General features: G+C 48.9%; 1 protein-coding gene and 1 long non-coding RNA gene across 7 annotated transcripts; one reads left to right on the top strand and one right to left on the bottom strand.

Annotated features, from left to right (window-relative positions):
* Window positions 1-16563: 16563 nt before the first annotated feature.
* Window positions 16564-95729, top strand: LOC105484801 (leucine rich repeat neuronal 2). Of its 3 annotated transcripts, none has more exons than XM_071078856.1 (3): window positions 16564-16785; window positions 77252-77354; window positions 89964-95729. In XM_071078856.1, exon 3 carries the CDS (start codon window positions 90190-90192, stop codon window positions 92329-92331), a length of 2142 nt encoding a protein of 713 aa, XP_070934957.1. In that variant the 5' UTR covers window positions 16564-16785; window positions 77252-77354; window positions 89964-90189; the 3' UTR covers window positions 92332-95729. The 3 variants fall into 3 exon arrangements, with proteins under 3 accessions (XP_070934957.1, XP_070934956.1, XP_011745076.1); XM_071078855.1 differs by lacking the exon at window positions 16564-16785 and adding an exon at window positions 25176-25462; XM_011746774.3 differs by lacking the exons at window positions 16564-16785; window positions 77252-77354 and adding an exon at window positions 25176-25462.
* On the bottom strand, window positions 33142-51308 carry LOC105484800 (uncharacterized). Of its 4 annotated transcripts, none has more exons than XR_011613031.1 (4): window positions 51167-51308; window positions 48603-48660; window positions 48045-48131; window positions 33142-33279 (listed from the first exon to the last, which is right to left on the bottom strand). It is a non-coding gene; the product is annotated as an uncharacterized lncRNA (long non-coding RNA). The 4 variants fall into 4 exon arrangements; XR_011613029.1 differs by lacking the exon at window positions 33142-33279 and adding an exon at window positions 46292-46429; XR_011613026.1 differs by lacking the exon at window positions 33142-33279 and adding an exon at window positions 46778-46915.
* Window positions 95730-127016: the final 31287 nt, after the last annotated feature.

The raw sequence follows: 127016 nt of genomic DNA, 5'->3' as shown, positions 1-127016 counted from the left end.
CACATCACCTCATTTCATCGTCTCTATAATCCCACGGTGGGCAGTATCGCTGTTTTACAGATAAGGACGCTGAGGAGTGATAAGGAGAATCAAGAAACAGCAGCGCTGGAGGAAACTTTCGAGATCGTTAGGTTCTGTCCCCACATTCTGCTGAGAAGACACAAAGAAGTTAGTGACATGGCCAAAGACACACAGCCTGCAGTGCAGGGCTGGACATGGCTGGACAGTAGCTCCCTGGGCCTGCCCGCCTCTTGGTGTGTGGCTGACAGCTGCTGAATTGATCCGACCTTAGGAAAGTCACTGAGCACCCCCGGAGCTTAGGTGAAGTTAGGAGAGGCGCTAACAGGATCTACGTTATGGCTCAGCAAAGACTGCCCTTCTAGTAGTTCTTGGACTAGAGCGATGGATCTCACACTGTGGTTTGCATCAGTAACACCTGGAAGGCTATGAAAACAGAGTGCTGAGTCGCACCCCAGAGTTTCTGAATAAGTGGGTGTATTGTTTATCTTTTTAACTTTCTATATGTATTACGATGTTTTGATGTTTAAACAGCTTTCTGGCTGGAGAAAGACTGCCCCTCCGTAGGCTAGCCAAATTCTTAGAGAGAGCGATGGGCTCAGTGGGAGCAGGCCTTTGATGTGCCAACTAACCCACCCAGAGCCAAACCTCTATCTGGCGCTTCTACCCCAGGAAGAAACCTTCTTCTGCCCTAATCATCCCAGGGCCAGGTACCTGGCAACTGGAGACCACCCCTGTAGTTTAAAGCCTATTGACATTGTCCAAACTAGCCAATTTTAAAATGTTCACTCCGCCCTGCTTTGCCTTTCTCATGGAAAACCCAGCGAAGAGTAGCTCTCTCCTCACTCCTGCCCATCCTGCCTCCAGGCCACTCTGACACTTTCCCACACAAAAGTGCACAGGACAGGAGGTTTGTGCTGGAGCCTGAGAATTGGGATTTCTATTAAATAACAAGTTCCCGGGTGATACTAATACTGCTGGTCTGGGGACCCCACTGTGAGAACTATTGGAATAGAGAAGTCAAAGGTAGTCGGGAGCAGAGCCCCTTGAAAGGAAAAGGATCAGGACACTGATCTCTTATTTACTCTAATTCAGTAGGTCCTGATGGACTGAGATGGTAATGACCTTAGACATCACCGGTGAGAATGCCTGAAGGGAGAATTCATCCTGAGGGCAACTGCAGACAGGGCTAAGCAAAGTGTGGCCCGTGGACCAGCAGCATCATCGGCATCCTGTGGGAGTTGTGAGAAATGCAGATTATTAGGCCCCATTCGAGACCCTAATGAATCAGAATGTCTGAGTGTGTGGGCCCTGGATCCATGCTTGAAGAAGCTCTCCGGGTGATTCTAACACACCGTGAAATTTGGGAAGCACTAGTGTAGCCCAATCATCTGCCTTCATACTGAAGACTGCATTACTTTGATGGCAAAGTGGCCGGTTCTGGCACAGAGTGTGGCACAGAGTGTGACTAGTGTGGCAGTGGCTAGAAACTCTCTCAGACTCAGCTACTTAGCTGGTGACCTGTGGGGAGAGTAGCAAAGCAGGTGAGTAAAAGCTCATTTGCACTGTATCAGAAATCCCAGAAGTGGCACAGCCCTGAGCGGGTCTGTGCGGGTGTCTGATCGGCAAGGGCATAAAGGCTGCCATGGGAAAGCCCCTCTGGACTGTGTGAGACCAATGCAGAGCCATCATTCAGGAGGCAGCGATAGAAGCAGGGATTGGGCCGGCTCTCTGGTAATCTTTTTACTGGCCCTTCGCACTACATAAGCCCTAGGCTTTTCCATCCACTGCCAAGGGCAAGCGCTGGGGAGGAAGAGGGAGTACTAAGAGATACTAGATTTTCTGCTCAGTTGGAAAGGTGGTTGCTTAAAGGACTGATTTAAGTATTCAAAGATCTGTGACCTTCTTTGTACCCTCAGCTGATGAAATACATCACTCTGTTTATGTTTCTGTAAATTTCATATTTTATTTGTGCCTCTAACAGAGAGAGTTGGTCAGTGGGACTTGCAACGGAGAATTCTGACTCATGGTGGCCCGAAGATGAAGGCTAAGGAAGGAGGTCATTTGAAGCATATTGCATGGCCCAGGATCTTTAGTCTGCCCTGAGGACTGTAGATTCCAAACAGCAGAAGGTGGTTCCACTAAAGACTGCTTCAAGGGAGGGTCTGGGAGAGGAGTGAATGGGAAGATGCCCCTTAACACCTGGAGGTGATTCAGCCTCACCCTCCCCCAGCATCTGGCACCTACTTCTCCTTCCCAAGCACCTCACACCTCTGCTCAGGCGGTTCCCTCGGTCTGGAATGCCATTCTCCACTCTGCCCAGATGACAAACACCTGTACCTCTTTCAGGACTTGGCTTGAGATCTTTTCTCGGAAGATTTTCCAGACCTGTCCTGAGACAGTGTTTCCATTTCTCCCCATGCGCCCACTGGACCCTCTATGTATTTCCATCATAGCACATATACCTTCTGCTCCAGGACTGCAAATTCCCCAAGGCAAAGATGGCCTTGTCTTTCTTTTTAGACTCAGTACCTGGAATGGCAAATGAGATAGATACTACCCAGGTAGAGCTTATAATCAGGCGGAATTTTTATAAAGGTATCTGAATAAGGAATTAAGCCTTCAGTGAGGAGCTTTAAATGCATGATATTTTACCAATTACACTACCAGGACTTTAGCATCTAATCTGCTTTAGAGTCACTCCTGCCTAGGGGAGCTCCTAAGTGAATGGGGGAAACCCTGTTCTTGCCCTTAAAGAGTTCCAGTCTGAGAGGGGTGACACAGCCCTTGCCCTCAGCGGATTCCCAGAGTGATGGGTAAACATAATGTATTAGTCACGACATTGTTTCCTGCCGTGTATTGGTTTCTTTTCATGCAATAAGAAATGTGGCCTGTGAAAGTCCAAGCCTAAATTGTCCTGCAGTTCACAGACCAGAGACAGAGCTTATATCCTAACACTGAATCTCAGAGAAGGCACTGTCTGGCCTTACATGGGCCAGGTACCCATCCCTGTGGGCAGGTGGGACTGAGTGGAAGAAAGGAGACCAGGCTGGCCCTGCTGATCTACACAGAATGGATTTGCCATGGGACAGAGGTCTGGTACTGGGGAGGGGATTTGGAGGGGAGCACAGCAAGTTGTGCTTGACTGACAAAACTACTGCCCTGGATTGCCGAGGAGGCTGGACATATAAACGCAGCGCAGAATGTAGACTGGGGCACATACCACAGAAGCAAGTGCAGATCAATACTCCAGAGTGCACTTAGAAGCTGGGAGGAGTCCTAGTGTTTGAGGTCAGGTGGAGTTAAACAGGGAAAGCTCACTGTGGGAGATGAATCTTGACGAGGAATTGGAAGAAAGAGTGCAACAAGTTTTGGGGTAGAAGAGGCTTGTCCTTGCAGATGCCTAGGGACAAGGATGGGGTTTGCTGAAGGAATACCCTGAGGAAGAAGAGTGCAATTTCTTGGATGATGCTGGAAACCCCAGGCCCCACCAGTCTCACACACCTAGCCGGGGGCCCTTACCCCTCTGCTCCCAGTTACAGCATAGGATGCTCGCCCACCCACAATGGTGGGGACCAGCTCTTGGGAACCTGCAGTCTTAGAAGATAAACCTGCATAGATTTACTCCTTCCAGAGAGAGAAACAGGGATGGGGGGTTGGCGTGGGGGGGGTTAAGTCCTGTGGAAATTAGCAATAGTGCAGTGGGGACAGGAAGGAATTGGGAATTGAAGGGGGAGAGGGAGAGAGAGAGAGAGACACTAGAGCCATACCACCCTGAACACACCTGACCTCCTCTGATCTGGGAAGCTAAGCAGGCCTGGGCCTGCTTAGTGCTTGGATGGGGGAGAGAGACAGAGGTTTTAGCCTGTGAAAGGAGCAGAGTATGGGATGGAGGAGAAAACAGGGGCAGCCCTCACTGTTGTCATGGCAACACAGACACATCCAACTGTGCCCATAAACTCCACTGTGTGTGAGTCTTTTCCTAAGCCAAAGCCCCAGGACAGAAAGGAACAAACAGAGCCCCAGGTGTGGGGCTCACCCCCAGAGAGCTTGTACCTCTCCTGGCTGGGCACTGCCAGGGGCAAGAGTGGGTGATTCCTTTCAGAGGTCACCTCTCCCTTGGAGCAGACAGGAACGCTTCCCATGCCAAGTGTCTTTTGCTGCAGAAAGGAATATAATGGTAGGCACGTGGTTTGTGCATGAGGCATGGTTGGGGCCCTGGGGTCAGGGGAGAGGTCTCCCATCAGGTGGGCACAGAGGGTGGCACAGCCATGCTCACACATCCCCATGGAGCCCAGGAGCTCACCACCAGGACCATGCCGCCAGGCAAGGTACAGCCCTGCTTCCTTCTCCCCAGGTTGGGGTGTGCTGGGCTCCAGATGGATTTTAGGAAGGCAGATTCCTCAGTTGGCTGGAGGAGGAGTCTCTGCCAAGCACCCGCAAAGCTGAGCTTCCCCCACCCTCCTCTTCTTATCTCTCTCCCTTTTCATTTTCTTGCCCCCACTTCCTCTGCTTATCTTCTTTCAGCTCTCGTTTTCTTTTCTATTCTCCTCGCCTCTCTCCCCGCCCACCCTGTCCTCTTTCCTCTTCCTCTTCCCCTCTCCACTGTCGTCTGTCTCTAGTTCCCTTGGTCTCTCTCCTCTATCCCCACCTGCCTTCTCTCTATTTAAATCGATACTGAAGCCAGAGGAGTAGGTGGAAAAATACTGCACTGGGGACAGCAGGGAGGAACGTTTTGGCGTTAGGCCTTTCCCTTCCTGCCACAGTAGAACCAGAGCAGAGATCCTGAGAACCATTACCACTCAACCACGCACCCCTCCCTGCACTCACAGCCCACACCCCAGCCAACATGGCCTCTGTCAGGTAGCAGGAGGCAAGAAGTCAGGGAAGGAGACAGCGGTCACACCCCAGTCCCCTCTTATGTACCCCGCAGCCAATTTTGATTCCAAACCCAAGAGGAAAGTGGAACTTTCTTAAGTTTGCTTCATCTTGGGGTCAAGCCTCATGGAAACCCTAGGTATTCTGCCGTTTGTAATTTGTCCAAAGCCAAAGTTGAGTCATCACGCCCCTGCCCCACAACTGAATTGTGTACTCATCACCATGGTGGGAGGGGGGCTGGGTCCCTGCTCCTGGGGAGTCCCAGAGTGCCTGGAACACATGCCCCAGGCCTGTGTGCTTGATGGCCTATGTGCTTGGGGCTGGGAGGACAGAGGTGGGCCTGAACATCTGGAGCTGAACAGGTTGGTTTAGAAGAATTTTCAGAACTGAAACCAAAGTTCAGAAATGAGGACAATCTTTTAACTCTCATTCTGCTAATATGGAACTCCTTCTTATGTTGTAAACCCACCCAGTGAGATGGAGGCTGCTCCTAAAGGTCCATAAACACATTTCCTGGAGCTCAGGACCCTCCCTTGGAGGAGCAGTTACCCACCAAGTAGCCCCTCTACTGCAGACAGCTATACTAGGAATAGGCTAGCCAAAGGGTGCCCCAGGATGTCAGCCTGGTGCCCCAAAGGAAACTCTTGACCCAAGAAACTCCTTCAAATGCATGCAAATTGACATTCAGTCACCTGAACGTCTCCTGGGTCCAGGTGCAGGCTGAGGGCGGTAATAAATGGGGCTGTCACCCCAAGAGCCTTCACTCATGCTCCAGGACCCCACACTGTAGAAAAATATAGGTCCCTGGGTGCCGCAGGCAGCAGGGGGTGGGTGGTGGTCAGCCATCAATCATCCGCTGCTGGGGCTGCGTGTGTGTACTGCACATACGTACTTGCCCTCACTGGCATAAATGTGACTGGGGAAGTCTTTGTTTATCTGTGTGTGCATGTTCATGGGTGTTTTTTATCAGTGTGAAAAGGTGTAGTTATGCATATATTTTACATATCTGTGTTTGGGGGAATCTATGTAGGTACAGCTGGATCTGGACAACTGTGTGTGTGTGTGTACGCGCGCACGTGTGTAAAATGAAGCATACACACACTACACAGAGAAAAAGCACTAGAGAAGAATGGGCAGGCCAGCACGAGTGGTGAAAGAAAGCATAGCCTATGTAAGGCCTTATGGAGTTCTTAGCTTCCTGCTAGTGTTCACCATGGTCCGTCTCTGCTAATCTTAATGGTTGGTATAGAATCTTAGTCATTCTAGAGCACTTTGACTTTTCAGAGCTGTTTCTTGTCTATTACCTCATTTGATCCTCATAACAATTTCACAGGGATTCCTTTCCTAAATTCCAAGATAAAAGTTCTGAACTCAGAGAGGTTAAGTGACTTGCCTAAAGTCACACAGCTCCTTAGATTTGACAAAGTACTACCTAGACAGTTCCAGTAGGTGAGAAATGTCATCTATATCAAAGAGAAATGGTACATTGCTTTGCAGCTCATTCATCTAATATGCAACAGGTCTAACATTGGTCTAATGCAGCCTGGAACTTGCCCCTCTAAGACCTCCTAAGTCTGGACTAGGGTCAGATGTGAGTGCAGCTGCCCTGCAGGATAAGGGAATAAGTAAAAAACTAAAATGCCTGGAAGAAAACAGCCCCCACTAGACTTGTGCCCTAGCCCTCAATGTCAATTTATTTGCATGCATGCATGCACACACACACACAGCCTGGGTGCCCTCTCCCTGTGCGCCCCAGTGTCCTCTCCCTGTCTATTGGCATCCTTGTGACCAGGCCTGCTCCCAGAGCACATCCCAGATCTATAAGAGGGAGCAGTTTCAGTTCCTGCTCTCCAAGCTGTCCTCATGTGGGCAGGATGCACATGCAAAATGACTTAACACCGTCAAAGAAAACACACAAACAAATGCAGAGTAATAACCCAGCTGTAGAAGCTTTATACAGCCATGCCAGGGGGCGGACGGATGAGTGGAGAAACAGAACCGGGGGTGCTGAGTCAAAGCAGCTGTGTTCTGTGTTCAGGAACTGAACTCTAAGGGCAAGCTCTAGCTGGTACCTATGCCTCAAGGTCTCTTGCATAGTCTGGTATGGAGCACTATTGAATGGATGCCTTGGACCCCATGGGCTCTGACGCAGGGTCTGAGGCACCTGTGGGGCCTGGAGCAGAAAGGTGAAGTGGCAGGAGACCAGACAGACTGTCTCTGCCAAGGGGTAGAACAAGTGCCTCCATATAGGCCTCAGGCCAGCCTCCTCCTGTGGCCACCGATGCAATCGATGGCTGCCAGAAGATCTGGCCTGCCCTGGCAGCGCCTCGAAGCTGCACCAGGACTCCATCCTGAGTTCTGCAGTGCTCCTTCTCCATTAGATTAACCGTCCTCCTGAACAAGCTGGGAGAGAAGAGGCCACTGTACGCAGAGGGAAACTGAGCCCAGGGCAGAAAGGAACTGGGCATTGGTTCATGCTGGACTCTGGAGAGCCAGACCTGCCAGCCTTCTTCTTCTGGTACTTCCTCCTCCCCACTGGCCTCATTTGAGGTCTTCTGGAGGTTGATTTAAGCCAAGCTTTTACAAAAAATCCCTACCTTGTATCCCTTGGTTTATTTTCCCTAGGCTCCAGTTCCCTGCTTGTAATTTGGATCGCCCTGAAACGATATAAACATCTCTCTGTTTGAAGAGCCTCTGAGGAGCCTACAGCAGCTCTCTGGTCCTTCTGTGATCAGAGAAAGCACTTGGGAGTGGAGAGACATGGGCCCTCCTACCCCTGCCCCTGTCTGTGTCTAAGTCTCAGGACCGAGGCCTGAGGGTGCTGGAGAGGATGAGGCCCTGACGGGTCTGAAGAGCGTGCAGGGAGCTGGAGGGCGGGGAGCACTTCTGCTCCCTGAACCATGGCTGGTGCTGCAGTTTACAGCCAGGCACCTAATTTATAAGCTGTTTTTACTGCTGTTGTCAAACAGCCACAAACCAAAGAAATAAAGTAGCCAGAGGAACAATGTCTCCCCTCCACCTTGGCCCTCCCAGCCTGTCTGCTGTGTCAGGTCCTCTGTCTCCAAGGCTGGAGAGCCGAGGTCCTCTGGTGACATATCTTCTAAAGTGATTCTCTTGGGGCCCTGAGAGGGTGGGAGACATATTTAAGGAAGCTAGTGGGGAAACCAAAGCCAACTGCATGGGACCGCCAGGTGGGAAGCTCCCAGGATCCCTCCAGAGAAAGGGGCACAGGTTCAAACTTTGCTGCCTCCTAGCCAGGCATACCTGGAAACTGCTCTTGAGCCCATGTGGCTACCTCACCAGCTTCTCCCTGGTGCCAAGGGGAGAAGGGCCAATGATGATGTCTGGCAGAAGGAAGGCAGTGATGGTCACTCTGGGGCTCCATCCCATTCAGGGGACAGCCCAACCATCACCCTGCTCAGACACAGCCCCCATGGTCCACACCACAGTCAGCACCTGATGGCCAGATCAGTGCTTGATGGCACGGTGCTGTTCCCTTGTGGGGAATGGTGTATGAGTCATGTCTTCTACACCATGATACCTCAGGGCACTTTGGTGTTCCCTTTCTCGTCACTTGTGGGCCGGTCCACAGTAAGCCGGTGATCAATAAATACACAGGGAGCGAACTGAGCGATTCTGGAAAGAAAAGGGGGACAACAGCATTGCCCCTGAAGAAGGTAGCAGGCAGGCATGAGGGTGCTGAGTGTGGAGTGTGAGGGAACCACCCAGGGAAGAGCTAGGAATGACCCCAAGGACTCCTGCTGACATGGCCATGGACTCTTGGGGAGAAGCTGGCCATTTCCAACAGTCACTCTTCTATATTTCACTTCCATGGTGGGCCTTGAACACAAGATGTGTTTGATCAGGTGCTGAGAGCTCCAAAAGGTCTCTGCAGTGAGAAATGTCAAGCACAGCCTCCCATTAATCATGCTGGAGGAACACAGAGGAGAGTGGCGGTCTCTCCCAGGGCCTCCAGGAATGCGTCATGGAGGAGGCAACACTTCGAGTAGAGTATAGAAGACTGAGTTTCCTGGCTACAGAATAGGAGACAGCTATTTCAAATCATGAAAGCAGGGTGGGCCGTGGCCACTCAGTTGCTGAATCCTATTTGCTCACCACAGATAACCAGCTCCAGCCACAGCTCAAGGTCAAGACTACTCTCTCTCCATAGCCACCCAAACCACAAGCTCACCTAGAGCCATTCAGAAATCCCTCTCCTTAGCACTGCCAGCCTAAGCAACTCTCCTGTCTGCCTTCTTTATCTCAGACACAGATGGATGATAGAACCCCCTCTTCTCTTTCCTCTTGTCCCAGCCTGGGCATCCCTCTGCCGATGGCAACTGCACTTGGTGTCACCTGTCTCCCTTCATTACAACCCTTCACACTTAACCAGAGAAATGGACCAGAGTGCAGCTCACTTATCTAATATACACTCACTTATCTAGCATTGGTCTAATACAGCCAGGAACTTGCCTCCTAAGCTTGGACCAGGGTGAGGTGTGAGTGCAACTGCCCTGCAAGATAAGGGAATAAGTAAAAATCTAAAGTGCCTGGGAAAAACCAGCCCTTGCTAGACTTGTGTCCTACACCTCAATGTCAATTTGTTTGCATGCAATAAGTCCCCCACCCCTCTCCTATCCATCTACCACAACCTCTGTTAGTCTAATATCCATTCAACAACCACATACGGGTTCACTCCGTATAAGGAGAATGATAGATGCTAGGGAGGTAACCTTGACTGATATTTAGTCTCTGCCCTTGAGGAGTTCACAGTTGAGTAGAAAATCATGACACAATGGTCAAGAGTGGTATCAAAAACCACCTGTCTGAACCATCTCATTACAAGAACATAGGGAAAGATTAAATGACTTGCAACATCAGAGAACAACACTGCAGAGAAGGAGCTGGACCACTGTACTCTTCCCAGAATCATATTGTAACATGTATGGATTTGTTATCAGATGGACCTGGCATTGACTCTTGGCACGGCCATTTCCTAGCTGTGTGACTTTTAAAATGTTACCCAACATGTCTGAATCTTAGTTTCTTCCTATGTAAAACAAGGCGAGCAATGCCTTGCTTACAGGATTAGAATAAGGATCAGGGTGTCCAGGCACAGTGGCTCATGCCTATAATCCCAGCACTTTGGGAGACCGAGGCAGGTAGATTACCTGAGTTCAGGAGTTCAAGACCAGCCTGGCCAACCTGGTGAAACCTACTCTCTACTAAAAATACAAAAATTAGCCAGGTGTGGTGCTGTGCGCCTGTAGTCCCAGCCACTCGGGAGGCTGAGGCAGGAGAATTTTTTGAATCCAGAAGGCAGAGGTTGCAGTGAGCCCAGATTGTGTCACTGCACGCCAGCCTGGGTGACAGAGTGAAACTCTGTCTTGGTAAAAAAAAAAAAAAAAAAAAAAAAAAAAGAAGAAGAAGAAGGATCAGGGTAACATGCTGGAAAGTGCCTGGCAACATAATGAATTCAGGAGGTAGCGTACAGGAGTGGTTGTGGCAGAAGGAAGGGTAATGATAACAGCCAACATGACTGCGGGTCAGGGGCTCCACACGTACCTTCTCATATCACCCCTCTGAACCAGACACTTTTCATTTTTAGGACAGTTGAAGAAAATGAATCAGAGAATGCAAGGAACTTGCCCAAGGTTACCCAGCTAAGAGGTGGGGAGAGGCACCACCGTGGGTCCCACCCTGAGGTCCTGCCTGTGGCTCTGCTGGCCTGCTCTGACTATCAACCTATAAACATGTATGGAGTCCCTTGGGTTTACAAGCACTCTGGGGATATGGAGCAGAACACTGTAAAGTCCTGGCCCTCAAGGTTCACAGGGAGTTGAAGTAGTCAGGGAAGGCTTCAGAGAGGAGGCAGGGACTCCACATGGGCCTTGAAGAATGTGAATATTATAGAAAAATGGGGAGACACAGACAGACATTCCCACAGATAGAAATGCATGAGCCAAGGCCCAGAAGCAGGATTAGTGCCAGTATAAAGAGGTTTGTTTTCTCTTTTTTGTTGCTGTTGTTGTGTAGAAATGGAGTCTCACTATGTTGCCCAGGCTGGTCTCAGCTCCTGGCCTCAATTGATCCTCCTGCCTCAGCCTTCCGAAGTGCTGGGATTGCAGACATGAGCAACCCTGCCCAGCCAGGAGAGGGCATTTTGGTTTTCGTTTTTGAGATAGTTTCACTCTGTTGCCCAGGCTGGAGTGCAGTGGTGTGATATTGGCTCAATACAACCTTCACCTCCTGGGCTCAAGCGATCCTCAACCTCAGCCTCCCAAGTAGCTGGGACCACAAGTGTGCACCATCATGCCTGGCTGATTTTTGTATTTTGGTAGAGATGGGGTTTCACCACATTGCCCAGGCTAGTCTCCGCCTGCTTTAACCTCCCAAAGTGCTGGCATTACAGGTGTGAGCCACCATGCCCAGCCAGGAGAGGGATTCTTGAGTCCCACATTTGCATATCATCTTTTCATTCACTCATTCATCTCTTTACCCATTCAACACATATCTCTTGAGCACGTACTATTTGTCAGGCATTGTTTGAAACCTTGGCAATAGATAAACAAGGATGCAGCTCTCAACTCAGTCTAGTTAGCAAAACAGTGCAATGTGAAAATGTTAGGGTAGACAATATAGGGTGGTAGGGGATCCAAAAGAAGGGCTCTTGATCTATCCCTGTGGAGTCTGGCAGGGTTTCCTAGAAGAAGTGGTGTCTGAGCTGAAACATGAGGGACGCAAATACAGAATGATTTCAAAACATTCGTACTCACTATCATCATGATCAGCATTGTCAAAATCACTTACATTTATCGAGGCCTCGCTAAGTGCCAGGGACCAGATTAGGTACTTTATATATATTCTCTTCTAATACTCATGACAACCCTATCAGGTAGATGCATGCTATTCATTACGCCTATTTAAACATAAAGAAATGGAAGTAAAGAGTGTTTACAAGACTTTCCCAAAGTCACATGGCCAGGAAGTGGCAGGGTCAGGGCTCAAACAAGGTCAGATGGGCCTTACCCTTTGTGTCCTCAGCCACTCGCCAGGCTAGATGGCAGAGAGAAGCATGCTCAGGCCCATCAGGTGAGTGTGAGTGTGAGTGTGTGTGAGAGAGAGTGCGTGTGTGTGTGCTGGGAGTGTGTTTAACCCATCAAGGGATGTTTCTAGTGTGCCCACAATACTCCTCAGTGTCACACCACACTCTCAGCAGCTCAGTCTTCCTGCCCCTGGCAGGAGTAATCCTTCAGAGTATAAACCCGGTGATTCAAAATGCCAGAGTATCGAAAGACAAAGCAGCTCCCAAAAGGCCAAGGACACGTCCTTTTTCTTGAGCTTCTCCTACCCCTCAACCCCTCCTGAAAAATTGGCACCATGAGAAATAGAGAGTGAGGCATTCTAAGTTTTTGCCAGGGAAGCTCAGGAGTCCCACGTCCTGTTGTCACCAAACTCTCCCAGTTAACAAACCAGAACTGTCCACTGGAAATAAACTTCTGGAACTTGTACTCCAAGAGAGACAGCATGAAGTTGCATGCTTGGTTGCAGACCATTTCTGCCCTAAATCACTGTGGGGTCTCACTGTCCTCCCCACAGAATGAGGTGCTCTGTCCAGGTAAGTCTAGTCTGTCTGAAAGGCTGATTGTCTACCTTCCTGGAGCCCCACAAGATGAGGATTCAAAAGATGGGGGTGGGCATAGATGGTGATGCACGGGGCCAAAGTGTGATGAAACAGGAAGAAGCCTATGTCTTTCCCTTCCAGATATTTGGGCAGAAAAGTGAGAGTTCTGAGCTCCTAGGTTGTTCCTGGGTTGTAGGGAGGGAATGAGGGTGATTAAATGAATCAAGCCTTGGAATGGCTCTTTCAGTGCTCAGGGCAGGGAGCATTATATACTCCCTGCCAACTGCAGGGCCAAGTCTGGCATCACCAGAAGCACATCATGGGATTAAGGAATGCAGACTTGGCCCAAAAACAAAGCAGCAGCAGAAGGCAAGTCCTATAGTAATTGAATTCAGGATCCTCCTTAAACTTGAAGGTGAAGGTGATTAGGCTTAGAATAAACAAATAAGCAAAATAAGTTTATAGTTCTACTTCACAGGGTAGATAATCCACTTAGAATACAATATCCCAAGAGGAGGCAGGAATCAGAAACGTACAGGGCTCCCAAATGAGATTATGATGACTTGGGGAAAATGGATCCATTGTAGGTTAGGAGAAGTGAAGCATTGTAGCTATATTCTTAATATTTGAGAATGCCAGAAAAATCTGGCTCTTCTGAAACCATCCTGGACGTCATGCCAAGACCAAAGGCAGACTGGGGGCTGACAAACAGTGGGAATATAAAAACTGAAGTTTCTTTTTAAAAAAACATTTTATTTTGAAACGATTATAGATTCACAGGAAATTGCAAAATAGTAGAGAGCAGTCCCATGTACCCTTCACACAATTTTCCCCACCAGTAATATCTTACATAACTATAGTACAATATATCGAATTATACTGAGAAATATAATTTACTCATTTTATTGGTTAAAATATCAAAAGCAGCAAAGGGACATCTGAACTGAATCTGTCCTCACAGGGTCAACAAGAATTCTGGACAGAAATAGAGTTATAATCAAACATTAATTAGGCTGCACTTTGATCCACTTCATTGTAACCAAAAGTCGTGCAACACGGGATACTGACAACTTGCATCCCTGTCGTTCCTATAGATGGAATTTCTGTTGTTAGATTCACTCGGCTTTTGTTTAAGAATTGCTCAAGATGTTTTTTCAGATCCCAGATTCCAGTGAAACAGCTGGTGTTAGTCAGTTTGAAGACCCCAACCGAGGAACAGACTGACCCCGAGAATACAATTTATCTCCCTGTCCCTTGACTTCACTCTGTATTCTTTGACCAATCTCCCCACTTTGGCTCACTCCAAAATCCTTAAAAACCTTAGCCCTGGACTCCTTGGGGAGGTTTTCTCCTATCTCCTCATTTGGTGGCCCCAAGATTAAACCTCTTTCTCAGCTGCAGCCTGGTGTCTCAGCATATTGACTTGCCATGCACATCGGGCCATGGACCTGCTACAGTTACAATACAATCCACAGATCTCATTCAGATTTTGCTGGTTTTAAAGAACTCATTTGTGTGTGTGTGTGTGCGTGTGTGTGTGTGTGTGTGTGTCTGTGCGTGTGCATGCGCACGTGTGTGTGTTTAGTTCCATGTAATTTTACCACGTGTGAAGATTCGTGTAATCACGCCGTAATCAAGACACGGAACTGTTCCATTCACAAAGATCCCTCATGCTCTCCTTTTATAGTCACACCATATCCTTCATCCCCAAGCCCCGGAAACCACTCCTCTGTTCTCCATCTGTGTAATTTTGTCATTTTGAGAATGTCATATGAATGGAGTCATGCAGTACCTTTGAAATTACCTTTTTTTTACTCAACACAATGCCCTTGAGATCTATCCAAGTTGTTGCACATATCAATAGTTCATTCCTTTTTGTTGTTGAATAGTATCCAGTGGCAATATGTACCACAATTTGTCTAATCATTCAACCATTGAATGACATTTGGGTTGTTTCCAATTTGGGGCTATTACAAAAACACTGCTATGAACCATCATGTACAGGTTTTTGTGTGTACATGTTTTCATTTCTCTGGGCAAATGTTTAGGAAGGTGATTGCTGGATCATGTGGTTAAGTATATGTTTAGTTTTTAAGAAACTGCAGCTGGGGGTAAATGGACAGTTAGGAACATCTGGAAACCATGGCAGGGGGTCTCCATTGCAGGGTCAGAGGCGTCCATTAAGTCTCGGCTGGGGCCTGGCTGGGAAGGGAACAGATAATGATCACCCTAGAGAGACTGAGACTGCAGCTGACACAGCTGGGACATGACCAAGGGCAATTGGAAGGAAGAGCTATCTGAACTCCAAAGCTATTCAAAGCAACCTACGGAGAACTCAGAAACAAATTTTAATCAGCAGAGTGATACTGGCCTCCAATAAACCTCTAACCATGCTAGAAAGATACGCTGCCCAGAATGATTCTCAAGCCATAATAGTGTACTGGTAAATCAGAGCCCTGTGAACAAAAAGCATAATCAAAGAGGCTTAATTGTTCACTAAGGAGTTTTGTGGTCCAGCCCCAGCCTCCCTCAGGCTCTGCCTCACGTGATTGGAGGAGCTGCCAAGTGGAGGACACCAGCTCATTCCCTCAACGAACATTTGCTGAGGCCCTACTATGTGCACAGGCCTCAGACCAAAACAAAAGAAGCCTCTGGACAGGTGGTCACATTTAGCGGTGAATCATAAGTTGTGCCAGTCAAGAGGATGTTGAGGGCTTTGGTCTTCTGAAGTCCTAGGATACCTTAGGAAAATTAGCATCCCACCAGCTACAGCTTCTCAACACAGGGCAGGTTATAGGGCATGCGGATGAGGCAGTGTGTCAGGGCCTTAGGAACAATGGCTAATACTGAGCACCTTGTCAGGTGCCGGGTGCCTGCCCTGTGCCAGGGACAGCACAATAATTTAAAAGGGTAACATTTATGCAACATTTGTTTATTGAATTTCCTACTATGTGCCAGAATAACCAAAGAAGACGCTGATTTCACAGAATAGGGAGAGCTACTTGGACAAGAGACAAAAGGGTGCTTTAATAGTCCCAGCCCAACATGGCCAATGCTTTCTTGATTTCCTGTGCTAGAGATTAAGGCAGCCATTCAGTAATTCTCCAGTAGGGAGGGGTGAGGGAGCTGAATCTCCAATTTGGGATTTAAGTAGAGTTTGAAAAAGCATATTCAACATGATACTATAATTCTATATTTGAAATTAATATTAAAATAAAAAGTATTTTAATTTCATTTTTATAATAAAAACTAGAGTAAGTCAGGCTTGATAAAATGGTCTTCGCTAGCACAGAGATATAGAAAAGAACTAACTCTCAACTGAGGACAAATTCTGGAGCAAAATGCAGTAAAATCCCCAAAAGTATGTATAGTATTTTTGTTTATTACAAATAAAGTTTGAGTGAAAAGAAAAAAAATTTAGTATTGTATTATGGGGGTTATCATAATCACCCTGGCCCTACGCACTTTCTCAAATGACAGACCCTCTCCCATCTAAAGTCAGAAAGTGCAACCTTCAGAACACCAGTCGGGGGCCTAGGATGCCTCTCTTCTCATCTCTGTTTGAAATGCTGTCTCCTTCCTCCAAGAAGTCTTTTGTGAGTGTCAGGTTGTTCTGCTCTTCTCCGAAGGTCATGCTAGGAAGAAAGCTCCCCTTGCTTTGGAAACTGCCTGGAGCCAGACCTGACTGAAAACTCCCCTGTGTTGGTGGATTTGTCAGGGGGTCGGCCTGGGCAGTAGGGGTAATGCAGCGTGAAGCATTCCCTTCGCCAAACGCGGTAGTAGGAGAGCAGGAAGCAGGCAGCAGGAGACCACAGGGTCTCCATCCTGAAGCACCCACTAAACAGCATCTGGCAGCCCCTAAAATGTTCTAAACCTCAATCAGTGGAAAAGGAGCAAGATCAGCTTCTTCTCTTTGTCCTCAAGAAAAAAAAGATACATTCCAGATAATTTCACGTGATGAAAGAGGAAGAAGCGCTGAAGTAGCAAAGGAAATAAATTAACGCCATCTCAGCTAAAATCACACACAATTAAAACCTGGATCTGAATGTACTATCCTGTTCAGAGAGAGCAGCTTGAAAATGACATGCATTAGTCATTCACTCCAGCCACCCGACTCAATGTACGGGGACGCCACACGGTCTCTGATGGCAGGGCTGCCGGAAGGAAAGGGGAAGGGTTCCTGACCCCAGTCTTCAGCTTTCTGTTCTCTCGTCTGGAGTCTGAAAATCCCACTCCTCCGTGGCAGAGGCATCCAAATGAGCCAGGTAAGCCAGGTGGGAAGAGACAGCTCTCTCCAGTGGCCACTTTACCATCTTTCCTTCATGGTGGGACCTGCCAAGGCAGAGGTTCGGGTCTGGGGCCTGGGAAGGGATTTGGTCCAAGAGCCACTTATGTGGACAGGCTCAGCAATGGCAGAGCTCCTGTCCACTCTGCCCAGGGTCCTGGCCTGCACGGAGGCTCTCCTGCCTTCAGACAGTCTCCCTCAGCTCAGGGAGATGGGATTTTCTTTTTCTCTTCTTTCTCCTACTGTTTTTCTTCCTCTTCTCTTTTAATTTTTCTTCTTTTAGAAAAAAAAAAACAAAAAACAAAAAAAAACAATCTTCAGCAAAGGAGATGGGTTAATGTGCCTGAAAAAAAGAAGACAGAAAAGATTTCACGAACCAAAAGGTCCCCAGGTACCGACATACGACATACCAAGGCCAGTGACCAGTGACGGGCTGTTCTTCATGTCCCCTGAGGGTAAAATAGGAAGGAATGTGGTTTGTGGCAGGAGTAAGAATAAAATATAAGGATGAGCTTTTTGACAGTCAGGATTTTAATCCCTTTAACAAGCAGCTCTCGGGGATATGGGATCTCTTTTCCACGAAAGGCAGGAGAGTTGTGGAAAGCAAATGAAGGGAAAAAACAAAAACAAAACCAGTGGACTCAGCATCAGAGGACATGGGCCTGAGGCTTGTTCTGGCCTCTTGCTGGCTGGGGGAATAGGCAATGTGAGCCTCATCAGCACCGGATGAGGCAACACCGACTGCTCCCAGCACAGACTCAGGGACTCGGGTCAGTTTTACCCATGTTGCTTATCATACAGGCCAGCTCCTATGGACGGGAGAATGGGCCAAGCTGACCACTGCCTGAAGAACCACTTCATCTAGGAATAAGACTGTCTCCAGGTCACACCTCCCTCAACCTTCTCTCTCTGTGTTCATTGTCTGGATCCAGGCTTCAGGATGCTTGCCTTAGGCTCCCCAGTGGGGCTGGGACTAGGATGAGGCAGGGGAGGTGCCTAGGCCAAAAGTTAAGGAGGCACTCAACCCTCAGGTTCTGCAAGCACAGGGTCAGTACCTCAAAGCAAGTGCCTCCTTAAATTTTGTGCCCCGAGCATCTAGCTTGCCTTACCGAGTTTTAGCCCTACAGCTCAGTCCTCTGCCTTTGCTACTATTAGATGTGTTTCTGGACACAAGAAAGAATATAATAGCCCTTGATGAAGCTACAGTCCCCAGGGGGTCATCTGGACTCAATAGTTTTTACCGATTCACTTCTTCCTAAGGAGGTGAGAGGAGGGGACAAAGTCAGAGCCAAAGCAACCAATCAACAATGCTATTTGATCCAGGGAATTACACTGACTTCCCCTGCCCTGCGCACTCCTGGATGGGGATCCCCACTCAGCAGGTAGGGGCTGGTAGGGGCAGGGGGTAGATGGAGGCTTCCGTCCCAGGCAGAGAGAGTTTATGGGAAGTCTGCCATGAGCAAGGCCCTCCAGTGGGCACTCTAGGGAAATAGCAATGAATGATACAGTTCTTTGGGGGAATTTACCATTTAATAGGGAGGCAGTATACCCAGAGAGAGTAACTTTTCAGGCAAAATGCAAATGATTGCAAATAAACATAAAGTGGCATAGACCAAGACTATTCCTGCAGAAGGGAAGTGGAGTGGTGTGACCAGAATCAGGAGTGAATGGCGGAAAGTTTTCTGGAAGGAGCTGAATTTTCTCCATGGTTTACAGTGTTCCTCCAGGTGGGCTCAGAATCCCTTGGGGAGATGGTCAAAAATGCAGTTTGTGAGCCCCACTTGAGACCTACTGGGTGAAACCCAGGAATCTGCATTTTAATCAATTCCCCCAAGTGGTTCTTCTGCACACACAGTTTCAGAAACACTAGTTTAGACAGAAATAAAATTGATCCATGCAGTAGCTGCTGGGAAAGCCCTTAGGAAAGATCTTTGGACATCCCCATGAGCTCTAAGATCTATGTTGGAATTAATTCAAATATTGGAAATAAGACCATAAAGACTTCCTTCTCTGACAGAAAATAAGAAGGAAAATATAGAGGTCAGAGACAGTACAAAGAGAAAAGAACAGGATTAGGATACATGAAGTCGCAGTTTCTCTGTCCTGTGAACCATTTCTGAAGTGAAATGTTCAGAAATGAATAGAATCTGATTACAAAAGAAGACAATCAACAGAAATAAAAAGGCTGGATTTGGGCAAATATTTTATTCTTAACATGTAGGATACCCCGTGTGTATTTTATTTGCAAGCTTTGGAAATAAAGAACCAAGGCTTGATAGTGACTTCTGGAAAGATATACATTGAACACCATGACTCAGCACACACACATACGTTTACATAAAAAAAAAAAAAAAAGTATTCATGAAATATGTCCTGTTTCATTTTCATTTCAACAAAAATTTGTTTTCTTTTTTTTTTTTTCGAGGTGAAGTCTCGTTCTGTTGCCCAGGCTGGAGTGCAGTGGTGAGATCTCAACTTATTGCAACCTCCACCTTCTGGGTTCAAGTGGTTCTCCTGCCTCAGCCTCCTGAGTAGCTGGGATTACAGGCGGGTGCCAAAACACTGGCTGATTTTTGTATTTTTAGTAGAGATGGGGTTTCACCATGTTGGCCAGGCTGGTCTCCATCTCCTGATTTCGTGATCCACCCACCTCGGCCTCCCAAAGCGCTGGGATTACAGGCGTGAGTCACCACACGCAGCCTTTTTTCATTTTTTAAAAAAGTGCTTGTTGCAACCCACTGATGGGTCTCTACCTGCAGTCTGAAAACCAATAAAGTAGAAGGGAGGTGTGGGTGATGAGCGCTTGGGGACGAAGTCTTTTTGACAGCCTATGATGGGTCTCAGTGAGGTGGGTCAAAAGTCAACTCAAGAGACGCTTGAGGGTCCCTGGGACTGACGTCTCAGAAAGCCTATTTTGTCCTGCTGTCAAGCATCTTCTCAAGATTTGCCTCCTCCAGAAAGCCTTTCTAGATAAGCACTCCAAATGGCATTCCAACTTCAGCTCTTACAGCCCTCTCAAGTGTCCCCTGGTCTTGGTGTATGCGTGGCAGCCCTTGACTTAAAAGTCATGCACTTCGGAGTAGGCCAGATATACTCGCAAATGGTGCTGGCTGGCTGGTCTGTTTTCAGATGTGCCATGGCACACAAAACCCTTGTCCCCCAGCTTCAGACCTCTGAGGCCTCCCTTTTTGCCCATACAGGTTCTGAATGGAGGAAGAGGGGTTACTCCAGTCCTTCCCATGGTCCCTTCTACCTAAGTTAGCTTTTTCTTCAGGAATCTTCTGAATATGTTAAACAGAATAGGATTTGGTTACCACATTGCCCAGTTTAACTGTTTTAGATACTCAAATTCGATTTAAGAAATACAAAGTACACTTTGGGAGGCTAAGGTGGGCAGATCACGAGGTCAAGACCAGGCTGGTCAACATAGTGAAGCCCCATCTCTACTAAAAATACAAAAATTAGTTGGACGTGGTGGCAGGCACCTATAATCCCAGCTACTCGGGAGGCTGCGGCAGGAGAAATGCTTGAACCCGGGAGGTGGAGGTTGCAGTGAGTCAAGATTGTACCACCACACTCCAGCCTGGGTGACAGAGCAAGACTCTGTCTCAGGGAAAAAAAAAGAAAAGAAAAAGAAGTACAGGGCCGGGCCTGGTGGCTCATACCTGTAATCCCAGCACTTTGGGAGGCTGAGGCGGATGGATCAGGAGTTTGAGGCCAGCCTGCTCAAGACAGTGAAACCCCATCGCTACTAAAAATGGAAAAATTAGCTGGGCGTGGTGGCACGTGCCTGTAGTCCCAGCTATTTGAGAGGCTGAGGCAGGAGAATCGCTTGAAACTGGGAGGTGAAGGTTGCAGTGAGCCAAGATCTCATCACTGTACTCCAGCCTGGGTGGCAGAGTGAAACTCCTTCTCAAAACAAACAAACAAACAAACAAACAAACAAACGGAGTACAGGTGTATCATTTACGGTTGATTAAATATGGTGTCTGTGGTGTTTGTGCTTATGCCTATAAAAAGTTGGGCACTAGGACGTTGGCGAGGAATGTAATTTTTATGATCACATTGTTTCTGGGCAAAAACAGGTTCAACCTACATAGTTTTTACCTGCAGTGCCTTTTCCAGGAATATAACCCAAGATAGATTTAAGGACTCCCTGCAGTTCCACACAGCTCTGCCATCCGCAATGTGTGTCTCTCTGCCTTTGTGGTTCTCTGTGTTGCAAGGGTGTCTGTGGATCCTGGGAGCTCCCTGAGGGCAGGGGTCAGGGAAGATTCCAGTTTTGTGGGGCCGTCTTAAGAAAAAACTCGCAAAATTCCAAATACAAAAGTAGGTACAATGGTGATAATTACTTACAGCCAAGAAAAAAGACAACAATTTGCATGAGCCTTGGACATTCAGGGTACCTTTCTCCTGACATTGCTTCATTCCATTTACCAGAAATGCTTACATAAAAATGTTTCCTGTTCATAAACTGGCTTCCCCTCTTCACCTAGAACACTCTACAGTTCCCAGCTCTCATAGCCCACCCTCTCCCCACCATCCTGCAAGTCGAGAAGCCCTAAAGCTTGAGCTTCATTCCCTTCATCTCTGCCTCTGCCTTCACTTGTTCTCTAATAGCCTAGAGAACAAGGCTCTGCACATGGTGTGCTCGGGCAGGGGAGGGCCAGAGAGCAATGGGCACCCCTGGCCAGTCTGTCTCACAGTGAGGTCCATCCAACCACCTGAATCAGAATCCCCTGGATGGTTTATCTGACATGCAGACTCTGAGAATTACAGAATCTGATGCTGGCGTAGGACCTCAGCACCTGCATTGGCCCACACTCTCCAGGTGATTCCAAGGATCACTGCTCTAGTGCCATACTCTCTGCCTAGTTGGGTCACTGGTGGGACAACAGTCCTCAGTGACTCCCCAGGCCCCACCCCACATCTCCCAAGGAGGCTGAGCAGAGGCTGCGCACAACAAATAGCAGTGGAGGGTCCACTGAGGGACCCTCAGTGACCCATGCTACATCCCAGGCCTCCCTTCTCTGATTCGGCTCATCTGCCAGGCACCAGTAGGAGCCATCCCCTCCTCACAGCCCCCACCACACAAACAGCATGCCCACCAGTTCCGTGTCCTGACCCCTATATGAGAGAGCCACCTGGCATTGAGTTAAGGATCATTTCTAGCGGCATGTAATCCCTGCATCCTTCTCCTAAGACACTCTGATGTCACAGAGTCCCAGGCTTCCTGGCGGGAAATTATGCATGGCCAAGCCCAGAAATTAAATTTGGAGGGTGAAAGGTCAATAACAGGGCCATTAAATCCTTAGGGTAATTACCTAAGAGCTTCCAAAGGACTGTGAATTTGGGCAGATTTTCCCAGGAAAGTATGAGACTCAGAATGGCAGCAATGGGAGCAGGGTTGGGAGAAAAATGTCGATCATGTACCATGCACCAGCTACCACGCTCATGCCAACCATATAGTCCCCGTTACATCTCACAGCAACCTATAAGTATGAATCCATTCCATTACTGCTATCCTCATCCTAAAGAAGTGCTAGGGAGACTTGGCTTGGTGTTTGGACTCTGCCATTTGAGGACCCTGGGTTCCCATCTTAGCTCTATTACATACTGGTTAGGTAAACACTGGACCTTGTTTTTCTCCTATCGCTAGAGTCCTGGTATTGGTCAAATTTTTGATGAGATGATGCATAAATGTGCTAGCACCTTGTCTTGCATGTAGTAGGTGCTCAATAAATGTTAACTGCTATTACTTGAATTAATATCATTACCCAGGAAAGAATTAGAGCTAGAGAAGTTCAATACTTTTCCTGAAGCAAGACAGAGTAAATGGACAAGTAGAGTTCCAAATCCAAATCTTTCCAGCTCTAAAAGCTACACTCTTTCTCCAATCTCATTGGGTTCTAAGATGTTTGGAGTCAGCTCAAGAGAAGCCTTCCCCTGTTTTCTTCCCACAGCTGATGAAATTCCCTTATGCCTCACCTAGTACATCTCACAGGTTTTGCCACTTAGGGTCAACCACTTAGCGAATGTTACTTGCATTTATCCCATTTATTATTTCAATAATCAGTTATTGGACATCTACTATGAAGGACTGGTCTTATCTTATTAAGGTGTAAGACAGTCGTAGGCTCCAGAAGCTTACCCTCTGGTTAGGAGATAAGACATATGAGTATGCATAGTTATTGGGAAGCTGGGGTGCTGGCATGAGTGCTCTCTCTGGTCATGCAGTTGGTAAAGGACTGCTAAAATGTCCTCCTTTTCACCATCAGCCTGTCTACATTGACATTGGCCCTTAGACTGGAAAGGTGGCTCCAGTGACTTGACAAGGGACTCAAGTGCTCAGGTTAAAAGCTTGGAGTCAAGTTTTGACCCCTTTCAATCAGTCAGTCTCACAGTTCTGCCAAGTCCTCTTTACAAAGGCCCATGCATTTACTCTATTCTCACTGCTCCCCTCCTCCTAGATTCCTGCAACTGCTACCTCAATAGTCTCCCATCTTCCTGCCTCTTTCATCCCAAATCACTTGAGCACAGGGCCACAGCTAAACTGCTGAGCCTGGCAATTCAGACCCTTCATCACCTGCTCCCACCCTGTATACTCAATGTGGCATTGTCACACTGTGAAAATGAGGCCTCACATTCTGCCTACAGATTTTGGGCTACTGCCTTAAACTCTCTGGGCCTCCATTCCCCGGTCTGTTGAATGGGGATATTAGTCAGCTCAGAGTCTAAGATGAGAGAGATGAGAAAAGGCTGGCATCTAATAGTAGCTCTATAATTTTCCACCCTTGCCTCCTACCCTCCAGACAACCCATTCTACTCTGCTTGTCTCCACTTTCCTGCTTTTGCTGGTCCCCATATTCTCTTCTAGTTCAAATCCTATCCCTCCAACTAGGCTCAGCTGGAGACTCAGCTCCTCCGTTAAACCTTTTGTGAATAACGCCAGTCCATTTGGGTGGTTTCTTTTTGTATTTCCACGGCACTTCCATTGCCTTGAAATGTTAAAATTGGTTTCATATAGTTCCAACCTGTCACTCTGAGCTCCTTGAGGCCATTATGCTCCGTAGCAGGGATGGAGAGTGGGAACATGACGGTGGTTTAGTGGGAACTTAATATGTGCTCATTCAATATATGAAGGTGAGAATCCCCTCTGTGCATACAGAACTCACAGACCTTCAAGCCAACTTCAAGCCACCAGGCGTGGCAGTCACCACTGGCTGTACCCTTGGAAAAGACAGGGCCAGAAGTTCAAGCACTGGATGATGGCAGGCAGCCCAGGGAAGCCACTCCTCACAGGACTCCATACCTTGGGCTCCACCTCATCCACTCTTCTGTTGTTGGTTCTGCAGGCTCTGGTTCAGACCCATCAATAGGGTGTGGCCTGCCATGGAGCTAAGTTTGTGATGTCTGTTCTGAGTGGTCCAGGCTGAAGGCTCCACCAAGGCATGGGCGTTGGGCATTGGGCCTTTGTCCCAGCAGGAGCCCCACTGTCCTAAGCCCCCACTAGTGGCAGTCACCCAGCTTTTCTAAACCACCAGGAAGCAGCCAGCAGCCTAGCACTCACCTTAGGCACCTTCTTGCTTTCCTTCCCCAGTCTTCATGATGTCTAGCTGGCAGAGTGGGGAACCCTGGATCCAAACCCCTGACTGGGCCTGCCGGTTCCTGACTGAAATCGACCTCCTTCATTGAGAGCTAGGATGGAATCTTCCAGAATGCTAGAGCTGCCCGGCTCAGGATGCAATGCTGGAAAAACATGACAACTACAGGGGTCTTCCACTTCATTCTTTAGGGTGAGAGGTGCCTGGGCCCAGTGACACAATTCTCACCCACCCCACTACACTCCTTAGTCCACTGTTAACTTCGGGAGGGTAGCACCATGCAAAGCAAAAACGTGATCTTAGGTGAATGCTGTGACTGAGCTGCACCTGTCCTCACAAAGCTGCTGAATTCCCCATTTGTCCTCCTGGCCTTTGCAAGAGGGTCCGAGGCAGTATGAGAGAAGCCAACCCTTCTCTTCCCGGACCCAAGGGCTGTGCCCCTTCTCTCAGCCAAGCCTTGTGCCTCTAGCCACAAGGACAGCTCAAGCTTTAGCGTCTGGCCCCACCCAACTCCTTCCTCCCGGGCGTGTGCGCGTTAGGGAGAGGGGGCCTCTGGCCACTCAGGAGTTAAAATGGCAGCGGGACTGGAGGGGGTTGGCGTGGCATGCAGACTGGGAGGAGGCGACCGGAGTGGGCTGGGGAGGTTGGGAGAGCGGCGGAGAAGCGAGTGAGGAGGGCGAGCGCGAAGCCGGGAGGAGGGGCGCGCGTGGAGGGGGTGCCGGGCGCCGCGAGGGCCTGTTCCGGGCACCTGCAAACGCGCGGCGCTCTTAAGGAGCGCCCGGCTCTCGCCCGCCAGCCTCTGGCCACGACGCGCCCAGGGCGCGGAGAGGGGGTGGGGACGGATTGGAATTCTGCCATCGCCCTCACCGGCTGGGCCCCGGAGCCGCTCCCAGGATAACTCCACGTTGGGGAGGGCGCCCGCCGAGCCTCCCGGGCCTGTGCAGACGGCGCGCGCGGCGGGAGGTCGCGGACCAGCGTCCCCAGCCCGACCCCGGGCGGAAGGCGAGCGGAGCGCGGCGGCGCGGGCAGCGGACTGCGGACGGCGCCCACCGGGTGAGTGTGCGGCTTCGGGGCTGACCTGGGCAGCGCCGCCGCGGCCGGGGAGTTGTGGACACCGAAGTCGCTGGCATGGCCAAGGGGGACGCGGCGGGAGCAGCCGGAGCAGCCACCTCAGGGCTCCCTGCTCCTGCCCCGGCACCGCAGCGCCGCCTGACCTGGGTGGGGGCCGGGGGAGGGCCGGCCGCTGCCTTCCGCCGAGACACCTGCAGGGGAGCCGGCGACTTGGGAGAGGGAGGCGGCCGAGGGGGAGAGGGACGGAGGGTTGGAGAATGCCCAGAAGCGGCCAGGAAGGGGGCGCCTTGGCCTTCGCCCGGAGAGACCAGAACCTCCCCCCAAACTGTTGCTGGGTAGAGCGGGGTCCTGGAGATGTCGAGGAGCCGAGAGGTGGCAGCGAGGTTAGGGAGGGCGTGACACGGGTGGACTGGCAGGCTGGAAGCGCTCCAGAGCCTGGAGACTTTCTCCACCTTGGAGCTCGGGAGTCTGTGCGGAGGGACAAGGTGGCCTTGGGTCTGTCTGAAGTATCTGGAACCAGGAGCTAGGCTCCTCCCGGGCCGGCCGGCTGGGGTCCGACCGCAGCCTGGGATGGGACATTTGGGGTGGGGGATGGGCCGGCCTGGGGCTCAGCCTGGGGACTCGGGCAGGGGGAAGCGGAAACGGAAGGGTGGTTCTGAGCCCACCACAACATCAAGGAGACAGGCTGGGCTGGCCAGCCACAGGTGGGCCGTCTGTCCTGCTGGCAAAGGGTGGCGCAGGCTCTGGCTGCCCAACCGGCGAGGAGCCGCGGGGTGAGGGGGAACTGAGCTCCATCTGGGGCCGAACGGAGGAGCTAAAGAGGTGCAGGAGACCCGGACCCTGGGGAGGGGCCCTGGGGGTAGTACTGTGCTCCCTACCCTTCCTCCCCCACCCAAACGAACAGGAAGGAAAATGTCAGCTGGGCTTTGTGCTCTGTTCCTCAGGCTGCCGCAGCTCCCATCTGTTGGAGCCAACGCAGCTTCTAATTGGGCGACTGGCAGGGTTGGAGGGGGTGGGCTGGGCACAGCGCTCAGTTGCCAGAGATGTACTGACAGGCCCTCTGCTTGAGAACCCCAGGACCTAGGGTGGTGGGGAGAACAGCCTCCCTAGGTCAGGGCAGTAGAGGTGGCTTCCTGCCAGCTTGGTCACTATCAAAGGGGAAGATCTAGGTCTCCCTATGCACCCAGGCCGATAGCAGGCTCCATGCCCCCCTTTCCTGCCAGTCTAGGATGGGCTCTGGCCCAGCGTTTAGTCCCTGAATAAGAAGGCCAGGAGCTCCTCCCATTGCCCACGGCTTCTTAAAGCTCCCTCCAAAAAAGAGCACTGGGCATGGAGAGTGGGGATGGGCTCTGTTCTAGGCACTGGAGTTCCCTTGCCTTTGGGCCCTGTTGCTACCAGAAAAAGTCACATGTGGGTGGCCTGACCCACTTTCCTGGCCGGGTGCTGTTGTGGCGAAATGATGGAAACAGAAGGGCAGAGCTAGGGGTCTGAGCCTCCTAGGCCTTCTTCCTTCCCCTGGGCTGACTCAGACTTCTCCTTCTTGCGGAGGGCTCTCTCTGGACCTGGGATGGAACCTCATTATTTGCAAAGGATGGAACTAAAGGCCTCAGTGCCTGGGAGATTGAGGTCTGCCCAGGGTCTGGCACCTAGGAACACCCCCAAATCCACACCCTCTCTCTAATGCAGTCTCCTCCCAGGGAGACACCGAGTGGCAGTAAGAACTCAGAGATCTGCTAATTCCACCCAGGCTAGTACAGCAGGTTCCCTCTCTAATTCAACACAGTTCTTGCCCACTCTGAATCCTCTTTCCTGTGCCTCCCCTCTTCCTCCTCCCCCTCATCCTTCTCTCCTTCGCTCTTCACTTTCCTCCTCTAACACTCTTGACTTCCCTTTTCCCCCTCACACTGCTCTTCCTCTTCTCTTACCCTCCTCATTCTTCCCCAGATATCTCCGTTTCTTCCCAGTCTCTGTCTCCACCTTTGCCCCGCTTCTCCTGTAAACTGCAGCTTAAACCATAAGCCAGGCGTGCACGCACTCCCGCTCATCCTGCTGGTGGGAGCACACGCACTGTTGGCTTTGCTGCATCCCTTTTGCAGAGGAGCCTGGGCTGGTGGGCCTGGCAGCTGCATTTGCCTGGCCCTGGTGTCCCTTGCACCCTGTCATTTACTCACCTGCCCCTCCTACTCCCCACACCCTTATGTTGTTTATTTGAAGGGAAAAGGAAACTCCATTGCTTTTTTAAAAATGTTACTCATTCAACAACTATTTATTGAGCGCCTACTGTGTGCCTCTCATGATTTTAGAAGCTGAAGATACAGCGGTAAACAAACCTCTATGTCTCAGGCTGACCACACTTGTATCTGGATTTGCCGGCTGATTAGCTCTGTTCCTGCCAGGCTCATTCAAAGACCCACAGCTTGAGGGGGCAGAGGTGAGGAACATGAACAATGCTAGTGAATTATCACACTGAGTGACCTCTAAAGTGCCAGGTACCGCTTAAGTCATCCTGTCCTTAAGATACTTTTCTGACCCAAAAGGATGGACCAGGTCACATCTCACCATTTATCTGGCAGCCCAGGGCTGAGTAGAAGGGTGGTGCTTCAGACAGAGAAGGGGGAAGGAATCAAATTTATTACTGAATACCTACTATGCACCAGTCTATGTGAGGAACATTACAAAAGTTATTCTGCTCAGTCCTGCTGACAGCCTTCTGATGTCTGCATTACCATCCCCTGTGTTCTAGCCAAGGAAATTGAGACCTGGAGAAGATAAACCACTTGCTCCAGGTCATATAGATCTCCATTTTGAAATCACTTATATCTGCAGTTCATTTGGCCCTATGATATCTGTGACATCTGGTAACTTGTACACTTATACTAACGCTTACATTATAACCTACCTTTTCATGGGGCCTTATCTCCCAGTTAGACTATTAATATGCATAAGGATTTGCTGAACGGTTGTGTGAATAAGCTTTCTTAAGTGATCAAGGAAGGCTTCCTAGAGGACCTGGGACCCTGAATGAGGAGACAGGGAGGGCAATGATGTTTGCCCTGTGTAGGATACTGTGTGATCCTACACAGGTATGTGACAAGTTGTAGGCAGGCAGTCCCTCAGCCCACACCCCACCTGCATTCAGGTAGAATTGATTCAGGGTCAGGATATAGAAGCTTGGTCTACGGCCCGTCTAATGAATAAGTGTCACTTGTGTTCTTAATCTATATGGCTTGGACTCTTTATAAAAGCTCCAAGACAAAGGATGGGGACTGGAAGCTTTCAAGCCCCCAAAGACTCCAGGGAAGGGCAAGGACAATGGTTGGAGGCTGGAATGGGGCAGGAATGGGGAGAGTGACCAAGGGACAGAAGAGAAGGAAGACAAAGGCAGAAGATAAACTGAGAAACAAAAAACACTTTTGACAAAAATGAAGTAGCTAAAAAAGACAACAAAACAAAACAGAAGACAAGAGATATGCAAAAAAGACAGACAGCAGCATGTGATTAGATTGCTGAGAGAGGACGAGTCAGAAAGCTGCCTTTATCTATTACTTTCCGGTGCGGCGCCTGGGTCTCCCTGGCCTACAGCTCAGAGGCTGAAATTTCACCAAGTTAGCCTCAATCAGGCATTTGCTTGTTCAGTCAACCCATCTTTTCTAAGTACCTACTGTGTGCTTGGCTCTGTGCTAGGTGCAGGGGACAAAGAGACAGATCAGATGTCCCTGCCTTCAAGGAGTTCACCGTAAGAGTAGAGATTCTAGAGACACACCACTGGAGTTCAAATCCAGGCTTCACCACTTCTAGCTGGGTGACATTGAGCAAGTCATGTAACCTCTCTTTGTCTCAGTTTCCTCATCTATAAATGGGATAATAAAAGTATCTACTTCATAAAGTCATGAGGACTACATGAGGTGATACATGTAATGAGCTTAGAACAGTATGTGGTATATATAGTAAGTGCCATGTAAGTAGTAGTATTATTGTTATTATTATTAGATGGAGGAGTCAGTCCCATAGACAATAATGAAACAAGTGTTGGACTATAGGATAAGTAGATAAAAAGGTGACTCAGCCAGGCGTGGCGGTTCACTCCTATAATCCTAGGGAGGCTGAAGCAGGTAGATCACTTGAGGTCAAGAGTTCAAGACCAGCCTGGGCAAAATGGTGAAACCCCATCTCTGCTAAAAATACAAAGACTAGCTGGGCGTGGTGGTGCATGCCTGTAATCCCAGCTATTCGAGAGGCTGAGGTGGGAGAATCACTTGAACCCAGGTGGCAGAGGTTGCAGTGAGCCGAGATCACACCACTGCACTCCAGCCTGGGCAACAGAGCAAGATTCTGTCTTTAAAAAAAAAAAAGTGACTCTCTGTTTGCTGTTTGCAGATTAGGAAAGGGTTGCCAAAGAATGTGATATTTGGGCCAAGGCTTGAAAAGGAATCAACCAGGCAGAGATGGTGGGTCTGGGGACACTGGTGATGAGGGTATTTGGGGCACAGGCATCGTGTATGAAAAGATACCAGGGTGTGTATGTGTTGATTGCTCTTTGTGGATGTCACCATCACCACTGACACGTCCCCCTCAGCCTCTTTGTCTCCAGTGCTGGGAGCTGGGCTTCCAGTGGGGCTGGCTGGTCGCCCAGAACATCCCCACATGTTTTGGTGCAGGGGACCTGGTGCATCCCTGCTGGGGTTTAGTTTCATGACCTTGGTCTCCTGCACGTTCTAAGCCCTCATCAAGCAGAGTCTGCTCCAAACCCAGGGCTGCTAGGCCTTGCACTCTGCCTTCTGACACTTCCTAGGGACCTGGGAGATGCCTTGGTCTGAGGGGGCTGCCTTTTAGGAGGTGAGTTTAACCAGGTTTGGTTTGGAATTCAGTTTTTTTCTGTGTATTTCTTCCACCCACACCTTCCCTGCTGCTCAGCATTTGATGGACCCGAAGTGAGTTCCAAGATAAAGCGCAGGCAGAGGGTTCCTGGGGCAATAACTGTTTCTCAGCTTCTACCTCTCACATGGTAGTAACACTAATTATCATACCTAGCATTTACTGAGCATTTACTATGTACCAGGCACTGCGCCAACTGCTTTACCTGCATTATCCCATTAAGTTTTCAAAAATACCCCTATTAGATAGGTAGTTAACTCTCATTATCCCTAACCTTAAAAGCCAAGAAACAGACTCAGACTTGTTCAAGGACGTATAGCTAGGAAAGATCCAAGGGAGGGAGTTAGCCCTTCTCTCTGACTTTAGGACTCCTCCTGCTTCTTCACCACCCCGGAATCTGGTGTTCCTTGGGCCTGGAGGGTGCTCTGGGTCATCTAGCCCATTCTCCTCCTTCCCTCCCTCCAGGAAGAAGTTCCCTAAGCCAGCCCTGTCCCAGCCAGTGGCTGCCTTTCTCCTTTTTGGGATCTTCAGAGAGGGTCTCTGTGACCTTTTTTTTCCTGCTGCTCCTGCAGGGTGTGATATTTAAGATCCAACATTGTTTCCTTCTGTCTCAGCTAAGTGCCTCGGGGCCACATGGAGCCACTAGCCTCAGAGAAGCTGGACCTTAAGAGTCAGTGCCCATGGACACATGGTGGGAACCGATGCAAGGGTGGCTCGCTGGGAGGCGTGAGAATGGGGCCCAGACCCCAGATAAGGTGGAGAGAGATGGGGAAGGCTTGTGATTTGTGCTGTCGGTGGGATATCTCTAACAAGGTAGATTCGTGTGTTTCAGGAAAAACAGGTACAATTGTTTCTATTTACAAACATCTCACAAGGCAGGTTCTTCAGGGAAAAACATACGGAAGAAGGGGGCAGGGCAGTGATTATTAGGCAACAAGCCTGGGTTCCCCAGGAAGAATGGGTCTGTCCTATCTCATCTTTTCAGGGGGAAGGAAAAAGGAGGAAGAGAAAAGAAAGGCGGCAAAGGTTACTTTGCTCTCTAAAATGTTCTCAGAATAAGCATTCAAATGTGGTTGGTGAAGGTGTCTGTCTTTGGCCTGGGAGGGCAAAGGTGGTGATGCCCAGAAGGGGGAATGACCACAGAGGGGCAGCTGGTGGGAAGCAAGACATTTAAAAGCTGTGTAGGAGGAAAGAGGAAAGAGAGAATTTGACACTTCACCCTGCCTGGCTGTCACCACTCCTCTTCCCCTGCCTTCTGCTGGGGCTCAGACAGCTTCAGGCCTCAAGCTTGAGAAAGTGCCAATTGGGCCCAGGGGTTGAAAGGTGGAATCTACATTGCGAGGGGACCTGCAGAATCATCCTGTCCACTGCCCATCTCTGAGTGCCACCATGCCTCAGCCATCTCAGACATGGGGTGGGGCTGGAGTCTTCGTTCAGCAAGTATTTGTGAAGCATGTAGCCAGGCACTTAGGGCAGACAGCAGTGAACAACCAGACAGACCTCTGCCCTTCAGGAGCTTTTAGTTTATTGTCTGGGGATGCAGTAAAATAAACTTATAAAGGAAATGGCATATTGGAGTCTGGTAAATGCTAAAGAGAAAAAACAGGGAAGGGAAATGGGGGGGTCAGTTGGGAGAGGGGGAGTTTGTTATCTTGTGCAGGGTGGCTGCAGAGACCTCACTGAGAAGGTGACATCTGAGGAGAGATGAGAGGGGGCACTGCAGTTGGGGCAAGCTGGGCAGAGGGGACAGCAGGTGCAAGGGCAGGGAGGCAGGGCCATGCCTGGAGAGTGGGAGGCGGCGTGGAGGATGGCGTGGCTGGAATGTGGTGAGCGCAGAGTTGCAGGAGATAAAGTCAGAGGGTCAGAAGGAGGCTAGCTCTGGGAGAGTTCTGGAGCTGGTGAGGAGGGGGATTTTTTCCTTGGAGTAAGATGGGCTCTTGCAGGTTTGGGGCCTGGAGCGGCATGATTTGACTTTTTAACACCCCTGATCATCAGCCATCCATTCCAGCATTTCCCTCAGCAGCTAGTCAGTAAGTGCTGCCTGGTTGCCCTCTGCAGCCATTGGAGCTGTTTCAGCCAATCAGTACATCCCCACCAAGGATTCTCTGAGCACTGTCCTAGGCAGTGTGGGGTGTGAGGTTGGGAAGGAAATAAAAAAGCACAGGACACAGTCTTTACTGGTAAGGAAACCTACTGATCAGCTGGGGAGGCAGAACTTATACTCACATGAAATAATGAGGGAATAATACCAGACAGTATTTAAAACCGAGTGCTAAACTGTGTGATTTAGACTATAAATGTTATCGGAACTGTGAGCTCTGTGTGGGAGTTATATAGGGAACGCTTCCTCAGGGGGGCGCGGCTGATTTAGGCTTGGAAAATGGAGTAGGTTCGACTCTGCAGTGGGAAGGATTCTTGCACAGAGAACTTGGAGCTGGCAGGGTGAGAGGAGAGAAGGGTGGCGCCGCTGGAGGGGAGGGCACTGAGTGGGAGTAAGGCAGCCCACGTGGCAGCTTGCAAGGGCAGGGTCTTCTGTCTCTGGGCAGTCCCTGCTTCCCACCTGGGTTTCCGATGCCCCCTGTACTCTCTCCAGAGACATGGAAAGCCACCCTTTCCAGAAGGAAATCCATTATCTAGTGTCCTTGCCCTCTCCTGCCCAAGACCAGATGATCTCTGATCTTGGAAGTCCTCTGGCTTCAGGGAGTCCCATTTCCAGCTCCGGCCATTGTCCCAGGTCTGCATGCTGGAAATCTCGGCCTCTTAGTTCACTGGTGTCTGGAGCCATGTTCTCTGGAATTCCCTTAGGCTCCATGTATCTACCCAGGCTCCAGCAGCTTCTCTTCTCCCTTCCTCTCACTGCCTGGATGGGCCCCTGTTGGGTAGGTTACTCCTGTAACATTCCTGGTCGTTCCAGATATCGTGAACTGGAAATAAAATTGCACCAAGATGAGCAAACTTCCTCCCCCATGAGGGGTGAGTGTGTCCTCTCCCTGGATCCTGGGGGTGTGAGCTCACCTCTGAAGTATAGAGAGAGATCACCAGAGTGGAGCAGACTAGGATCCATTGGTAGTGCCCTCACCCACCCAAGACACGGTGGGGGGAGATGCTCTCCTCCCTGCCTCCAGCCCCCAGTCTAAATGCAGGAGCCAAGAGACCCATAGGCAAAGCAGTCCACTACTAGACAGACTTCTCCCCTCCTCTAGGTCCTCGGAGCCTGAGAAAGGGGGGCACATCCGTGGTACCCCAGCACAACCCCCTGGAAGACACAGAAGCTGAGCCTGAGGCTTTTGTCCTTATGGCTCACAATCCAGAGGAAGTGGAATCAGTTGGCGTTGGGTCAGGATTCACGGTCCCTAGCCACCTTCCCTTGGGCATCTTAACTGCTCTGAGCCTCAGTTTCCTCATCTATAAATCTGAGTTAATAACATCCACTTCCTAGGGTTGTTAATAATAATAAGAGCTAACATTATTGAGTGCTTATGAAGTACCTGAAGCTTCACTGCATTTATCTCATTTCATCCACATAACGCTGTGAAGTAGGTATTATTTTCCCCCATTTTGCAGTTGAGGACACTAAAGCCTGGAGGCCATGCACAGCCAGCAAGTGGCAGAGCCAGAATTCAGCCCCCAAATCTTTCTGACTCCGGAGCCCTGATTCTCAACTACCACATTAAGTGAGCAAATCTGTGTAAAGTACCTGCTACAAAGTAGAAGCTCAATAAATGTTAGTTCCTTTTCTCAATTTCCCCAGGGCTACTCCTCTAGAGAACAGCGTCCCCTACCTCATCACATTTCTTTTCCGGGATCCCCTGGGACATATGGTAGAAGTGGGAATGGGAATGAGCTGCCAGTTTATACTGAGGGAAGAAAATAAGTCCAAGAGAGGTGAGTAATTTGCATACAATCATAAAACTGCAGGGCCGTGATTACTGCCCGAGGCGCCTTGCCCATAAGAGTTATTGATTTCTACTGGGTCCCAAGCAGTTGGCAGAGGGTGTCTTGTGGAGATGAGAACAGAGGTTATGCTGTATGGAAGAATGAGAGGCCACCATCTCCCCCACAGGCAAGAAAGAGCCTGTCTCACCTGCAGAGGCGAGAGTTGAGCATTATGGGCCTGAAAGTTGCTAGCAACAGTACCTAAGCTCAGAAAGGTCTAAGACCCTATGCTTTCTGAGCTTAGCTACTGTTTCTAGAATTTGTTCTAAACAATCTGGGACCATTCATGAATCTTGGAAGAGGACAGTGTTGAAGGTCAAAGTGTGGAAAGACAAGATGTTATCTCACCTTTATGACTGTTAGATTGGCATGCTTTTTGCAACAGGTAAAGTGTGCATGGGTGGGTACACACACACACACACACACACACACACACATTGCTCCATGTAACCTCGCATGGAAATAAAAATGAGCAGACAACTGCAGGGTCATCTGAATTTTGGGGTATATAGGGAATGGAGGTGAAGAAGCTGAGACAGGGCCAATCCCCTAAAACAGTCCTCATTCTTTACTCCCCAGAGACCCATCTCTCTGCACAGCCCACAAAACAGCCTAAGGCTGCCAACATTCACCTCTGATGGGCAGACCCAGAGCTCCTCTGCGTATCCCCCATGGAGAAAAGGAGAAGAGCCTAGGTCATAGTGCTTCAGAACTGATGGCAACAGGAAGCCCTCTGGTTCTGTGGCTTTCAAACATTTATAGAAGTTAATCCATTTTTCAATGTATGGTAGGCAGAATAATGGGCCCCCTAAGATGTCCATGTACTAATCCCTAGAACCTGTGAATATGTTATGTTCCATGACGAGGGAGAAAGAAGATTGCTGATATCTGACTTAAGAATAAATTATCCTGGATTATCTGGGTGGGTCCAGTGTAATCACATGGGTCCTTTAAAAGTGGAAGAGGGAGGCAGAAGTCAGCATCCGGGTAATGCCATGTGTGAAAGGCTGGACCTGCCAGTGCTGGTGTTGAAGATGGAAGGGGCCATGGGCCAGGGCCTGTGGGCAGCCTCTAGATCCCTGTCTAAGAAGCTGGGATAGTCCAGGAAACAGAGTCTCCCCTCCAGCCTCCAGAAAGAAACACAACCCTACCGACACCTAGCTTGAAGCCAGGGTGACCCATTTTGGACTTCTGGCCTCCAGAACTATAAGAGAATATGTCTGTGTTGTTTTTAGCCACTAAGTTTGCGGTCCTTTGCTCACAGCAGCATCAGGAAACTAAATACAAGGCAAAAGCCAAGTGGTGGATCAGAACCCAGTTGGCCTCCTTCTGACCTCCCAGCCACCCTGGAGGGATTGCTTCATAACTTGGTGGCTCCAAGGAACCTGGTTTGAAATACACTGTGTCTGAAATGCAACCTGCTTATTCTCCAGACAATGAAATCGAGGCCCAGGAAGGAGTGGTTTTGTGTGCGGTCACGCTGAGTTAGTGGATGAGCTGGGACTGCAACCCACGGTCCACTCCTGTTTTGTCAGAAATCCCAGATGCTTACGTGAATTCTCTCATGAACTCATCCGTTACAATAATTGTATGTGTATATTTTTACATGTTCAACAAACGTGTGCATATAAAGGCCCAAGCACTGTGCTAAGAACTGGGCAGAGGCGACGTGAGCACCGGTGCAGGAAGATGAGCAGCTCTGAGTTCCAGTCCTGACCTCAGCCCCTCCCTGCCCTCAGCTTTCTCCAAACATCCGCAGCCAGCCCAAGTTGCTCAGATCTGTCTGTATTATTTGTCCTGGAACTGGTCCCCAGGTGGGCTTTCTCACAGCCACCTGCTCTGGGTAGAGACACAGCTCTGGGAAGGGAGAGGACCCAGCCCACTGGCCCCGGCTGCACCTGCCCTCGTGAAGCCTATGCAGCATTTATCACCCATAACAAGCTGCAGGTGGGCAGGACCCAGGGCCGTGGGAGGGAAGGGAGAGGAAAAGCAGGCAGAGGCAGAGCGTTGCCTAAAATCAGCGCCCTAGTAGTGCATATACCCTCTGTCAGGCATTTTGACCTTCCCAGCTCTCCCTGAAGCACACCTGAGCCACCGGCCGGCCCCCAGGGCTGCCAGCTCCCTGGTGTTGGTCTCCATGGCAACCCCACATTTGCCGTTCTGGTTTCTAATGACTTATTGGCATGTGTGGTAATTTGCAGAGCTTGGCAGGAAGAGCTAGGAGAGTAGTGAGGAGGGGAGGGGAGGGGAGGCAGTGAGGGGGACCTGGCAGTTGGCGGGGCAGGGGTCGGGTTTTGGATGGGGACAGAGGCACACTTATCCTGCCCCACCCTTCCTAGTCCCTGCTGAGTAACATCCAAAGTAAGGGAGCTGCTTCAGGTCCAGGGCCTCCCCTCCCTGAGGAGTATTGGCTCTCTGCAGGCCCCTGAGAGGGAGACAGATGGACAGACAGATGTAGTGCACAGCTGCTCACCTGTCAGGCAGATTCTGGCAGGCATGGGGGGTGACAGCCACGTTCAAACATGGCAGGTCAGACCACTCATGTTTTCCACCACTCTCCTATCTGTCTCCTGGGCCCTGAGAACAAAGGGGTACCTGGGCCCAGGAGTCTCTTGGTCCTATGGGGAGAGAGGTGGGAGTAGAGTATCCAAGGACAGATCCTTGCTGCTTCTAGGCCTCTCACACACTCAGACAACCAAGCAGGGCAGCCCTAAATGAAATGCCAGATCACATGGGTAGTGGGGGAAAGCAGGGAGGGGAGAACCAGTCTAGCAATCACAGGGGCCTAGAGGAGCAGGGGCCAGTCCCCTCTCCACTTTTCTTTGGCAAAGCTTAGCCAACCTCAAAACGATTTCCCCAGGGCAAGGCAGTGGGAAGCCTCAGATTTGCTGTGTGGCTGCAGTCTTCCTGCATACTACTTTGCTGCCTCTGTCTCTTTAGGTCACTCTTGATGCTGCGATCTGTTGTGCATTTGTGGGAGGCAGCCTGATGTGCTGAAAAGAGCACCCTCTTGAAAGCTGGATCCATCTGGGTTAGAATCCTATGACTTCTGCTTCCCAGCTCTATGACTTTGGACATGTCTCAGTCTCTCTTTGAGCCTCATTTCACTTATCTATAAAATGGGTTTAACACACCCAGTTCACAGTGTTGTGAAAAGGAAACTGGCTCATGCTTGTAAAATGCTTGGCACACAGCAGGTACCAATAAATATTAAAGAATTTTAAAAGTCATCTTTTAATTATCTACCCAAATAAACAGGAATAATGTGATGGATAATTTAAATAATTCTGATAGACTTGGTAGGGTATTTTTCAAATATTTGAGAATAGTCTTCATTTAATTCAGTAAATGTTTATTGAACATCTGTGTGCAAAGTACAGGGCCAAGTGGGTGTTTCCCGGTGTTTTATGATTAGGGTGAATTTAAGTTGCTGGTGCATTCTCTAAGCATATATCATTTGACAGAGGGAGAGGGAGGGCCCCTAGGAAGGCTAGTAGCAGAGAGGGGGTGGCCCTCGGTCAACCATGTAGGTGGATCTTACATGGACTTCTGAGAAGTGGCTGGCCCTAAGAGAAAGATCTGCATTGTGAAGGGCCTGTCTGGGTGGTGTGCAGTGAGATACACTGCCCAGTTTCTCAGAAATGGTGAGTCTGTTTTTAGAGCTGGATGAAGTGGATGATTGATGGAACCAGTGGGTGGTCACTCCTTCACTTTCACAAGCTGCTGCTGAGGCTTGAGGGGGCCGGTGACCACCCAACTATCAGCTGGAAGGGGAGCAAGGTGCACCTGCTCTCACCTGGGCATCTGAGCAGATCACAGCTCCCTCAACTAGTGCTGGGAGGGAGGGAAGGAGAGCAAGGGGGAGCTAGGAAACTTGGCTTCTATCTCTGCCAGCAGATGGACTTCTGCCTGCAGCAGGAGTCTGTCTGTTCTTCTATCAGCCTCCCTGCAGCCTCCTCCAAGACGGCGCGACAGAGATGTGCAAACAGAACGTCAGAGATAGCTGGGGCCTTGGAGAGCGTCTGTCCCACTGCTTTCTCGCCGTCCTCATTCACGTTGTAGCACACAAACACAGTGATAATGGCTCAGGGAGCAACTGACCCAAGGGCTAAGGGGTCGTGATCTCAGCACACCTGTACCCATTTGTTGCTCCCTAACACCACTTGGAAAGCTCTACCTTAGCCGGTTCTCCCAGTGTATTTTTATCTATGAGAAACTTAAGCATTGGGGAGGGGGAAGGACTTGAGATCACAGAGCATATTAGTGCCCTTGGGACTAGACAGAAAGCTCCTAACTTCTGGCTTTGTGCTATATCTACTACCTCAAGACTCCTTCTTCCACTGTTTTTCCTGATCTTTCACCCTGGAGGGCCTACTTCATGTGCAAGAGAATGTAATGTCTCTGAGACACCATTATTCTCCAAACCTCGCAAAATAAGGCAACATCCTCCCCATCCACCTTTATTCTCACTAGCCACCCTCTTCATTCAGGAAAGCCTCTGGCATGTGCCCATAGACCTTCTCCCTTCCCAAGTCTGTGTCTCTCCATCATCCTGGGTGAGATTAGTGACGACGCAGACAGCTTCTTCTAACCCAGACCCTTAGGGGCTCACCTATCTCAGCCACTCACTTGCAAGTTCATACTCTGTATTTTGCCATCCCCTGAAAATTACCTAGCAGAGTACCCAGCTTTCTGGTCACCATCTTCTACACCTTTTGGTCTCCCAGCTTGCTTGTCCAAGGACTCTCACATCACCACTTTTTTTTTTAGTCAGTCAAATTTAGCAGTGGGAGGGTTGTATGACACCCCCACTCTTTAACCTCCTTGGGACCTTTGCTCCATTGGCACCTCTGCTTTTTTTCTTTTTACCATCCATTACCTTCCACTGCCTTCCCTTCTCTGAGTCCAGGTAGAGTCCATGGTCCATTATTTTTAAGAATCCTCCTGCCAATATCCTGAACTCTCTTGAGCCTCTGTCTTTTTATTGTCCCAGTTTGACCAAGTCCCAGTTCTGGATTAATTGCTCTATCTGCTTCTTTCTACCTGCATTCAGGAATGTGGACCTGCTGGGACACACACATACACACACACACACACACACACACACACACACACGAAACAGATTGTTACTTCTACAAACTCACCATCACCAACCCAACTTGCTCTTCAAAAGTGCCTGGTGTTCCTACCACGTTCCTCTGGTTCTCTCTCCCCTCACTCTCCACAATGACTATTTCACACCTTCCTTCCCGAACCTCCGCCTCCACCCTCATGCTTAGCTGAGGACCTCACCTCCCACTTCACAGAGAGAGAGAAGTCACCAGGCAAAACTCCCCAACTTGTCCCCACCAAACCCACAAACTACCTGCCTCTGGGCCAGTCCTCTCCTCCTTCCCTCCTGTGTCTGCAGAGGCCGCAGCATGGCCATCACAGGCCAGTTCTTCCACCACCCATGTTCTAGATCCTCTCCTCTGCCTTCTCAGAAACAGCCTTCTCACCATGCTCAAGTTTCTCATGCCTTCAACAAGCAAAACAACAACAAAAACCTTCCTGAAGCCCGACTCCACTTGCTGCCACCACACTGTCTCTCTTCTCTGTACAAGCCAAATGTCTGAAAGGGTTGGCTGCAGCAGCATTCTCCATCTCTGCACCACCCACTCCTTCCCCAGCCCTGCTTCAGTCTGACTTCCTCCCCCATCACTCTGCTGAAGCAGCTCTCCAGATTGCTAAAGCAAGGGAACATTTTTTACTTCTCAGAAGCATTTTCCACTCTATTTTTTTTGACACTTTCTTTTCCCTTGGCTTCTCTGACCCCACATTCTTGGCTTCTCTGGTACTCCTGAGTCGTCTTTGCTGACTCATCCTTCCTGTCTTGATCTTTAAATGTTGGTGTTCCTTATGGTCTGGCTCAAGGTGTTCTCTTCTGATTGGATACTCTGTCCCTGGGCCATCTCAGCCACATGAATGGCTTCCGTTGTCATCCACATGCAGATGACACCCAGCTTCCTAGTCGGTGTCTTTTCTTCTGAGCCCCTTATCCTTATATTCACCTGCCTAGTTGACTAAGTTGGATGTCTCAAGAAACCTCAGACTTAAAATACTGAAAGCCAGAGTCGTGATTCTCCTGCTACATCTCCCACTGCCTTCTCACCCGCTGCCTGATCCTCCTCCAGTGCTGCCTGTTTTGTGAATGGCATAACCTCAAACCTCAGTTCTGCACGCCATCAACTGGGAGTCACTGTCATCTCTTCCATTTTCTCCACCGCTTACATCCGGCCCATCACCAGGCCCTGTCTACCTCCTAAAAAGCACCTGGGTCCATCCACTCCACTCCTCCCCATCTCCACAGCCTCCACACTAGTTCAGACTGACTTTGCCTCTTCTCCAGGCTGTGGAATCATCTTCTCATTGGTATGGTTGTATCCACTCTTGAATCTCCAATTGTCAGAGAAGCCAAGAGAAAAGAAAGTGTCAAAAAAAAAAAAATAGAGTGGAAATGCTTCTGAGTACGAAAAAATGTTCCCTGGCTTTAGTAATTGGGTCTCTGAATTGCTGCTGGAATGACCTTTTAAGGACACAAATCTGACCTAGTCACATTCTGTTGTACTCTCAAAACTCTTAAGTGATTCCCGTGCTCTTTAGGATGACCAGTGGGATGGTCTCTTGTGGTATCTGACCCGTGCCTGCACTGCAGCATCCCCACTCCCCTCCCTCACGCTCTGCACTCTGCACCGTGGCCTTTTTCAGCTCTTTGACTGCTGAGCTCCTTTTGGCCTCATGGCCTTCACATGTGCTGTTTCCTGGCCCTTAATCACTCTTCCCATCCCTTACTTCTGCTCCCTAAATACTAGTTATCCTGCAGATCTCAGCTCAAGTAGCCCTTCCTTAAAAAAGCATCCCTATACCTTCAGAATTTTACCAGGCCCCAGTTAAACAATGTCCTGTATGCTTTCTTCATAACACACATAATTACATCTAATTATACAGTTAGGTGCTTATTAGAGAAATGTCCATCTCTGCCACTAGGCTGTGACCCTATGAGGGTAGAGACCCTATCCATTGTATTATTGTTATCATTGGTACCTGGCACAGATTTGGCTTTTCCAGAAAATCTTGGGAGAGTGAATTCATCCATGAGAAGTCTTTAAATACAAAAAGAATCCATGAAAAAGTCCAAAAGGAAAGCTATTCCTTGTGTGTGGCATTGGTAGACCAGAAGACCATGCTCCTGCTCCCTTCCCTTCCCTGTCCTTCCTCAACCAAAGATTCAAAAGTCATTCACTTTGAGTTTCCAATGTAGGCTCCTCCTCACGAATAGATTTTTCAGAAATAGCATTAATCTTTCACATGTGAAAAGCTATTTACAGTCAGGTGCAGTGGCTCATGCCTGTAATCCCAGAACTCTGAGGAGGCTGAGGTGGGAGGATCACTTGAGGCCAGGAGTTCAAGACCAGCCTGGGCAACATAGTGAGACCCCCCCATCTCTACGAAAGATTTAAAAAGTAGCCAGGTGTGGTGGCCAGCGCCTGTAGTTCCAGCTACTTGGGAGACTGAGGCAGGAGGTGCGCTTAAGCCCTGGAGGTCAAGGCTGCAGTGAGCTAGGGTAGCACCACTGCACTCCAGCCTGTGCAACAGAGTGAGACCCTGTCTCAAAAACACGAAGAAAAACTATTTACAACCTACAAAACTCTTTCACATATATTATGGTGTTTGATTTTTTCTTTTTCCTTAGAGCTACACCCATGAGGAAGCTGGGGTGTGTATTATGATCACCTGTTTCACAGTGAAGCAAACTGCAGCCCAGAGAGGAGTGGTGGTTGCCCACAGTCACACAGCTGATCAGTGAAGAGCTAGACTTGAGCCTGATACTCAGGCCCCACTTCCTTGCCCTTTTTTGAGACAGAATCTCACTCTGTCACCCAGGCTGGAGTGCAATGGCGTGATCTTGGCTCACTGCAACCTCCGCCTCCCGGGTTCAAGCGATTCTCCTAGCTCAGCCTCCCAATTAGCTGGGTTCACAGGCACGCACCACCACACCCGGCTAATATTTGTATTTTTAGTAGAGATCGGGTTTCACCATGTTGGCCAGGCTGGTCTCGAACTCCTGACCTCAAATGATCTGCCCGCCTCAGTCTCCCAAAGTGCTGGGATTACAGGCATGAGTCACTGCACCCAGCCCTTCCATGCTGTCTCTACTGCTGCATATCGGTGCTTTATAGAAAAGAGATTGCTGCAAGTTCAAATTATCCACAGTAGTGGAAGGAGGAGTGGCACCATAAACAACCACCACCACCCACAGGGACTGGGAAAAAGGTGGGTCTAGAATGTCATGTGCAGTTTGGTTTGGAGCAGACCAAGTTGGCTTGGTGGGGCCAGCACTGGCCGCTTGCTTTTCTCAGATCTTCACAGGTCTATGGGGATTCATTCCATGCCAGGAATGGAGTACTCTGGAACAGGAGTGCCCAGAGAGTCCACAGAGTAAGGAACGAGGATGATCAAAGCTGAGAGAAGACAGTGGCTCCTCACCACACACTCCCGGAGGATAACATGCGAGCTCTTGAGACATGCACACCCTCCCTGGCATGGCTTCTGCCTACTTTGCCAGCCTCTTCTTCCACCCCTCACTGCCTCCCAGATGCCCAAGTTAAACCAGTGGTCCCCAGTTGCTCAGCCATCTCACGCAGCTTCACACCTCTGAGCTTTTCTCGGACTGTTCCTTCTGCCTGGGTGCCCTTGATAGTCTCCTCTCCTGGCTGACTCTTACCAGACTTCACTACTCAGCTCTAGTGGCATCTTTTCCAGGAAACCCTCCCTAAAGCCCTGAGAACTCCTCCCATGAACAGAGCACATTCAGCACATTCTATTAAAAGTCTCTCTTTGCTGGGTCTTTCTCTTCTGCTGGATTAGCAACTCCTCAAAAACAGAGACTGTGAGCTATTTATATGGGCAACTCCCAGTGTCCCGCATGTAGTAGTAATAAAATCACAACATATATTGAAGCTTTACTATGTACTAGATGCTATTTAAGTGCTTTATATTAACTCATTGAATCCTCAGAATAACCATATGATTATGTTTTACACCCCATTTTTAAATTGTTTTTTAATTTTTTTTAAAAAAAGTATAGATTAACTGGAGATGCAAAGAAATGTGCAGGGAAGTCCACAGTACCCTTCATCCAGCATCCCCCAGCACCAACATCTTGCCTAATTACAGTGTAGTGTCAAAAAAAGGAAATTGACATTGGTATAACCCATAGAGTTTATCTGAATTTCACCAGTTACACATGCACTCCTTTGTGCCTGGTTTTGTGTAAATCCACCACAATCAAGCTACGTAACTGCACCATCACAGGACTCCCTTGTGCTGCCCCTGTAGAGCCATGCTACCGCATCTCGCACTCTGTCAGCCACTCAGCTATTCTTCATCTCTATAATTATGTTGTTTCGCAGTTGTTATATAAATGGGAACATTGAGTCTGTAATTTTTTGTTGTTGGCTTTTTTTTTTTGGAGACAGAGTTTCACTCTGGCATCCAGGCTGGAGTGCAGCGGCACGATCTTGGCTCACTGCAACCTCTGCCTCCCAGGTTCAAGCAATTCTCCTGCCTCAGCCTCCCGAGCAGCTGGGATTACAGGTGTGGGCCACCATGCCTGGCTAATTTTTTGTATTTTTAGTAGAGACTGGGTTTCATCATGTTGGCCAGGCTGGTCTCAAACTCCTGACCTAAAGTGATCCATCTGCCTCAGCCTCCCAAAGTGCTGGGATTACAGGCTTGAGCCACCGTACCCGGTGGCTTTTTTTGTATTCAGCATAATTTCCTTGAAGTTCATCGAGTAGTTGCCTATATCAGTAGTTTGTTCTTTTTTGTAGTATTCCATGATAGGGATATGCCACAATTATGTAACCATCCACCCACTGAAGGACATTGGCATTACCTCGTTTTGCAAATGAGAAAGCTAACTGGCCCAGGATCACATGACTAGCAAGTGGCACTTAATAAATGTTTAGCAATAAGCGCCTAATAGATGTTTATTGTATGAGCTCAACTGAATGAGGGTACTTTATGCTCTTTGGTTAACACCTAGCATGGTGTTTTACACATAGTAGGTGCTCAATAAATGTTTGCCAGCGAGGATGTGGATGAGATGGCATTTATATTTACATAACTAGCATCATGACCAACTTATTCCTATGCCTAGACATTCACAGGAGAGGAATATGTCCCTCTCAATAGCGTACACTTTCCGTTTTACTTAGAATATCAGGAAAGGAAAATTGGGGCAGTAAATATGATCACATACAGGGCTGGCATTTTATTGCCTAAAATGCCCAGAGCTTTTGGTTTCAAATTAATATATGCCATCTTTTCATAGTATTTTGCATCTAATTTGCAGTTTGCTCATTTTATCAAAATGCAAAGCAACCCTTCCAACTCCTGCTTCTTCCCATACCACCGCCCTCCCAGCAGGTGCTGGGTCAGGCTGTGCCGATGCAGTCTGCAGAAACAATTGGTTGGGTTCCGAAAGTGTCCATGCTAAGCTAAAAAGTCTACTGGGGTGTTTTAGCTTGTGGAAGCAGTGAGTTATTTTCACTCAGCGGGGGTCTCAGGAGGTTTAATTGCAGAGGATTTGTGGAGCTGTTGGAAGTCCTCAACCTCAGGTGTGAAGAGCCAAATGTGATTAAGTGATTGGAAAGGAACCACAAGTTGGACTAGTCTCTGTCCTGGGCACGGCGCCCAGGAGATGGGCTTGCTTGAGCAACTCCCACTGTCCCTTTGAAGAGTGAGGTGACAAGAGAGCCGACCCCAGCCTCCAGGGACACATTGGAGATAAGTGGAGTCTCCAGGGTGGCCTTTCACAGAGAGTGCCCTGTGGCCTTAAGGGGAACCCATGATTTTGGCCAATTAAGGCCACAAGTAGGAGGGACAGATAAAAAGGGTAAAACTGTGGGCCTTGCCCTCAAGGAACTACTAATGATGTCGACTCACCCCCAAAGCAATTAGAGGCCAGCTATGGGGGTGTTCACACCTGTAATCCCAGTGCTTTGGAAGGCGGAGGTGGGAGGATCACTTAGAGGCCAGGAGTTCAAGACCAGCCTGGGTGACAGAAGGAGAACCTGTCTCTGAAAAAATAAAAATGAAAAATGAGACTTTAAAGTAGTTTTGGCCTTTCAGCGGGCCATGTGGGACTGTGCCTTCAGACCCCCAGGGAACGCATGATCACTCTGTTGTTAGGGGCAGTTCTTTTTAAAAATTTTGTCTTTTTCTTTCGTGTCCATCTGTGATCCAAGTTAGGGGCAATTCAAAAGAAGAGTTGAAGCATTATCTTCCTAAAGAGAATGGAACCTCACCTGGGAAGACAAAATGGACTGTTGGGGAGGATGAACTGGTGAGGAAGTGGGGTCAATATTGGGGTAGAGAGGGTGACTTGTCTGATTTAGGACACTGTTCTAGGGACTCATGGGGAACTTTGGCACTTTAGGGAACTGAATGGGATTTAAGAGCTGACCATCAGGCTACTGCAGAGTGTAATGAAAGACCAGATGAGGCTGTAAAGAGGGACCGTAATGGGGAGTGGAGGATGGGCCTGCCGAATGGCAGAGAACTGACTCCAGAAGGAGAATGGGCACAAGGCAGGCGCAGAAGATGGGGAGGGAGTTCCAAGAAGGAAGTTGGTAGCATGGCAGACGATCCCATCAGGAGCTCCCCGAGGCTGAAAGCTGCAGAAATGCTGTTGGATTGAGAAGAGCTGTGGGATTGAAAATTAACTCACAGGGGCTTATGCAAGAAGGGTCTGTGCTTAGAAGGAATCACAGGTGAAAGAGGCGTTTTTATTGTTATTTTTAAAGGTGGAGAGAGGGTAAGCAAAGGAGTGAGTTTCCTGAGGAGGTGGGAAGGGATGAGGTTGGTTTTAAAAATTCCTCTTCCCTTAAGTCAGAGTGAAGGGAGAGAGAGTGAACGAGCTGTGCAGAGGTGTGGGAGGCACAGTGATGGAGGGCAAAGGGGGTTACATCACGATCTCCATCTCCATCGGCCTCAGGAGGTCAGGCAAGGCAATCTGTTCTGAGGACGGGGTGCAGATGGGAGCACGGTGAGGGGCAGATCCAGAAAAAGGACTGTGCAGAGGTGCCGGGGCAGCTGCAGGGGAGGAATAAAGGGATTGCAGCAGAGAGGATTGGTTGAAGCTGGAATCATGAATGCATAATAGGGCTGGCGGCTTCAGTGTTGTCTTCCGCAATGCTTTGCGGGGAGAGGAACAGAGCTGGGTGGGGAGGATTTCTAATTTTTTATTTGAGGCAGGGGCAGCAATGACCTCAGTAACCTTCACCTCATTTTGTAGGACCTAGGCTGCCCAGTCTTCTGCAGAGAAACACTCTACTTCCCCCACCAGCCTGGCCGCTTCCTGTGGGCAGCCCAGCGGGGAAGCCCACTCTGCTGGCTTTGCTGTCTGAGGGAGCTCTCCATTTTTCAGAGCTTGTGGTCATTTCTCCTTGGCCTGACGTATCAATGGATCCAGTTCTAAAAGAGTCCCATTTGCCCTCCATTGCTCCCTGTGCGCTGTTTTCATTTTTCTCCCCTCGTCGATCTTGCAACAGCAGCGTAATAGCCTCCGAGAGGGTCAGACTGGGAAGATGAATGCTGGCCTGTGGGGGACTGCAACCTGCCTCTCCATTAGTGAGGTGATGGAAGGCAGAGAGCAGAGAATGGATAATCCAAGGAAACACAAACAGACACACAAGCAGCTCACAGGATAACCTACACAGCATTTCCTCTTGTGCTTGGAGTGTGCTGTGATGACTTGAGTGCCACCGATTTGCTGGTCTAATTAGGTCTGACTTGGACAATGTGGTTGCATTTCCCACGGTAGAGAGGGCAGTGAGGAGAAACCAGGATGGGCTAAAAATGTTTGCTAGGGAGAAGCCACCAAGTGAAAGATCCCCATGTGCAGGCACAAGCAGACAGGAGAGCCTGTGATGGCTGCCACTATTTGAAGACTTGGTGCATTAAATGGACCCAGATACCCACAGTTCACCCCAGAACGTAGCTCCCTACTCAGTGTACTCCTCACATGTTGTGTGTTAACTCCTTCCTGGCCAAGTCAACCAAGTAGAATGGCTGGGAAAGTTTCTCATGAGTAGTGCCAGGGTGATGATCTGGTACGGTTTATCCCTGTTCCTACCTGCACCCTTGCTGATATGCTCCAGGTCCGTGAGCTGATGCCTCCAGGTACTTTCTGCCAGAGGAGCCATGAAGACTCCCAGGGGCCACTGCTCTGCCCTTCTGCCCAGTATCAGTTGATGCTTCCTTGGTGCCATTGGCATCAGTTGATGGTCCAAATGGGGGATGTGGGAGGGGAGAGCCCCTGAGGCAGACAGAGGGCAGATGATAGAATAGCCTAAAAGGCCTCTGGAAATGAACTATTTGAGGAAACATGAATTCTGGTGTCCATGTCCCGTGTAATCTCAAGCTGCTCACCAAAGCTTTCTGGGCCTCCATTTCCCTTCTGAGGCCTTTTTTTTTTTTTTTTTTTTTTTTTTCCAGCTCAGTCCCCTGAGCCATCCTGAGAACAGAAAGGGGTTTAGTTAAATCAGTTTCCAGTGACCGTGAAACCAGGCTGTCAGCAGGGAGGGACATCTTCAAATTCTCCTGGGTTTGTGACAGGGCTGGAGTATGTTTTCAAGTGTTTGGATAAGATGTTGTGGCAAAGTTACTCATCAAATGTGTATTTAGGTCCCAGTTCCCAAATACTTACCAGCTATTTGACCTTAGACAAGTTGTGCTTTACCTGAAGACCAATTGTTCATCCATAGAACAGAACTTATACCTGCCTCACACATATCTGTGAAAATCAAATAAGATAATGTGTGAGAAAGCATTTTGCAAGTTCATAAATGTCCCATCACTGTAGGAGGTTGAGAGGGAGAGGTAGCAGGGAACATGAAAAGATCATGGGACTTGAGTCATGTGGAGCCAAGTTCAGATTCCACTGTGAGTTGTGGCCTTGGACAAGTTGGTGAACATCTCTTAGTCTTAGTTTTGTCATCTGTAAAGTTGACATAAGTAAATTACGCCAGATAATTACCGGAGGATTAGATGGGATGGTGTTTGTAAAGGGTCTGGCATATGGTAGATGCCCCCGCCCCTTTCCCCACTCCCTGTATGTAGCTCCCCGTCACTACATCTTAGCCCTCCCAGACCCTCAAGTCAAGGATAGCTCAAGTCATCATTTGTCCACATTTTCAGGTGCTCAGACTATCCTGGCATTTGTCTATGAAGTGCCACATTGTCTACACCCTCCCCAAGGTCTCACCTTTAGCTGTGGGTCTTCAGTCTTGGGTTCCTTCTTCCTTTTGGACAGAAGGTGCCTGCTGAAGATACAGAACTGATCACATCCAGTCTCCAGACCCTACAGAGGGATCAGGCTATTCCGTGAAACTCCACCTCCACTGGGGACCAGCTTTCCGCAGCAGCTACCCTTCCTGAGCCAAAGCCACTCCATGAGGTTTGCCCAGCCATCCTGTGGCAGGGTACCCAGGGTGCAGGGGTACAGGAGAGCATTCTTTGCTCAGAGAGATTCTCATCCCTGATGAGAGGATCTACTCCCTGTCCTGATCCTTCTTAGCCCAGAGAGCAGCCTCTCATTTCCCGCTACCGCTTCTGCTGTCCTGACCGTACTTTCTCTGTGCTGCAGTGTGGCCAACCTCTAACCCTCCCTGCCAACGGCATCCGGGAGCTCTCAGCCACCCAGCTGCCCCTCATGGCTCCCAGCAGCATGGTGCTTAGACCATCTAACTGGGCAGATGTTCAAGCCCCTGCGTGGTCTTTTCTGGTCTGTGGAACACCTGTCTCAAGATCACCCTTGGGGGTGTGGGGCACTCAGATGCAGATTCCCAGACAGCACTTCAGACCAACTAAATAGATTCCAGGCTGGCCAGAAATCTGCATTGTAGATAAGCTCCCACAGGATTCTTATGTACAGGAAAGTTTGAAAACCATTGGTGTGACTTTTTCCCCCGTTTTTATTGAGGTAGAACTCATATAGTGAAGTAAACAAATCATGTGGGCAACTTGAGTTTGAATATGGAGTATACAATATCCCCATATTACCACTCCCAAATCAAGATATAAAACAACATGTAGAACATTTCTAGCCGCCTAAAAGACTGTCTTACACTCAGCGTTCTAGCAATGTAGACTGGTTTAGCCTGTTTTTTAATTTCATGGGAATGGAGTATTTGTCTTTTTTGCTCCACATCGTATCACTGCTTCCCACTCTTAAACGTGCAGACAACTCCTCTTCCATCCCATGTACCTTACCCTCTTCTGATAGAGAGAAAAAAATCAATCAATCAATCAACTGAATTTTTCAGGACCTCGCCCTAAATCCCTCTTATGGCAGTTTCCTCCATCCTCCCCTCCTCAGGCCTTGGGGAGATCACATTTGGCCCCCATCCTCCAAGCATTAGTGTCTCCAGAGGCCCAGGAGCTGTCACCAATGCTGCTGTGGAGGACCTGGGCCCACTCCCCTGCCAGTCCCTCTGTAGACAGCTACTAGGACACTCATTTGTAGTATATGGCTTGTCAGAGAGTCCAGGCACATTCCAGATGAAATTGGCCAATTTAAGCTACAAATGAAAAGACAAATGAGATGGAAATTGCACAGAACAAGACTGTTTCTCATCAGGAGGTATCACTCCTGACATGCTGAGCTGTGCAACCTGTTTAGGCCTCTCCCTGCCACTGAGGTCAGCAGGGCTTTCCCAAGGATGGGAAACACCACCTCCTTCACACGCACAGCCAGGCAGAAGAGCAGCCCAAGAGGCTCTAAGACGAACACAGAGAGAGAGAGAGTAAGTGGGGGAGGAGGCAGAAAGTAAAGGACACAAGGCAGATACCTCAGAAGCAAGGCAATAAAGAAAGAGGATTTATCATTCCAAAAAGGAAAAAAATATGTTGGACATCTGCTATTTACTAGGCCCCATTCTAGGTGTTCAGACTGTCAAGATGAACAAGACCTGCCCTTAAGGAACTCCCAGCCCTGAGGAGGAAAAGAAAGAAAGTGAGATGATGGAGATGACGACAGAAAAGGCAAGGGGAGATGGAGACACATCTATAAACAGGAGGAAGGCCAGCTGGATGGAGAAATGCGGGTGAACGGGAGACCTGGAGAGGAGCAGGAGCCCTGTGAACAAGCCAAGGGCATGGAGCTTGGCCTGCTGTTGCCCCCTGGACCAGGGAGAAGCAGCCTTGAGGGTCCTCTGGAAAGAGACAGCTCACAGATGTCTTTACAGGCATCAACTCTTTGGTTCTTGGTAAAGTGTCAAGGAGTGGGCCTGGCAGGGAGTTCACCAATCCAGTGAATGGGACAAACCAATGAACAAAATATTTGGATGATGGCTTATTCTCTATTATGTAAAGAGGGGTCAATGACCCAGGAGTTCTTAGTCCCTGGGTCTCTGTCTCATCTATTTTTTGTTGAGTTTAGTTAATTGCAGAGTCCAGGAATACAAATTTGTTTTCATGTGGATCCAAGCTAAATACAGTTTTAGTAATAATAATAATAGCAAACACTTGTAAGGCACTTACCATGAGCCAGGCTGTTCTAAACACTTCACACATAGTAACTCATTTGCATAGTAAATACACCGGGGAAAAAATCCTACAATGCATTTCAAAGCCAAGCACAAGTGACTTTTGAACTATCCGTCACACACACACACACCCCCCCCCGGAAAGTGGGTTATGAACTGTTGACCACCTTAAACCTCTCTCTTTTAGGTGGCCATAAGACAGATGTCCTGGGAGGCTGGGTTTGGAAAGCCATTCCAGGAGCACTTGAATGATTCCAGATTGCAGTGGGCCAAACAGGCTTACCTTCCCCCTCTTCCTCCTCTGAGCTGGAGCACTTCAGGCCAGGCTCCATGCAGGGTGCTCAGGCTGGACGGAGACCCTAGAAACTGTCATTAGGGTAAGTGTGGCCCTCTCTCCGGGGACTGCTCCCTGTCCATTACCAGAGCCAGAATCCATGTGCATTGCACTATTGTGGATGTTGCTAAGCGTAATTGCTACCAGGGAACTAGTTTCCATAGTGACAGAGGTACAGTAGGCCCTTGACATTCTCAAGGGAAACATCATAGCCCTTCATGAATCCATGGATTAGAGACTACCACATAATTTCCCCCATAAAATGCAGTAAACTATGACTGAGAAATATAATGAGAATGGCTATTGAGGGCAAAGTCACCCAACTCTCAGCTTGCCAGGAGGTTCGCCTGCTGGTCTCACAGCACTGGCAAGTCAGCATTACATACTATGTCATGTCAGACTGGGGTTGGTCATAATGGCAGAAGCCACCTTATGATAAACAGAGAATACCAGTGACTGCCTTTTGAATGACAACAGCAAGGAGGGACTTCGGTTTAAACATGATGGACTAACATCCCTGGTGCTCTGCGCTGCCTCCCCAAACCACACTACGAGTAAAGAAGTAAAAAAGATGTAGGCCCACAAGGGCAGGGGAGGAGATCAAAGCAAATAAATGTCAGTACAATTTTGGAACTTGAAAAGGTAACTGACTTGGCTTGATAGAGCAAGAAAAACCTAGAGACTCCCAAAGAGAGGAGTCAGTAAGAAATGGGCAGATTCCTGCTGTAAAACCACAGAGAGGCTGAGAAATGGTTGGCATCTGAAGACAGGGTATGGAGTAGGGCCAGAAACAGGAGAGTGATACCTCAGATCCTTTCCTCACCCCCATTTCACCCCATGACTGTCCCTGCTTTACCCTAGAGCATCCTGAAGAAAACTTTGCTTTCCAAAGGGACTGAACCCAAAAAGTGCTGACTTGGGGATATGGGTACAAGTATGGGTAGAGATGAGGCACTATGTTGGAAAAATGAGCATTTGCTCAAAGTTTCCAAGCCAAATGGGGAAGCCTTTTGGTCATTTCTTCCAGTTGGGTCTAAAAATATTGGTAGTTGGACAAGTGATGACATTTGGGAGACCCCCTCCCTCTCACTTAAGCCCTGCCCATTCCAATAGGCTTTAAATGTCTCACCTGTAAATACGAACCATTGACCGGGCACAGTGGCTCATGCCTGTAACCCCAACAGTTTGGGAGACAAGGTGGGCAAATCACCTAAGGTCAGGAGTTTGAGATCAGCCTGGCCAATACAGTGAAACCCTGTCTCCACTAAAATATAAAAATTAGCCCTGCATGGTGGCATGTGCCTGTAATTCCAGCTACTCAGGAGGCTGAGGCAGGAGAATGGCTTGAACCTGGGAGGCAGAGGTTACAGTGAGCCGAGATTGCGCCATTGCACTCTGGCCTGGGTGACAGAGTGAGACTCAGTCTCAAAAAAAAAAAAAAAAAAAAAAAGAACCATTGGCTAAGGCTTACTAGAATTTTAAGAGAGGTATCTAATATTTAAAAAGCATAAGCCAAAATAAACAATAAATAAAAACTTGAAGAAAGGAAATACTATGCAGGGAGCAAAAGAACAAATAAAAACCTCCATCGCCACCTCAACTGATATCCTCAGAGAGTTGAGAGACAAAATTATACCCACAAAACAAGATCATGGGGCCTTTTTAAAAAATTGAGATATAATTCAAATACCATAAAATTCACCATTTTAAAGTTTACAATTTGGTAGTTTTTAATATATTCACAAGGTTGTACATCCATTGCCATTATCTAACTCTAAAACATTCTCATTATCGCCCCCAAAAAACCCCATATCCATCAGCAGCCACTCCTCATTCTCCCCTTCCCCCAGACCCTGTCAACCACTAGTCTGCTTTCTGTCTGTATAGATTTGCTTTTTCTGGACGTGTCATATAAATGGAATCATACAATTCGTAGCCTTTGTGTCTGGCATCTTCCACTTAGCATGTTTTCAAGGTTCATCTGGGTTGTAGCATGTGCCATTACTACGTTCCTTTTTGTAGTTGAATATTTCTGCATTATATGGATATACTACACACACACACACACACACACACACACACACACACACACACAGATATATATTTTGAGATGGAGTCTTGCTGTGTCACCCAGGCTGGAGTGCAATGGCTTGATCTCGGCTCACTGCAACCTCCGCCTCCCAGGTTCAAGTGATTCTCCTGCCTCAGCCTCCCAAGTAGCTGGGATTACAGGCCCGCACCACCACACCTGGCTAATTTTTCTATTTTCAGTAGAGGCGGGGGTTTCACCATGTTGGCCAGGCTAGTCTCAAACTCCTGACCTCAGATGATCCACCCGCCTCGGCCTCCCAAAGTGCTGGGATTACAGACATGAGCCATCACGCCCATCAGATATACCATATTTTTTTATCCATCTATCAGTTGGTAGACATTTGGGTGATTTTTATTTTTTAAGGAAGATGCACAGAACAAGGTCTTGGAAACTTAAAATATGTTGTTTCGTTCAATGAAGATGATTACTTTCCAGATGGCAAGGGTCCATTAGGTGCCTAGCACAATTAATGAAGAAGAGACCCTCACAAAGACACAACGTTTTGCGATTTCAGAATGTCAGGTGTAAAGTGAAGATTCCACAAGCCAGGAAGAAAAAGACAGGCTTTAGGATAGAGCAGACTTCTCAACAGCAGCCCTAGAAGCAAATAGGTCATGGAATGGTGTCTTCCAACATGTGAGGGAATGTTATTTACGATCTGAAATTATATTTCCAGTCAAACTGTCAGATATGGAGGCTCAATAAAGACATGCAAACATTTGCAAAAATGTTCATGCAAAAATTTTCAAACATTAAGACTTTCAAGAAACTTACCTCTTTTTCAAAAGCAACTCAAAAAAGATGTACTCTATCAAAACAAGGTGGAAAACAAGAAAGATGACATGAACCCCAGGGAAAGACAAATCGTAAGAATATTCTGTCATAAGAAAAAGCCTGAAAAGATATGCATCAAAATGTTAACAGTGGTTAGCACCAGGAGGTAGAAAAGGGGATTATTTAAATTTTCTCCATGTTTTTCTATACCTTCTAATTTTTCGATAAGAATGTCATACTGTACTTACCAGTTACTATATCTTTGTCACACATGGATGCAGAGAGCCAGGGGCAGGCCAGAGATAGAGAAGAGACAAAGAAAGAATAGAGGGGGGCCGGGCGCGGTGGCTAACATCTGTAATCCCAGCACTTTGGGAGGCCGAGGCGGGTGGATCACAAACTCAGGAGATCGAGACCATCCTGGCTAACACGGTGAAACCCCATCTCTACTAAAAATACAAAAAAATTAGCCAGGCGTGGTGGCGGGCACCTGTAGTCCCAGCTACTCAGGAGGCTGAGGCAGAAGAATGGCGTGAACCTGGGAGGCGGAGCTTTCAGTGAGCAAAGATCGCGCCACTGCACTCCAGCCTGGGCGACAGAGCGAGACTCCGTCTCAAAAAAAAAAAAAGAAAGAATAGAGGAAAGGAAAGACGTGGAGCTCTGAGGGCCACTGTGCTGCTCTGAACACAGTTATCCTGCATTTTGGTGCCCTTGTCCTGTCGGCAGCCCCCAGGGCCACAGTCATATTTGTGAGTCTGTCTGCCCTGCTAGGTACAGAGCTTCCTCGGGACAGAGGCTGGATCTTGTTCATCTTGTATCTATTCCCAGTGCCTGGCAGAGAAAATACATGGAATTGGTGTTTGAATGAATGTAGAGAGGAAGAGAAAGGAAGGAGGAGGAAAAAAAAACACCTCACCTGGCTGGGCACAGTGGCTCATGCCTGTAATCCCAGCACTTTGGGAGGCCTAGGATGGCAGATCACTTGAGCCCAGGAGTTCAAGATCAACCTGGGAAATAAGTAAGATCCCTTCTCTAAGAAACAAAACATTTTTTAAAAAATTAGCTTGGCATGGTGGCACATGCCTGTAGTCCCAGCTACTTGGGAGGCTGAGGTGGGAGGATCACTTGAGCCTGGGAGATGGGGGCTGCAATGACCCCAGATCACGCCACTGCACTCCAGCCTTGGTGACAGAGCAAGACCCTGTCTCAAGAAAACAAAAACGAAAACCCACCAAACATAGAGCATAAACTTGGTGAGACCTGAAGTAGGGATGCCATCAAGGTTGTAGCACCACTTGCTAGGGTGGTCAGTTCCACCATCGGAGAACTTGCCTCAGCTGGGTCCAGCCACCTGTGTCCCACTCCCACTCGGCAGTTTCTTCAGCCAAGGCCTGGGGGAGCTGGGAATGTCCACAGGGGCTACGGAATGGAGAATGTCTTTTGCACACATTAAAGTTTCAGAACAACTACACTCACACCACAGTTCCCCAGCTACTGGTAGTCCCAGAGCTCTTATAAACCTCCTGGGGCCCACTTGAGAGGAACACTTTGGGTTCATGGCAGGGATGTTGTGCTGGGGGAGTGGCAAGGAAGGAAGCCCTGATTTGTAGTGTTTGCCAGTTTTCAGTATTTCCATCACAGCCAATTTCAACCTACGATGTAATGTTGTTGAGGGTGGAGTTGGGAAGAGGTGAGCCCCGTCAGCTCTCATGGACTGGTGCAAGCTGGTTCCAGCACGCACTGGTTAATGCCAGTGATGGATGTGACTACCAAGGGCCACTTCTGCATGAGCACAAAGTTGGACGACTTGGATGGCTGGATGGAATCAAAGAGCTTCTGGTCCAGGGAAGGATGCAAGTAGCCACATGTGCTGTGAGTACTACCAGGGAGAGTTTGGCAGCGAGTTTTCTATCGGGGGAGGCAAAAAGGATGAAGACAGCTGGATGGGACCTGCGATACAAAGAAAGAACTTTGTACAACTTCCTTATCGACTAAGAAAGCAGGCTTTCATTCTAATTGTTCTGGTTTGCAGATGAAAAAAAAAACCAAGGCCTAACAAGCTAATGGTCACACAGCTAATAAATAGGCCACCATTGGGACAAACCCAAGCCTTCTAATTTTTCATTTAGATTAAACTTGTCTATAGTATTCAAACCCATAAGTCTTTTTTTTTTTTTTTTTTTGAGACGGAGTCTTGCTCTGTCGCCCAGGCTGGAGTGCAGTGGTACAATCTTGGCTCACTGCAAGCTCTGCCTCCTGGTTCATGCCATTCTCCTGCCTGAGCCTCCTGAATAGCTGGGACTACAGGTGCCCGCCACCATGCCCGGCTATTTTTTTATTTTTATTTTTATTTTTTGTATTTTTAGGAGAAATCGGGTTTCACTGTGTTAGCCAGGATGGTCTCGATCTCCTGAGTTTGTGATCCACCCGCCTCGGCCTCCCAAAGTGCTGGGATTACAGGCGTGAGCCACCGCGCCTGGCCTTAAACCCATAAATCTCAAGTGAACAGCTTGAACATTCCAGTATCCAGAAGGCTCCTCATACCCCTTCTCGGGCAATTGGGTCTTCTAATTTTTAATCCAGTCCTCTTTACACCAGTCCTTACTGACTTTGGGTTGGCAGTGTATCATGTACTTACAAGTATGGCTTCAAGGACAATGTTCCTCAGTGGTTAAGCACACAGACTTTGGGGCCAGACTGCCGAGATTCAAATCCCAGCTTCAGCTATGTGACCTCAGGCAGGTTACTTAATCTTAGGTTTTTGGGGTTTTTTTTGTCAGGGTCTCACACTGTCACCAAAGAGGGAGTGCACTGGCACAATTATGGCTCACTGCAGCCTCAACTCCTAGACTGAAGTGATCCTTCCACCTCAGCCTCCTGAGTAGCTGAGACTACAGGTACATGCCACCATGCCCAGCTAAATAATTTTCCTTTTCTTTTTTTGAGATGGGGTCTCACTCTGTTGCCCAGACTGGGCCTTACAGGGCCTACAGGGTTCAAGTGATCCTCCTGCCTCAGCCTCCCAAGTAGCTGGGACTAAAGTTGCACACCACTACACCTGGCTGAATTTTTAAATATTTGTAGAGACAGAGTCTCACTATGTTGCCCAGGCTGGTCTTGAACTCTTGGTCTCAAGTGATCCTTCTGCCTCTGCCTCCCAGAGCACTAGGATTACAGGCATGAGCCACTGCACCCGGGCCAATCTCTGTATTTTAGATTCCCATTTATAAATGAAGATAAAGGCATCACAGGGTTGTTGTAGGCTTATATGGGTTAATACAAGTAAAGTGCTTAGAAGAGTTCCTAGTTCATACCAAGTGTTCAGTAAGGGTCAGCCTGTCATTATTTGGCAAGGGAAAAGCAGCCGTCCTGGCCCAGAAATCAGAGAGGTGTGAAGAAGTTGATTAGAGATCAAGAAGGTCATCAGCCTCAGGCTTCCTTCAGGGTTTCCCAACCTGGGTTCAACGGAACCAACTCCTAGAGGAACTTAGAACTTCTGATTTGAGAGGGGCTAGCCATCTTGTAGCTGTGTACTTGTATCTTGCAGATGAGAATCAGAAGCCCAGAGTTCAGTGTGTGCCCTTATATTAATATTAGGCTGGTGCAAAAGTAATTGCAGTTTTTTGCTGTCACTTTCAATGGCAAAAACTGCAATTACTTTTGCACCATCTAATACTAGTCACTTCCCTGCTCTGGGACTCTGCTTCTTCCATTGAAAAACAAGGAAGCAAAATGAGGTGGATACCGAGGTCCCTTCTGCAGAAGCTCTGACCTGAGGACCAACTCACCTTGCTTAGATGTGGAAGCTGCCCCTGGGACAGACACTCACGTGAAGGTAGCAGGTTGGTGGGAGAGGCAAGACCTCACTTCCCTGCCAGCGCCCTCCGTCTGTAGGGGAATGGCTTCTGAAATGGACCCAGGTGCAGGACTGCCCTGGGCTAGCTCTTTTCCCAGGAAGCAGACCCAGTTGCCTGCATTGGAATCACCTGCTTGGAAGCTTTTCGATCTGCAGGTGTCTGGGCTCCACCCTAAGGAGTGGGATGGGCATTTGCATGTTAACAAGCTCTCTGAGTGATCCTTGAGCACGCTCTGAGTTTGGGAAATATTGGATTGGAGGGCTGGGATCCAGGATGGGAGGTGCAAGCTCTCATAGCAGAAATAGCTGCCACTTATCCAGTACCTACTCCATGTGGGGCACTTTTGACATCTCTAATCTTTACAACCACCACCCTGCAAAGCAGGCATTATTACTCTAATTGTAGGGAAGAGAAAACTGAGACCCAGAGCAATTAACTTGCCAGGCATCACCCAGATAATGAGACAAGGAGCCAAAACTTTAGCTCAGGTCCTTCTTTGCTCTTCTGCCTCCTTGCTGAGCTCCTAAACAGCCGCCTCTTACCTGACTCGAAACAGCGCTGGGAGGTGACCAGCTGAACTGGGAGAGGGGTGGGTTAATGTAAAGGCGGCTACAGCTATGGATCAGGGAGGCAAGGAGGAAGGTGAGGGGGCAGGGGTGGAGAGGAGGGGGAGAAGGGGAGAGAGGAGGGGGAAGGGTCCCATGGCCCATCTCTGTTTTTCCCTGTCCCTTTGCCTTTCAGGCATTCTTCAGGCTCACAGCCACTGTTTTGACAGGGTGTGAAGCCATCCGCAACCTTTGTCTTCTCGGCTTCCCAGCCTCCTATTGTCTCACTAATTAAAGATGTCTTGAAAAATTCCCCCTGCTGTGTGCTGCTTGGCAGAATGCCAGCATCCCACTGGGGAAAGCCACAGCAGGCATCTGGTACCCGGGCACTGGGAGACACCTGGGCCCTGGCAGAGCTGGCTGGGGAAGGGAGTTGGGCCAGGGGAGAAAGGAAGCAGCCTCAGGGCAGGGCAGGCAGGGGCTGGTGATTCTTAAGCCCTATAGCAGGAGGATGGGGTTCTGGAAGGAGGGCTGGGAGTTCTCACCTATCCTCGGGTAGAGTTGCTCAGTCCCCATTCGAAAGAGTTTTCTGCACGATTCCCCAGGAGCCCCCATCACCGGCTCCTATGTCCGACAGAACTTCCCTTGGGATGCTTTTTGTGGCAACTCACCTGAAAGCTCCCACTCCCCAAGCCTTTGCTCAGGCCGTTCCTTCTGCCAAATGCTGACAAGCAATCCGGTTTGCCTGGGGCTGGGGGATTTTGCGGGGATACAGGACCTAAATGCTGAAATTGGGAAATGGGGACAAGTTGGTCACCCCACTCTGCTTCAGCATCATCCAGGTGTCAGTCCCTTCTTCAAAGAGGCCACCCATGTTAATGCAGCACCAAGTCACTCTCCTATGACCTTGTTTAGTTCCTGAAATAGCATTTTATTGCTGCCATAACAAATCGCCACAAACGTAGCAGCTTAAAGAAACACACATTTGCCATCTCACAGCTCTGTCGGCCAGAAGTCTGTCCGGGTTGGCTTGGCCGATTTCTCTGCTCCAGGTTTCAAAAAGGCCAAAATCAAGGTGCCAGCCAGCTGGACTCTATCTGAAGACTCTAGGAGGATCTGCTCCTGAGCTCATTCAGGTGACTGTAGGACTGAGGTCCCTGCTTCCATGCTGGCTGGCAGCTGAGAGTGGTCCTCGGCTCCTAGGCGGCGCCCTCCAGTCCTTGTGCACAGCTTCCTCAGAACCAGCAACAGGATATCAGATCATCGCACGCTTGGAATCCCTCTTCTGCCTGCCGCTGGAGAAAGCTGCTTTAATGACTCATGTGACTAGATTTGTCCCACCCAGATAATCCAAGACATTCTCTAAAGTTCATAACTGTAATTACATCTGTAGGGTTCTTTCTGCCCTGGAAGGTGACAGATTCCACTGGCTCTGGGATTAGGGTATGGGAGTCTTTGGAGCCCCATCCCTCCTGCTGTCCGTCGTTCCTTCCGAGCCCCTACCACTCTCTGATGTCTACTTACACGTTTATTGTCCATCTATCCCCCCAAGTAAAATCCATGAGCGGAGGGATTGTGTTTGAGTTATTCAGCACCGTGTCCCCAGCCCTCCTGAAGTAACACTTGGCACACAGTGGGTTGTCGATGTTTGTTGAATGAGTGAACTTTACAGGGACTTTTGGATGCAGAGTGGAAGTGGGAACTTCCGGTAGGTCCAAGGAGGCTTCTTAGATACACCCCTCCGCAGAGCAGTTGGCGTCAGGTAGGCAAAGCGCCCCTCCTGGATGCCAGGCCCCAGCTGCTGGCATCCCCCAGCCTACCTCTCTGCCAGTGTTCTCCCCTCTTCCCACCTGAAGGATCCCTACCCTCACACCTGACCCTCAGTCTCTCCCTGCCTGAGAATCCCAAAGGGCAGAAGCCACTGCTGAGTGTATCCCTGAGGGGTGGTGACGAGATAAAGGCAGGGCCTGCCTGGCCTGCGCTGGGTTCAAGGCAATCCACCTGGGACTTCAAACAATTAATTTCCCCAATCTGCAAAACGATCAGCTTTTGAGGGAAAACAATTAGCCCGCTGCAAATTGTAATTGTCACCTCACTCCTGATTTTAATTTGGACTAATGAGGGCTAAGTGATTCCTGCTCCCTCCCCTCCCACTGCCCCTAGGCCCTGAGCCCTCACCTGCCAGCGGGCACTTAACCCTCAGCTGCCCAGCTTGCATCAGAGGCTGAGGAAGTTTTCGGGTTGGCACAGGGCCCAGGGCCAGGCTGGACCGGTGCTGGCAGGAAGGAGGGAGGAAAGAAGAGAGCACCTCCCACCCGGCCCACAGGGGAGTTGCCTGTTTACAAGGCTCATAGGCAATCAAAGTTTTATTGAATGGAATTGACTACTGACTCACTCCTTGTCACAGCCAGTTACCTCTGGCTGCACAGTCTCTGGGGACCCTGCTTCCAGGAGTGTCTGCCTCCTTCATGCCAGGGTGCCTTTGCCTGGCCTTGCTCTCCCCATACCCCCTACTGCCGTGGTGGGGCTAGGCCATGATTCTCTGCAGCCGGGAGAGGGCTCATGTCTATGTCTGCCAGTCATGGGGGTCAGTGTGGGAAGTGAACCTTGGATCGTTTAATCTAACTTCCGTTCCTCTAAACAAATTAAGTCCTAGAGAGGAGAAGGATCTGGTCAAGGTCACATAGGGGTCAAGGCCCTGGAGGAACTCACAGCCCTTCGTGTTTCTTCTTATTGGTTGCTTAATTGTCTATCTTCTTACCTGGACACTGCTTTCCTCTCTTCCCTGCACAATGCCTGGCATGTTCAGAGATGCAGGAAAGAAGAAAAGAATGCATCCCGAGCAACCCTGTCCATGTTCTTCTACCACCTCCCACCCCCATTTAGCCTCATTTCCAGTTGGGTTGGGTTGATTCATTCATGTGCACATCCATTCGTTCACATACTGCAGCTGTGTGCTGAGAACCAGGCCATGAGCTGGGGATACAGAGGTAAATAAGGCACATCCTTGCCCTCTAGAACCTCACAGTCTAGTGGTTTCTGAATGTGGGGCTGTTCAGCCCAGAGCCCCTGACCCTCAGCAGGTTGCTCTGGGGCGAGAATCAACCCTGCGTCCTGAGCAGCAGCAGGTGAGGGAGTCAACTGCAGCTCCTGGCTTCTGCCCCTGGCCCTGTGCTCATCCATCTCTTTGAGTCACCACTGCTTGAGGAGTTAAGTTTGGAATCAGAAATCCTGAGTTCTTGTCCTGGCTTTGACGCTGATTTGCTCTGTGGCCTTCCACAAATCCCTTTACCTCGTGTCCTTTCTGAAGTCAGGGTCTCGGCTCTGGTGCATCCACCTGTCTTTTGGTGACTCTGGCCTGACCTCATCCCAGCTCCACGCAGCTGCCTCTCGCTCCATGTGCCAGTGGAGGCAGCTCAGCGAGTGGAAAGGCCTCTGTTCTGGTCAGGAGCCGTCTCTGTCCGGCCCTGCCACCACCACTGGGTAACCTCCAGTTAGCTGTAAAGTGGGGAAGGTCACCACTTTATATATATAATATATATATAAAGGGGCTGTGGTCTGAACAGCTCCACATTTCAAAACCACTAGACTGTGTGGTCCTGGAGGGCAGGGATGGGTCTTATTTATCTCCGTATCCCTAGCTCATGGCCTGGTTCTCAGCACACAGCTGCAGAGTATAAATGGATGAATGAATCAAACCAACCTAACCAAAAAGTAGGCTGGTGGGGGCGAGGCTAGAAGACAAACTGTGGTAACAAGTCCATGCAGGTGAAGGCTCCCGGGAATAAAACTCTCAGTGCCATACAAGAGGACCTCATTGTTGGCATGCAGCGGTCGCATCTTGGATACCATCCCTCGATTCAGTGGACACACAAACTGGAGGTGCTGCGGGGGAGGCAGTGGAAAGCACATGGAAGGAATTTCCTGGCTCTGGGCCTATTTTCCTGGGGTCGCTGGATTGGATCCTCTTTCAGGCTTCTTCCAACTCTTGACATGCTGGGATTCGGCATTGGGATGTACCCAGTAGTGAGGGCAGCCTTAGGAGAGGCCACAGCTTCTTCTGCACCCTGCCCAGGCCCTCTCTGACTGTCTCCTGTGGGAAGGTGCAGTTGGCTGCACCTCTCTGACATTCTCCTCTTCACATTTTCCCCACTGTTTCCACACATGCTGCCCATCCCAGCCCATCCTGTTCCAGCTGTGTGTTCTTTCCCTATGGTTTGACCTGTCTTGTTTTCAGTAGCTGTAGCTGGGCTCACCTGCCAAGTGTCCCTGAGTAAGTGGTGGAGGAGGGATTTGAACCTAAGTCTTTCTAATCCATAGTCTGTTAGAATATAGAAATGTATGTTCAATAGAAATATAATGCAAGCTGCATTAAAAAGGCAAAAAGAAACAGGTGACGTTAATAACATATTAACCCAATATAGCAAAAATATTTCAAAATGCAATCAATAACAAATTCATGAATGAGATATTTCACATTCTTTTTTCTTATTAAATATTTGAAAGCTGGAGTACATTTACATGTTAAGCACATCTCCATTTGGACTGGCCACATTGCAAACACCCAGTGGCCTCTTGTGGGGCTGCCACCTTGGATAGCTCTGGTCTTTGTTCTTGATATTGCTCCTTCCTGCTGAGTCATAGAGTGACTCAGCATAAAAATCAGAGCTGTCCATCTGGGCTTTGCTTCTCTTTGACTTCCTACTGCTCTCAGGGACCAGCCTTTCTCCTTTGGGCTCTTTTGGAGTTGGTGCTCTCTCCCCTTCCCCCTTACCTTCTTACCTGCCCATCCTCCACCTCCTCTCCCCTCACTCCCTCTCTCCCTCTCCTTGTTGTCAGACAAGAAACCTTTAAATAGGTGAGACAAAGGTGACAAATGTTCCTCATTTACATTCAAGTTCTATCTGCTTTTTTGGCCCTGTTGAATGGCACCTCTATCAAAACATCTCATTTGGAAATGTCAGAGTGGCTTTTGATAAGTCATCAGTCACTCTGATGGTGGCTGACAGATGTGGGTAACAGTGTGGTGGTATCTAATATACTGTGGAATGCATCTTTTGCAATTGTGTGGTATTTTATTTATTCAACGTGGCATGAAATCTTTATTGAAGGAAAGAAACTATTAACCCTGCCAGACCAGTCTCTTTAAGGCCTTCTTTTCCTCTTAACTTTCTAGCCTCTTTTTTTTTTTTTTTTTTTAACCTCCTTGGTTCCTTTCCTGGAATCAGAATCTTGCAATCCTGGTCACTGCAGGCCAAGTTCTTGGGCACCCCCTTGCCTACTGCAGCAAAAGTTAAGCCAGCCACACTCGTGGAGGCTCTGCCATCCCTACGGAAAGTGGGTAAAAGCTTCTGGGTTGAGACAGAACCCTAGCTTGGAATCCAGTTGCTCTTTCCCTATGGATGGGCTCATCTTGTCTTTGGTGGCTGTAGCTGGGCTCGCCTGCCAGGTGTCCCTGAGTAAGTGGTGGATGTGGGATTTGAACCTAAGTCTTTCTAATCCACGGTCTGTGTTAGAATATAGAGATCTATGTCCAATAGAAATGTAACGCAAGTCCCATTAAAAAGGTAAAAAGAAACAGGTGAAATTAATAACATATTAACCCAATATATCAAAAACATTTCAAAATGCAATCAATAACAAATTCATGAATGAGATATTTCACATTCTTTTTTCATACTGAATCTTTGAAAGCTGGTATACATCGATATGTCCAGCACGTCTCAGTTTGGACTGGCCCATGAATCTTGCCTGAGTCCTGACTCCCAGGTTCTCATGAAGGGAGAAAATCCAGCCTTGACAGTGTTTTTCCCTGGATGTAACTGCTCCCTCCTCCCCAACAGCTCCCCCAGCTCTCCCAGAGTCTGCCACAGTAGCTGCTATCTCTGATGCGCTGCACTGCTCCTGGGCTGTACCAACCCTGTTTCCCCAGAATTTCAGCTCAGACAAGAGTAGTTTTTTTTTTAAGGAACGTTCACTAAAAACTAAAAGAAAAACTACACACACACACACAGCCTACCCCAAGAAAGCATGGAAACAAATCCCGAGTTTTTTCAGGTCATATATTTCTGATCTAAAATACAGGCAGTCGGGTCCCTAATGAGACGGGCTGGTTCAGTCCAGGCCGCCTGGTCCCCACCCCTTCCCCTAATTCACCTGTGTCTGGAGTCCCCCCTCCCCGTCTTTTCTCACCTTGGAGGTCTTCCTTCCCTGCCACCACTTTTTCCTCCGGTCCTCCTCCCATTCTTTTGGGGTTGAGACTTTGGCCAGGTATTGCAAGTAGCCAAGCATGGTGGGATGACGGGTCTCTAAAGGCCCTGGGTTGTTACTGAGAGAAATCACTGTGCTAACTTAGTGATATGGTTTGGCTCCCTCTCCCCACCCAAATCTCACCTTGAATTGTAATTCCTATAATCCCCACATGTCAAGGGTGGGACCAAGTGGAAGTAATTGAATCATGGGTGTGGCTTCCCCCTTGCCTGTTCTCATGATAATAAGTCTCATGAGATCTGATGGTTTTATAAGCACCTGTCATTTCACCTGCTTGCACTCACTCCGTCCTGCTACCCTGTGAAGAAGGTTCCTGCTTTTCCTTTTCCTTCTGCCATGATTGTAAGTTTCCTGAGGCCTCCCCAGCCATGCAGAACTGTGAGTTAATTAAACCTCTTTCCTGTATAAATTACCCAGTCTTGGGTATTTCTTCATAGCAGTGTGAAAATGGACTAATACACAGACATTCTGAAGTTTCCTCATCAGTACATGGAGATGGTAACACCTGCCTCAGGGAGTTGCCATGATGATTCCACATGCAATCACACATGTGAGAAAGTGCCTTGTCAACCTAAACCCTACTGTGAAATCATTCTTTTACCCATGTCCAGACACGATGGAGGAAAGGCTGCCCAGTGCCACCTTAGCAACTGACCCAGCCCATTCTCCACCCATTCTTTAAAGAAAGATGCCAACGCACACACATGTTTTAGCATGAGCCTTTTTACCTGTTCCTGTTTCCTTGGGGTGTTGTTTGTGATTTCTGCAGAAGGCAGCATCTTATAAAGAAAAGAACTGTTACTCTAGGGCCAGACCAACCTGGCTCCAATTTTAGCTCAGTGCAACTTCTTGTATGCCTCTGGGTAAATAAGCCACCTCGGTTTCCCCATCTGTATAATGATTTAAGAATATCAGTCACACAAGAGTTGGACCTATGACACTGTCAATGCTCATGACTATGAATTCCCTTCTTCATCCCCACCCCATCCTCACCCTCTCCCTCTCTGTGCAGGTGTAAGATGGAGAAAGTACCTGGATGGTTGGCAAAAGCCTTCTGCCCTGCCCTGTGGCTTGGAGTAGATAGGTGCGGAATCCAGATGGGATGAGCGTATCAGTCCTCTAACCATCAACCTCCCACACAACTAGTCTACACACAGGCCTGCTCCAGCAGGACCCAAGCTAGCCACCCTTGGGGAGGGACTGCCACCTTTACAGGAAACTTCTATTAAGGAGATTCCACTGCCAGCCCTGGGAACCATGTTGTTTGTTCTTTTACCCCAAGCCGCATTTATTGAGCACTGACCATGTGCAGACCCTATGCCAGGTGAGGGGATGCTAGGGATGAAGAAGGCCCAGCCAGCCCCTGCTCTTGAGAAGCTCAGTCTGGGGAGGCAGATGGACTCACCATGGCTCATGGTAAACTAGGGTAGGTGTTGTGGGAGCAAGAGGAGAGAAGAAAGGTGTCACAAAGGGGATGACAATTGAGTTGACACTTGGAGGATAATTATGAGCTCCCTAAGCAGAGAATGGAAGGACATTCCAGAACAACAGGTTTAAAGACCTGAAATCACAAAAGAACAGCCAGCTCCTGTCCAGGGCAGGGGAAAAAGAAGAGGAGGAGAGGATCTGAAGAGGTGGGCAGGGATGGGGCTGTGGAGGGAGCTGCCAGGCCAGCCAAGGGCTCTACCCTTTGAGAAAGGAGAGAAAGTGACCTCCCCCATCACCAGGAGAGAGAGGGAGGGAGGCTGCATGGTACAGATGGAAAGTCCAGATGGCAACTGTGGAATCTCAGGGAAGAGCACTGTGAGGACGGCTTCATGGAGGAGAAGGGGCCGGATGTGAGGATTTGGTAGAATGTGGTCAACAGTGTAGGGGGAATGTGGCTTCTGACCACCATTCCCATTTTACTAAACAGCTGTTCCCCCGGGACTCCCTTTTCTCTGATACTGCAGTGGTGCAGCAGATGGGTAGGGGCATGCATGTCCCCGCCCATGCCTGCTGGGAAAGGGAACCCATTTACTGAGTGCCTATTGCATGCTAGATACTATGTCAGATTCTCTGCGAGCATTATCACATTTAATCCTCACAATAACTCTGTGATATAATACTCTCATATTACAATATAGAAGCTGACACCCAGAGAGGTTCAGTAATTTGTTCAAGGTCACACTGGTGGGAAGAGGCCAGGGCAGGATTTGAACTCAGGTCTTTCACATCCTAAAGGCTTTGTTCTTTCCACTTTGTGGTGCAGAGCATTTGGTTCCCAGCTTCCTGAGCCTGATCTTCCTCTAGCCCCAGGGTTTCTGGAGGAATTTATATGACATTGTTGCTGCCTTCATCATTAGAAGGCTGTCACCAGGGTGACAGGGAACAGTAGATATGGAGCTGTCACAATGGGAAAAATGAGGCAATGAGGAAGGCACTCCATCACCGCCTCTGGATTAGAGGCGGCCACGGCTCTGCCTGACACACACACCCTGTCATGATTCTCCCTCAGCTGCACCCCAACCTCATCCTTGCCCCCTCTTCAAATAGGTGGAATCCAGACCTCAAAATGCACCCCTGAATTCCCAAATATGGAGTCATCTTTGTGGAAAGGGGCCAACCCACCATCTTCAGAACCAAGCAAGGACTAGAACAGCACTTAACATGTTGGGAGGCCACAGACCCCTCTCAGAAGCTGATATAAGCTATGGACCTTCTCGCCGGAAAAATGCACCTGTGCTCACACATTCACACACAAACATGTTTGCATGCAATTTCAGATAATTCCCAGACTCTCTGCAGTCCAACTGAGGACTTCAGATTAAGAAGGCTTTCTCTCTGGAGATGCTGGGGGGAATACATTTACAAAATACATCGTTTCTGATGATGTCTCCTTTTCTGACCCCTTCTCTGTTCCTAAGCTCCTGGAGAAAACAAAGGAAATATAACTCAGATGAAGTAATTGTTTTAGAAGAGTGTGTTGGCAACGCCCTGTGTGGAGAGGTTGAAGCACTGGCCATAATGAGAGCTTTGGGTTGTCTGTCTGTTTAAATGGCTCAGGGTTCTTCATGTCCATCGTGGTGTGGGTGGGCTGTCCGACAGTCAGGATTTGGCTCCATGTCTGAAAATCAGTCTATCAGGCTCTGAGCCCCTCAGGATGCTGGCTTGTGAAACACTTAGGTGCTCCACCTTCCAGGGGATGGGCTGGAAAATGCTTTGTAGAAGAGCCCGTTGCTGCAAGACCCCTGAGGTCCTCCTCCCTCTCACCCTCAACTACCTCTGCAGGTTCCTGTTCCTCCCTGGCAGGAAGCACGTGTGCTCTTAATAGAGCTGCCTAATCACTTGTTTAAACTAGACATTGTGGGGGTAATGACTCCTGGCTGGGACCAGAGAAAGCCATCAGCTATCCCCTGTAGGGACGAGTCCTGCTGGACATGGTCCCTGCTGGCTGCAGAGGCTGGGGCAGTCCTTCCTGAGGCAGAGCCAGCTGTGTGGTGGGGCATAGAGGATGGATTGGGGACTGTTTGAAAGTTTGGCAAAGAGAGCTGGCAGCTCTTTCCCTCCCTTGCCTATCCTGCTATTCCTGGTCACAGGATGGACCCAAAGGTGAGGGCTGATGGGAGTGCAGAGCCAGGAGACAGGGTGCCTGGGGTCGTTTCACCCCTCTGCTAGTGGCACTCAAAGGATAGCTCCTGGCACAGGTCAGTCCCACGTACACCTGCACCTGTCTTCCAGCTGGAGAAGACAGAAAATCTGGCAGTACCTAAGGCTTCCCAGTCCCAGGGGTGTGACTATAAAGCCAGTAGATTCGCTGTTTGCCCAAAGTTTTGAGGTCTGGGGAGAGAGGTGCTAGAGAAATATAAGTTACAGCCATGTTAATTATTATTATTTTTATCATTATTACAGGAGAGAATGTTCCCCCTGTTAATTCCCTGGGAAAATGGCTGTGAAAATGAGCTGGCACCATCCAGGCCTTGTGCCCAGGAGAGCAAGAGCACTGGCTAATACAGCCTCCAAATCTGCTCCCCTCCAAGCTGCTTTACCTGGTCTGCCACTGCACCCCTCTGCCTGCCACCTCCCCTAATACACATGTGCACTCATGCACACAGATACACAACACACACACACTTACACACCTGCAGCCCTGGCTGCAGATGGGAGGGTGCATAGCTCCTGCAGCATTAGAGAGTGGATTTGGCCCTTGTTCCTACCTCACTGGGAGAAAACTGACTGAGCTATAGTAGAACCATGTGAAGGGGTGGGGGAAGACCTGTGCTTTAGTTGTTCTGGAGTTTTCCGCTTACAAACACTTTCACATGCATCATCCCGTAGGCTCCCTCACAGCCAGGTAGTTGGTGTGGTGGTGAAAAGTGAGAGCTTCAGCATCACACAGCACTGGACTTACATTGTGGCTTCTGTTAATACATGTACTAGCTGTGTGACCTTGGGTCAGTTGCTTAACTTCTCTGAGCCTCCATTTCACCATCAGTAAATGTAATATTACTCTCGTAGGGTTGTTGTGTGGATTAAAATTTTTTTAAAGCTTTGTGAAAGGCCCGACACATAGTTAGCATTTGATAAATGGTGCCTATTAAAATTCAAGGCAGATATTTTTATCCCCATTTTATAGATGAAAAGAAACTGGAGTCGGTGAGATTGTCCTATAGCTGGTGTCAACCTAAATAATGAACAGAGAGGCTCTGCAAAAGAAGAAGATATTTATTTGGGAATAGAGCATTGCACTGGGAATCCGCATGCCATAGTAAACTACATGTGTGTATTCAGGAAGGTAAAATAAGACAAAGATTTTTAAAAGAAAAGATGAGGAGGATTACATAATTGTTTTGAAATAATTATCCTTGGCTACAAAGATCAATAACAAGGGTGACACCAGTCTGAGGTTGGATAGCTAGCTGTGGACAGATGTCCTTGCAGAAATATTTTTTGTGTAAGGTTTCAATGGTCTTTGTGCAATATTATGGCTTTTGCAATCTTTTTGATAGTTTTTGTTATCAGGCATCCAAGCATGAGAACTCTCTTCATGGCCTTCCCTGGGTCTATTTGTCATGGTGGTTTTTTTTTCTTTCTTTCTTTTTCTTTTTTAACCCTGGTAAGTGCTAGAGCTGTTATTAGAACTCCTGGATTTAGATTCAGATTAACTGTCTTAATGCCAAACCCTCAAATGCCGCTGTTTTCCTGGGAGACTTGGACGGTAATGGTGTGGAACTGTGTGGTCTTGAGTTAGCCTTTTGGCTTCCCCTGCAGCCAGCTCTGTCCTCCCTAGCCTGCTCCACACATCCATCCATCTGGAGGCTTCTGAAGGTGTCACCTCATGGCTGCTCAGTCTCTGCCAGGTGGGGCAAGGGAGTGGAGATGGGTAGAGGAGACCCCAGAACCCCGTGGAAACTTCAGGGCCTCATGGGGTCAGAAAAGATGGTGATGGATGGAAAGCAAGCATGGGGAATGGGTAGAGAAGAGACAGAAGAGTCAAGAAAAGAGGTGGAGAAGGGAGAGAGGAGCCAGGCCTCACAGTCTCCTCGGAAGGAACTGCATAGCCTGTTCCATAGACTCCACTTGCTACAGCCCCTGAACGCTCTTCCAGGAGGAGAAGTCCCACTTTCAGAAACCTGTTTCTTCTATCTGATAATAATGCATCCTTATGTTTGGTGGCCACTATGGTCTGAATGTTTGTGTCTCCCCAAAGTTTCTATGTTGAATCTTAACCCCTCAGTGTGATGGTGTTACAAGGCAGGGCCTTCAGGAGGTAAGCTCATGAGGGTGGAGCCCACCTGAGCGGGATTAGTGTCCTTATCAAAGAGACCCCAGAGAGCTCCCTCTCCCTTCTTGCCATGTGAGGACACAATGAGAAGATGGCCCTCCATCCATCAACCAGGAAGCAGGCCTTCACCAGACACCAAATATGCCAGCTCCTTGATCTTGGACTTCCCAGCCTCCAGAACCGTGAACAATAAATTTTTGTTGTTTATAAACTACCTGGTTTATAATATTTTGTTATAGCCGCCCAAATGGACTAAGACCATGGCACATCCAGCTATTTAATTTACTTTTCAAATATGATGTGATTGTGAATTTATGGTATATGAATTATATTTCAAAGCTGTTGTTTATATATAATTATATAATATATACACATATGTATGTACGTGTGTAAAATCATAATATGATTTGTTAAGAGCATGGATTCTTGCTTCTTACTAACTGTATGATCTTGGGCAGGAGGAGGCTTAACTTCTTTTAACCTCAGTTTTCTCATCGGCACAATGGGGATAATAATATAATAGACTTTTATGAGGATTAAAAGAGATAGTGAATGGTAAGGGCCTGGCAGAGAGTAAGCCCTTAATGAAATTAGCTAATTTTATGGCATCTATTTTAGCTATACAAGGCATATGTTGTTAACTAAATTGTATTTATTTATTTATTTACTTGCTTACTTTAGAGACAGTGCCATCTGTCACCCAAGCCTGGAGTGCAATGGTGCATTCTTAGCTCACTGCAGCCTCACCTCCGGGGCTCAAGCAATCTTCCTGCCTTAGCCTCTCAAGTAGCCAGGACTACAGGTGTGCACCACCACAACAGGCTAATTAAAAAAAAAAAAAGTTGTTATAGAGATGGGGTCTCACTATGTTGCCCAGGCTGGTCTTGAACTCCTGGCCTCAAGAGATCCTACCAACTCGGCCTCCCAAAGTGCTGGGATTATAGGAATGAGCCACCATGCCCGGCCACTACTCCCATTTTAGAATTGAGGAAACTGAGCCCAGGAGGATGTTCCTCTGTACATGTCTGGAGGGCAGCACCTTGTCTTACTCATCTCTGTGATCCTGTGCACAGGATTGGGCTCAATGAATCTTTGTAGAGTAAAAGACGTGTCACCCCTTGCTCAGTGGAGACCTGGCACTGGAATGCACAGCTCTGGGCTCCTAAGCCTGGGTTCTCTCCATCAAGCCAGGCTGACCAGCTAAGGAGGTTGAGCGGGCCCTTATGGCCAGGAGCCTCCTGGAGGCCTGTGGCCCTCTCCAGAGCTACCCAGGGGGCCGTGCCACCACTTGCAAACAGGGGAAGGACTTCCAAAGGTGGGAGCTGAGGCTGCCCTGCCAGGGGATGGCCATCTTAGGGCAGGGTCATTCAGCAGGCTTACGGAACCCAACAACCCTTCCCCAGCCTGAGAGCAGGAGCCTGGGGGTGGCGTCCCACTAGCCAGGCAGATAGATAGCTTCTTCGGTCTGGGATTTCACTGAGAGCCCTAAAGCCCTGAAGCCCTGCTTCACTTAGCACAGATTAGGCATCATGGGGCCCTAAAGATCTCCACATGACCTCTTGGCAAGTCTAGGATTGCTTCCTCGCTATGTACTACTTAGAAGACCTTGGGCAAGTTACTTCACCTTTGTAGGCCTCAGTTTCCTTGCCTGTAAAATAGGGGTGCCAGTTGTTCTGCCTCCAACGGTGTGGGGGAATTCAATGAAATGGTGCACAAAAGTGCAGAGCTGAGTCCTGTTGTGAACACTAAAGCAGGTCGGAGGCCTGGCCCCAGATCACCACGACAGCGCTCGGGCTCTGCGAACAGTAATGCGTGAGATGAGCGCTGGTGATTATATTCCCCAGGCCTCTGCCTGCAGGCGTCATGCCAAGGCCTGATGCTCAGGGTAGGGGAGGTGGGGAGGAGAGCAGGCAATCACTGTTGGGGTCCCCCTACACTCAGTGAATGCTTTCACAAAGCAGGAGGGAGACCAGAAGAAAAGCAAGGAAAGGAAAAGAAAACCCTAGCACATTCTCCTCTGTCCTCCCCCAGCTCCGCAGCTCCTGGGGGAACTGAGCTGCATAATACAATGGGATTTAATAAAATGCCTTTAACTCACAAAGTTTGTCTGCTGCCAGCTCCTTAATTAAATTGCCTAATGCTGCTTTGCGATGGCAGCACAAACTCCTGTGTTTAAAGAGCACGGTGTTGCCATGGCACTCCCCCACAGGGTGAGCGGGGTGTGGAGGAGCATACAGATGAGGCCCGGGGGTCGGGGCCTTCCCGCAGAGTCCTCTCTACCACCCTCTCAGTGACTGCCCCCAGACATACACACACACACACACACACACACACACACACACACGTCACATGCTGCAGTAGGCAGACTCTGGTCTGGGAAAGGATTTAATCCTTGCTAAGAATGCTGAGCTGTGTTTTAGAACTGGGAGACTCAGGAGCATCTGCACAGAGCAGAGCTGGTCAGCTGGTCTGGCTGTGGACAGTGGGCGTCAGGCACAGCCCTTGGCACTCAGGGCAGCCCTGTGGGGCCTGGGGCAGCCAAGCGTCTCCCCAAGCCGCTCCCTCTGGCTGCCAGCAGCCACTACCCTCTCCCCAGTACACTGTACAATTACTCTCGTCTATATGTGCCCTGGCTTGAGAAGGGCGGGGAAGCATTGGGCTAGATCTGACTGCTTTGATGAGAAAGTAGGAATGTTCTTTCACATGTGGACGGTAGAGGAAAGAGAAGCTCATTTGCTTTATGGATTTTTCCTTCAGAAGTAATAGTTCTCAGTCCTGGCTTCACATTCAAACCATTTGGGGATTTTCCCCCCAATACTTTATTATGAAAAATTCCAACATACAGCAAAGTCAAGGGAATTTTGCAGTGAGCAATCATCTACCCGCCACCTAGACTCTACCATTAACCTTTTTATTAGACATGCCTTATCACATCTCTCTCCATCTATCCATTCCTCTATCAATCCATCTTAATTTTGGTGCATTTCAAAGTAAATTACAGACATCAGTACACTTTTCCCTAAATATTTCAGTATCAACAACTATGGGGTTCAATTTTTGCTTACAATGTTTTTTTTTAAATATAAAATTTACAAAGAAATCCTGGGAAGTTTTTTTTTTTAACAACATGTGTGGATCCTATACCTCAGAGATTGATTTAATTGGTCTAGAGTGGGAAGTAGTCATCAACATATTTTATTTTATTTATTCTAAAAGACAGAGTCACTCTCTGTCTCCCAGGCTGGAGTGCAGTCGTGCGATCATGGCTTACTGCAGCCTTGACCTCCTGGGCTCAAGGAATCCTCCTATCTCAGCCTCCTGAATAGCTAGGACTACAGGCATGCACCTTGTAGCCCACTGCCCACAGAAAGACCAGTTGGCCAGCTCTGCTCTGTGCAGATGCCCCTAAGTCTTTCAGATCACTATGTTGCCCAGGCTGGTCTCAAACTCCTGGGCTCAAGCAATCCTCCTGCCTTGGCCTTCCAAAGTGTTAGGATTACAGGTATGAGCCTGGCCAGCATTCGTATATTTTAAAAGATCCCCGTGTAATTCTATGGTGCAGCCAGAGTTGAAGAACGGAGATAACAGGATGCAAATGATTGTCATTTGTATGTCCATGGTCATCCTTCTTTGAGTGTGCCCCTCTGTGTGCATGTGAATCCACTTATTTTCATGTTAGCATCATTGGGGGTCTCATTATTCAATGTGTATTTCCTGATTACAGAAGCTGCGTCTGTTTCAGGTTCTGTACACATCACAGCAATGAGGCCATATGCATGTTCTGATGGTGATCAGGGTAGCTATGATGACCAGGACTGTGACAGTGGCTGGAGGAGAATGATGATGCTCGTGGAAGGTGTTAAGTGAGTGTGGTCATGGCAGCGAGCAGGGGATTCATACGGCAAAGATGGGGCTGGTGACATTAACAGAGATGGCCAGCTGCAGGTGGGCGGACCGTAGTGATGGTGGAGGTAAATCTCACGATGGCGTTGTGATAATGAGATGGTCATCCTGGTGATGCTGCTGCCATTGCCTGTCCCTGTGAGGGCGATGTGCCAACAGATGCTCATTCTGTGCAGTGATACTTGTCTGGAAAGAATGTTGGTTGTCACATGGCAGGAAGGTTGGTCCTTCCATTTGGAATTCTCACTGCTGCAAGGTACAGCTCCTTCCAAAATTCTGAGACCACCTGAGAACATTCTACCCCTGCAGCTAAGGAAGAGGCTCAGCACAGCAGCAGCAGCTCCTTGCTCAGCTGCCCTTTTCCACTGCACTTTAAGACAGAGCTCTGGTGTTAAGTACGAGTGGGTCATTAGGAACATTTATTTAAGATGAACAGTTCTGGGAGCCAGCCGGACTTGGGATGCCAGCCATCTCGTGATCGATAGAGATTATATTTGCTGCCTGCATGGTTTCCTGTTCCCTTCATGCCTGGTACACTCAAGAGAGGACTGGACAACTGCTGTGGTTCTCTCTCCCTTAACCCCTGCAGCAAGGAACAGAGGTGAGCAAGGCTCCAGAGTAGTCCTGACCTCTCTCCACGAGCTGGGATGACACCCTCTCTGAATTGCAGTGGGCTGCGGAGAGAGGTTTAAGGATGAGAACAAGGTTGGAGCTGCCAAGACACATTACATTTAAAATATTTATATATTAATATTTACTTATATGTAAATATATATAAGCCCAGAGAATAATGCTGGAAAATACCTTTAAAATAATATTGTTCAACGCTTTTATTTTACAGATGAGAAAACTAGGGTTCGGTAGTCAGCAAATAAGATCATTGTTGAGAACAACAAAAACACCTTTTATGCATATATCTCTAACAAAACAGAGTGAACTCACACCTGTGATCTGATCGGATCTTTAGAATGGTCCTGTGAGTAGGCAGGAAACTTCCTGCCCACCTGACCAATGGCTCCTGAATCCCTTCCCAGATTTTTCCCACTATGCAGTGAGCCTAGGTCACATCTGTATAGTACTTCTCAGTTCACCATGCGTATTTCACACTCATAGTTTCATTTTAGCTGTACATCTCTGTAAAAAAGAGATGGTACTAGTCTTATTCCCATTTTTCAGTAGAGAAAACTGAGGCTCATAGAGATAAAGCATCTTGCCCAAACTTGCACAATTAGAAAGCAGCAGAGTGGGAACTAGAACTCAGGGTGCCTATGTTACTGGGATGGCTTGAAACAACATAAATGTATTGTCTTGCAGATTTGGAGGCTGGAAGTTCAAAGTCAAGGTGTCAGCAGGACCATCCTCGCTCTGAAACCTGTAGAGGAGGATTCTTTCTTGCCTCTTCCTGCTTTCTGGTGGTGGCCATCAATTGGTGGTGTTCCTTGGCTCACAGCTGCAGCACTTCCATCTGTCTCCATGGCACATGGCACCTTCCTGTGTGCCTCTGTCTTCACATGGCTTTTTTTTTTTTCTTATAAGGATACCAGTCATATTGAATTAGGGCCTTCCATAATAGCCTCATCATCAGGTGATTACATCTTCAGACACTATTTCCAAATAAGGTCATCTTTACTGGTACTGGGGGTTAGGACTTCAATATATCTTTCTGAGGAACACACTTCAACCCATAACAGTCCCTGACTTCCAAGCCAAGGGCCTTTTACAACATGCTGTTTGCACAGTGGGCTCCATCCCATTCGTTCTCTCCTCCACGTCTTCTATTCCCAAAGACCAGGTGCTTCCCTCCCCTGCAATTCAGGATGTAGGGCTGGCTGAGAGCACTTTTCATTTTCTGCTCTTCCCAAATTATTACAAGCTACTAAAGTAAAATCAAGAAATATTGGTGGGCTTTTTGTCTTTTTTATTCCCAGACAGTAAAAATCATTAAGGCTTGCTCTTAATTAGTTTAATTTCAAAGCTTCTAAATATTGATTTAACCTACACTCTTTTGTACTTGCCGCAGTCATTGAATTATGCCTGTTATTGATCACAGATGGAAGCATTTCCTTCCACAGGCTTGGAGGCCCTGGGAGCCACTGCTCCCACAGCGGGTGCACTGGGCTCAGAAGGCATGGATGGGTGTGGAGGAGAGGAAGCCTCTGCCAGATTGGAAAGGGCCTTCTCTTGAAGAAGGGCTGCTGAGCTTAGGCCAGGGGCCAGTTTCTTTCTCTTGGCTTGGCCCAGGCCCAACGGAGCTTGAATAAGTCAACTGGAAATCTCCTCATTCTATTCCAGGCTTGAGGAAGTGGAAGGAGAGCTGGGCAGCGGGGGCTGGAGGAGGGTGATGTGGGGTTGGGGTTTAGAGCACAGGTGTTAGGGCCAGCCAGAAGCAAGTTTGAGTCCTGGCTTTACCAACTGAATGTTCCGGGCTGGGTACCTTCCCTCTCACATCTGAGAAGTGGGGCTGGTAATTTCCACATCACAGTGTTACTGTGAGCATTCAACACAATCCCTCTGGTGAGGCACCTAGCCCAAGGCCTGGCTACTAACCAGTGCTCAGTCAATGACTACCATTAGCATCATTGCCCTCTCACTGGAAAAATAAAGACTGGACTTGGAAGCATACTGTATCTTCTAGCCTCAGCCTCGTTACTTGTTTAGGTGTGAACTTGGACAAGTCACTTATCTTCTTTCCACTAAAATGAGGATAATGGCCCCTTTGACTTCAGAGGGCTACCGTGAGAATCACATACATTGTAGTCCATTTGTGCTGCTCTAACAGAATACCACAGAATGGGTAATTCATAAAGAACAGAAATTTATTTCTTACAGTTCTGGAGGCTGGGAAGTCCAAGACAAAGTGCCAGCATCTGGTGAGGGCTACTCTCTGCTTTCAAGATGGTGCCTCAAATGCTGCGTCCTCATATGGCAGAAGGTACAGACAAAAAAAATTCTCTCTGTCAAGCCTTTTTACAATAGTAATTTATTTCTTCATGACCTAAACACATCCAAAAAGGCCCCACCTCCCAACACTGTTGCACTGGGGAATAAGTTTCCAGTACATGGATTTTGTGGGATATATTCAGACCATAGCAACATAGGATTGTGAATACAGAAGAATTTTTTTTTTTGAGACAGAGTCTCACTCTGTCACCCACGTTGGAATGCAGTGGCACGATCTCAGCTCACTGCAACCTCCACCCCCCGGGTTCAAGTGATTCTCTTGCCTTAGCCTCCTGAGAAGCTGGGATTACAGGTGCATGCCACCAGGCCCACTAATTTTTGTATTTTTAGTAGAGTCGGGGTTTCACCTTGTTGCCAGGCTGGTCTCAAACTCCTAACCTCAAGTGATCTGCCCACCTTGGCCTCCCAAAGTGCTGGGATTTAGGTGTGAGCCACCACACCCGGCCAATATGGAATAATTTTCATTGCAAGGTGCATTTGATCTGAACGACCTATTATTATTGATGGCTGTTGTAGCTATTGCCTTTTGTTTGTTTGGGTTTGAGTTTGCTTTTATTGTTAGAGACAGGGTCTTGCTCTGTTGCCCAGGCTGTAGTACAGTTGTGTAGTCATAGCTGACTGCAACCTTGAACTCCTGGGCTCAAGCGATCTTCTCACCCCAGCCTCCCCAGTAGCTAGAACTACAGGTATGAGCCACCACACCCACATAAGTGTTTTGTGTGTGTGTGTGTGTGTGTGTGTGTGTGTGTGTGTTGTTTTTTTGGAAGAGGCAGGGTTTCACTGTGTTGGCCAGGCTGGTCTCAAACTCCTGGACTCAAATGAGCCTCCCTTGGCCTCCCAAAGCACTGAGATCACAGGCGTGAGCCCCTGTGCCCAGCTGGTTACTGCCTTATATGCCTCCTTTGGTTGGCCTCTGCCTGGCTATTGTGTCCAGACCATTCCGCCTCTGGCGTGCTGCTCCGCCATCTTCATCACGTCACCCACACTCTCAGGCCCCAAGGGGAGCCACTCACTGCTTGGAACTCACCTCATATGTTTGAATCTCGGGACCTTTGCTCCTAGTGCCTCCTATCTGTGCATTACTGGCCTGTGGATTCCAGCAACACTACCCCTGTGGATTTTCCAATGGCTTTATTGAAGTATAATTTGCATACCATCAAATTCAGCCATTTTTAGTGTACAGTGATTTTTAGTAAATTCCTCTGAATGTTTGTCTAACTTCCTATACAAGGTAGAATCATGCCGTCTTCCCTAGCTTGTGCCCTGCTGCCCTTGCTGTGTGACAACTTTTATCATCCTCTAGTGGACTGGTTTGGTTTTCTTTCTAACCTGTGAATCCCCACCTGCCCTCCCCCATAACTTTGTATTTGCAGCCCTCACATACTTACAGTGCCTGGGATAAGGTCAGGGCTCTAGTTCATGCTCAATGGATAAGAGTTCCCTTGTGGCCAGGACAGAGGAGGTGAGGGAAGTCTTGAATACCCACCCTAATCTGTCAGCGTATAAGCAGCTCATCATATACACATGTATATATATATATTAGATTGAACACTCTAGGCATCACTCTTCTTGGTTTGTAGAATTCTAATCTGAGCTGGAGAGGAGGTTAGAGATTAGCTAGCCAGCAATCCTCAAACTTCAGCGTACATCAGAACCACCTGCACGGCTTGTTCAAACACAGGTGACTAGGGCCCACCCTCAGGGTTTCTGATTCTGGAGGTCTTGGGTGGGCCAAGGAACCGGCATTTCTAGCAAGTTTCCAGGTGATGTGAATTCTACTGGTCCATGGACTACAGTATGAGAACTGCTGCTCTAGCCCAACCCCCTCATTTTGCAGATGAGAAACCCAAGGCCTAGAGAAGGAAGAAGACACCATCCAAAGTCTGTCCCCAAGCCGGGAGTGGAGCCAGCCCTGTCCCATGCTGCGTCTACCAGCTCTGCTTCCCCCATCTGGCTTTGGAGATGAGTGAGGGGTGGAAGGCAGGAAGCAGTCTCTGAGAAACACTGTCCACTGGCCTGCCCTGGCAAGGCGGGGTGCAGAGGACTGCCCAGGGAGAGGTCTGTGGGACTGAGGAGGGGCACAGGAGAAGGCCTGGGAGAGGGAATGGCCAGGGCATTGGAGGAGGTGGCCAGGATGGCAAGCCATTGTCTTGCGGTTAGTGGGAAGGAAAGACAAACCCGCCTCGGGGCCTCAGCTGCAGCCATTTATCTCCAGGCTTCCTGGACAGCTGACAGAGGGAGCAGGCAGCGCCCCCGAGACCAGGACTCCTTCCACGGCTTGATTTATCTAGAGCTTCGTCTGGCAAACCTGCTGATGAAATGAGTCTCCTTTTCTCTCCGCCTCATCAATTTTCATTCTGATTTCATTTTCCTTTTCCGTTAGAAGGGGCTTGGCCTTTCTCCATGTTTAACTGGGCTGCTCCCCATTCTCTGCCTCCCTTTCTCCTCAGCCACCAGAGCCCAGCACCTCTGACCAGGTCTCACTCACCCCCACCTGACCCTGCCCTGAGGGTCCTTTCCTCAGTACCTCTGACACTTGGAGGCAGGAAACCCAAACCTCCTTAACTAAGGCCTCATTCACCTCGAAAGCAGTGGTGCTTCCCTATATTCATCCAGGGCCATAAAGCCACTGTCCCTGTCCTCAAGCAGCTCGCAGTCTGAGAGAGAGAAGATGAGCGTCATATTTGATGTGAATTTTTTTTATTTCAACTTTTATTTTATGTACAGGGGGATCCATGTGCAGATTTGTTACTCAGGAATATTGCGTGATGCTGGGGTTTGGAGTATGGCTCCTGTCACCCTGGTAGTGAGCATATACCTGATACGTAGGTTTTTAACCCCCCACACACACATGCTGTAGTAGTCCTCAGTGTCTGCTGGTCCTATATTTATGTCCATATGTGCTCAATACTTAACTCCCACTCATAGATGAGAAGATGTGGTATTTGGTTTTCTGTTCCTGCGTGAATTTGCTTAGGACAATGGCCTCCAGCTCCACCTACACTGCTGCAAAGGCCATGTTCTTTTGATGCCTGTGTAGTATTCCATGGTGCATATATTAGTTTGTTTTCACACTGCTGATAAAGACATACCTGAGACTGGGAAGAAAAAGAGGTTTAATTGGACTTATAGGTCCACATGACTGGGGAGGCCTCAGAATCATGGCAGGAGGTGAAAGGCACTTCTTACATGGTGGCGGCAAGAGAAAATGAGGAAGATGCAAAAGCAGAAACCCCTGATAAAACCATCAGATCTTGTGACACTTATTCCCACGAGAACAGTATGGGGGAAACTGCCCCCATGATTCAAATTATCTCCCACGGGTCCCTCCCACAACATGTGGGAATTATGGGGGTACAGTTCAAGAGGAGATTTGGGTGGGCACACAGCCAAATCATGTCAGTGTATACATAGCACATTTTCTTTGCGGATGTGGATTCTTGAGGGTGGAGGAAGGAGCAAGGGACTGATTATTTTGAGTTGGTGGTGGAGCCTGGTCGTCAGGGAAGACCACACAGGGGTACAGCATAAACTGTGACTTCAGAGATGGAAAGGAATTCCCCAGATACACAGGTGAGGAAGGGGACTTGTGGGCAAGGTCCCTGCATGTGCGAAGGCATGGGACAGGAGAGACTATCTCTTGTATTGCTCTTGAGTCTTCCTTCCCCTTCCCCCGTGCCCTTGCCTCTGTTCCAGGGATCCACTGGGGCTAAAGGGATGTCTTGGGGCCCAGACTGCTGGAGGAGCCATGCCGCAGGGTCTGTTCAGCACCCCGACCTGACTCCTGATGCAGAGAGGTGGAGAAGCTCATGGGTCAGCACTGGGCTTGGCTGCCCATCTGAGGCTTGCAACTGTGGCCAGCATGGAACGTCTATGGGAAGCCATCAGCTGGGACATTTAGAATTCTTCTGGTAGGGGAGGGGCACTCTCGACCCTTCTGGAGAGCATGTGGGGAAGCAGAGAAGCTGCTCCCCTAAGCCAGGAGGAGCTGGTGCTGAGTTGTTTATTGGGTGAGCGTTGTGTCCAACACCAGTGATCTTTAAATGAACTGAGTCCTAGAGCCGTCCTGACGACTAGAACTAGGATCCCGGTTGGAGACTGCAGGGAGTGCTTATAGTTGACATCAGACAGGGCAGCTCTGTTAGGAAGGAGTGTCACCTGCACTGGGAAGGTTCCAAGGAAGAGGCTGCCCACCTAAGAGACTGAGTACCCTGATAGGCCAGCCTGATGCTGGCCTAGTACAAAGGTGGTCTCGAAGCCCTGCCAGGGAAATGTGCCTCTAAGAAATCAAAGTGGATAAAAAGGGCCGGAAACTCTAATGAGCACCAGGCACTCTCTAGACATCTTTTTCAGATTCCCCCTCGCTATGAGGCAGGTCTGTCTCCATCTTGCAGATGAGAATCTCAGTGAGGAGGTTCAGGATCACACAGCCAGCATAGGACTCTGGTGCCACACTGTCTCTAAAGCCCGCCGTTCAACCACTCGCCTATGCTCTCAGAGAGGTCGGTGGAACCTGCGGGATTTCTGGAAGGGGAGCCGGAAAGAGCTTCAGAAGGGTGAAGACTGTCATAGGAGCATGGCAAATCCAGAGGCAAGAACTTGAGTCAGAGAAGAATGCCCTCTTCACCTGGGGGCCAGTGACCAAGGAAGGGCTGAAGAGGCCATGCCTGTAGTGACCCGGGTATTGCCCAGGGAACACAGGCTCTGGGATGATGCTTGTCTCCTTCCTGTCAGGAAGGAAGGAGGCAGAGGGTCTGAGCCCAGATACTGCCCACCCCATAGGCAATGGAGCCACCTGAGCTCTGAGACAGCCAGCCCCCTCCCCACTTGCCTTGCCTGCCTTGCCTTTATCTTCTTCCCTCCCTCCCTCTTTCTTTCCTTCTCCTGATATTCTCTGAGCTACCACTGTGTCTAGACTGTTGGAAGAACTGGCAACTTGGAGTACAGTTCCTGCCTCAGAGGAGCTCACAGTCTGGTCGGGGAGACAACCAGCCAGCCAGTTTAGGATGGAGGCACACTAGGGCATCATGGGAGCCCAGGAGATGGTGCAGGGGGTCAGAAAAGTTTCCTCTGAGGATCAGCAAAAGCCTGGCAGCAAGTGGCAGTGAGATGCAGCCTGGAGCTGCCTCCGTGCCCCCAGCAGGCTGGCTCGGCTCCCCTGCAGGCTTTTTTGGTGCAGTGCACGCAGACAGCAATGACTCTGTGCTACCTACTGGCACCTTCCACTCCTAATTAAGAAATAATGAGGCAGGCTGCCTTCCAGGCAGCAGAGCTCTAACACTCTCTGCTTGGGCCAGCCAGGAGACCTGGGAAGACAGAGATTCCTGCCTGGGGACAGTCCCTCCCCTCCCAGGCCCAACAAGGGGGATTTCCTGGAACCCTGATCCCTCTCATCCCAGAAAGGAGGGGAGGGCAAGTATGAAAAAAGAAGCCTCACCTTTGCCCAGCAGATGCCCTCCAGTCCCTTCCCACCATGACAGCCCTGGAGGTCAGGTGAGCGCTGGCACCGAAATCATGGAACTGGCAAGGGCTGGTGATGGGGTTCAGATCCTGGCTCCTCTACACGCTCGCTGTGGGACCTCAGTCCGGCCCCTTAGCTTTGTGGAGCTTAGGTTTCTCATCTGGAAAGTATGTCCCTCGCAGAAGGATGGGATGAGGAATATAAAGTGGCTAGCAAATAGAAGTCCTGGTACATGGAAGACACTCAGGAATGCCACATCTTTCCTCTGAGACTTTGCTTTCTGTTAGCATCCCAGTGGTGTCAACTAGAGTTGAAGGGACTCATTTTCCCAAAAGAGAGATTCTCAGGGTAATGGTTTTCAAGCTTTTATAGCTACAGCCCAAGGCAAAAAAAAAAAAAAAAAGAAAGAAAGAAAAGAAAAAGCCTTGTATCATGTCCCAGTGCACAAATGTGTGTGTATAAAATAGCAGGGGGAGCATCTCAAAACAATGCTTAGTCTGGCTGCATACAATGCAGTCTGATATTCTCTATCATTTTTTTAATGTAGATCGTGACCCACGTTAAATTGTTTTCATGACCTACTAATGGGTTGTGATTCACAGTTCCCGGCAGAGTACCCCTCAGTCCTGCAAGGGAAAGTGCATGACACTAGGCTCTAGGGACACAAAAATCCATAACAAACCATCCATCCCTCGAGCAGCTCTCAGCCTGGTTAGGAAGACAGACTCACGGCCTAACAGTGAGGAAGCTGCCACTGTGGTTTGTTCAGAGAGTCTCGGGGGCAGCTGTGGGAGGAACCACTCTTCTCTAAGGGAAAGCGTCACAGGGGAGGTGGCATTTGGGATGGGTTTTCACAGCAGAAGAGAAGTTGAAGAGTTGAAGTTGGGGAAGGGCGTGGCAGGCAGAGTGAGAGGCCCGAGTTGTGGAAGGAAAAATAGCCAGAGTGCAGCGTGTCTGGGAATGAGAGGCAGTGAGGGAAGTGTGGCTCACTCGGGTGAGCAGGAGAGCCTGAAAGAAAGAGGCCACCGTATGGGACAAGGCCAGAAGTGGAAAGAGAAGGTTAAGTGTGAGCATTTTGGTGAGGGGTATGAGGTGGGAGAGGGCAGATGAAGAGGATGGGCATTTCCAGCCTTTGGTGGACGATGGTGCTGATGGCAATGGGAACAATGCAGCACAGCTAGATGGTGGGAGGAGATGTTGTGTTTAGGACAAGCAGAATGGGAGGAGCCTCTGAGACTGCCGAGTAGAGTGGCCCAGGGGACGGGTGGTTAGTGCAGGTCTGGGCCCCTCTTTCCTGGCCACCCCCAATCCATCCTCTTGCCTAGTGTCCTGGAACTCTGTGATGAGAAGGCCTAGGGGGCACAGGGGCCAGGAGGTCACCCACATCATCCTCCCTCAAGGTAGCATGGCACTCCCAGGCCCAGGCCATGAGGATGCTGCCCAGAGCTGAGCCCCAAAGCTGAGAGCAATTTTTAGATATGGGAACTCTAGAAAGAGAGAGAAGAATCAGCCTCTCTTCCTGGAGATCACAGGTTAAACCTGAGACGGAGAAGCTATAGCCCACTTTGAAGTAGGAGGAGGAATGAAGTGGATTTAAAGTTCCTTAATGCCAGAGTAACCTAATTCCAAAGACCCTGGTCCCAACTTGTCGTGGAAAACGAAGGGGAATTCTGGGTTTTCCAGATGAAACTGCTTGGTGGCGATAGAAGTTGGGATGGTGGTTAGCTCCAGGTTGGGGCTGGATATTGACTGGGAAGGGGCACGTACCTAGGAAGCTTTTGGAGTGCTGGGAATGTGTATGTCTTGATTTGGGTGGTGGTTGCACTTGTACCTATGCATGTTGGGATCAGGGACATTTATGTACTCTCCTGTACATATGTTATGCCTCAACAATATTTTTTAAAGTTTATTACAAAAATTGAGAAGTGAGAAGTATTAGGTATTAGTATTAAAAGTAATGGCCAAAACCGCAATTACTTTTGCGCCAACCCAATGCATGATAAGATGAAAGGAGAGGCCACAATGCTGGGAAGCAATGGAGGGAACTAACAGGCACTTCGTGCACCTTACATCCCATACTCCTCACAGCAGTTCCAGAAGGGATGCAGGCATTATCCCCATTTCCCAGCTCGGGGATTTGGGGCTCGAAAGATTAAGTACTTTGCCCAAGGTCACACAGTGAGCAGCAGAGCCAGGCTCACGCCCCACCACTCCTCCTTCACATAAGTTATTTATGGAATTAGACTCTGGAAGAGCAGATAAACGCTGAGGCTGAGGTCTCCTCCAGCTCTGAGGTTTCCTCCAGCTCTGAGGTTCTGGTTATGTGTGATTAAATGGGAAGTGGGAGTGAGGGGCCAGGCTCACCTCCCAGGAGGAGCTGGAGGCCAGGTATGCAGATGGAGGACTGGCCTTCCTCACCCTCAGCATCCCTCCCACCTAGCACTTATCTGCTGGTGAGGAGGCTGGAGTTTATCAACGCTACACTCAATTATGCCGCCCATCTGTCTCCACAGCTTTGGGGGGAGAGGGATGTCCTGGCACTGAAGCAGCCAAGGCCAGGCAATCGATCACCGCCTGCCACCCTCCCTCCGGACCCTCAGCTCCCAGGGGGCTGGGCAGGGAACCGCCAGGGAGAGGAGGGAGGAGGAGAGGAGAGGAGACTCTGTGTCCACCAATACCAGTCAGGAGCACTGGAGCTGTGCTGGGGCCCGGGCCTGAGAAGCAGGGAAGGGAGAAAGCACCAACAGCTTCTCCAAAACTCTTCCTTCAGACCTTTGCCAAAGGTCTTAGTTTAATCAGGAGCGTAGCGGATTAATTCCACAGTTTCTGCTAAATCCACAGAAACAGCCTGGAGGACATAGGCCTGACAGGGTTTGCAGCACCAGCCCTTCCAAGAGAGAAACTTGCCCTTGGAGTGGGCAACCAACCCTGCTTCTTGGAATACAGCTCTAGGACTTTTGTCTGCTGTCACTGAGGCCCACAGCTGGCCAGCAGTCACTGCGCAAAAAGCAGCCCACAACCCCCATTCAGAAGGCAGGCTGAGGTTTGTGTGCAGCAGCTGGCTCTGTTTGTTCCTGTGGTTCCAGGCCCAGCCACACACACACAGGAACAGTGTCCTTCCCCACACTGTCCCCCAAGGGGGTCGTTCTAGGCAGGAGTCAAGGAACAGGAGCTGAGGGGCCCAGCAGGGGGCAGGTGGGGCGGAGGACCTGAGGACCCAGGTTTTCTCTGAAGGGATTTGCAACTGAGGCAGCCTTGCCCTCTGCTCCTGTAAAACAGGCGCTGATCTGCGTTGGCTGGGCTGGTGAGGCAGGCTGTAGAGTCAAAGACCCTGGGTTTGAATCCTGACCCCACTGCATAGAAGCTGTGCAACCTCTGATGAATCACTTCATGTTTCTCTCAGTTGCCTCCCTGGCAAAATGGGGCTAAATAATCCCTTCTTGCCTACACACAGGGTTGTTGGGGGGATTAAATGCAATGCGTGTTCTCTACGCATTTCACTATAGCCACTCTCAAGCACCCGCTACATGCTCAATCCTACACTTGGTGCTCTGAGGACACAAAAAGCATGTAAGATATGGCCCCTGCCTCAGGCCGCTTGGAATCGAGTTGGGGAAAGTATACATGTGACAGTCTGAACTCCTGATCACCCCTGGAGATTACAGATGAAAGACAGTTAGCTTTCTCTGCAGCTCCCCGATAGAAACTGCTGATCAGCCTGCATGAGCGGGCCATGTGCAAGGCAGCCTTAGATGGTGATGGCAGGTGAGTGGGCAGCTCTGAGCTGCATCCCGGAAAGGGCTGCATGCTCAGCAGTGAGGGGGTGGACTTGCCTGGGCCTTTGCCAAGCCTTGGGGTCAGAGGTGCCGTGTGAGCATGAGTCTTCAAGTCACTGCCTCTGGATCCTAAGGCCCAGCCCCAGGCTCCTAGCCCAGGAGCCACAACCTCTGCCTCCTCCACCCAGCCCAACCAGGGGAGGGAAGGAAGGGGCAACAGTCTCGGGTGGAGGGGAAAGGCAAGTGCCTGGAGGGTTTCAATTAAGTTTTAAATGGTTCCTTGATCCCCTCAGTGCAGTTGAGCACTGACTGAGCGCTTAGAACCAAGTGTTGATGAAGAAGGGAAACTGGACTCAGGTAGGGTCTAAAAGTCAGGGAGATGCTGGGGCCCAGCTGAAGACCCCTCTCCACCTCCTCCAGCCCTCACCCTTCTCTCCACTTGGGAAATGTCTTGGGCTCTCCTAGTTGTTTTGTGTTTTTGAACCTGCCTCCCCAATTAGCATGGCACTTGCTAACTTATTGAGCCCTGGGAGCCAACTTCTACTGTCCCCTAAGAAGCCCTATAGCTGGAGAACCTCCTAACCCTGAGGGATGACTGGAGCTAGAAGGGAGCTAACATTTGTCCAGTTCTTTCTGTGTGCAACACGCTCATTTAATTCCAGTGACAAGCTAATGTAATACAGGAAATGGTTGCTCAGAGCAGTCAAGTAGCTTTGCCTCAGGTGCTTGGGTAGTGAGTGGTAGGGCTGAGATCTGGGTCCTGATCTATTTGCTGATGGGTCTGCTCTCTCACAGCAGGTCTAGGTGGCAGTCAGTGGTCTCTGGTATGTAAGTGTGGCACGACTACTGGCCATAGATCCAGTTCCACAACAGGGACCTCTCGGAGACTCAGCTTGTTCCCTCCTTCCTTTCCACCCACATAGAACACCACAAAATTCCCTCCCCACTTCCTGACCCCCATACACTGGCTTGGGTAGCTGGGTTCCCCTTGGACATGTATGCAGGCATGCAGGCATGTGTGCACGTGTGTTTGTTTACCTTGAGTTTTACGTGTCAGTGCACACACACCCCTACGCAAAACCTCTATGCCTTTTAAGTCACGGTTGTTTTTCCCACCTTCAGAAATAGCTGCAGGGGAAAGTGGGAAGTAGTCAAATGTAAATAGGCTTGCTGTGTTCCTGCTCAGGGAAGGGGACCCTGCCTCCAACTACTCCCCTCCCAAGCCCTAGCATCCTGGAAGCAGGATGAGATAGGTGAAGAACCCCTCTGGCCCACTGAGAGGCACCTGCCTGGATAGTGGCAGGAGACATAGCTCCAAGCTTTTTGCAGCTGCCTGGTAAGGAGTCATCACCCCAGGGGACAAGAACAGGCACATGGCCTGCAACTTTGGCAGTCAGTACATCCCAGACCCTCCAGAAGCCCAGGGCAGAGTCAGACCAGACAGACCTGGGAGCACAGATGTGAAGTGTAAACGGCACACAGCCCCCTGGACTTGAGTTGATTCTTGTATCTTGCTGCTCGCCAGCTATGTGACTTGAGCCAAGTTCTTTAACCTCTTCTGGACCTCAGTCTCTTAATCTGCAAACTGGAGGTATGAGTGCTTATCTCATATACCTGTTATGAGGGTCATGTGAAAAAAGACATTCAGAGTCTTTGAAGAGTCCTGAGCAATGGTGGGTGCTCAGTAAGTGTTTGTGCATTTCCTTGACACTTGTAGCTAAAAACTTACCTGGAATCAGATTCCCACTCAGGAGTCAGAACAGGCTTAAGACGGCAACATAGTCTGGCCCCTTTTTGTTTCCATCTTTGGTTCTAGGCCAAGGCTATACTTGCCTCCATGGCCCTGGGATCTAAGAGAGAAACTGGATAGGTTCCTCACACTCAGGATGGAGGAAACAGCAGTGGCTCAGATTCTCGATTGGAGGGGTGATGTCCAATCTCCTGGGGAAAGGAGCTCTGGAGTCACAGAGATTGATTCATACAATCAACACACACTGGGCACCCATCCTGTACTACAGGCACAAGAGGCAAGACAGGTCTCTAGTTAGAGGTGTTTTCCCATGGTGTGGTGAGAACTGTGACAGTAGGAAGCTTGAGTACTTTAAGAGCATAAAGCCAGCCCCTTAGCCAGGTGGGGAGGTTTTGGAGAAGCTTTCTGCAGGTGGTGACTGAAGTTAAAGTTGAGCGTTGAAGAACAAGTAGGAGTTGTCTGGAAGACAATGAGGAGGAGACATCAGAAGGGTGGCATGTCACGGTAACCTCAGGTTTGTGTGCAGTGGGTAAGTGGGGTGGTGACAAGAGAAGCCAGGTGAAGGGGCCGGGTCACAGAAGGCCTTACCTGCACAGCTGAGGAGCTCAGACCCAGGCTTCTTAACTCCACTGCCTCCTGCTGGGCAACTCTGCCAGGCTGTTGGGAAAGGAGAAAACCTCCTGCCTCCGGGGTGAGGAAGTTGGCAAACACCACAGCAGTATCCCCACCCGGAGGATCCTAGGCAGCAGAACACCCCAGCCTGCCTGGGTGTGGATCAGGTCTGCTGCCTTTCACCTCTAGAGTCCTGGGGAGCCCATCCCAGGTTTTAGAAGCTGTTGTACTTATTTCCACCAATCCTCACCCACCTCCCACTTACACTGCCAGAGGAATTTCTGGAAACTTATCATTTTATCTTCCATTTACCCAGTGAGCCAAGGAGGCTGGGAGGAAAGAGGTAAGAAAGGTTAGAGAACCTACCTTACATCTCTCTGGGCTCAGAAGGACTCTGAAGATAACAATAATTTCAGCCCATCCACTCTCCTTGCCTCTCAAACACACACATGCATGTGCACACACACACACACACACACACACACCTTCCTCTCCTTCACTGAAGACTCACAGTCACTTGCTCTGTGAGCAGGTCATAGAAAAGGACACTAAAGCCTTGAGGACGGTCCTGGCCATGACCTCTGCAGCTCTTTTGGCTTGTTGAGTCAAAAAATACGGGAGGGGCCAGGCGCAGTAACTCACACCTGTAATCCCAGCACTTTGGGAGACTGAGGTGGGCAGATCACTTGAGGTCAGGAGTTCAAGACCAGCCTGGCCCACATGGAGAAACTCCGTCTCTACTAAAAATACAAAAGTTAGCCAGGGGTGGTGTCACATGCCTGTAATCCCAGCTATTTGGGAGGCTGAGCCAAGAGAATCGCTTGAATCCAGGAGGCGGAGGATGCAGTGAGCTGAGTGTGCCACTGCACTCCAGCCTGGGTGACAGAATGAGACTCTGTTTTAAACAAACAAACAAACATGGGAGGAGGGGTAGATACTGCTTCTCTGCAACCTCCTTAACTCTGCATCCTCTTCTTCCAGGGCTGCCCCTGATGGGGCCTGGCAATGAGTGAGCAGGCCCAGCCCCAGTGGACAAGGAAGACAAGCCATATCCAGGAGGGCAAGAAGTGACACCTGGTGTAGAATGACTGCTCTGGGAGGGTGGTTCCTTGGGCCCTGGCAGGGTTGCTGACCCTTACCCTGCAAAACACGAAGAGCAGGACTCCAGACTCTTCTCGTGAATGGTCCCCTGCCCTGCAGCTCCACCATGAGGCTCCTCGTGGCCCCCCTCTTGCTAGCTTGGGTGGCTGGTGCCACTGCCGCTGTGCCCGTGGTACCCTGGCGTGTGCCCTGCCCCCCTCAGTGTGCCTGCCAGATCCGGCCCTGGTATACGCCCCGCTCATCCTACCGTGAGGCTACCACTGTGGACTGCAATGACCTATTCCTGACGGCGGTCCCCCCAGCGCTCCCCGCAGGCACACAGACCCTGCTCCTGCAGAGCAACAGCATTGTCCGTGTGGACCAGAGTGAGCTGGGCTACCTGGCCAATCTCACAGAGCTGGACCTCTCCCAGAACAGCTTTTCGGATGCCCGCGACTGTGATTTCCATGCCCTGCCCCAGCTGCTGAGCCTGCACCTAGAGGAGAACCAGCTGACCCGGCTGGAGGACCACAGCTTTGCAGGGCTGGCCAGCCTACAGGAACTCTATCTCAACCACAACCAGCTCTACCGCATTGCCCCCAGGGCCTTTTCCGGCCTCAGCAACTTGCTGAGGCTGCACCTCAACTCCAACCTGCTGAGGGCCATTGACAGCCGCTGGTTCGAAATGCTGCCCAACTTGGAGATACTCATGATTGGCGGCAACAAGGTAGATGCCATCCTGGACATGAACTTTCGGCCCCTGGCCAACCTGCGTAGCCTGGTGCTAGCAGGCATGAACCTGCGGGAGATCTCCGACTATGCCCTGGAGGGGCTGCAAAGCCTGGAGAGCCTCTCCTTCTACGACAACCAGCTGGCCCGGGTGCCCAGGCGGGCACTGGAACAGGTGCCCGGGCTCAAGTTCCTAGACCTCAACAAGAACCCGCTCCAGCGAGTAGGGCCGGGGGACTTTGCCAACATGCTGCACCTCAAGGAGCTGGGGCTGAACAACATGGAGGAGCTGGTCTCCATCGACAAGTTCGCCCTGGTGAACCTCCCCGAGCTGACCAAGCTGGACATCACCAATAACCCACGGCTGTCCTTCATCCACCCCCGCGCCTTCCACCACCTGCCCCAGATGGAGACCCTCATGCTCAACAACAACGCTCTCAGTGCCTTGCACCAGCAGACGGTGGAGTCCCTGCCCAACCTGCAGGAGGTAGGTCTCCACGGCAACCCCATCCGCTGTGACTGTGTCATCCGCTGGGCCAATGCCACGGGCACCCGTGTCCGCTTCATCGAGCCGCAATCCACCCTATGCGCGGAGCCTCCGGACCTCCAGCGCCGCCCAGTCCGTGAGGTGCCCTTCCGGGAGATGACGGACCACTGTTTGCCCCTCATCTCCCCCCGAAGCTTCCCCCCAAGCCTCCAAGTAGCCAGCGGAGAGAGCATGGTGCTGCATTGCCGGGCACTGGCCGAACCCGAACCCGAGATCTACTGGGTCACTCCAGCCGGGTTTCGACTGACACCTGCCCATGCAGGCAGGAGGTACCGGGTGTACCCCGAGGGGACCCTGGAGCTGCGGAGGGTGACAGCGGAAGAGGCAGGGCTGTACACCTGTGTGGCCCAGAACCTGGTGGGGGCTGACACTAAGACGGTTAGTGTGGTTGTGGGCCGTGCTCTCCTCCAGCCAGGCAGGGACGAAGGACGGGGGCTGGAGCTCCGGGTGCAGGAGACCCACCCCTATCACATCCTGCTATCTTGGGTCACCCCACCCAACACAGTGTCCACCAACCTCACCTGGTCCAGCGCCTCCTCCCTCCGGGGTCAGGGGGCCACAGCTCTGGCCCGCCTGCCTCGGGGAACCCACAGCTACAACATTACCCGCCTCCTTCAGGCCACGGAGTACTGGGCCTGCCTGCAAGTGGCCTTTGCTGATGCCCACACCCAGTTGGCTTGTGTATGGGCCAGGACCAAAGAGGCCACTTCTTGCCACAGAGCCTTAGGGGACCGTCCTGGGCTCATTGCCATCCTGGCTCTCGCTGTCCTCCTCCTGGCAGCTGGGCTAGCGGCCCACCTTGGCACAGGCCAACCCAGGAAGGGGGTGGGTGGGAGGCGGCCTCTCCCTCCAGCCTGGGCTTTCTGGGGCTGGAGTGCCCCTTCTGTCCGGGTTGTGTCTGCTCCCCTCGTCCTGCCCTGGAATCCAGGGAGGAAGCTGCCCAGCTCCTCAGAAGGGGAGACACTGTCACCACCATTGTCTCAAAATTCTTGAAGCTCAGCCTGTTCTCAGCAGTAGAGAAACCACTAGGACTACTTTTTACCAAAAGAGAAGCAGTCTGGGTCAGATGCCCTGCCAGGAAAGGGACATGGACCCACGTGCTTGAGGCCTGGCAGCTGGGCCAAGACAGATGGGGCTTTATGGCCCTGGGGGTGCTTCTGCGGCCTCCACAAAGTTGTCCTTACCTCCTAGGGGCACCTCTGCTGCCATTTTGAGGAACATCTCCAAGGAACAGGAGGGACTCTGGCTAGAGCCTCCTGCCTCCCCATCTTCTCCCTACCCAGAGGCTCCTGGGCCTGGCTTGGCTGTCCCCCGCCTGTGTCCCCGGGCTGCACCCCTTCCTCTTCTCTTTCTCTGTACAGTCTCAGTCGCTTGCTCTTGTGCCTCCTGGGCAAGGGCTAAAGGAGGCCTCTCCATCTCACCTCGGGGAGGCTGCCCTCAATGTGGGAGTGACCGCAGCCAGATCCGAAGGACATTTGGGAGAGGGATGCCCAGGAACGCCTCATCTCAGCAGCCCGGGCTCGGCATTCCGAAGCTGACTTTCTATAGGCAATTTTGTACCTTTGTGGAGAAATGTGTCACCTCCCCCAACCCGATTCACTCTTTTCTCCTGTTTTGTAAAAAATAAAAGTAAATAATAACAATAATACTGGGGAAAGGAATGAAAGGAAAATAATCCTCTGAGTACTGAGTGCAGTTAAGGAGCTCTGCTCTGGAATCTCCTCGGAGCCAGCTGGGCATGGCGACCAGCTGGGATATGAGAAGATGGACAAGAAAAGGGACAGGGTGAAAGAGGGGACAGTTTTTCCTTTTCAGTTTGAATTCTGGCCCCTGGGCCTGCTTCTGGCCCCCAAGAGTCTCTGTGGCTGTGACAATGACCAGAGTGAGGAAGGGAGGGAGGCAGAGTGCAGGAGGCAAGGAGAGGGGTGGGAGAGAACCATGGAGACAAACCCTGAGATGGGGAGAGCGGAAATTTCCATCACCAAATGCTGTCACCCCTTCTCCTTCTCTGATAAGCAATTAACATGCCAGAGCATAGGAAGCACTTCCCAGCCTATTTCTAATTAAACAAACCCAAGAGGCAGAGTCATGCAGAGAATTGCAAATCATCAAGACAGCAAGAACTTTGGCTCGCTAGGGCAGGAGCAGGGCGTGGGGTGATAGAGGATTTAGGGAGAGGAGGGCTATGGGATAAGGAAATTACTGCATTTTATCTGTGTTTCATTTCAGTATAATTTGCAATGAGCATGGTTTGCTTTTTTAGTTTTTTCGTTTTTAAACTGATTGAGTTATTAGGACTACATGTGAAGAGGAACATCTGTTGGGAAGCCATCAGAGCCAAGGGCAGAGGGGCCACTGTGGGCCCATCAAGGGGCCGTGTCAGAGCCAGAGGCCACTGAGCCACTGCTCTCCGTTTCTGAGATAGGCTGGGAAGGGAATGGGTTTCCTGAGACTGACAGAAAGCAATGCACATTTGGAGGGTCCCCCTGTGTTACCGACTACATTTGGCAGACTTGTTGGAAGCAGATCCTAAGCCACCATCAAGACTGCAAATGTGTACATGAGCGGAAGCCAGACCAGTGACAGAGCATGAGGCCCCATGGATCTGGAGTGCTCACCTAAGCGAGGGTAGCATCGCTCTCTCAGGAAGCTCAAAGAGAGCAGGCTCTGCGAAGACCATCAGCAAACAGCCACAGTAGGAGCCTTCTTCCTTTTGGCTGAGGTCCTCACTCAAGCCTACATCAGTCACCTATGGGGCTTGTTAAACACAGATAGCTGGTCCTGCCCCCCGAGTTTCCCATCTACTAGAGCTGGGTAACAACTGAGAACCTGGATGTCTAACAAGTTTTCAGGTGACACTGATGCTGCTAGACTGGGGACAACACTTTGAGAACCACTGGGCATAGGCCTGCAGTAGCTGGGATTTTTCACCACTTCTGCTTCAGGCCTCAGCTTTTTCATAGACAGTGTTGTCGCTTATGGCTCCAGAAGAGAGTTGGGAAGGGGCTGGAGGATGATCCCTCATCCCCACTCTTCTGACGCGTTGCTCAGCCCCCATTTCAATGATACACTTCCCTGAGGTCAGCAGCTCCTTTCATGAGTGTCATGAGTGCTTTTCTGCATGGCCATGTTATATGTTCTTTAGGGGAGGGGAAGGCAGAGATTCTTTCTACATCTACATACATGCTCCCCTTTCCCTGCAGCACCCTGGCAGACACCCCTAGCACCCCAGAGGGTTCTCTGCTGGTGAGCTTTGGGATCATCACAGCCATGTTCTAGGCAGCCGTGCCAATGGACTGGAGCTGGCCTGTGCAATTTAGCCTATTCTCTATCCTCCAGGATCCAGAAGCTCTGTAGGGAGGAGGTGGGACAGAGCCTGTGCTGATCATGGAAAACTGGAGTCAGAAATCAACACCTCTTCTTTCCTCCCAGAAGATCCACAGTGCTGCCTTTCTTCTCTGGCCCATGAGACATGGAGAATCAAGGTGTTCCCTTAAATAAGCTCCCGAGCCCTGTAAGAGCCTGTGGAGCCTGTAACACCCTCCCATCACCTCCTCCACTGCCACCCCAGAACTTACCCAAGAGCCCCTGGTCAGTCAATAGCCACCAAAACAGGGACCACCTGCGGATCCAGAGGTCCCAAGGCTTTAGATCTCTCAGGCTCAAAAGACCTGTACATGTGCCTGCAGCTGGAAGGTAGAAAGAGGGAGTGTTCCCAGCCCCAGAGGACCATGTGCCTGCTTTGATCTCTTTGCTACCCCTGTTTCCACCAGACTCCTCAGTTATAGAATGATTGTAAGCTGTGAGACCCTGGAGAAAGGCTGAAATCATCCAAGCCAGAGGATGCAGCTCTGGCTCCCAGATGCCATGTGCCTGTACTTGATGCACTGTGGCGTCTCAGCTGCTGTGGGGCTCACAGCTGCTCAAGCCCTTGAATGTGAATGCTTTCTTCTCAGAAGAAAATGTCAGTTATGGGGACTTAATCTGTGTCTCACCTGAATCCCCAGGTCCTGAACTGTTAGGCTACACCAGATCAGTTAGGTGAGGTGGGGAAAGGAAAGTAGCTCAGGGCATCTCTTCTGTAAACAGAGATGACACCGCAGGGATACTCCCCAGTTGGAGAGAGGGAGGACAAGGCACTCTGTGGGTTGCTGTGTCCTGGAATAGCCAGAAATGGAGCAGCTGACCCTGAGCAGCCTCTGCCCTGGTACAGAGCTGGACATGTGGCTCTGGTGTGTTTCGAGCAGGAGGAAGGACTGTGGGACCATCCCTGCCCTCTGGCTCTAGGTGTCCATTAACACAGCCTAACAGGTGACATTTGAAGTCTTAGCTTCAACACTAGACCAGGCTCGTGGGCAAATAAATGTACTGGGTTTAAAACAAAACAGCTATTAAGCCTGGTGTCTTCTGTACATTTCAGATTGCTTTTTTTTTTCTTTTAATCTTAAATAGGAAATAATACTTACAGCCAGGAGCAGTGGCTCATGCCTGTAATCCCAGCACTTTGGGAGGCCAAGGAGGGCAGATCACCTGAGGTCAGGAGTTTGAGATGAGCCTGGCGACATGGTGAAACCCCATCTCTACTAAAAATACAAAAAAGTTAATCATGCACGGTGGCAGGCACCTGTAATCCCAGCTACTCGGGAGGTTGAGCCAGGAGAATCACTGGAACCCGGGAGGCAGAGGTTGCAGTGAGCCAAGATTGCGCCACTGCACTCCAGCCTGGGCAACACAGCAAGACTGCATCTCAAAAAAGAAAGAAAGAAAATGATACTTCTGTTTAAATTTTAAGCTTATGGCCTATCGTTTATTTCTATTGAAATGATTTCAAAACCTAACCCAATTTGTTGAGTGTATTAGTTTTCCCTCCCTAGTGCACTGGCAAATTCAGCCCTGCCTTCTGTGTCCTCATTCACTGCTCAGATAGGTCACAGAGCAGAAATGGGCCTGGAGACAGTTCCGCAGCTCACCACTGCAGCCTTCCCGCCAGCCTGACATGGGTCCATTAATCAACATGTCTGATGTGGCCGCTCAGCTAGCTACAAACCACCCAAATACACTATCTTGCAGCCTGTATTTCTGCACCTCATCTGTAGGGTTGTCAGGATAGACTTTGTGAGAAGTTGAGCTGAAATGAGGATGTAATGAGTGTGTGGCCTTCCTGGGAACCATCAGTCTAATCACCGTATCACAGAAGTAGAGAAGAATGACTGGTCTAGTGGAGGGGACCAGTTGGGACTTTCCTGATCTTAGCACTGAAAGTCCCATGTTTCGGGAACTCTCTCAGTCCTGGGGAAACTGGGATGGTTGGTCACCTTGTCTGGTGAACTCTAAGTCTACCCAAGCCATCTTCCTCCCTCCCTTCCAATCAACAAATATTTAACAAAGATGACCATGTGATAGGTGCTGTTCTATGAATTAAGAATACAAACAAAAGTCTCAGAGACTGGAGACCTTGCATTTTAGTAAGGCGAGAACATTGATGAACAGGAGAATTAAGTAAAAATATATAATATGTTGAATGGGGATAAGTACTAGGGAGGAAAAAAATGTCAGGAAAGGTAAGTGGGGCCTCGATTGGGTGGTCATAAAAGGCCTCATTGAGAAGGTTAACATTTCAGCAAAGACATGGGGGAGTGAACTAAGCAGTTGTCTGGAGGAAGAGTGATCCAGGCAGAGAGAATGGCAAGAGTGAAGGCCAAGAGCAAGGAGGCTAGCATGGCCGGAGCAAGACGGGGTGGAGGAAAAGTACCCGAGAGACCTGCTGTCAGAGAAGCAGCAGGTGGCGGTATTGGGCCCTGTAGACCACTGGAAGGACTGGCTTTTCCTTTCAGTAAGAGGGGGAGCCCATGGAGAGGTCTGAGCAGACAAGGTGTGATTTGACTTAAAGGGATCCCTCTGGTTGCTAGACTGAGAACAGAACATGGGAGTCTGGGGTGTGCAAGGGCAGAAGTGAAGAGGCCAGATAAGAGGCTACCAGGACTGTCACCTCAGTTAAATAATTTCCTCTAGAACTTTGCCAGGATGGACGCTAAATGCACCTTTGTACTTTCTAAGTCTATCCTTTCCCCTGTTTTTGAAAATTGAAGCCACATTTGCCCTTTTGCAGGCTTCTGACTCCTCTCCGTTTCCCCATGATTTTTCAAAGTACTTATCCTAAGTAGTTCATGTAGATCAAGCCTCCGCCACCACATTTGTAAGCTCTATCAGTGCCCTGCAGTGAGAATGACACTCACTTAAGGTGGTGAGGAATGATCTTGATTGGCCTTCAACTCCATCTTAATTGTGTTTGTTGTTAAAGCACATCATTCCAAGGGAGACAGCAGTGACACACGCAAGTCATTATCCTGCTCTTCCATCAGCATCAACAACACTTTGACAGGTCCAGGCATGATGTCCGCCTTCCTGCTTGATGATTTTACCCGAAGAATTCTTGTGTGTTCTTCACAGCTTTCACAAGTGTCAGAGCAACCTGTCCTTTAACCCATCCAGTATATTCTTACCCATTTGCACTATTCTTTTGCAGTTACCCTTTGTTTAAGAACATCTCCAATATTTTGTAGAATGGCAATAATGCTAATATTGATGAAGCACTTACTACATGCAAGCCACTGTAGTAGGAATTTCACAGGTGCCATTTCATTTCATTCACAGCTACCTTATCAAGTGGGTACAATTATCCCCATTTTACAGATTTAGATATTAGAGCTCAGAAAAGTTAAATGATTCATCCATCCAAGGTTGCACAGCTAGTAGGTGGCAGACCCAGAATTCAAATGCTGTCTGATTCCAAAGGCCCTGTTTTCACCACTCTACCCTACTGTATTCAAATTTACATGCTTTTGGCCAGGCACAATGGCTCACGTCTGTAATCCCAGCACTTTTGGACGCTGAGGCAGGCAGATCACCTGAGGTCAGGAGTTCGAGACCAGCCTGGCCAACAAGACAAAACCCCGTCTCTACTAAAATACAAAAATTAGCTGGGCTTGGTGGCAGGCGCCTGTAATCCCAGCTACATGGGAGACTGAGGTAGGAGAATCGCTTGAACCCAGGAAGCAGAGGTTGCAGTGAGCTAAGATTGAGCCACTGCACTCCAGCCTGGTGACAGAGCAAGACTCTGTCTCAAAACTTAAAAAAAAAAAAAAAAAAAAAGTATGTACTTTCAAAGTATGGGAAAAGTTTTTGGAGAGCAAAAGGACTTCTAAGATCTGTGTGCACTGGAGAGCTCCCTGTGCAGCCACTTTTATTTTTAGAGGCTGCCCTCTTTTTTTTTTTTATTTAAACTCAGGATAATTTGCGACTTTATTGTCAGAACTTCAGTTTTAAAACCTCTTGAACTATATTCTCTTGAGAACCATAGCTGATGATTCCATTCTCTGAAGTTTTGAAGCATGCTTTGTAGAAGTCTGACTCTGTATTCTCACCTTTTCATTCCCTGGATCCTATCAACTCTAAAATTCTGTAGTGGCTTCCTCTGGAGGCTCTGATCACTCTCCTCAACAATGAGTTCTCTTTTGTTGGTCAGAATTAAGTCCAGAACAGCTTTTGCCCATGGGCTTCCTTTGCTTTTGAGCTTAGATGTCAGCTGGGCAAGTCAGGAACTCATCAGAGGCTTAACGCCGAGCTCAGCCCTGCACCAAACAAGCGCCTAGATGGCAGGAGTCGCCCCTCACTGCTTCCTAATCTACATGCCTGTTTTATAGCATTGATGAGAAAACGTGGTCTCCATGGTCTCCTTCTAGCCAAGTGGCCCGTGTCATTCTCATACACAATGCCCTCCCAAGCCATTCTCCTTTATCCTCATCCAAATGCTGTTTCTGCCTCTTCCTGACCTTCCATGGCCCTGTTATAGACATGAATCAGTACCCCCACCCTCCACCTCCACCACATACTCCAAACCTTTGTGTTTCTCTCAGTTCCTTTATCCACAGCCCCCAGCCAAAGAACCCTCCACCTGATTGTAGAAATTTCCAGTCACCATAGTTTCCTTCTCCCACCTTCAGTGCCACTGCACACTTAAAGAGACCTGGTTTGTGTTGCTTCTGGATGTCTCAGAGCTCTGAAAGAGCCATTGTTTGAAAATGGCAATTTCCTTCATGACAGAACACTAGTAGGTTGGGAAAACGCTAAGGAGCTATTCCTTAACTTTTAGTTGCCTCCCTTATGAATCAAAAGGGCCAGGCTGCCAGCCTGCAAGGGAGGAAGAAAGACCCAGACTCAACCTGTGTGAAAAGGATCATGTGTGGTCTATTCTGGAGGACGGCTAAGCTCATTGATATTGACCTTCTCACTTGCTCTTAGTAATAGCTCAATAAGTTAGACCCAACAGATATTATCATCCCCATTTTATAGATAAAGAGACTGAGACTTGAAATATTTAAATAACATGCCAAGGTCACACGACTAACAAGGTTAGAGCTGGAGTTTGAACCCAGGTCCTCTCACTCCGAATTCTCATGCCCTGTTCAGTTACCGCGCTACCTTCTACATAAAGAACAAGGATGTGGATGGCATATACTCCTCTCAGGGGTGTGTAACACTCAACAGAAACAATCAGGGGCTAACTACAGAGGATAAAGAAGAGATGGTATCGCTTACACCAATGGGGATTATAGGAGCTGTGTGTGTGGCAGGCAGAAGCAAGAGCCCACAGGGTGGTCCCAGGATGCATGGGGGTGGCTCTGAGCTAGGCAGAGGAGCCACAGCTGAGTGTGTGCTTCACCATTCCAGAGCTCTAAGACCATTGATCGGTAAAATCCAAGCTCTCTCAGCTGAAGCCAGCCTCAAGGAGACATCTGGTTTAGGCCCCTACCTTCTAATGGCTCAAATACCATTATCTCCATTCATTTTACAGTGAGTGATGGAGGAGGAACTAGAACCCAGGTCTCCTGACTCAGGGAAGGGCTGAATTAAGGATCACTGGAAGACAGGTGGCCATTTTTCTCAGGGCCCTCCACTAGAGTCAGTGGGTCAAAGATGGACTTCCATGAATTGCTGACCAATTTTTCTGTGTACATGTAGATGTAAAATTTTGGAGAGAGGGCACTTTAGATTTAATAAGATTGGGAAACAAAACCCAGAAAGGTCAAGAACTACTGCATTAAAGGGTGCAAGAATCATACAGCTGCAGGATTCGAGACTACAGCTGGAAGTTGCCAAGGGAAACAGAACCACCCACAATTTGAGGGTCTGCCAGGGAGGTTTAGATTGATGAACATTCACCATCTCTACACCTAAATGGGACCCAGATTTATGTATATAGACATTTCCTTTAAAATAAGGAAAATGAAGTAAATTCCCAGTGTTTTCATTTGCAAAACAAAGGCTCCTATGTCGGCTCTTAACCTTCAAGCTTTCAGCCCATCAACACCCCCAAGCTTTCTGGAATTTCACTGCAATCCCCCACATCATCCATGGGTCTCTGACTCCTGAGAACCACGTTAGAGCTCACTCAGCCAGTCAACACCTGTCCCACCACCATGTGCCCAGTGAGGGCAGTGGATTCAGCCTAGTGCCCTGAGAAACCTAGTCTAAAGCTCTTCTCTTCTTTAATCTTGGGTAGATTAGAATTACCCATCCTGTTCCGTTTCTCCTTTATGACCCTGCCCCAATTCCTCAACCTCTCTGACCCCACCATGCACATATGCAAATACATGGGCTGTGTTCACACGTGCACGTACATGTGCTCGCACACACACACACAACTTTGTAGATGTCATGTGCAGCTCTGCTCCAGTCCCCCATTCTACACACACCATCTGCCAGAAGCTATTTTCAGCACCTAATAAAACTGTTTTAGAGTGAATCCTGGGGTGGTCTACCCTTTGCTTCCCCAGGGCAAGAGCAACTGAGCTCCAGATGGAGCTAAATTTTGCTACCAAGTGAAGAGGAGGAGAAAGAGTCAACCAAGGGCTATCAAGAGACCCTAGTGACCTCCCCACAAGCAGTATGGTGTGTCTCAGCTTTGTACTTACTGTCCCTTACTGTAACACCCTTGGGCTAGTAACCAAACCGCCCCACCTCACCCACAGGTGGCTACTACCTTACTCAATGGTTCTCAAACCTGAGCACACATCAGAAGCACCTGGAGGGTGGCGAAAACACAGATTGCTGGGCCTCATCTCAGAGTTTCCAATTCCCTAAGTCTGGAGTGGGGCTTGGAAATTTGCATTTCTAACACAAGTTCCCAAGCGATTGCTGGTTCAGCGACTACACCAAGAGCTAGTGACCTAACTCATGAACTTGTTGTGAAGATTAAATGAGAAAACAGGTAAAGCACCTGGCACATAGTAAGGTAGTGGGTCTCAACCTTGGCTGTGCATTAGAATCACCTGGGGAGCTTTAAAAAATCCAGATGCTCAGCACTGCAGACCAATTAAATCCAGGTCTCTAGGGGTGAGATACGTACATTACCACTTTTTGAAAAGCTCCCAGGTGACTTACATATGCAGCCAAGGTTGAGAGTCACTGAATTAAGTACTCAATAAATTTATAATGCCCTTTATAAACTACCCAGCCACCCCCATCCTGAGAGCCTCCCTCTCCTCCTCCTTCCCCAGGGTCCCATCTCTCACTCTGGCTCCCATAGGAAGACCTGAGTGAAGCCTAACCTTGGCTTTGGCTTCTAGAGTGGATGCTGAGGACCACATGGAAGATGAGCTCTGGTTCATTCACTTAGTGGCTCATCCACTCAGGCGCTCCTTCACTCAGTCATCATCAACCCAGCTGCCATTACGGCACCCACAAGGTGCTCGGGGGATGCAGGGATGAGTCAAATCCAGTGCTGTCCTCAGGAGTTGGTAACAAAGAACAAAAGATGTAGAGTAATAGACTCTCAGATTCCGAAGGGTCCTCCAGCCCCACCTCCCACCCACCACAGCAGTTGTCTTTACAACCTCCCCATCATCTCTTGCCAGCATCCATACTTTAAGTGACAGAAAGCACATCACTTCACAAGGCAGCCCATCCAGCTTAACAATGCTACTTGTTGGAAAGTTCTTCCTTAGACAACTGAAACCCACTGCCCTGTTACCCCCACTCATTAGCTCTAAACTCTGGAAGCTCCTCATCCCAGGCTTGGCCTCCCACATGACTAGACTGCAGCTATCCAGATTCCTTCCGTGGTAAGGAGAAAATACAGCCTAAAAATCAAGGGTGCATTAATCCCATCAAAGTACAGAAGTCCCCGCTATGAAAATTAACTGCCACACATGGTAGCTCACGCCTGTAATCCCAGCACTTTGGGACAGCAAGGTGGATGGATCACCTGAGGTCAGAAGTTCAAGACTAGCCTGGTCAACATGGTGAAACCCTGTGTCTACTAAGCCAGTCATGGTGGTGGGCCCCTGTAATTCCAGCTACTCCGGCAGCTGAGGCCGGAGAATCGCGTGAACCCAGGAGGTGGAGGTTGCAGTGAGCCAAGATTGCGCCATTGCACTCCAGCCTGGGCAACAAGAGTGAAACCCTGTAAGAAAGAAAGAAAGAAGGAAAGAAGGAAAGAAAGAGAGAAAGAGAGAAAGAAAGAAAGAAGAAAGAAAGAAAGAAAGAAAGAAAGAAAGAAAGAAAGAAAGAAAGAAAGAAAGAAAGAAAGAAAGAAAGAAAGAAAAAGAAAGAAAGAGAAAGAAAGAAAGAAAGAGGAAGAAAAGAAAGAGGAAGGGAGGAAGGGAGGAAGGGAGGGGAAGGAAGGGAGGGAAGGGAGGGAAGGGAGGGAAGGGAGAGAAGGGAGAGAAGGGAGGGAAGGGAGGAAGGAAGGAGAAAATTTACTTTCTGGCTCTCACAGCTTGTGCTGGGAAGCTAAAGTTAACATAACACAAAAATATTCACTAATGAACCAACCACAATTTACCCTTTACCCCTCACTAATAGATTCTTTTGGTTTAACTCCAGCCTCAGCCTGACCCAATCTATTGTGTCAAAGGTCTTTGTTGGTCTCTGCTAGTCGTGGGTGGCTACCACCACAAGCAAATACACGAACCAATTGCAAAGTGAAATTGCATATCCTGCCTCCCAAAATGCAGATTTTAATGAGGTTGATGAAATCAATGTTAGAGAAATTTTTACAACATCCACAAAGCCATTGAAAAGATAAGGAGCTAGGGGAGACCAACTAAACTGAAGAAGAGAAAACCAACAAGGATCATGACAACACAGTTACCTCCAAGTCAATGATCTGGGTATCAAAAATTGAGAGGCCTTTGGAAAATGAAGCATCGCAATGTTTTTGCAAAACAAGGACCCTCTTTAAGATCTTGCTGCATTGGCTGGGTGCGGTGGCTCACACCTGTAATCCCAGCACTTTGGGAGGCTGAGGCAGGCAGATCACAAGGTCAGGAGTTCGAGACCAGCCTGGCCAATATGGTGAAACCCTGTCTCTACTAAAAACACAAAACTTAGCCAGGCGTGGTGGTGGGCACCTGTAGTCTCAGCTACTCGGGAGGCTGAGGCAGGAGAATCTCTTGAACCCAGGAGGCAGAGGTTGCAGTGAGCTGAGATTACACCACTGTACTCCAGCCTGGGCGAGAGAGTGAAACTCTGTCTTAAAAAAAAAAAAAAAAAAAAGAAGATCCTGCTGCAAAAAATCGAGGAAGCAATGAAGAGTGTTTCCCTCCAGGAGTCTAACATTTGGTTAAGGAGTCCAGTATTACCAGTGAAAGAATTTCTATACTATGTCAAGTACAAGTCAGCGATGATCAAGAGTTAGATTAAGGGGAACGCAGATTAACAATTCAGAAGGGGAGGTCCAAGAAGACTAGAATGATTGGCTAAGGCTTTGCCAAGGAGGAGGGAATGGGCTTGTTTTTGAAGGAGGATGTAGATCCACCATCACCACCGCCACCTTCCTGTCGGCCTCCTATATGGATACCCACCATACTCCAGTCAAGAGAGGCCCAAAAATCTACATCTAACATGCCAGGCATATTGAGGAATTAAACTGTGATGTATATGGTCAAGATCTCAGGAACATAGACAGGCAATGGACCAGGTCACATGGCAGAGGAGGCCAAGGGCTAGAGGCACCCCTAGAGGTAGAGGAGGAGGGCACATCTGAGAAACCACTCGAGCCCCCGGGTGCCCTATGTCCAGCCCATCTGGGTGTGTGGCCAGCAGGCCTGTGCTGAGGGTTCCCCATAGGTCCGGCTGCTTCAGCCAGCAGGTGGATGGAGAAGTGCAAAGTCACATTTCACTCAGTGAAAAGGAAATCGGCAGCAATTAGCAACCTTTCCCTCCACGCTGATGTGCCCCTGTATGGGCAGGGAGGCTTCCCAGCTTTCATCCCGTACATCCTCTGCCTCCAGTGGGACCCCAGGGAGGCAAAACAGGTCGCAGGAATAGGAAGGCAGACCTTCATGGGTGTGGGACCCAAAGGAACATTGCGTTTCCCACCTCTCAGCCTCCCCACTATTTTTATACAGAAGAAATAGGCTAAGGTGAATGCCAAGGGGAAAGTAAGTTATAAATACATGCAGAGAGGAGAGAAGAAGTGGGGTATGTGTGTGGAGGAGGTGCAGTTAGGGAAAACGGCAGCTGTGATTCTTGGCCATTTTGGTTCCAGTTAAGCACCCAGGGTCTTCTTCTCCAGCTGCCTCTCTGGGTCCCCATCCATTCCCAGGCAGGAGAAAGAGTGCCTGGGAATCCAATGCTACTCAAAAGAGGGGAGTCTGAGTCAGGGTTGACCTCTCACTTCCTATAGCCCCCAGGAAAGGAGAGCTGTCCATACCCCATCCCTACCCTTACCTTCACTTCGCTTTTTTTTTTTTGGTTTATTATTATTATTTTTTAAAAGAAAGGGCAGTTTCTATGTTTCATTTTTGTGTATGTGTGTGGCTTGTGTGTGTGTGTTTTAGTTTTTTGTTGTTGTTGTTGTTATTTGTTGTTGTTTGAAACAGAGTCTCACTCTCTTGCCCAGGCTCACTTCAACCTCTGCCTCCCGGGTTCAAGCGATTCTCCTGCCTCAGCCTCCCGAGTAGCAGGGACAACAGGCACACAACCACCATGCCTGGCTAATTTTTGTATTTTTAGTAGAGATGTGGTTTTGCTATGTTGGCCAGGCTAGCCTCGAAATCCTGACCTCAAGTAATCTGCCCACCTCAGCCTCCCAAAGTGCTGGGATTATAGGTGTGAGCCACCATGCCCAGCCTTGTTTGTGTTTTTTGAGACAGGGTCTCACACTGTCACCCGGGCTGGGGTGCAGTGGCACGACCATAGCTTACTATAGCCTCGACCTTCTGAGCTCAAGCAATCCTCCCACCCCAGCCTCCTGAGGAGCTGGGACCACAGGCAAGCACCACCGTGCTTGGCTAATTTTTGTATTTTTTGTACAGATGGGTTTTCACCATGTCACCCGGACTGCTCTCAAACTCCTAGGCTCAAGCGATCCCTTGGCCTCCCGAAGTGCTGGGACAGCAGACGTGAGCCATTGCGCCCAGCCCTGCTTTGCTTTTTTTAAAAAATGTAAGTCATCTAATTTCTTTCTTTTTTTATTTTTAATGGTGGTAAAAAGCACAAAACAAAATTTATCATCTTAACCATTTATAAGTGTTCAATAGTACTAAGTATGTTCATATTATTGTAAACCAATAGCCTGAATTCTTCATTTTGCAAAACTGAACTCTGTATCCATTAAACCACCACTCCCCATCTCCCCAAGCCCCAGCCTCCGCCAACCGCTGTTCTACTTTCTGTCTCTATGAATCTGACTGCTTTAGATACTTCATGTAAGTGGAATCATACAGTATTTGTCTTTTATTTCACTTAGCATAATGTCCTCAAGGTTCACCTATGTTGTAGAACATGCCAGACTTTCCTTCCTTTTTAAGGCTGAGTAATATTCCCTGGCGTGTATGTACCACGTTTTGTTTATCCATTCATCTGCCGATGGGTGTCTGAGTTGCTTCCACCTCTTGTCTACTGTGAATAAGGTTCCTATCAATATGGATATGCAAATATCTCTCTTCAAGACTCTGTTTTCCATTTGTTTGGATAGATACCCAGAAGCAGGATTACTGGATCATATGGTAATTCTATGTTTCATTGTTTGCCATGGTGGCTGCATCATCTTACATTCCCACCAGCAGTGCACAAGGGCTCCATTTCTCCACGCTGCTTTGCATTTGAGTCTTTGAGAACTAGGGGCTGCCTCAGCACCTCTGGCCTTGAAAAGAGAGCCCAAGACCTCAGTCGGGTTTGGCCCACAATCTCAGCCCTTTTCTGCCTTCTCTTCAGAACCCCCTATTTTCATTTCTGGAGAAATCTCATGGCCATTATCCAGTCCCTGAGGAGTCATGACCTCCAGCAACCCTGAGAGGAACAAAGAAAACCAGGGCTTCCAAGGCAACGAGTAAAATAAATATCTAAGAGCAGCGGTCTCAGACAGCAGCTCCCACAGCAGTGAGACAGATTTGGGATGAGGAAGCAGTGGGTCACCACCTCCTCCTGAGTTGGCTGCATGGTCCACAGCAAGGGCAAAGAGATGAAAGGAGAGGCTGGAGTTGGGGGAACAGGTGTGGAAGTGCAGGAACAGGTGTGGAGGTGCAATGCCGCTGCCACCTCTCCCCCATCCACCGTGACATCCTCCAACCCAGCCTCTCTGCTTTGTGGTGGAGAGTTAGCAGCCAATAGTCTCATTCTAAAATCCAAATCTGGTGCTACCATGTCCTGGCTTTAAACATTTCTGAGGCTCCTTACTGTCCTCAGACTAAAGTCCAAATGCCTTGCACAATTACAGCCCTGCATGACCTGGCCTCAGTATTTCATGCTGGCTCTCTCTGTCACTCTGAGATCCAGCCACATTAAATGTGTTTCAGTTGCTAGAACAAACCACACTCGCTGTCTCCTGTGGGCCTTCATACACAGTGTTCTTTTAGCTTGGAGTATTCTCCACACCACCCTCTTTCCTCTCCTTTTCATCTGGTTAGTTCTACTCATCCTTTAGGTTTCAGCCTAGACGGCACTTCCTCCAGGAAGCCTTCCATGATGTCCTCCAATTCTGAGTCAGGATCCCCTCTCAGTACAGCCACAGGACTTATTATATTGGGGATGTAGTCTGCTGACTTGGCTGTGTCCTTAGAATACTCGGTTCCATAAGGAGAGCAGAGTCTTGTCCACTTTTTCCCCTAGCACCCACAACACGGCCTGGTTCAGTGTAGGTGTCTATTAAAAGCTTTTTGAAGAGTGTGTGAATGAGTGAATACATGAAGGACTGAACCATGAGGATGGTAAGAGCTGGGTGTGGTGGATGGGCATCAGACTCCCACCTCCTCTCCCACTCACACGACCACAGAGGGCTCTAACCTGCCACCATGTCAAGTTAAAAATTAGCCAGACCTTTTGATTTCTTTCTTGGCTTTTGGTGCCTCCCGAAAATTATGGATAATGAGGGTAGGCAAAAAAAGGGGCGGAGACCACACAAATGAAACACAAACCCTTGAGTTTCTTTGGAAAGCTACTCCAAAGCTCGGGGTCATTGGGCATATTTAAATTTATCTGGCCTTCCCCTGCCGCACGGCACTTAGTAATGAAGAATTCATGGTTTCTTCAAGCCCCTCCCTGACTTTCCAGCTTTTGACCAAAGATCATATTCTGCCCCTCCAGCCCTCACCACCTCCCACCACCCCACCCATACCTCCTCTTCCTCTTGCTAGGAGATGGCTGTGATCTATGGATGCCTCCCTGGGAGCCGGCCTGGCCCCGAGGCCCAAGGAGCCAGGTGTGACAGTGATGTATGGGTCTGGGCTGGACTCTAATTGGCCATTCCCTGTGGAGCATGGAGACTTAGCAAGACAAAAATCTCCCCTATAGCATCCTGCATCTTTTCCTGTGGCTGATAAACAGCAAGTCCCTGAACTGGGAACATACAGAAGGGAAGAGCAACGATTCAGGGGAGAGGAGGGGAGGAAAGGCTCCATCCAGAAGTGCTCGTGCTCACCCCAGGGCACCAGAGCTTCACGTTCTAGGGACACAAAGGATTAGAAAATTTTATGTAAGTACTATTGTCATGTCATTTTAACTAAAGACAGCGTGCAGACGCCCAAAGAACTTTCACATCTATTAGCCCTTTCACTCCCATGCCGTCCCAGAGAGGATGGGAGGGGTGGGCAGGGGCCTCTGTACAACTAGAGCTACTATTATGGGTTATTATTATTATTGCCTCTGTTAGTGCATTGTTTATTACACATTATCTTCAATCCTCCCAACAATCCCAGGAGCTAGGGAGCTGTTCGTGTCATCTAAAGCAGTACACAAAGTTAAGTTTTTAACCAGAAGAGTAAGTATAATTCCGAATTCATGATTCACGAATAATTCATGGTCTTGTTTTATTTTGCTTTGTGTTTGTTTGTTTGTTTGTTTTATAACGGACTTTATTTTTTAGAGCAGTTTTAGGCTCAGGGCGAAATGGAACAGATGGTACAGAGAGTTCCCACACAGCCCTGCCCTCGTGCTCACTGCCTCCCCCGTGCCCCACCAGAGTGATCCATTTGTTACAGTCGATGACCTACATGGGCACATGGTTGTCACTCGGAGTCTACAGTTCACATTAGGGCTGCTCTTGATGTTATACATTCTGTGGGTTTGGATAAATGTATAATGACATGTATCCACCATTAATTATAGTAACCTACAGAGTACTTTCACTGCCCAAAACATCTTCTGTGCTGCGGTCAAGGGGTTTAACCTCACATTTAGACAAAGAAACAGAGGTCCGGAAAGTTTATGTGACTTACCCAATGCCAGGTCCAGGATTCAAACCAGAGTCTCGTATTCCCGAGCCCAAGCCCTTTCTCCCCTCTAGCACCAACCTCTCCCGTGGCAAGTGGGTGAAATGTGGACCCTCGTTACCCAGCTAGCCAGGGACAATGTTGGAATGGAAGCCCAAGATGCTTTCCACAGTCCCAGATATCTGCTGGATCCCTCCTTGCCCTGGTGGCCAACCTCAGGCATTACCCATGACCCGGGGATGGACTGGGATCGTTGGATCAGAGATCCCAGAACATAAAACAGACCTTTCAGTTTAGAGAGAAAACCTTGCCACCCAGTGTCCTTTCGGGCTAGAGCCAGGCTGGGAAATTCAAGTCCATCCTTCTCTTGACTCCCAGGCCCTACAGTCCCACCATGGCAGAGCATAGCAAGTCCTTTCTGTGCCATCGAGAAGAAGGGCGCCAGATGGTTACAAATTTCATAGGAATCATGTATGTCAAGGTTCTCTGACGCCAAAGGGCCTAGACTAGAGGTGGCCAGGTGGCCTGGCCAGGGCCGGAGTCTGGCCAGATTTGTTTAGCGTCAAAGGTACTCCCAGCCCACTCCCCACCCTAAAAAAAAATGCAGGTATGCACATATGCATGCTCTTAATTACTCCTGACCTGGCACCAGCCTCATCGTCGTGTCCTTTTCTAAGGGACCCTGTCTCCCACAATAGTCGTTAAAACTGACAACTCTGGATGCAAGCCGTGGCGACAAAAGGTAAACTCCCAGCCCGCCATCCGCTGGCAAACTGGCATGTCAGTGCTAAGACTCTCATCACCACCGCTGTAGTCATCCTCGTCCCTACAGCCCCCACATTTGGAAGGCCATTCACAGAGGCTTTCTCCATCCACGCCACAATCCCATGAGGTGAGCAGAGCAGTATTTGTCTCTGCAGTTGGCAGGTGGGAAACACGAGGCTCAGAGAGGTTAGGTGATCCACCCACAGTCACACAGCTAAGACTGGAATCTCAGCCTCTTTCTACTATCACACATAAAATTGCTTTGCTGTTGACAAAGCAGCAAGCATTTCTCCAGTTACAGGCAAAACACCAGGCTGCAGAGCTATGATGCTTCGGGAGCGCAAATGCCTGTGATAAGAAAGAACACAGAACTTCCCTTCCCTCCTCCAGGCGGGGAGGCCCAGCGGGAGTCTCTGAAGGTCTCTGAGGACTGCAGCTCTTCAGACTCCCTCTCGCAATGGCCACTCTGGGTCCCTCAGAAGAGAGGGACTTGACAGAGCAAGGTGGCGGGTGAGGAAGAGCAAAGCCCCACCCATACTTCCTCTGCGCCCCCTGTCCCCTCATCCCCCCGAATACACTTTGGCTCCCCTTCCCTTCCCTATTTTGGGACTTAGGAAAGTCAGATACAGTATCCAAGACCTCTTGCCCTCATTCTTCCTATCTGTCAGGAGCCATGTTAAATCTTAATTAGAGGAAATCCGAGGCCATTTCCATGGGAGGAGAGCAGTAACCCCCAGCGCACACGCGCAGGCTTAGGGGGACAAGGCCAGGCAGCGCGGAGGCCTGGGGCTCAGGCAAGTCCTCGCAGGCGTGCTGCAAGCTGCCAGAGCCGGCCTTTTGGACCTGCTGGGCGTCCAGGTAGGTGCAGCCTCCTTATCTATCTCTTTGCACTGGGGCTCAGAAGACTGGGGGAAGATCCGGGAGCCATCTCATGAGCAGAGTTCAGTTCAGTCTGCAAAATGGTTTTCCCAGTGAAATGAAATCTGTCACACCCAAAGTGAGAACAGAGAGGCCCAGATAGACAGGTGTTCCACAGCTGTTCTAGGAACTGACCCTGCTCCATCACACACACACACACACACATACACACACACACATGCACAGACATGCCAGTACATGCACACACACATGTGTACACGCCCCCCAGACTGCAGCTCCCCTCTAGAAGAAAACCATTGTCAAGCATCACCCCGCGAGCCAGGAGCAGCCCCCGGCTCGTGCACTATCCCCCTCACCTCCCTCACTGCCCCAGCACTTAGACTCGGAGACCACAGTCACACATGACTCCGGCCAGACCCAGGGGAGCCTGCGGTTCTTGCCCTCTCATATTATTTCCTGCTCTGAGCTAAGCTCCAGTCATTCAGCCAAGCAGTGGAATAACTCCTCTTGCCAAAAAAGCTAATGCGAGGTGAAATGGTATTAATAACAGCGCAGTGTCTAGACAGGAGGTAATGGTCCTAAAATGCTCTGTACTGGTCCGCCTGCACCTTGCACAGCCTGAGAGCCATATACTAAGGACATTGGTAAACTCGAGCTCCTTCAGCCAGGGTCCCCAGCATACAGGTCTAGACGAGATTTTTCCATCCGTGATGGCCCGTGAGAGCCATCCTTAGACAGTGTAGGATGATCACATGGAATGGGGAGGGGCATCGTTCTCAGAAGTTTGAAAGGAGACATTTAGAACAGTGCGTATGAGTTACAGGGAGCTCTGTTTCGACTCAAGGGAAGAAATTTTTCTAAGAGCCAAAGCTGGCTAACGATAACACAGGGTGTCTTGTGAGGTGGTGAGAGCTCTGTCGCAGTATTTATTAAAGCAGTACAGCACAGTGCTTAAGAGCTTAAGCTATAGAGTCAGATACACCTGGCTTCAATTCCTGGCTCTGTCATTTACTAATTGTGTGACTTTGAAGAAGTTACTGGAAACTCAGTTTCTTCGTTGGCACATAAGCGTAATAATACCTCCTCGGGTTTGGAGGTTTATATGAGATTAAAGCATATAAACTGGAGTGCCTCATACTAACTATTACTACAAATAAAAAGCAGAAGCTAGATGGCTACCAGTCAGGGATACCAACAAAGAGACTCCCACGGTGGTTGGGGAGGAACTAGATAATCTCTGCAATCCCGTCTGACTCAAAGGATATATACATTCATTCTTTCCTTTTTTTTCTTTTCCTCATCCAACAAATGAAACTACCCTGTGACAGAAAGTATACTAGATCCTGAATAGACAAAGCGTCAGAGACTGCCTCACTACCTCACTCATTCCTTGCCTTAAAGCCATCCCCAGGCAAGGGTGCAGTGGCTCATGCTGTAATCCCAGCACTTTGGGAGGCCAAGGCAGTTGGATCACCTGAGGTCAGGAGTTCAAGACCAGCTTGGCCAACATGGTGAAACCCTGTCTCTACTAAAAATACAAAAAAAGTAGCTGGGGCGTGGTGGTAGGTGCCTGTAATCCCAGCTACTTGGGAGGCTGAGGCAGGAGAATCACTTGAACCTGGGAGGCAGAGGTTGCAGTGAGCAGAGGTCGTGCCATTACACACCAGCCTGAGCAACAAGAGCAAAACTCCATCTCCAAAAAAAAAAGAACCTTCCCCAGCTGATCAGAAAGTTGAGATGTTGGCATGCACACATGCACGCACACACACTGCCACGCTGCCATGCCCTCATCAGCATGACAAACACTGAGCCCCGCGCAAAGCATGAATGTATCAAGACTTGACTATTCATTTCTTCCTGTAGCTGGCTCTGGATCACGTACCACTTCACAGGCTGTCTCTGGACCCTTTTGATGATGTGCCCATTGCAGCAAGGTCTATCTGCCACAGCCTGGTGTACCAGATATCTATTCCTTGGGCAGAAAAAAAAGGCAACAAAAAATGGTCTGCAGACTGGCCCCATCATTACAAAAGTGACTGGTTGGCAGAGATCATCATTCCACAGGGAGTGTATGTTTCAGAAGGACAAAGCATAACTGTTCCATGGGTGGGATCTGAAACAACCAACCTGGCCTGAAGCAGCAGGCTGGTCCCCCCACGTTATGGCACCAAGTCAGGAGCTCAGGGTTGGTTTCTGCTGTAGAATGTTGGGCATTCAACAATGGCTGTAACCAGGTTAGTCTTGGTGAGTCCATGTGGCTAAGCCTATACCAAGCCCTCCACTGAGCCATCAGGGCCACTCTGTCCATAAGCCCACTGAGCAAACCCTGGGTCACTGCAGGAAGAGACTAATCAGCATCCTCAAAGTCGACCACCTTGTCTACCTGTCTACCGTACTACCAATAGGAGGTTCATAGATGTCCATGTGAAACAAAAATATTCTCATATTCTTTGGCCATTCTGGGAGGCCCATCCACATCTCTTTTTTTCTAAACTTCCTTGTCACCAATCCTTGAATCTTACCCCTTCCACATTTTTTATCATCTGGCCAAACCATTAGCAAAGCACGTACCTTAGTAAGAGCCTTACCTCAGGTGATCTCTCCTTCCAAGTAAAGTAGTCGACAAACAGTACAGCTCAAAGCATGGCCCACTAGAAGGATTTCTGGTCTCTACTTAGAGGCTCTTCTGAATGGAGCTAGAAGGCTAGAGCAGTTTACTTTGAGTGAGGACCAACGTATCATGAAGAGTTTTGCAAAGTAGTCGTGGGTGTTTTCCTCCTCAGTCAACTCTGTGTGCCGCCATAGGTGCAGATTGAGGGAGAGGCAGCAGAGCAGCAAAAGTAGGCATACTGGAGCTTAAGGGAGTGGCTCATCCCATTTACACCAGCCATTGGTACCTGCTTGGCCGAGTCCCACTCATATCACTCGCACTTGATTACAGAGTGTGATTGGACATGCCTGAATTCATGGCATGGTTCATCACGATCGGTAGCTTGGGTTGCATGCTCATGTGGTGTCCAATGGTCAGGGGTTTAGTTTATTAGGGTCAATAAAAAGCCTAAACTATTTATTTAAAAGAGAATAATGACCTGAGAAAGAGAGTATGTCCTTGCTGACAAAGCCTCAGGACTTCTACATGGGCAGAATAGGCAATTAAAAAAAAGAGGAAAGGAGAGAGAAGAGAGAGAGAGAGAGAGAGAGAGAGAGAGAAAGAAAGAAAAAGAAAGAAAGAAAGAAAGAAAGAAAGAAAGAAAGAAAGAAAGAAGGAAGGAAGGAAGGAAGGAAGGAAGGAAGGAAGGAAAAAGAAGAAGAAGGAAAGAAGGAAGAAAGAAAGAAGGAAAGAAGGGAAGGGAAGGGAAAGGAAAGGAAAGGAGAAAAGAAAGGAGAAAGAAAGAATGAAAGAATGAAAGAAAGAGAAAGAAAAGAAAGAAAGAGAAAGAAAAGAAAGAAAGAAAGAAAGAAAGAAAGAAAGAAAGAAAGAAAGAAAGAAAGAAAGAAAGAAAGAAAGAAAGAGGAAGGAAGGAAGGGCGAATCTGGATGATGGCTCATGCCTGTAATCCCGGCACTTTGGGAGGCCGAGGCGGGTGAATCACAAGGTCAGGAGTTCGAGACCAGCCTGGCCAATATGGTGAAACCCTGTCTCTACTAAAAATATTATAAAAAATTAGCCGGACATGGTGGCATGCACCTGTAGTCCCAGCTACTCAGGAGGCTGAGGCAGGAGAATTGCTTGAACCCGGGAGTCAGAGGTTGCAACTGTGCCACTGCACTCCAGCCTGGGTGACAGAGCAAGACTCCGTCTCAAAAAAAAAAAAGAAAAAGAAAAAAGAAACAAACAAAGCCTCAGGATCTCCACTGGGATTCTCCTATTGGGTTTGCCCCAGGTTCCATACAGCATCTGAAAATTGGTCTACCAAATCCAAAGAGACTGGCCTTCCACCAAAATGGAGTAAGAGAGACAGGATTTACCCTCCCACCTAAAACAACCAAAAACCGACAAAATCTATGAAACAACCATTTATAAGACACAGTGCACCAGATAATGAAAGGCAATAATCCCTGAGAGATGGGAAAGAAACAAGGTCACTCCTGTGATTGCCCCAGCTTACTGTCTTAAGGGAGTTTCCAGGCCCCCTTCCAGGTAGGCAGGAGGGGCCCAAGTGGGGCCTGATGGATTCCCTGAGTGGAGGAGACAATGCTGAGATTCTAGCTACAAGGCAGCTAGAATTCACAGGAAAGAAAACTGGAGGGAAAGCACTGCACAGTGAGAGAATGCTGGAGATCTAAAGAGACCCCCCGCAACCTTACGTATTCAGCTGAGTACCAATCAGCACATGTAGGTCAGGAATCTATGTGAAGCTGGGGAAAGAATCATCTGGAAGGATGAAAGTTTGCCAGGTGTGGTGGCTTACACCTGTAATTCCAGCACTTTGGGAGAGCAAGGAGGGCAGATCAACTGAGGCCAGGAGTTTGAGACCAGCCTAGCCAACATGGTGAAACCCTATCTCTACTAAAATTACAAAAATAAGCTGAACTACACCTGTAGTCCCAACTACTTGGGAGGCTGAGGTAGGAGAATCGCTTGAGCTCAGGAGGCAGAGGTTGCAGTGAGCCGAGATCTCACCAGTGCACTCCAGCCTAGGTGACAGAGTAAGACTCCATCTCAAAAAAAAGAAAGAAGAAAAAAAAAAGGATGAAAGTTTAGCTGGGCACAGGGGCACATGCTTGTAGTCCTAGCCACTTGGGAGGCTGAGGTGGGAGGAGGCTGAAGCCCAGGAGGTCAAAGCTACAGTGATGATTGCACCACTGCACTCGCACCTGGGCAACAGAGCCAGACCCTGTCTCAAAAAAAAAAAAAAAAAAAAAAAAAAAGAATGAAAGGGAACAGTGCTCAACACTCACACAAGCTGGGAATGGCGCCTGTTCCTACAGGCCAGACTGGAAAGCCCCATGATTCATGGGGCATTAGATAAAGTACATACAAGAGTCTTGCTTCCGTAGTGGGTAATAATTAGCCCTAGACCCCGGTTTCTCAACTTTCTCAATTAATACTTAGGTTGAATAGTTCCTTATTGTATACCTATTCTAAGTATTTATGTACCTTTTAACAGAGCTCCAAAATACATGAAGCAAAAACTGATAGAACTGCAAGGAGAAATGGACAAATCCAACTCATAATTATAGTCAGAGATTTTAATATCCTCTTTCAATAGTTGATAGAACAAGTAGTCAGAAAATTAGCAAGGATATAGAAGATTTGAACACTATCAACCAACTTACCTAATGAACATTTCAAGGACACTCCATCCAACAACAAAGGACACGTTCTTTTCAAGTCTACATGAAACTTGTATCGAGAGATCATCTTCTGGGCCATAAAATAAAACTCAATAAATTTAAAAGGATTTATGTCACACTAAATATATTCCCTGACCACAGTGGAAATAAATTAGAAATCAATAACAGAAAGGTAACTAGAAAATCCCTAAATATCTGGGAACTAAATAACAATTTCTAAGCAATCCACAGGCCAAGGATAAGGGAAATTAGGAAAAAATTTGAACTGAGTGAAAATAAAAACACAACATACCCAAATCTGTGGGATTGACCTGGGCACAGTGGCTCACACCTGTAATCCCAGCGCTTTGGGAGGCCAAGACAGGAGGATCACTTGGGGCCAGGAGTTTGAAACTAGCACCTGAACAACAGAGCAAGACCCCATCTCTACAAAAAATAAAAATAAAAAACATTAGCCAGGCACTTGGCACGTACCTGTAGTCCTAGCTACTTGGGAGGCTGAGGCAGTAGGATGGCTTGAGCCAAGGAGTTGGAGGCTGCAGTGAGCCATGATTGTACCACCGCACTCCAGCCTGAGTGGTAGAGATTCGAGACCCTGTCCCTAAAAAACCAAAAACAATAACAACAGCAAAACCCTGGGATGCCACAAAAGTAGTACTCATGGAGAAATTTGTAGCATTAAACACTTGTTTTGCGAAAGAAAGTTTCAAATCAACTCTCCAGCTTCTATCACTGCCCTGCTACAATCTATTGCTACCTCTCCCACAAGATACGAGCTCTGAGAACTGTAGACCTATCTCATCCATTCTTGGTCTACAGAACCTAACACCTGGTCCACTGCAGGCCCCCAGAAACACAACTTAACTAGAATTCCACCCTCACTGGCTTCCCTGTCACAGCAGCTGGGAGAAGCCCTCTAGAGCTGGGCCTTCTACCCTATTCCATTTGGAATAAACAAAATTCTGGTCCCCAGACATGGCCCAGGGAGACCCTGAAAACTGGAGATGGGCTGATTTTTCAAGCTCAATCTGCGGGGGAAAGCAGAACCCAGCACCTTGGCCGTTGAAAACCCACTGAGCTCTTCTCACCACGGGGCTTCTGCATCTGCTGCTCTCTCTTCCCCCAGCTCTTCATGGGCCCAGCTCCTCTCATTGTCCTGGTTATAGCTTAGAATGGCCTGTCGTACAGTGCACACTGACGTTCCAGCATGCCCAGGTCCATCACCTGGAGCCCTTTCCTGTGGCATCGCCAGATCTTGCTTTGGATAACTCCTCCTCCCCCAGTGAATACGGTCTTGATGAAACTGTCAATCACAATTCCCTGGTCTACATCCTGCTCTTCCTTGGTCAAAGAGTGAGAGCCCTTTGTCCCTGGATTGCAAATTCTAAACAAAGTGTCACAAACCCAGAACACTGTTGGGAGATATTTGTCCCAGTGGCCACCCCCTGAAGAGACTGTCTTTGAGTCCCTGCCATAAAGATGCCCAAAATAACCCTGGTTCCTCTGTCTTCTTTTATACTTTTTCTCTTTTCTTCTTTCTTTTGATCCTGTGAACTCCCCTAATCCTTCCAGAAATTTCTTTTTGCTTAAGTTTTCCAGAACTAATTTCTATTGCTTGCAATAAAGAACTCTGATACTAGGGTCCCATCCTCAGTCAACATCTGCACTTTTCAAAATCTAAACTGATTTTAAAACTTGTCTTTGTTTCCTTGTGTATTATCTGTCTCTGCCACTGGAATGGAAGCGTCATGTCAGCAGGGACCTTTTCTGTCTGCTCCCTGCTGTCCCTCAGCACCTAGCCCCTGCCTGGCACATAACAGGGACTCCAACTGAAGGAAGAACCACACCCTGGTCTATATCTTACCATGAAGTCCACTTTGAACACGGGGCTGTGTGAAAGAGAGGGAAAGGAGAGGGCTTATGGGAACCAGTGAATGAGCTTCCGCCTCTCCCAGGAGAGTGAACTCTAGCTTTGGATTCCAAGCAACAGATTCCAAGACCAGAGCTCTCCTCCCCTCCCGCTTTGCTCTCTACCAATCCTTCCTAAGTCTGGAGCAGTGTCTTGTAAATCTTTAATTACAAGAAAATTGCAACCCAACCAACGAACACAAGAACAGTGTTGATAAATATTTAAAGTTGCTACAGCAGCAGATCTGAAGGGATTAAGAAAAGATATATTGGAGTGACAGTTATTAAACACTAAATCCCAGTAAACGTTACCGAGCAGATAAATAATGCAGACTCCTGACAGCCGCTCTGTTGCTGACAAGACAGGAGAAACATCTGCTCAGGAACATGGCGTCGGGGGAGGCAGCGGGTCCTCACAGCCTGTGACAAGGGTTTGGGAAGAGAGAGGACAGCCATGCACTTAGCTCCCTGCCCCCTGGAGTCATGCCCTGCCTCACAGTCCCTTGGCGCCACTAGCTCCATGGAAGGGTGGCAGATAGTGTCTGGAAGGAAAGAAGAAGTCTCCAGAATGAGTACATTTGGAGGTCCCCAGTATCTGGGCTGTCACTCGTGGCTATCTGTCAGGTGGACCAGCTCTGACTCTTCCCAGGGCTCTGGAATGGGCCCATTTTGATTGCCACCAGCACATAGCCTTTTGGAAGAAAGGTAACCAGCTTTGCTTCATTCATTCCTTCACCTTCACTCCTTTAATTCTCTATTCATTTCTTGATTCACTGTTCATCTATTTCCCCCACTTATGTACTAATTGTCTCATTCTATTATTCATACATTCACTAGTGTATGCATTCTTTCATGCACTTATTCAATTATCATGCATATGCTAATTTACTTAAAAGTTACTTACTCGGTGGTCAAATATTTATTGAGCACTTTTGATAGCTGGGGAGAAGCAAAGCGGAGAAATACCCAGGCTGTACCCTCAAGATCTGAAAGCCTAGGAGGGAGTAGGGACCAGAAAGATAAAAATATTCCAATATAGTAGGCTCTTGGCATTTGCAGATTCCATATTTGCAGTTTGACTATTCAGTAAATACCCACAAAAGTCTGTGACTGTCAAAGATCTGCACTGTTGTTGACACATAGCTTTGAATGACACATGCATCAAGGCTGGTGTGTGGAAACGAAGGTACCTGACAAGGTCTGGAGAAGTCAGGGAAGGCTTCCTGCAGGAGGAGCTGCTTGGGCACCAGCTATATGACAGGCACTTTACTGTATTAGCTCATTTCATCATCACCACACTCTCCCAGCCCATTTTAAAGATTAGAAAATTGGAGATCAGCTTGTCCAAGGCCACAAACGGCAAAATAGAATCAGAATCAGAGCCTGTGTTTTCTACTGCATTCAACTGCTTCCTGGGGGCCCAGCCATCTACCTCTCTACAATGAAGAAGAGTGGGAAAATCTCTTCTTCCCAAGGACAGAGAGAAAAGGTTATTTTGTTTATTTGCTTGAGATATAATTATAATTTATGTTCAGCAAAATGCACAGATTTTAAGTGTACCATTCAACACATTTAGACAAATGTATACACCCATGTAACCAACATCTAAATCAAGGTAGGAAATACTTACATCACCCTAGAAAATTTCCACTAGAGACCACCACTGTTTTAATTTCTATCGCCAGATTTGTGTTGCCAGTTCTTGAATTTCATACAAATGGATTTAATGTATGAATGGCTTCTTTCTCTTAACATAATAAGACAAGTAATATAGTTTGGATGTTTGTCCCCACCCAAATCTCATGATGAATTATAATCCTCAATGCTGAGGTAGGGCCTGGTGGGAAGTGTTTGAGTCATGGGGGTGGATCTTTCATCATCCTCATGGCTTGGTGAGTCCTTGAGATAGTGAGTGAGTTATCACGAGATCTAGTCATTTAAAAGTGTGTGTAGGCCAGGTGCAGTGGCTCAGGCCTGTAATCCCAGCATTTGGGGAGGCTGAGGTAGGTGAATCACTTGAGGTCAGGAGTTGGAGACCAGCCTGGCCAACATGGTGAAACCCCGTCTCTACTAAAATTACAAAAATTAGCTGGCTATGGTGGTGTGCACTTGTAATCCCAACTACTTGGTAGGCTGAGGCAGGATAATTGCTTGAACCCGGGAGGTGGAGGTTGCAGTGAGCTGAGATCATGCCACTGTACTCCAGAGCAAGACACTGTCTCAAAAAAATAAAATAAAATAAATTAATGAAATAAAAGTGTGGCACCTTCCCCGCCCTTACTTGATCCTGCTCTTGCCATGCATTGTGCCTGCTCCTCCTTTGCCTTCTGCCTTTATTGGAAGCTTTCTGAGGCCTCCCAGAAGCAGATGCTGCCATGCTTCCTGTATAGCCTGCAGAAACATGAGCCAATTAAACCTTTCTTTATAACTTACCCAGTCTCAGGCATTTCTTTATAGCAAGAATGCCCTAATACAACAAGATTTTAAAAAGAGACTTTTCAAGCTGGTCACAGTGTCTCAGGCCTATAATCCCAGCACCTTGGGAGGCCAAGGTGGGTGGATCACTTGAGGTCAGGAGTTCGAGACCTGCCTGACCAATATGGTGAAACCCCATCTCTACTAAAAATACAAAAGAAAATTATCCAGGATTGGTACTGCATGCCTGTAATCCCAGCTGCTCGGGAGGCTGAGGTGGGAGGATTGCTTGAACCCAGTAGACAAAGGTTGCGGTGAGTCGAGATTGTGCCACTGCACTCCAGCCTGGGCGACAGAGCGAGACTCTAGCTCAGAAAAAAGGGTGTGAGGGGTACTTTTCTAAGAAGTTAAGGACAATTCCTCAGAAATATCCAAAAGCAATGAACTGACCTATCGCCAAGTTCCAGTTCAGTCCTGTCCCCACTGAAGAAATGGTTAGATTGGTTGGCACTGCCAGACCACCCAAAACCCTAGTTCCTTTTGTTTGCCCCACCCCTCTAAGGGGTAGGTGTTAACCACAGAAGCTCAGGGGTCAGGCTGCCAACATTCTGGGTCCGAAGGCATCTGACCTTCCTGGAGCCTGTTCCCTTAACTCTTCTCAAGGTGCGAGCACTTGTGTATTTGTGCGTGCCAGCCATCTGCTGGCCTCCTGCAACGGGACTCAGGAATCTCACTCCAGATTCCTGGGTAAGGAAAGCTGGTTCTTATCCGAGCTCAAGATTCCTCCCCTGCATGTCTGCCTGTCCTATATTTGCCTGGCCACACCTTCCTTATAACTCCAGGAACCAGGAATCTAGACTGGTTCAGGGAGGCCTGACTTCTTCAGGGTCCTGGGCCACCATCTTGGTCAAGGCTTTCTAGGAGCTTGGCAGGCTCTGAGGTGAACACCATCTTTTCTGGGGTCTTCTGGCTTCACATCAGCTTCTCTGGGAGTCAGCACCTTCTCCACGCCTCTCGTACCTTCCAAAGCCTGTGTTCTCATTCTGGAGGCCCACCAAGTCCCTGCTTCCGGCATGAACATTGCCTCTCTTCTCTTTTAAAGAGCAGGGACAACTGAGGCTGTGTGTGGTGGCATGTGCCTGTAGTCCCAGCTACCTGGGGGGCTGAGGTGGGAGGATTACTTGATACTAGGAGATGGAGGCTGCAGTGAGAACCACTGTACTCCAGCTGGGCTACAGAGTGAGACCCTGTCTCCAAAAAAAAAAAAAAAAAAAAGCAGGGACAACTGAAATGCCCTGACTTGCTGAATGAACAAGCTCGGAAAACCAGCCTTGCAGCCCTGTAGATGGAGGTTATGCTCTCCAGGTGTCCCTGGGGAGGAGAAAAACATTCCCCCTAGCCCCTCAATTACATTCTCACTGTCGGAGAAAATTCCTTTTAGACATTACAATTGGATAGCAACATTTCCTGACACCCGGTGACTGGGGAAGGCTGAGGAAATGCCCCCAAAAGTCTGTAACAAGGCCCCAGATGTGGCCAGGGCCTGGATCAGATGCAGGAATGGTGGCAAGGACCTTGGGGGCCCCCGGACAATCCAGTATCTTTCTCTAAAAAGGGCTGGAACTGAGTCAGAACTGCTAGAGACAATGGACTGAAGCTTTTTAATTGGTGTCCTGCACATCTCAGTGGTAATTACCTGCAGCCCAGGCTGTCTCTACCCCAGGCAGCTCAGTACTGTGGCACCCTGTGGCATCCTTCCAACATGTCCCTTGAGAAGGACCCAGGCTGTTCATCCCCAAAAGGAAAGAGAGGCTGGGGCAGGTTACATGTCCCTGTTCCAGACTACATCAGTCAGTCAACCAACCACCATCAGGGGCCCTTCAGAGGCAAATGGCAATCTCATTCACTCTGGTCTTTAACCAACTGTATTCTCCTACCATATCCTAATCGTCTCTGTCTCTTTCTCTCTCACACTGTCATTTAGTCAATGAAGAAATACTGCATTTGAAAAGCAACCTAGTATAAAGAACATTATACTGGAGCCAGATTGTCTGGGTTTGAACCCAGCTTTTCCACTTACAAGCTGTGTGATCTCAAGCAAACTGGGCCTCAGATATCTTGTCTATAAACTGGCAATAACCAAATACTCATAGAGGTATTGAGAAGAGCAGAGGAGTGAAATATATGACCTATTTAGAAGGGTTTCTGGCACGTGGTGAAATAGATATTTTTGCTATTAAAATAATAATTATTTCTATATGCAAAGTACAGTGCTAGATTCTGAAGATAAGACAGTGACCAATAGAGAAATCCCACCTGCTCTCATGGAACTTAACCCTTGAAGCTGCAGGGAAACTGCATCTTATGACTGTGAAACATGGAAGGAAATGGAAGTACAGTGGCTGGGGGAGATATAATCGGGGCCTGAGCTGGACTGAGACATCAGGGAAGGCTCTCCCGAGGTAGTGATACTGAATTGAGTTTCAAAGGATGGTGGGAGTTGACTGGGGAAGAAGGGCACAGCAGGTGCAGTCTGGGGTGGGGAGGGGCCCGGCCGTCTGGAACTGAAAGGCCAATGTGAGCGGAGTCTGCAGAGATCCTCAAAGTGCAGAGCAGGGAGGGCAGGAGATGAAGCAATGCAGAGGAGTCGGGAGTTGGGAGTCAGGAGGCCGCGGCTGGTACAGTCCACATAAAAGTAGACACAAAACCAAAGGTACAATCCGTGACAGAGATGACTGATAAGATGCACTTCATTCAAATGAAAAACTGCTTTGCAAAAGACGCTGCCAAGAGAAGGAGGGGACAAGCCACAGACTAGGAGAAATATTTGCCAAAGACATATCTGATCCAAAATATATAAAGAATTCTTAAAACTCAACCATAAGAAAACAAACACCTGATTAAAAACTCAGCCGAGGCCAGGTATGGTGGCTCACCCCTGTAATCCCAGCACTTTGGGAGGCCGAGGTAGGAGGATCACCTGAAGTCAGGGGTTCAAAACCAGCCTGGCTAACATGGCGAATCCCCGTCTCTAATAAAGATACAAAAGTTGGCCAGGCATGGTGGCATGTGCCTGTAACCCCAGCTACTCGGAAGGCTGAGGCAGGAGAATCGCTTGAACCCAGGAGGCAGAGGTTGCAGTGAGCCAAGATTGCTCGACTGCACTCCAGCCTTGGTGAGAGCAAGACTCTGTCTCAAAAAAAACAAAAAAAACAAAAAAAACAAAAACAGAAAAAGAAAAAACTGAGCCAAACACCTTAACAGACATCTCACCAAAGAAGATGTACAAATGATAGATAAGTATAAGAAAAGATGTTCCACGTCACATGTCATTGGGGAAATGCAAATTAAAACAAAGTGATACCACTAGAATGCCCCAAATCTGGAACACTGACAATACCAAATGCTAGTAAGGATGTGGAGCAACAGGAACTCTCATTCATTTCTGGTGGGGATGCAAAATGGTACAGCCACTTGGGAAGACAGTTTCATGGATTCTTACAAAACTAAACATACTTTCACCATATAATCTAGCAGTTGCACTCCTTGGTATTTACCCAAATGAGAGGAAAACTTATGTCCACAAAAAAACCCACACACAGATGTTTATAGCAGCTTTGTTCCTAGCTGCCAAAACTTGGAAGCAACCAAGGTGTCCTTCAGTAGGTGGAAGGATAAATAAACTGTGGTACATCCAGACAATGGAATATTATTCAGCGCTAAAAGGAAATGAGCAGCCAGGTGCTGTGGCATTCACCTGTAATCCCAGTTACTCGGTTAGTTGAGGCAGGAGGATGGCTTCAGTCCAGAAGTTCAAGACCAGCCTGGGCAACATAGTGAGCAAGACCCTATCTTTAAAAAAAAAAAAGAGAGAGAGAGAGAGAGCCAATAAAAGAAATAGAAAAAAAGGAAAGAGTGGCCGGGTGCAGTGGCTCATGCCCGTAATCCCATCACTTTGGGAAGCCGAGGCGGGTGGATCATCTGAGGTCAGGAGTTCGAGACCAGCCTGGCCAACCTGGTAAAACCCAGTCTCTACTAAAAATACAAAAATTAGCTGGGCGTGTTGGCGGGCGCCTATAATCCCAGCTACTTGGGAGGCTGAGGCAGAGGTTGCAGCGAGCCGAGATCACACCGCTGCACTCCAGCCTGGGCAACAGAGCGAGACTCCGTCTCAAAAAATAATAATAAAATAAAATAAAAATAAAGAAAGACTAGTTAAACCATGAGCACAGAGAGACTGCCCAGCACACCAGGAAGAGATAGAAAAACAGCCAGTCAGGTCTCTGCAAGTGTTCCACGTATGGCCTGAATGTATAATTTGGAAAAACTGCCACCCCTAGCTCATGCATCCCAGCCACCCCCTCCACCTTCCCTCTGAACTCCCAAGTTTGCACCTTCTTACCTGTCCCCATGAAATCTCAGCCAGCCTGGGCTCCCTCTGTTGGGAAAGGAAACCTTGGTCAGAGACTCCACAGCCCACATGTTTAGGTGGGGGTGGGTTTGGCAGATTAGGAGTGGGGATGCAGAGAGGGGAGATGTTTGAGGGGGTAAGGGAAATAGGGAACCAGCTGGGAGGGAGGAGGAGGAGAAGAATAGAAAGAGAAAGAGGTAGAGGAGAGAAACGAAAGAAGAAGGGCCTGGAGGAGGGGAAAGGAAAGACAAAGGCCTGCTGGGAACCAACCCAGCAGGAATGACACCCATTTTTTTCAAATTTCTGGAAGCTAGCATTTACCCAGGTGGGAAAGGGAGCTTCTTCGCCAGTATCCGAACACATGTATGAGTGTACGTTGCAGGTATGAATGTGAGGGGCAACGGGACATAGCGCTGGCTGTGGCTGTGGCTGTGGCTGTGGCTGTGGCTGCGGGTGCAGATGGAGAGGATGTGGGTGCCATACATATCCTGATAAGGAAAAGAGAAATGGGGAGAGGCCTCAAAATAAACAAACAACTCTTCGACAGCCCTAACCAATCTGTTTTGGTTTCCTGTGTCTCTTCCCTGTCCTCATCCATGTGCACGTGTGACCTTTACCTCTTTAACACACCAGAGTTGAGGGAGGCAAAGCCATGCCACATCCAGCAGAGTCCCAGACCACAGTCCGCAGATGCCTTCTGAAGTCACCTCCTCCTAGCAAACCCCTCCCCAACTAATGCGCCACACCTGCCCCACCCCTCCCCACTGCCGCCAGGCTCCGGGCTTGGTCTTGCATCTGCTTTGCATTTCCCATGAGGGCTCCACTGCCCCTCTCAGACTGTGGACACCACCCCTCCCTAGGAATGCAGTGTCTCTGCCTTTTCTGAATCAAGGCCCCCACCCCGCTTTCCTGGGCCCCAGGTGGCTGGCAGGTTTGCACAGAGCTAGCGGTTCTGAGGTGCTGGGAACGCACAGGGTCAGTGCCTCCTCGGTGCACAACATGAGTACCTTTCTATGTCATATGCAATCTTTGTGGCATAAGGTTACTGACTGTGTTGTGGGCCACCCACAAGATGTCCTCTCTCCCTAACCATTACCCTAGGGTTGAAAACATTGAACAACTACTTTTAAAAAAAAAAGAGTTTTTCACTTTGAAAAATGTTCCCTGTGAGCCTGAGAGGTGAGGAGGAAGGCATTTCTTCAGCTCCTTGAAGCAGGCAGGTCCAAAACCTGTCTGCTCTGCAGAGAGCCTGGGAGAATGGGTGTTACCTGGTGTCCTGCCTTACCTGACATCACTCCAGTAGCCCCTGGGGAGCATCTGAGAGGAACCCAATCCCAGGAGCACTATCACTTGGTAGGATTACTACCATTTAATTTGCCACATTGCTTTTAAATATGCTTTTTGTGCCACCTCCTCTGGTAAATCATAAGTGTCCTAAGGGCTGGTTACGTTCTATTCATCTGTCAGTGCCTGGCACCTGGCCCAGGGCCTGCCACATTGTGATCTAAACAAGCAGAGCAGCCACTGAGTGAGCACCTACCCTGTGCCAGGCACAAGCGCTTGACAGGCATAAATGACCTATAAATAGATGTCACTATTATGCCCACTTCACAGATGCTGAGATAGAAGCCCAGAAAGGTTAATTAACATGGCCACGATCACGCAGGGAATAAAAACCCAACTCATGTTTAGGTTTCTCAGTTTCTAGGACAAACCTCCCTGAAATACTCTCAGGCAGCAGAAATCTGGAGCCAGCTCCAGGTCTGAGAGGGATGGCTCAGAAGCAGCATTGCCCCAGGCTCTGCCTCTGTTGTGCAGTAAGTGGCCCCAAGGATTTAGAATTTCCCCAGAAGTGAAATAATGATCATAAGCGTCTTTATTACAAGAAGATGTGCACTGCTTTTGCAATCTGCTTTTTTTGGTTGTTGTTGTTATTTGTTTGTTTTGAGACAGGGTCTGTCTCTGTCACCCAGCCTGGAGTGCAGTGGTGTAATCTCAGCTCACTGCAACCTCTGCCTCCTGGGTTGAAGTGATCCTCCCACTCCAGACTCCCAAGTAGCTGGGACTGCCAGCATGTGCCACCATCCTTGGCTGATTTTTGTACTTTTTGTAGACACAAGGTTTTGCCATATTGCCCAGACTGGTCTCAAACTCCTGGACTCAAGTAATCCACCCACCTTGGCCTCCCAAAATGTTGGGATTATAGGCATGAGCCACTGCACTCGGCCCACAATCTGTTTTCGAAAGCACTTTTCTATCAAATGTCTTTTTAGATGCTATGAAGAAGC

This window comes from Macaca nemestrina, chromosome 1 (assembly GCF_043159975.1).
Source record: "Macaca nemestrina isolate mMacNem1 chromosome 1, mMacNem.hap1, whole genome shotgun sequence".
NCBI classification, from domain to species: domain Eukaryota; kingdom Metazoa; phylum Chordata; class Mammalia; order Primates; family Cercopithecidae; genus Macaca; species Macaca nemestrina.
Note: the sequence above shows the minus strand (reverse complement) of the source record. Positions and strands in the feature narration are given on the sequence as shown.

Coding starts and splice junctions, on each gene's coding strand:
- LOC105484801 (XM_071078856.1), top strand. CDS start 90,190: ATGAGGCTCCTCGTGGCCCCCCTCTTGCTAGCTTGGGTGGCTGGTGCC.